General features: G+C 39.4%; 2 protein-coding genes across 6 annotated transcripts; one reads left to right on the top strand and one right to left on the bottom strand.

Annotated features, from left to right (window-relative positions):
* The first annotated feature begins 25,136 nt into the window (after positions 1-25,136).
* On the top strand, positions 25,137-93,967 carry srfbp1.L (serum response factor binding protein 1 L homeolog). Of its 4 annotated transcripts, XM_041563850.1 has the most exons (10): positions 25,137-25,253; positions 27,758-27,918; positions 48,926-49,014; positions 58,728-58,800; positions 71,510-71,581; positions 85,584-85,665; positions 87,155-87,468; positions 87,499-88,043; positions 90,966-91,003; positions 93,691-93,967. In XM_041563850.1, exons 2-10 carry the CDS (start codon positions 27,799-27,801, stop codon positions 93,873-93,875), a joined length of 1,518 nt encoding a protein of 505 aa, XP_041419784.1. In that variant the 5' UTR covers positions 25,137-25,253; positions 27,758-27,798; the 3' UTR covers positions 93,876-93,967.
* Positions 93,968-97,663: 3,696 nt separating this feature from the next.
* lox.L (lysyl oxidase L homeolog) lies at positions 97,664-125,906 on the bottom strand. 2 transcript variants are annotated; one of them, NM_001095698.2, is given in 7 exon segments: positions 97,664-98,648; positions 100,858-100,973; positions 101,061-101,156; positions 101,351-101,507; positions 106,589-106,726; positions 112,064-112,172; positions 125,051-125,724. In NM_001095698.2, coding segments are annotated over 7 exon segments (1,287 nt in total). In that variant the 5' UTR covers positions 125,715-125,724; the 3' UTR covers positions 97,664-98,641.
* Positions 125,907-144,179: the final 18,273 nt, after the last annotated feature.

Here is a 144,179-nt window from a genome sequence, read left to right as displayed (position 1 = left end):
AAACTTTGGTTACCTACACACTTTAACCAAAGGTATGAGGTAACAGGGAGGACACAACCAATGAATGGACAGTATTATGATAAGGAAGAAAGACTCTCCATTCTCATGAAACTGGCAACAGGGCATTGGGACGTCACTCCAGATATTCTGTCAAAATTCAAGCCCACTATACAGGACGAACCTTTGTCTCTGTGTAGTCGGTTTGAAGCGATGTACAGGAGGGTTACTAAAGATCAGGGTATGGGAATCCCACAAGGCATGGTCCGCATGTTTGTGGAAAAGTTCCCATATCTTGATACTGCAATCAGGTTAAGCGCAGCCAAGGAACCTTCCCTTGCGGATGCGGCCATAATTATTGAGCAGTAAAGACAGGATATACTGCACAATAAGAAATTTGTTAAAGTTAGGGAGCGTGTGCCAGTACACGTTAATTCGCAAGATGAACGGGTACAGCACAACAAATTCACCTCAAATGCTCGCCCCACGGCCCCGCCATTTGAACGGACAGGGAGCATTCGTTGCTTTTTCTGTCTACAAACCGGACACATGAAAAGGAATTGTCCGCAATGGCTAAGGAGTCGCACTATCCCTCAGAAGACGGGCAATAATAAGGGTTTCAAGCTGAAACCTAATTATTACAACTCATTAGGGGAACATGTGGATACAGACCTGGGATATTTACATAGCCAATCACCAAAACGGGTGGCTATTGTGAATACCCCAGAGGTTATGGAATCAAATGAATCCATACCGAAGGATCAGAGCAAGAACTCACAAGTAGCAGTATGTACCTCACAGGTACCTACTGGGAGTCTGGTAGATATCGATTGAAAGTTAGGGACCCCACATTACAGCCACCATAAAAGATCAGGACACAAAAATCATGCTGGACAGGATTTACACCCCAATAGCCCTCAGTGTGTGGTGATCGGATTTGATCACCAACAAGGGGGGGTGAGGGCCCACAGAATTGATGAAGTAACCATTCAGATTGCCAGATACATGACTCTTAAGATCCCAATGTGGTACTACCCCGGCTCTGATAACATCATCGGAACGGACGTGATGACACAGAATGGGTGGATCCTGGATCTGGTAAACTGTATGGTATGGAAGGGCCCCAAACGATCCAAGGTGTTTGTAATACAACGCCAGTGTTTGGGACCACCCTTGCCAGCAGTAGATAAGGGAACTGATATACTCGAACACAAATGGCCGGATGTCTCGCATAACACGGACCTGGAGCCTATTGTATACGAGAATCCCGATCTGTGGGCCCAGAGCAAAAATGACTGTGGTAGACTGGTTGGCGTTCAGGTGGACATACAAGGTCCAGACCCTCCACCTCAACGCCAATACAGATTTCCATCAGAAGCCACTCATTCGATCATGGACACAGTTCAGGAACTGAAGATTAGGGGTGTGGTCATTGAAGGAAATTCAAAATGCAATAATCCCCTCTGGCCAGTTAAGAAGAAGGACACAAACACATGGAGGCTTACCATAGACCTCAGGGTCCTTAATAAGTACACCCCTATGTCAGCCCCTGTAGTGGCACAGACTCCCGACATCATGGCCAGAATAAGTGGCAAAAGCCGTGTGTTCTCGACCTTAGATGTTGCCAATGGGTTCTTCTCCATCGAATTAACCGAGATTTGCAGATACAAATTTGCCTTCACGGTGGGAGACAAACAGTACATGTTTGCTGTACTTCCTCAGGGGTTTCATAGCAGTCCCACATATTTTCACCAGGCATTGGCAGCGGTGCTGAGTGTGTTTTCGCGGCCCAAATGTCTGTTACAATATGTGGACGACTTGCTCCTGCATACGGAAACCATGGAGGAACACTTGGTTCTGCTGAGAGAGCTATTGGGACTTCTGGCCAAGTCAGGACTCAAGTTGAGCCCCCACAAGGCAAATTTGGCTAGAGCAGGGGTGACTTTCTTAGGGGTCCAAATTTCTTTTGGAGCCAAAGGAATCATGGCAGCCCGTGTGGAAGCCATGGTAAAGTTACCTAGGCCAGGCACTCCAGGATTTGAGAAAATTTCTGGGGGTAGCCAATTTCATGAGGGAGTTCATAGAGGATTTCGCTGCTAAAGCAAGACCTCTCTATGAACTCTTACGAGGAGAAGAACCCTCAATCGAAGGTTGGTCCGATGTGCAGTTAGAGGCTTTTTCTGTTTTGAAAAGAGATCTCTCCTCGGCACCTGTACTGGCTACTCCACATCCCGATGGAGAAATGGCCATACAGGCGCATGCGGGGACGGAGTCTATCGCAGTGGTCCTTCTACAGAAGGTAGGGTATGAAACCAGACCGCTGGGATACTTCTCCAGGTTGCTTTCGCCTGTCGAACGAGGGTTCGCTGAGTGTGCCAAACAACTGGCAGCCATACATTATGCTGTTAAGACCACTGAGCATATTGTAGGTTTCAGGCCACTCACCTTGCAGACTCCACATTCTCCATTGGCCCTTTTGCTCCATGATACACTACCTGGAGTCTCTCAACAGAGATTCGGTAGGTGGATTATGGATCTTAGTGGCCGGAATCTGCAGGTGAACGACAAAGCTAAATATGTTCTGTCCCAGTTACTGAACACCACTGGAACCGAACATGACTGTGGCCAACCAATGCAAACCAGTGTACCACAGATGTTCAGGACCAATCGACATCCAGAAGATAGGGTCATCTTTGTTGATGGCTCTCGTTTCTACCTGGAGGGAACCTATGTCACAGGTTTTGCTGTGCTAGATGAGACCACAGGTACTCAGAGTCTTGTCAAGTTACCCGGTCACATGTCAGCACAGAGAGCAGAACTGGAGGCTGTCAAGGAAGCTTTACTTCTTCAGCCCTCGGGGAAGCGAACTATATATAGTGACAGTTCATATGTAGTTCGCTCCCTCACCCTGCACCTGGACATATGGAAGAGGCGAGGATTTGTAGACAGTCAAAACAAACCTCTGGCTCATGTATCGGTCCTGAAGGAACTGTGGGATTGGGGTACGACACACACGGCAGAAGCAGCAATCATCAAAATCCCGGCGCATCAAAAAGGGGATGAACCATTGATAGTGGGGAATAACAAGGTAGATGAGATGGCAAAATTAGCGGCAGTGTCTGGGACCCTTCGGGAACCAGACACTGAACAGTTACCCACACACCGGATTGCAACAAGATCCCATCTGAAGGATGGTCCAGTGTCATTTGAAGAGGAACAAGCCAAAGATCCTCTTCTAATGACACACCTCAAAACACCTCAACATCCTTGGTCATTGCAACAGGGTATTTTGTGTTATGATACCGGTACCCAGCAGCTTCCTCTTCCAGTGGTTCCACAACATCTACAAGCAGAACTGACCAGATTGAACCACCAACTCTTTGGACATCTCGGCCGGAATAAGCTCCTCTCTTTTTTGAAAGATAAATTATACTGGCTGGGGATGTTCAATACGGTAGAGGAAGTTACTCAGCAGTGTCTGGTGTGTGCTCAGGTTAACCCCAGAGCCCCAGCTCTGAAGCCGGTGTTGCAGCGGGTCCCGCCTGCATATGGTCCATGGTCCGCAATCCAAATCGATTTTATTGGACCTTTACCAACCGGTAGTCGCAATTGTCGCTACGCACTGGTGGTAGTGGATGTCTTCTCCAAATGGGTAGAAGCCATTCCCATGACCAATGATTCGGCTGCAACCACTGCCCGTGTCCTTTGGGAGCAGGTTCTATCACGATGGGGTATCCCCAGAGTGATAGAATCAGACAGAGGAACTCATTTCACGGGTAAGGTCATGAAGGCGCTCTGTGGTCTTTTAGACATAAAACAGAGATTTCATGTGCCTTACCATCCTCAGTCAGCGGGAATTGTGGAACGGATGAATCTGACCATAAAAACACGGCTGGCTAAAGCACTACTGGAGAAAGGTTCCTCTTGGGTAACCTCTCTTCCAGCAGTACTAATGGGCATCCGAGCCACTGAAGCCACCAGTACCGGTATAACCCCGTTTGAAATAATGACCGGACGTAAAATGCCCTTATGCCTACCTAATGAGCCCTTGGTTTCAGAACCCATAAAAAATGCCATCGCCAGAGACCTGTTTCTCCAACAGGTTCAGCAGAACCTGAAGGAATTACTGCCTTACGCAGCAATACGGTTGCACAAACCGTATCTACAGGGGGAAATGCCAATGCCCTCTGTAGGAGAAATGGTATTGGTAAAGGTCTTCCGGCATGTTGGTCCGTGGGACGCAAACTGGGAAGGTCCCTATCGGGTCCTAGAAGTAATGGGCAATACCATGTTAAAGGTACAAAGGCCAATGACTAATAAGAAAAAGTTGCGTAGAAGTCAGGAGGTTTTGTGGGTCCACATCGACCAGGCCAAGGCCACCCGAGCCTCCCCAACTCAATAACATAAAGACACTGAGAGTTGGGTGAAAAAGGGGGAGGGTTGGGGGGGGTCGATGTGGAATCCATAATATTTAATACCTTGTCTCTAATTAAACCGCATTCAGACTCTTGCAACGCCCCTATCCATCAATTGGCCGATCCAGTAGCCCCTCAACTGTCATCTCCATGGAAAATCATCACAGGGGCAAAGTTCATTCTTTTCACCTGGAGGTTTTCAGAGTGGATCATTGGGATCACAGATGTGGGGAGTTTATTCAGAACCAAATTGATATAATGAAAGGATGGATAGAGGCGGGGCAAGAGGTTAGGAAAGACGACCCTCGACGCAGGAAATTCAGGAGGAAGAGAGATTTGGTATCCATGGGTCTTTTGGAGGTACAGGATAGAGTACAGCTGGCTCTGGCATGTACGCAGGTCCAAGGTGAGCTCTCGGATAACCTTTAACATATTGTATCATCTTTGCATGGAGGCCACTTCCCATTCAACCTCCGCCAACGGGTAAGTCCATTTATTTCCCAATTTGCACTCAATCACACGAATTGGTGGGTGGTCCAATGGCACGGGTGTCGGAACCTCACTTGTACCGCCTCGTCATTGGCACCTGTATCTGGTCAGTTATTACAGGGATACAGTGCCGTCAACCTAGGGGTGGTTGTAGGTAATAAAACAGTGTTTCATCCTCAGCTCCCCTCGGAAGTCCTCACGTATGAGAGAGGTCATCCCTATCTAGTTAATGTGGAGGGATGCTGGAGGAAAGAGGATGCGATCCTCTGTCAGGGTAATCAGGATCGGGTGCTTCGACACCAGTGTTGGAACTCCGAGGGGTCCTGTGAGATGCAGACTAACCCAATGCCGTCCTCTCATTTGGTATACTTAGGGCAGGGATATTGGTGTTGGTACCAAGGGAACAATGCAACCTGTATCATTTATGGAACTAACTGTACTGCGAGGGGAGAACTTCCTCCCGCTGTGTATTGTACTCTTAGTCCCGTTTTAGGATTAGATGTCGCAGAGCAACAAGGAAGAACACCGATCACCCCCGAAAAGAGGCTTGACATCCGCCCGGACGTTCCTGTGAGACTCCAAAAGATTCCTCTGGGTTTCGGCAAAGAACTTAAAAATCTCCTTCTGAATTTTAATCGAGAGGAAGAAATACTTCAGAAACTCCATGAGTCCGAGAAGCAGGCCACCATCCAACTTGTCCACGACCAGAACAAGATAAAAGCAATTGCCACTTAAAGACGCCAAGGTTTCCTGGTGGGAAAGTTTGTTTGGTTACAGCCCAAAGGCGACCTCCTTCTTCAATCTATTGATCCATCCTGTGATAATCCTTCTGGTTCTGGTCTTCATTATGTACATGGGATTGTGGCTGATATATCGGAGAGTCAAGAGACTTGCAGAAAAATGAAATCGGAATCAGACAGAATTCCACGAAGCCACCCGTAGGAGACTCAGGGCGCAGCCTTGACAGAGTACTTAAAATAACAAGTTTATAAAGTTCTTGATTTATCGAGAGACTCCAGGCAAAGCTACCCTAAATTCCCAATTCTTGGAAATGTATATATATTTCTCAATGAGGTTTCTGGATGCAGATCTTTTGTTATCCTGAAGCCCCATGGTATGGTGTTTATATATTATTGTTTTTTTTTTTTTTTTGAGAGGGGTGGGTGTTGGGTGTGTAATTATGGGATTGTGAGTGTGAATGGGGACTAGAACAGGGTTTATTAGGGACAGGTCTCCTCCTAAACCAAGTGTATTTGCCAATCTCGCCCCAGGAGCAGTCAAGTTTGAACTGAATGTCAGATAAGTGCGGTGTTCTTTCCCGCAGTTAGAATTTAGGTACCCTGGAATCACCTCTGACTCCAAGTCTGATCTGCCTTGTAAAGACCTATCTATCCGTCCATGGGAGAACCCCCTCTGCAATCAAGATAAAGAGAAACATGTCTGATGGGAGTCTTGTCTACGAAAGTCCAGTTCTAACAGAGAACAGAAAGGCCAGTGTGCGAGACTACTCCAGGTTCATTCGGGGTGGCCGACTCCTGAAGATTGTAAAAAAAAAAAAAACCCCCAGTCCAAGATTGTAACCTGGATTGGCCTAAAAACTATGAGGGTGAAGCCATTCCAGAAAGTATGGCCCCTAAAAGACGATAGCGTGAGCAGCTGAAACCTCAAAGACCACCATAGACTGCAGCTGGTTACAGAAAGAAAGGCCAGTCTACGGAAATTGACTCAAAGACTGTGAAAGAAAGACCAAGATGCAGAGAGAAGAAGACGGGATACTCTGAGGATGGAGACTAAGGATACGGTGAACGGCAAGTCAGAGATAGTCGCAGTGGGTGATGTCTAGGTACCTAAGGACCATAGTATACTTCAGTCCTTCCTGAACTGTCACCAAGAGTGGGGTAGAGAGGGGCAAATACATATCCATCCTTCCCGCCAAAGTTAATTGTCGTATTCCCGACAACAGGGGGATTGTAAGGGAAGGATGGGTCCCATCCCCCCCAACCCCTCCCTGCCTCCCAGCAGGGAGGGAAAGCCAGGCAAGGTCTGGCCGGAGGATCTGCTTTGATCCTCCTATCACCGTGCCGGCCCACATGTTAGAGTAGTGTGTGTGTCGGAGGAGGGGCGTGTGTGCACGCTGCTGGGCAGGACCGAGCAGGGTTTAAAAGGCCCGGCGCAGCTGCACTCGGGCTCTTCTTCTTGTGTGCATCACCCGGAGAACATCACCCCCCTGGACAACGAGCATTTAAACCTGGCTGAGTATCTCAACCCCTACTATCCCACCAACGAATCCCATTAACCCCTACTGCTATCCCACCAACGCAAACCCCTGCTATCCGACCAACGATCCCACTAACTCCCATTCCCATCAAACCCCTACTCCACTAACCCCTACTGATCAAACCCCTATTATCCCACCAACGATCCCTATCCCCTGTACCCCAACTCCCTTTTGTTGGTTCAGGGAAAGTTTAGCACCAGGAAGGGCGGGCAATTATAACGTGTGTGATTGTGTATGTGTAGTTAGATTGTGGGTGAATTTTGGGGATTGTTAGTGTAAATGAGGATTGTTTCATTTAGTTGTTTTATGTTGTGTAATTGGTATATCTGCATTAGAGGTAGTTACTGTTTTTATTGTTGAGTGTCGTATTAAATATATTGTGTTATTTGTAACTTCTGTGTTGTGTTTGTTATTATGGTAAGTAGAGTAGTAAGCACACGCAGATAGTTAGTACAGTACAGTATATAGCGTACATAGTGAAAGGCCAATTAAGAGTAGTTCTTTAAGGAATAAATAGGCGGAGTTAAGTATCGAACATCTACATAAACAGCGATAACGGATACACCCCCTTAACATACTTCTAAAATTCCCATTGAGAAAGGCTTTACGCCGAAACCTTGGGGTAATTCTCATTCTCTGACAAGGGTGTTCACTTCCTTGTATGTCTTGAATCTCTGGTTACTATTTGGTTGTATGTATTTAAACATTGTTATTGATTTGACATGGTTTTGATGCACAATTGTATAAAGCACATTGTTTGTATTATTAATTATCTATAAAGAGATTTTTTAACAATACCACTTGAGTTAGTATATAATTTATTTTGAGTGTGAAAAGCCCCTGGCAGTAAAATAATGAAACATTGGCTCTTCTCGTTCGGGTTAATAGAATAGAATGTTTTATAGATTTCTCGAATCTCAGCTGCTTGTGATAATTTCATACCTTGAGTGAGAGAAACGAGAGAGTAAAAGATCTTAAATAAATATCTCCATTAAATTATTGTGAAGTACTTGTCGCATTCAAAGAGGAGAAATAACTGAAGCTGAACAAAGAAAACTAATAGAGGGCCTAAGGTGGAAAGGACTATGAAACTGTCATTGCCTAAACAACAGAATAATAAGCAATAATAATTCATAAAATGTTTTGATTAATGGCAGTGCCAACAAAATACAGTAATTAGAACATCCTTTTGACTTACAAAGAACCTGGTGGATTTTGCACTTAGCAAATGAATCAGGACTTCTTTCAGCTAAACCTTCTGACAATTAAAACACTAGTTAAACAATTAAAATACATTTATTTTACATTTACAACTGAACAGGCACAATCAATGTTTAAAGAATGAATGCGTCATATCGAAATATTTAATTAAATATGAAGTACTGTATAGGGTTATTTTGGCTAACAAATTGAATTTTTGAAGAGGGTGGACTAAATGTTGCAGATGAGTCCTTAAAGGGATTCTTTCATGATTTTTATGATGTCGTTTTTATTTCTAAATTACTTTGTTTACACTGCAAAAAAATCACTCTACACTATAAAATTTCATTCCTGATCTAGCAAGTGTATTTTTTTCTAATTGGTGTGTAGGCGCCATCTCAGGTCATTTTGCCTGGTCATGTGCTTTCAGAAAGAGCCAGGATAGAACTGCTTTCTGGCAGGCTATTGTAACTGAATGTGTTGCAGTGGGACCTGAATTTTACTAATGAGTGCTGTTCTTAGATCTACCAGGTAGCTGTTATCTGGTTACCTTCCCATTGTTCTGCTGATGGACTGCTGGGGAGGGGGAGGGAGGGAGTAATATCACTCCAACTTGCAGTGCAAGTGCTCTTTTGAGAAATGGATTTCAGTGCAGAATTGTGCTGGAGCAGCACTATTAACTGATGTGTTTTGAAAAAAGTTTTTCCCATGACAGTATCCCTTTAAACAGTAAGGGGGCATTTTATAAATGTTTGTATTTTGTTCATTTTCCCAAATCATATTTTTTAGTACTAAAAATTGTGGATTATACTAGTTACTCTAAACCATGAAAAAAATGTGTAATTTATTAAATGAAAAAACATGCAAAGCATTTGTTTTTTGGTGGTTTCAAAACCTCCCCGTGTTTAGCCAGGCCATTACTTTTACTAGGGGGCAGCTTTATCCAAACTTGAGAAGGATTCCTACCAGTTTAATTTTTCCTATTTATTACATTATTTGAAAAGACGCAACACTTGCACAGTTGCTAAAGCATTATCATTTAAATCAGTCCTGTGGAGATTTCCAGTCTAAGGTCCCTATCACATCAAATACAAACTACAGTCAAATGTATTAAAATTCAATTCAACTGTCTGTCTATTTTAAAGTGTGGGAAGAAATCAGAGTACAGGCAAATATAAAAAAATCAACATACAGGGGCAGATTTATCAAGGGTCGAATTTCGAGGGTTAAAAAACCCTCGAATTCGACCCTCAAAGTAAAATCCTTTCGAATACGGATATCAAAGGATTTTATCACAAAACGTTCGATTCAAACGATTTTAAGAGATCGGTCGAATGATTTTTATTCGATCAAAAAAAAATGTAGAAAAGTGCTCTGGAAGGTCCCCATAGGTTAGCATTGTACGTCTTTAGCTTTAATGTGGCGAAGTATGAAGTTTTTTTTAAAGAGACAGTATTTAGATTATCGAATGGTCGAATAGTCGAACGATTTTTACTCCGAATCGTTCAAATCATTTACTTCGGCACTTTAAACCTATCGAGCTACAATGTTAGCCTATGGGGACCTTCCCCATAGGTTTTCTATGCTTTTTTTGGATCGAAGGAAAATCCTTAGATCGATGGATTAAAATCCTTCGAATCGTTCAATTTTTCCTTCGATCGAAGTATTTGCTGTAAATCCTTCGACTTCGATATTCGAAGTCGAAGGATTTTACTTCGATGGTCGAATATCGTGGGGTTAATTAACCCTCGATATTCGACCCTTAGTAAATGTGTCCCACAGTGTCTAGGTCAACATCAGATTCAGGAACCCAGTGCTGCAACTACAAACTTTTTGTGTGCAACTACAAACAAAAAAAACCACAAAAATGTAATTAAAAATGATTTCATAATTGGAAAAGGACACATCCTACTGACTTCTACATGGCCTCAACAGATTTTAGATTGCTAAGTTTTGCATTAGTGTTTTTCATTTTATAAATAACAACTTTTTCGTGGTTTGGAACAATTAGTATAATGCATGATTTTCTAGTGAGAAAACAAACAAAATACAAATGTTAGTAAATTGACCCCTTAATGTTCTGCAATCTATTAAGACTGGTAAGTTAAGCAGATACAGTTACATACATGTTACTATGTAATTGGCATATGCATATATAATGTGATATATATGGTTATTATATTATTTGTCACTGTTTATTGCATATTAATTTTGAATGAGCTCATAAAAATAATTTTACCCCAGCAAATACTATTTATAGTATTAAGCTCCCCATAGACCCGACGATTCCTCTTGCCGAACGATCGATTTTAGGGAAGTTCGACCAATCCTTCGAAATTATCGTGCGGTTAGTGGGATTCGAACGATCGTACATCTTACGATTTTTCGGTTGAAATCTGTCAGGAAATTGATCGGCCAGGTCAAAAAATCTTTGTTGGTCCCAGTGCAATCTATCTATGTTTGCAGGGCCAAGCAGGCAGCTCCCCTTTGTTTTCCTGGCAAATTGGTCTTTTTAGTTGATGGTAAATTCATACGATCGTACGATCATACGATCACACGATGAGGATCTGATCTTTTAAAAATCTCAACATCTATGGCCAGCTTTACTATGCATACAAGAACACAAAGGAGATATTTAGACACTTGATAAGTGTCAGGTATTGCTGGGATTCAAGCCAGGGACCTTTGGGTTTCTGGCTCGATGCCTTAACCATTTGGCCAGGTGAGCAGATTGTAGGGTTGCTCGCTATGTGTAAGCTGGTCTCTGCACCACCAGCCCAGCTGCCGCCTGATTGGCCTCTCCAGCCCCGGCTCAGCTGCAGCCTGTTTGGCCTCTGCAGCCCCAGCCCAGCTGCCGCCTGATTAGCGATAATCAGCCAATCAGGGCTGGATCTTCCCTATTTAAGGGCAGGACTTTGAACACTCCTTGCCAGAGCATTACATTGTTTCTTCCTAGTACTGAGGCAGCACCCCGAACTAGTTAGTTCTAGCTCTTGCCCCTTTTCCCTTATTATTCCTTCTTGCCTTTGTCTGCCTGTCCTTGTCTTGTCTTGCTTTACCCTTTCTTGTACCTTCCAAGCCTTGACCTTGATTTGACCCTTGTCTGTTATCAATTCCTATTCCACCTTTATTTTTTTTCACTCACTTCATCTTGTACCTGCCTTGCCGGTTCCTGCTTCCTGAACTGCTTTGCCTTGTTCCCTGTCTTGTTGCTTCTTCAGTCTCCCTCTCTTGCTATCCAGTCTCCCTTTGCTCCAGTCTCCCTCTATCTTGCTATCCTGCTCCATTCCTCTCCCGCTATCCACTCTAGTCTCCCTCTGCACTCTATCCCCAGTTTGATCTGATCTACGCCCGCACCATCCTGTCCTATCCAGTCTGTTCCTGTCCTGAGTCATCGCCCTCTTCATCCAGCCTAGTCCAGTCCTGATCTTCGCCCTCTCCATCCTGCTCTGCACCTGATCTGGACTGACTCTTCGCCCTCATCAACCTGTTCCTTCCTCCCCTATAAGTATTCCCTAGGCACATATAGCTCCTGCCTCAAGGACTCGCCCTTTCCCTATCAGTCTCCACAGCGCCCCCTACCTAACCCTTGACAATAAGACACTTCTGGCAATGTACACAGATAGCCACGTAACAGAGGTGGTATGTTCTTGATGTAGTTGAGTGACCTAAGAGAGAAGGTGTAAATTGAGGGTGAATAAATAAAAAATAGGCCGAATGGTATCAGTAAGGCTTAGTAATGTGTAGCATTTGAAACAAAATCTCAGCTTCACAAAATAAAAAATATTGATAAAAGTAAATAATTGCTAGCTCGCTGTAGAATAACCACTGCTGTGTTAAGTTTACAACAAAAAAAAACAAGATAACCATTGAAAAAATACCTATTGATCCTAATGCATTCAGTGTAAAAAAACATGAGAAAAGAGCCCATTGACCCCAATGCATTTAGCAAAATTTCATAATTTCGCATTTTTTAACATTTTCTGTGGTTTTGTGAGCCTGTTTGCTCAACACTACAAAAATTATGAAAAATCATCAGGTGGAGGAAACATATTGTTATTGTGAAAAGGTGACAAATACGGAGCTATAACTATCAATCTGGATTCATATAATTATAAATAAAATAAATATCTGATACTTTTATAAATGAACAGTATCTAGTAGGATTAAGTCAAAGGCAACTGGACATTTAGGGGCAGATTTATTAAGGGTCAAATTGAAATTTGAATTTTTGAACTTTTTTATGGTCAAAACTTTCAAATTCAAATTGTGAATTTTCCAAACTTGAAAGATTTATCACACTCTGGCCCTTTAAGAACTTACATTTGACTATTTGCCACCTAAAACCTTCCGAGTTCATGTATAAGTCAATGGGAGAGGTCTAGGGGCCAATTTAGACATGTTAGTAGCCTTCCTGACATTCGAGGTTTTTTCAGAGAAAAAATTGAGTTTGGTCAAATTCGATTCTAATTTGATTCCAGTTTTTGAGTCTGTAAAATTTGTGCGAGTTTAAGATATTCGATTTTTTTATTAAATACCGCCCCAATCGAATTTCGAGTATATTAAAATTGAATTTGAAATTTGACCTTTAATAAATGTGCCTCCCGGAGTCTTGAGTCCCAGAGTTTTTGTTGAAAACATTTCACCATTCATCCAAGTCTCTAACAGGTGGTAGGGAATCCCCGGCATTTCAACCATTGGGGGTAGTAAAGTCACAGACTTCCAATCTCAATGGTTCCATTGAACTTCAGATATTTGAAAGTGTGATCCAGTCACAATGGTACCATGATTTCATTGAGGTTTTCATTGAGTTACACCTACTCATATTTGCTATCTTTAAACCTTTCCTAATAGTGGAATGTTAGAAATGTTACAAATTGTGCTAATATCAGCATATTATTTATGGTTCTGTTAAAGGGGACCCGTCACCCAAACAAAATTATCCAAATCCTATTTGATCATGTTAGTCATTCAAAATGAACTTTAATTACACTGTATAAATTATTTGAATATTGTTTCCATCAGTCTGGGAACTCATAATTATAGCAACCAGGAAGGAGCCATTTTGTGGACACTGTTATTAAGGCAAGCCTTGTATCATCTCAGAATCTTGTTTGTGCACCATGGGACAGGGACCCAATGTCCATCCCCATGCACTGATTACAGAATTAAATCGTTAAGAGAGTTGGGGGAATGTAGGGAGAGCGGTGACATCTAGGAAGTGCTGAATGGAAAGTGAAAGTAATTGCTTGCCCTATGCCTAGGCATAGAGGCGGTTTAGGAAATACTTGATTGACAGCTGATATTTTTAAATGAGTTTACAACAGCTATGAGTGCTTTAATAAAAAAAAGAAATTGGATTTCATATTTAATTTAAGAAGGACTTTTATTATACAGATTTTTATGTCTGGGTGACGGGTCCACTTTAATTGAACTGTATATATATATATATATATATATATATATATATATATATATATATATATATATATATATATATATATATATATATATATATATATATATATATATATATACACACACAAAGAGATAAGTATATTAGACTTAATCAAAGAAAAGCAACAGAATTTGGTTTTAAAAATAAAAAATGTTTTGATAAATATAAAAGAGATAGGGGCAACTTTGAAGGTCTGGTTAAGAAACAGAGACAAATATCAACTTACCAACCGCCCATACCATCTTCAACCATTAATGTATAACCCTAATTTCGCGCCAAGCATGGAAAGGGGTTCCTTTAACAGGTGGAATGAGTGGGATAACAGAAAAACAAGAATGGGTGACTTATTTATAACTAATAAACTGATACCATTAACTGATATGCAAAAACGATGGGGTTGCCATCCAAGAGACAAATGGGGATATAATCAACTCCTCGGGTATACTCAAGCAAATAAAGTACCAAAGAAGTTATTAAATTGGAATAGACCGGCAACCAGTTGGGAACAAATACTTATAACATCACCTGTGGTCGAAAAAGTTCTAGCAAAATCATATAAAATCCTCTTAAGTTCTCAGGCCTATCCTCTATCTAAGAACACTTTTTGTAGTGCATGGGATAAAGAGTTAAACATTAATACATCCGATTATATGTGGGAATTAGTATTTAAATCAATTCATAAATCATCAAGAGCTTCGAGGACTAGGGAGGCCTCGTATAAATTGGTTACCAGATGGCACCTTACTCCTGCCAAACTAAACAAAATATCTTCGAAACTTACTATTAATTGTTGGCGCTGTAAGGAATATAAGGGAACACATGACCACATTTGGCTGACTTGTCCAATTTTAACCACATACTGGGAAGATATTATTAATGAAATAAATGTTGTTACCAAAAGTGACTTTAGATCTAACAATTACACACTAATCTTGCTGAACATCTTGCCTAATTCGGAAAAGGTAGTAACCGATCCTCTTACCATTCACTTACTTCACTCAGCTAAGGCACTGATACCCCTAAAATGGAAATCCACCAGCCCCCCAACGCTCTCCGAATGGGTAATAAAAGTAGAAGAAATCAGGAGGCTGGAAGAATTATCCCATATTATACAGAACAGCAGTAATATTTATTGGAACATTTGGCGCCCTTGGATAGATTATTTGGAGAATCGTTAAACTCACAAGGCAAAATAAAAATTAATTTGATAGACCCTTTGACTATCTGATTAGTACTTTTTGTATAATTGAAATGATAATTAATGTGGCATCTACCCCTAACTCCCACCTTTCCCTTCCCTTTTTCCTTCTGTACCCCCTCCTCCCCCCCCCCTTGAATACTTTTGTATTGAAAAAAACTTAAATAAAGATATTAAAAAAAATATAAAAGAGATTTGAACATTGTATCTTGAATACAAGATAAAAATGTTTAACACACACGAGTAAGATACACAAAGGTTTAATCTGTTTCACAGAGTTTTATGTACCAGACAGGCAACCAATATTTCACTTACATTTGTATCTAATGCTGGTTCAGTCTATTGAAAAATCTGTTTCATATCTTCAGATTACATTTAACATTGGCTTTATTTTTCTAAAATATTTAGAAATAATATATCTAATAATATATATCTTGACTAACATTCTCATTAACAATGGGTAAAATTGTGGACAATTACTTTTTCTACTGTCTCTATTTCACACCTTATCTTCCATTTTATTTTTGATCTTTTAAGCTCTATAAAGGAAAAATATTATACCCAAGACCTGATGAAAAAGACATTTTGCATTTTAAAAGAGCAAAAATGTGTAAAACACAAAACATAATTTAGGAATATTAAATGACTAAAAGCCAAAAAGGAACTCACACAGCTGGAAGCTATATATAAATTCTTACTGAACATATTATTTCAGTTTCTGGGATATGGCTGAAGGACACATTATGTTAAAAATCTTTTAGGACAGAAAAAAAGCATAAAAAAGCCTTTAATCTAGTTTCTAAGGCATTAAAGGACCTAATTAAGTCAAAAGTATGCCCCATAATATATTGGGTCTCTGAACTCAAGGTTTCATTAAAAATCATAAAATGCTTTTTTTGATTTACAAAAGAATGACAAATAAGCAATGAACTTCTCTGGCACATGATTCAGTTATATCACATGCATATCAATTGCATATACTCTTCAAAATCATAACTGATCAATATTATATTGAATGCATTAGACTACTTTTCTGTGCTTTTCTGTCACTGGTCCTTTAACTCCCCTCTGACAATGCTTGCAATTCACTGTTCTACATTGAACATCTGCCCCTTGGTTTATATTATGATGCACATTACATGAACTGCCCGGTCTTTATTTGAATCTGAACCATGTACATTGTTGCTTATAATATAAATTTTTATGAACATTTATATGGATTGTTCCATGGACCCCTGTCCATGTAGGGAGACACAGCAATTGCCCATGTTAGCATGCAGGTATACAAGACTTTGGTTAATTTACATCTATAAAATAGCCCATGTGCTAACCAGCTCCCCTTTCAGCAGACTTCAGATCACCCAACTGTTTATTGCTAAACTTGGCTGAGAGTGCGCTACCAAATATCAATTCATCTATCAATTCATTTTTTATGATTTATCCTCAGACCATACATCCTCAGACCATACATTGCTTAGTTTCCAGAAATGTAGAATCATAGAGGAAAAAAGACTTCAGCTGGCTATTCTTGCTAGATTTATAGTAATTCTCAACCATTTGGTATAGCCCATGCAAAGGAATGCTTACTGTAATTATACGGCTTATGACTACTATTAGTAATGGGCGAATAAATTTATCAGGTGCGAATTGATGCTTGTCAAAATTATTCAGATGCCCATTGACTTTAATGCATTTGGACAAAATAGGAGCGCGTATAAAAATTGTCTTCAATTAGTTTCACAATTTTTTCGCCGTTTCGCGAATATCACGGTAAATTTGAGATATTTTTCCGGCGAAGTGAAACTGGACAAATTGGCCCATCACTAACTACTATTTCTCTCATCCCAATAAAAAGAAGTCAATCAAACCTGGTACATAGGGCAGTGTAAAAAAACATGTATTAATCCAAGTAATTATATTTCTTTTAAAAAAAATTACATATCAATACCATACTTGCATTTAATAGTTGTTGAGCCTTAAGAACAAATGCTTTATTTTATTTGCATTAAAACATTTAAAAGGAAAGCCCACCAAATTAGGGTGAGAAAGTGGTTTTATAAGTAAAATCCCCTTCAATTAAATATGCAAATTGAATCATTAAACAGTCTATAAAACACAGCAGCAGAAAAAAAAAAAAATCATTTGTGGTTAAATTGATGATTCAATTTTTTTTGATGATTAATGATTAAATGTAAGTACATCAATGTCCCAGGGAAGGGTGTGGCAGCATGTGAGTCGTGCACTCCATCTATACTACAGGAATAGGCCTGGCTTTAACATGCTAATGCAGATCTGGTACTGTGGAGTTGTGCTTGGCGGGTGTATGATAATCAGGGCAGGCTGGTGGACAGCAATCAATGTGCATGCAGCGACCACAAATTAAATCAATCAGGTTTATAACATTTCAACTGAATTTAAATAAAATATTTATAAAGAATATTCAACATCAAGTTTAGCCAAAACAGCACTGAAATGACCTTGCCTTCATTTAGGTATTTTTTTTTATAATAACATTGATGCTCAAAGCTCTAGTGAACATGCCCTTTTCAAAATATTTGTAATCTGGTTGTGTCCAGTACTAGCTCCATCCAGACCTTGGGAAACTTCATGGGAAACATTTAGTAGTAATGAGAGGGGAACGATGACCAGAAGTACCTTAAGCAAAATTTGGATTTCATAGGAAATAATGAGTTTCACTTCACACACCCAATCTGTAGTCTCTACATTATCTCAAGAGAATGGATCTATACTCTGCATATTTCCAGATGTGTACCTCACCTAACTTCATCACAGAGTGCATCACAGGACTCTCTAACTCTGCGTTAGTCAGCAACTTGAAGGAGGGCCACATGATACATATCTATTCAGTCAGTTTGCAATTAATCCTCAGCATTCAGCTCAGATTCAAAAGCAAACAGTTATGGCCCATGTGGCCCCCTTCAAATCACTGGTTACTAACCAATCAGTGGGAACCAAGAGAGCTGCAAAGCAGGAAGTAGTGTTCTGGCTATTATGTTAGACATCCAGTCACTCCAGCCTTTATACATTACATTTTTGGCTAACTAACTATATTAGAAACATTTTTATTTTGCACAGCCTCTCTATTTACCCAGTTTTTATTTTTACACTGAACTGTTCCTTTAAAAACCTCTGAATCAACTTGTCCAAGCATCAAGGAGTATGCATTATGACATTTATCAAAATTTGAAAACTCTTCTCAGCAATGAGAAATGTCCTACAACATTTCAGAACTTCAATCTCAGTAAAAATGCTTTAGACAATTGTTTAAGAATTTCTTTGGAAGATCCCTTTTATTATTCCTTTCTTTCAGTTTTGGCTCAAGGTTGGCAGCTGCAAACTGCTGAAGATAAACTCTCGGGGACAGTTCTACGGGTAGTTTTGCATGGGATTATATTTTTGATTAAACACTAAACCCACTGGTAGTCTTAGAATTATTTATGCAGTACATCTTTACTACCTAATTTAAAAGAAATTTGCTAAATCATTTTGTTTTAATTAATTACTTGGGATTTGATAAAACACAATGCTTGATATAGCAGCTATTTGTTTTACCTTATTCATTTATTATGTATTTATTCCCCAAGTCTATTAATATTGCACAGGGGTGTTATAAGGCTACCATTTATCCTTTTTATGTGACAGATTTCCTGCTGAAAGCCCCAAGACACCTATTCAGCAGACTAAACATTGTCCAACGCGATTCTGAATTTTTTTCTGAAAGCTGGATTCTGACTTAGGCAGTATCACAATGCAGAAGAAAAGTTGGTCTCAATGCATCAAAAGGCAATTTTACATAGACATAGTTTTGTATCATTTTTACATTTCAGTGTGTTGTATGATTGATTTGCTCTTAAAATCAAATCCACTGTGAAATATAAACGTTTTTATTCTAGACAACAGCACCATCTTAAGTTCCAATGATATATTACAACATGAACTTATACACATATAAAGAATTGAATGCACAGCAAATGGCAGCACTCATTGCAGAATCCCCACTACCATACCCTAGGGGGCAGATTTATCAAGGGTCGAATTTCAAAGTAAAAAATACTTTGAAATTCGACCATCGAATTGAAACACTTAGACTTTGAATATCGATTTGGCCATCGAACAATCTAAGTAAAATCATTTGATCGAACAATTCGAACGATTTTAGCGTACGATCGAACGTTTTTACTTCGATTTGTGAAGACTTAGAAAAATGGTCTACAAGGTCCCCATAGGCTAACATAGCACTTCGGCAGGTTTAATTTGGCGAAGTATTGAAGTCTAAGTTTTTTTAAAGAGACAGAACTTCGATTATCGAATGGTCAAATATTCTAACGATCTTTACTTTGAATCGAAGTCAATTCGAAGTCGTAGTATCCTATTCGATGGTCGAAGTATCCAAAAAATTACTTCGAATTTTTTTATTTTGAAAATTCCCTCTAATTCACTTCGACCCTTGATAAATCTACCCCTAGGAGTGTTGGGGGGGGGAAATATATGTATAATGACATAATGACATTGTGTGGAACCCTGAAGTGGAACCCCATTATATTTTTTTTACTTTTGGGATTTGCTTTCAAGTATTTCTGATATAAAGACTGTAATTTACTACATAGGGGATTTATATTTTTAATATTTTAAAAATCCTATCTTTGAGCTTTCCTTGGAGTAGATTATGTTGCTACAGAGAAAAATATATTCATGTATTCAGGTTGGAGTTCTGTTAGTAGCACACTCTGGTAAATGTAATGTATATGATTTCTCTCTGTGGCACTTAACTATGTTAACTTAAATATTTCTTCTATCTAAAGAACACAGGAAATCTAATCAGCCTGCCAAAAAATGTAGGTAAAAAAAACCCAGAACTGTTGCAATTTCTGAGATCAGAAGTAATTATAATATACCATACAATTCATTGTAAGTCAGAATTACCTGTTATACTGAACAATTCTTTACAATTCCATAACAATTCTTTTAATTTTCCCTAGCATCACCAAAAAAAAAAAAAGCCTTTACCATTACCATAGGGGAAACTTCAGGATGTCCTAAGCCAGCAGCTGAAGGCCATGTTGTGTTAGCGTTGTGTTTGGAACAACAAGAATGGCGTTACGCAGATAATTTAAAGCAGGAAACACTTGAATAGTGTGGGCATCGATATGTGTTCTTATGGAGTTTGCATACACAGATTTAAACAACTGTTTTTCAAAGCTGAAAGAATTTATGGTATGTGAGAATAATCTAAGAAATGTGTTTGTTTCTGTGGAGTGTATTGGTTTTGATTGCCCCCTGGTGGCTATTTGACCAAAACAGTTGGTTTGTGTATTTAATGTATATATTTATATTTTTATTAATGTAGCACTAGTGAGGAGTGAATCAGTTCTGGTGAAAATTCACAAAACACATTGAAGTTATTGAACTTTTTTTGTGGGTTTTTTTCAACTGATAAGGAATTATTCTTTTTTAAATTTTGCATCACTGTCAACTGCTGACTTCAAGAGTGGTGGATTTTTCATAACTAGGTTATTTAGCATCCTAAGGGTATCGCACATAGACTAGCAGTGAAATATTGGGCTATATAAATAAATGTTAATAAACCATAATTTTTACATTCATAACCCTAGGGTGCAACTATTGTATGTACTTTAATGGAGGCATAATATGGTCAAATATTCTAACGATCTTTACTTTGAATCGAAGTCAATTCGAAGTCGTAGTATCCTATTCGATGGTCGAAGTATCCAAAAAATTACTTCGAATTTTTTTATTTTGAAAATTCCCTCTAATTCACTTCGACCCTTGATAAATCTACCCCTAGGAGTGTTGGGGGGGGGAAATATATGTATAATGACATAATGACATTGTGTGGAACCCCTGAAGTGGAACCCCATTATATTTTTTTTACTTTTGGGATTTGCTTTCAAGTATTTCTGATATAAAGACTGTAATTTACTACATAGGGGATTTATATTTTTAATATTTTAAAAATCCTATCTTTGAGCTTTCCTTGGAGTAGATTATGTTGCTACAGAGAAAAATATATTCATGTATTCAGGTTGGAGTTCTGTTAGTAGCACACTCTGGTAAATGTAATGTATATGATTTCTCTCTGTGGCACTTAACTATGTTAACTTAAATATTTCTTCTATCTAAAGAACACAGGAAATCTAATCAGCCTGCCAAAAAATGTAGGTAAAAAAAACCCAGAACTGTTGCAATTTCTGAGATCAGAAGTAATTATAATATACCATACAATTCATTGTAAGTCAGAATTACCTGTTATACTGAACAATTCTTTACAATTCCATAACAATTCTTTTAATTTTCCCTAGCATCACCAAAAAAAAAAAAAGCCTTTACCATTACCATAGGGGAAACTTCAGGATGTCCTAAGCCAGCAGCTGAAGGCCATGTTGTGTTACCGTTGTGTTTGGAACAACAAGAATGGCGTTACGCAGATAATTTAAAGCAGGAAACACTTGAATAGTGTGGGCATCGATATGTGTTCTTATGGAGTTTGCATACACAGATTTAAACAACTGTTTTTCAAAGCTGAAAGAATTTATGGTATGTGAGAATAATCTAAGAAATGTGTTTGTTTCTGTGGAGTGTATTGGTTTTGATTGCCCCCTGGTGGCTATTTGACCAAAACAGTTGGTTTGTGTATTTAATGTATATATTTATATTTTTATTAATGTAGCACTAGTGAGGAGTGAATCAGTTCTGGTGAAAATTCACAAAACACATTGAAGTTATTGAACTTTTTTTGTGGGTTTTTTTCAACTGATAAGGAATTATTCTTTTTTAAATTTTGCATCACTGTCAACTGCTGACTTCAAGAGTGGTGGATTTTTCATAACTAGGTTATTTAGCATCCTAAGGGTATCGCACATAGACTAGCAGTGAAATATTGGGCTATATAAATAAATGTTAATAAACCATAATTTTTACATTCATAACCCTAGGGTGCAACTATTGTATGTACTTTAATGGAGGCATAACCAGCGCCGATCCTTGCCTTTATGCTGCCTGAGGTGGCCTTCCGTTGCCGCCCCCACCCCTCCTCACGCAGCTCACCTTTTCAGCGCGGGAGGGGGTCGGGGCGCTGCACATCGCAATTGCGCTCTATGCACTAGAAGAGCCGAATTTCCAGGTTGAAAACCGGGAATTCTGCTCTTAGTTACCAGGAGACGCATTTTTGCCACCCCTGGCGACCAGGTGGGTGCTGCCGCCTGAGGCGAGTGGCTCAACTCGCCTCGCCCTGGGCATAACCCAGCTTGGGTCAGCTCTCACCACTGGATTTCCAGTAAAGTCTAAACAAACATTTTTTTTAAATGTAACTAATTTATCAAATAATCAGCTTGAACCGAATGGTGCGGGGAAAAGTCTTGATGAAATCGATCGAAAATTCAAAACGTACAACGTTTTTCGGATTTGACCCTGAATTGCTTGTTGAGTTGTTGCCCAAAACCACAAATTTTTAGGATTATCATAAAACACAGATTATGACCTCTTCAAATTGCTTGGTGTATATTAAATCTCTAAAAATTCGTGTTTCTTAGTATTACTAGTTATACTCAGGGCCATATTTATATATAGTACCCCGAGTGCCTAGGGCGGCATGGTTTTGGGGGCGGCCCTCAGGGTGCCTATTTTTTTCGATATTGTTTTTTTTCTTTTTAAAAAAAAAACCCCCTCCCCACTGTCCGCCACGGATTTCTAACAGGAAATCCTGTGACGGAGCTGAGGGGTCCAAGGAAGACTGTGGAAGTGATGTCAGGGACATGACGTGCTGATGTCACTTCCGCTGATTGCGTCACGCGAAGTCAGCGTGTATGGCGCGTGATGCTGGCACGTATGGTGTGTGACGCGGGCACGCCAGCGCACAGGCCCGAACTGGCAATCTGTGGGTTCTGGCAAATGCCAGAGGGGCTGCTATAAGATCCAATAGAAAGGCAATATTTAGGGGGCTGTTTGGGCCTCTATGTGGGCTGATTGGGCCTCTCTGTACCTGAAATGCCAGGGCCTATTTTAATTCTCAGTCCGGACCTGCCAGTGCATGACGTCAGCGTGCACAACGTAGGGGCGTGTTTAGGTCCAATGCCTAGGGCGGCATAGGCCCTTAATACAGCCCTGGTTATACTATACTGTATATTAAAGGGATCCTGTCATCGGAAAACATGTTTTTTTCAAAACGCATCAGTTAATAGTGCTACTCCAGCAGAATTTTGCACTGAAATCCATTTCTCAAGAGAGCAAACAGATTTTTTTATATTCAATTTTGAAATCTGACATGGGGATAGACATTTTGTCAATTTCCCAGCTGCACTGGTCATGTGACTTGTGCCTCCACTTTAGGAGAGAAATGCTTTCTGGCAGGCTGCTGTTTTTCCTTCTCAATGTAACTGAATGTGTCTCAGTGAGACATGGGTTTTTACTATTGAGTGTTGTTCTTAGATCTACCAGGCAGCTGTTATCTTGTGTTAGGGAGCTGTTATCTAGTTACCTTCCCATCGTTCTTTTGTTTGGCTGCTGGGGGGGAAAGGGAGGGGGTGATATCACTCCAACTTGCAGCACAGCAGTAAAGCATGATTGAAGTTTATCAGAGCACAAGTCCCATGACTTGGGGCAGCTGGCAAATTAACAATATGTCTAGCCCCATGTCAGATTTCAAAGGTGGTGTTGTTTACGGTGAGTGATATCTGAGGGACATGGGAAGATCTTGGAGGAAATATAATGAGTTCTGTTTTAGAAAGGTTCAGTTTCAGGTGGCGCTGTGACATCCAGGAGGAGACAACAGAGACAGTCTGTGACTTGGGAAAGGACAGAAAGATCAGGAGTAGACAAGTAGAGTTGGGTGTCATCAGCATAAAGGTGATACTGAAGTCCAAATGACTGAATAAGTTTTCCTAGTGAAGTTGTATAGAGCGAGAACAGCAGGGGGCCAATAACAGAGCCTTGAGGAACTCCAACAGAGAGAGGGGAAGTAGTAGAAGTAGAGTTAGAGAAGGAAACTTTTAAAGGAACGGTCAGACAGATAAGATGTGAACCATGAAAGAGCAGTGTCCCGAATGCCAGCTGAGTGTAGAATGTCAAGGAGGAGAGTGTGGTCAACTGTGTCAAAGGCCGCAGAGAGATCTAGAAGGATTAGAATGGAATAGCGACCTTTAGACTTTGCCAATAGAAGATCATTGGTTACTTTGGTGAGTGCAGTTTCAGTCGAGTGTGATGGGCGGAAGCCAGATTGCAAGGGGTCGAGGAGGGAGTTGTGAGTGAGATGCTGGATCAGGCATTTGTAAACAAGCCTTTCTAGTAATTTGGATGTAAATGGAAGAAGGGAGACCAGTTGATAGTTAGTGGGAGAGCTGGGATCAAGGGAAGGTTTTATTAACTGATTCATTTTTAAAAAAAAAATTTTCCCATGACAGCATCCCTTTAACTAGTAATTAATGATCTACTAGACCTGATCATACATTGCACTGCATGGCATGAAAATAGGTTGGATTATATTTGCCTTTGCTTTAATAAGATAACATCTATTGTTCATATACTGTATATGGTTGCTGAAAGACACAGTATTAGCATCTCAATGAAAAAAAGTCAAAGAAAATAAGTTGACATTTTGTTGGGGGTGAAGCGTACCAATAAATGGTATTTCCATTGGGAGAGATTATAAATACAAATTTATACATGGAAGTTGGCCTTTTTTCTGAGGGGAAACTCTCATTAGTATTGGTTGTCCTACTAATCTTTCCCAGTATGTCTGTAACCTTGCTATTTACTAAAGAAGTCCCTGACCAAAGGCTGAAACTACTACGAGCGGATATACTGTATATATCTTGAACCAGAAAGGTCCAAAATCTGTGTAAACGCGGCAATTCTTAACGCCCGGCTTAAAACGCTATCTCTCTTATATTTTGAAAGCCTAACGCTCATTGCATTGTTATTGTTCTTCGGAAAACTAGCCAATTATCCTAAATACATAACAATAACTGGTTAGGTGAACCGCAACATAACTGTTCTCTCCTTTCAACAGAACATGCGCACTTCGCACGTCTGTACGACGTAGCATGGCTTCTGAACCTCGCCTCTTGCCGTAGACGCTAACCCCGGAAGACACGTGGGTTTGTGTACGGCTCGCCAGGGACTGCTGGGAAACATCACATGTGAAAGGCAGCAATGGAGCCGGTGCTGAATCTAAATAATGAGGTGGGTTTCATTTGATAATGAGTCGCATAAGATGAATGCTTTCTTTTAAAGCTATACGACGCGATCTCTCGGAATAGGAAGAGTCCTCTAGAGTTGTTTGAATGCCCAGCTAAAAGTAGTGTAAGTGTGACTGTACCCGGGTGCCCTTATGTTGTAACGGGACAAGGAGCTGCTTATTAAGTGACCAGTGAGCATAAATGTGTTATAAATATGTATATGGTCGCTCATTCATTTCATAACCTGTAGTGAAGTCTCTTTCTCTGTGCGGAAAATCACTTAGATTGTAAGCTCTGTGAGACAGAAATTCAATATTCAGCAACAATACTGTATATTAATAGTAATGCTTTATAAGACATATATAAATTTTTTTTTTTGACATGCCACTCTGGCCTGCACATGCACTTTTTGGGAGAATTAGCGTTTGGTAGGCAGGTAGTGTAGGATTTGGAGCATAGAAACAGGGACACCAAGCTTTATTAAGGACTGGGCATTCCCAACAAAAAGGCAACAGAAAAATGTTCAGGTTACAGTTCAGTAGAACATGCAGGGTACAACTCAGCAAATACACTGCAAACCATTCAGGGTTTTCCCCCCTCTGGTCGCTCACCATCAAGGGAAACTCTCACCCTCTTGCACTTTGAAGTATTTGGGCTTCACACTCAGCCCTGCTGGCTTACCCTCCTGGGATTCAGACTCACTAGCCTCTGCCAGTCCTTTTCTCTTTCTTTCCCCACAAGGGATTTAGGCTCCAACCTCTGGAACTCTCTTGCTGGCAGCAAAGCTCCTTCTGCCCAGCTCTGTCTCTCACATCACTTCGCTGGAGAGCTCTGAGCTGTGCTCACACATCCCTTTTATATTGCCAGGTAGCTCCTCTCTCAGCTGCCACTTAATTACCTTGCTGAGAGGGAATATTAACCCTACCTGAGCTGAGTATCCCTCTGCAACACCTATCTTGCAGTTTAAATGTACTCTTTTCCATGTACTTTCCTGCAAGACAGTGGTGTTTTCCAAACACAAGAGGGGGGTTGTGGGTGCACTCCTAAGGCCATATAAAAATATATATAAATACAATAATCCCCTGTCTAAAAAAAGAAAAACAGGGTTTTTTGTTACAAAGTTATGATCATAAAATTGGTAAGCCGCCATACCACGTCAAGGTAAACCCCATACGACGGTCCCTAACCTGTTTACCTGTGATCAAAATTTAAAACCTTGGTTTCAATCTGGACTAGATCCTCCCCCGCCACCTGCATATGCGGCTTTTGTAGGGGAGACTGCCCAGACCAATGCCCATTTAAAAAAAAAAAAAAAAAAAATGTGATTGTGAAGAGACTATAATGAAGGAAAAGTAAAGTTGTATATATAAGTGCACACTTGTGTGTGTATGTGTGTGAGTATAAGTATAAGTACAGGTGTGAGTATAGATTTAGAGGGAGATGAAAAAGGAAAAGCTAAATGTGGAGTGTAATAGGTGTAATGTGTGTGGGTCTGTGCAAGTGTTACCTAGTGATAAGTGCAGCAAATATAATGGGTGTCTCACAGGCGTTGGTAATAAAAAGGCCAAAGCCTCCCCAACCGCTAGCATTTGTGGCTTTTGAGGGAGAGAAATTGCCCAAACCAAGGATTAATAAAAAACAACAAGGACATAGGGCCACCGTTAATTTAAAGGGGTGGGTATGAGGGTGCACTAACCACATGAAGCTTAGCCACAGCTTCCGGCTACATTTCAGGTACAAGAGGGGGGTTGTGGGTGCACTCCTAAGGCCATATAAAAATATATAAATACAATAATCCCCTGTCTAAAAAAAGAAAAACAGGGTTTTTTGTTACAAAGTTATGATCATAAAATTGGTAAGCCGCCATACCACGTCAAGGTAAACCCCATACGACGGTCCCTAACCTGTTTACCTGTGATCAAAATTTAAAACCTTGGTTTCAATCTGGACTAGATCCTCCCCCGCCACCTGCATATGCGGCTTTTGTAGGGGAGACTGCCCAGACCAACGCCCATTTAAACACCCATTTTCCAAACACCCTGTCACAATATATATAGAGAGCAAGCGAGAGAGATTAGACTGCCCTAGCTGTGTATATGTGGCAATTCATTTAACATATTTTCACTTGTATAACAATTTAATTATTAACAGAAACATTCCCCAAGCCATACCTGTTTGGACAGTCTTCCTGGGTCTGAATCAGGGTGTTAATGGTACTGGTTTAAGATACTTGGCAGTTGGTCTTTATTGTTATGTAACACTATTTTGGGCTATACAGACCAACGTGGTTAATCACCAGCTAGTGCACTAGAGCCTGGGTTACACGTGACTAACACTTCAGGCTAGGGCCTCTGCTAAATGGAAACTTAAAGGAGAATTCAACCCATTAACAAAAATCTGTACCCCCCTCACACCCCACGTAGACCCGCCTCCCTCCTCCCCCCAGCCTAACTGCCTCCGGGGCAACGCCCCATACTTTATACTTACCTATCTTACCATTCTTCGCAGCCATCTTCCAGCGCTTCGGGAATTTTTGTCAGTTTCAGAGCATGCGCAATTGTCGCAAACCAGCAAATTGCTCCAACTGTGCATGCCGATCTTCCAGTCAGATTTCCGAAGACCCGGATGATGGCTGCATGGAACTCTGGTGCCAGAATTTGCGCCGATGGGTAAGGATAAAGTATGGGGCATTTCCCCGGTGGGAGGAAGATAGGCTGGGGGGAGGAGGGAGGGGGGTCTATGTGGGGGGGTACTATTTTTTTATTAAAGGGTTGAATTCTCCTTTAAAGGTGTGGTATAGTGTAACTACAACTCCTTCAGTCTACTGTGCAATAAAACAGGAAAATAATGGGCGCCAGGAGGTTCTTACAGTCACAGAATCTTGCAGACAGAATAAAACTTCTATTTGTCAGAGACAAATGATCCACAGGGTTGTACTTACAAAGCCACAGATGCCCAGCAGACAATCATGACATGGTTACAACATGTCCCTCAGAGACAGCACATTGGAACTTCCTGAGGGGATAGCGTCACACCAGGATAGATATACCCTCAGGATCTCAGCACCGTGACCTGGATCCCATACGTTGGATCAGGGAACTCACTAGCCCTAATTCCCTATTAGGCTGTGTCCCTACATCACAGGCCAGTCTTGCCTGAGGGGTGAGCTACCTCCCTGCTATCCCTCCTAGTTGGAGCCAAGCTGCTCTTGCTACTTACTCTCAGCATAGAGAGAGCATAGAGTACTATTACAAGTAGTAAACTATCTCTAGCTGGCCTCATTCACAGGGTCCCTGCTCCCCGACTTATCTCTCTAGAGGTACTGGTACCTCTAGGGCACATGGCTTTACTGGGCCTTGTTGCTCAGGGTGACAGGGTGTGGGCACTAGCTACATGGGTTCAATTCAAAGGTTTTTCTTTAGGTAAGAAATGTTACTTTATTCAATACTCGGACACTGTTCTTAGTATCAAGATGTATTGAATAAAGTAACATTTTTTACCTAAAGAAAAACCTTTGAATTGAGCGATTCTTTGGACCCTTGAGTGCGCCACGGGAATTGAGTTGTGCAGTGGATACGTACGTTCTTCTAAGTGACGGACTCAGGACGGGAGCACCTGGGTCACACCTCCGACTGGGTAAGACCTTTAACGGATAAGGCAGTATTGAACTCTGTATTGAAGGGGAGGTGTAACAGCTCCATTTTACAAGTGCCGGGTCCGGGGCTAATTGCACCCGGGCCATTGAATGGGAATGGTGAGTGGCCCCTGCTTATATAAAGATATTTAGCAATATACTATTACCACAAGTTGGCTTGATTGATTTACGTTGGACCCCTAGTACAGCGCTGGATACTTTTGTATAGGGGCATATTAACCCTACAGTTATTATTATTGTTATATGGTACAAGTTTTTTATTTCATTTTAATTTATTTTATTTAATAATTATTAATATCCTGCTTCTTTCAATGCTGTGACTGAAAATGCTTTTTGTTATAGGGTGTATTTCTACCAGCTGAAATAACACTAATGGCGAAACTGCACCTGATATTATTTAAAGATCAGATGTGTTTTACATTTCAAGAAAGACAAGCTGTTAAATGCAAAATCTTTAGTGGAAGATGTGGACCAGAAGTTAGGTCCTATGTTTTTAAATGTATTTCATAGGAATTCTCATGACTATGCATTCATGTCGATGCCCATTGTTCTGTGGGAGTTTACTGTTGCATTTCCAAGATTTTCTTAAGGAAAGTTGTTGTGACAAAAGTTGATAATTAAGGTTCGTTAAGTAAGTTATAATTCACAGTATCCAATTGATAAACCATTGGCTATACAGAATGATACAGCACGATAGGCCATACATATTATTGGCCATATTCTGTGGATTTTCACAACTGCAGGAGGTGCTCATACATGACAGGATCGAAGGATTGTCTCTCAAAACCACCCACTTATCTGATATACATGCCTATATGGTCAGTCAATATGGATAAACTTGTCCAAACTGCCCAACCAAATCTGAGCATGCATAATTAGCTTAGGCAAGAATGGCAGTTTTTTTTTTAAAGGGGGGAACTATCGCAAAAATGAAAATTTAACACAAGCTTCATCATACGGAAGTAAGAAACTTTCTAAATACAATCAATGAAAAATTCTGCATTGTTTCTGAAATATTCAAGTATATCCTCTCTATCCCTCTCTCAACATCTGTTTCTGTTTATTCTGTCTTCATGCAGCAGTTATTTATTCACCGTTAGATCAAATATATCTTATAGGCATATGTAATCGAGCTCACTCAAATAACAAAATCTAACAAATAACTGCCTTTTGCACAAATCCTGCATGTAGAGAGACATGATGTCTGGTGAATTGAATAGTGAGCTCTAATACATCTTCTAGGCAAAAGAAGCCCCCTATAAGATATATTGGATCATTCATCTGACACCTAACTCCTGAATGAAGAGAGAATGAGGAGAAACTGCTGCTGAGAGAGGGATAGTGAAGATAAACTTGATTATTTCAGAAACGGTACAGAATTTTTAATCAGTTGTATTTAGAGTATAAAGTTTCTTATTTCAGTATGCTGAAGCTAATATAAAATTTACATTTTCGTAATAGTTCCATAGTTCCAACAATTTCAAAACACAAATCAGTGAAAGAATATCTGTACAAATGCTGTTGTACTATATAGGGATGCACCGAATCCACTATTTTTGATTCGGCCGAACCCCCGAATCCTTTGCGAAAGATTGGGTCGAATACCGAACCGAATCCTAATTTGTATATGCAAATTAGGGGTGGGAAGGGGAAAACATTTTGTACTTCCTTGTTTTGTGACAAAAAGTCACACAATTTCCCTCCCCGTCCCTAAGTTAAATATGCAAATTAGGATTTGGTTTGGCCAGGCAGAAGGATTTGCCCGAATCCGAATCCTGCTGAAAAAGGCAGAAAACCGAATCCTGGATTCGGAGCATTCCTAGTACTATTCCTATCCATAGTAGCAATATCATGCATAAATGGGGAAATCCTGTTGTAGCAGTGCATTTTCTATTTTGGCCACAAGAGGAGGATGTTTTTCTTTGTAGAAAAGTTCATACCATTTCAGACACAGGAATCACATAACAAGATGGTATTTGTCAGAAATCTCATCATCTCTTATAAACAGAAAGTGACATAAGGTTTATATAACAACAATAAACAACCACATTCACTAAGTAGTTGCTGATTGAACAAATTTATTTAAAATTTGGGATTGTTATTACTTAATCTTTTCCTTTTATACATGTCCTTTCAAATTTGTCAGAACAGACTTTGAGTCTTATTACACAGTTCTTAGACTTGTATTTACTTCTGTTTCCATTTATACAGGGGAAAAAAACTATAATAAAACCAATTGAATATATTATTGATTTTTAAGTGACATATTAATGAAAATCTCACTTTGCGTTTTTTCTGTATTCACAAAAAATGTGGAGAAAAAAGGAATGTGTGAGAATAATTTACACACCCTCGAATAGTCATGATTTATCAAAAAGCATTAATTGGTGTTGCATGGCAAGAACCTGCAAAATCTGATCCAAATATCCTGTGGAGTTTAGCTCTTCGAGTGACAGCTGTTAACAACTTAAAGGGGTTGTTTACCTTCCAAACATGTTTTTCAGTTATTTTCAGATTGTTCACCATAAACTAAGATTTTGTTTTCAATTGCTTTCCATCTTTTATTTTTTTACCGTTTTTCCCAAGATTTAAGTTTAAATTTCCTGTCTCCAGTGTCTGTCTGGCAACTCAGTGATCCAATAGCATTCTGAACTGTTACAATTTGCCACATCTAGTTGTTACAATTAGTTGATCCATTTCTCGGTAGTATCAGATGAATATAAGCAACTATTTTATCAATTCTAACAGCTGCCTTTAATGGAACTCTGGGATTCTGCTCCGCAGGGACAAAGATTACAAATGGATCAACTAAATGTATCAATTTAGATCAGTTAAAGAGTTGGCAACCTCCCTCCCAGAGCTGCTTTAGAAGGTGAAAAATGAAACGTTACACTTCAATAATATCTGAAACCAACTGTGTTTGAAGGTGAATATACGTCCTTGCACAGAGGAACTTTTTATTTAACTCGATGTTTCGATCCCTCACAGGGATCTTTCTCAAGAGTATACAAACATGTGTGTGTGTATATATATATATATATATATATATATAAAATTAATGCAACAAAGTGAAATGCCGCTCATCCCTTTTTATTGGGTGCACATGGGTCAGGCTTGATATACATACTACTACAGAAATTAATCCCATCACTCCAATATATAGCCCCCTGGGAAACCCTATTTTGCAAAACTGAACTGTAACTCTAGTAAAAAAGACACTTTTAGTTACAAAGTTTGCACAAAGTATGCATAAGCCGACGTGTCCAAGTGTCAGTCCTAACTAAGTGGAAAAAAAAGACAGTGTTATCTTTGGGGGGAGAAAGGCCATACCTGCTTTTATCTTTATTTAGCAATATCTCTTCCAAAGACACCATTAAGTGGGGGTTAGGAGAGCAGACATCGAGTAGAGAGCCACATTAAGTAGATGAGCGGCATTTCACTTTGTTGTGAAGATGAGCGACAATTCACAACCTTAGTTGTAAAAAAAAAAAAAAAAAACTTCTTGCACCTTAAGGGCTCTTACACACGGCCGTTCCGACCTGCGCTCCCCTGCGTTCCGTTTGTTGGCGTTCAGCCGCAGGGGAGCGCAGGAATAGACGCAAGTAATAATTTGAAATGGGGCTGTACTCACTCAGGCGCGTGTAGGCGCCGAACGCAGGAAAAATGCAGCATGTTGCGTCTGAACCTGCGTTCGGCGCCTACACGCGCCTGAGTGAGTACAGCCCCATTTCAAATTATTACTTGCGTCTATTCCTGCGCTCCCCTGCGGCTGAACGCCAACAAACGGAACGCAGGGGAGCGCAGGTCGGAACGGCCGTGTGTAAGAGCCCTTAGAAACCACCTATCTTATCTATTCACCTATGTTTAGCATAACCAACACCATGAGACCTTTAGTAAGTTAACATCTTTTTGCAATGCATTAAAAAAAAAAACCATGGCAAAATCGAAGTAGACCACATCTACTGCAACCCCATTATTGGGGAATAATTTGTTTGTAGACATGATGTTTCCTTCAAAAAACCATGCTGATTAATAATTATAATGCTATTCTCAAAACAATCCTTTTTACAGATATTAAACTTACAAACCTGTAATTGTCAGTCTTATATCTATATTAAAACATAACAATAAAATTGAAAACACATTTTATTTATATTAAAATGCAAACATGTTTCACGGAGTTAAAGAAAGGGATGATAAAACACAATAGGATGGAACATATTGTTCGTTTTAACGCCAGAAGATTGATGTGCGTGTGTAACTCTGTATTTTAAATAGTACTATGTCAGGAAAAAAACGTACAATAAAAGCACGGCAATTGAAACACTCTACATTGACATTATGCTTTCTGTACAGCAGGTGGCAACAGTCAATCTGTACTTTCTTTCAGTAACATGGTTTACATTTCACTATTTGATGATAACTGCAAGATGTGTGACTGTTTGGATATCTGTCTAGATAAATGTCTAGTACCTTATATATTTCCTTTTCTCTTTTATGTACAAATCTGTGGACTATTCTGAAATTTTTGCAGGACTGAAAAAGGTCTAGACTTTTGTATACAGTACATTTTATCTGTACACTAGTGTGTAGGATAGTGTCAACATACCAAGGTTTTTGGCATTAAAGTGGGGAAATCCCTGTTGCTGTGACTAAACTGACTGCCTTTAATGTTTACTTATTTTCCCCAGACCTTGCTCACTACCACATGAATGTAGTGTATGTTTTTTCAAGTTAAGACTGCTCACTCATGTTCAAGTTAAGTCTGCTCACCTGTAAGTAATTTAGTAGAAATATAATGTCATCTTCCACAAAAGAAAAGGCCAGCAGCAAGATTTTGTCTTGTATTAAAAGGGATATTAAAAGGGATATCGATTCAAATGATGAGAAGATCATACTCCATCTTTACAGAGTATTTGTCCCATCTCCAATCCTTATATAGGGTGGTAATGAAATAGAGAAAGTCTTAATACGAGCTACTAAATTAATTAGGGGTATGGAAGGTCTCACTTCTGAGTACAGGTATGGGATTCTTTATATTGAAACCTGTTATCCAGAAAGCTCTGATTTACAGAAAGAGACACACTCACTGAGATTTTCAGTTCAGAAATAGCTGGAAGACCACATACAGAATGCTGGAATAATCACCTTTTATGCTGTTAATTGGGTCTTTAGGATGCAAAAAAGGCAAGCTACAATATTGTACTGACTGACCAAATACAGTCATTTTCAGGGCATGGTTAGTTAAGAGAGCTCCAGGAAAATTGTGTTGGATTTGGCAGTGGAACTCTAGCTTTGGATGAGTTTACAGGTATTCTCTATCCCCTTTTTTTAAAATGTACAGAATGTGCTTGAAGATGTAACTTTAAATATAGATTTTTTTTATCTAGTAAAAAAAGGATGCAAATTGACATTTATTATTTTATGAATACACAAAACAATGCAGCAAATTAATTGTATTTAGTATGTGACAGTGTTGCAAGTAGTTGTGGACAAAATGGTAGACTGGGTGGCTTAGCGGCAGATGTGATTTGGTGTTAATAAATGTAAGTTAATGCAAGACACTTCTACTCTAAATGGGATTAAGTTAGATACATCCTTTATGGAGAAGGACCTGGGCGTAATTGTGATGTATACGTTTATCTGTAGCAAGCAATGCCAGTAGTCCGCAGAAGAAAAGGCCAGCAAGGTTCTGATAAACTTGATTATTTCAGAAATGGTATAGTATATTTAATTGATTGTATTTGTAAAGTTTCTTACTTCAGTATGCTGAAGCTAATATAAAATTTTCATTTTCGCGATAGTTCCCCTTTAAATGATTTTTTAGAAGGCTTAAGGTTTGAGGTTCCAAATAACGGCGAAAATATCCGTTATCCGGAAAACACCAGGTCCTGAGAATTCTGGATAACAAGTCCTATACCTGTATTGGTTGGGGTTGATAATTCTGCAGAGGGGGATGCTTTGGGCGATATGATTACTTTGTATAAATATACAATTGGACCATACAATTAATCAGTCAAGCAGGTTTCATCTAGCAAATCATTTAAACTTAATGGATGTGTTTGTTCATCTATGATGTAACTAGGTGCCATCTGACATCCGTCATTCCTCTTAAATTCCCATACTCCCTACATTGATACGGAGCTTATTTCATCCCAAAAAATGCATTTGGGAACCCATCCTGTTGCATGGCTGCAGTTCCTTCTACTGTGAATTGGATAGCTGCTTAAAAAATGCATTTGGATTTTAAAAGGCTGCCAGTTGTGTGTTCTTTACCAATATTACCCATGTGTTGTTGTTGTTATTATTCATTAATTCACAAATTGTTAAAACTTAGGAAAAACAACCAGTATAGGGCTTGATCATCTAGTCCTGGTTGTCCAACTTCTGACACTGCAGCTGCTTTGCTAACAAGTTGGGTATCCTTGATCTCATATGACCTATTTACTTTTATTTTTAGCTGTGTTCTTCCTGCAGGCAGCTTTGTGCCTGTTCAAGCTGTTTAGAAGCTACAACTGTAACATCTATTTTACAGTATTCATTTGTCATGAGCTTATGTTGTAGGGAAGCCTTAGTCTGCTGGTTCAGTTCATCATGTCTCATGTGATATTGCTGGTTTTGTCTGTCCTATAGCTGGCATCACTGTGTATCATGATTTGTTGATTTACCATAGGTAAAGTGAATTTGTCAAAGAAATTGTAAAGGTTTGAACTTGTTTGTGTGCAATTAAGGATTCTGCTATATAAAGGGTAAATACGTTGACTTGTTAAATTGTCTTTGGTATTCCATTTGTGTTCCTGCCAGTTTGTCCAGTTTTGGGGGAAAAGCACCAAATAATAGTAAATAAAAGTTATATGTGCAGCTTCGTCTGAAATTAGAGGTGCTGTTAATGAATAAATATTGTTTATCAGTAGTAGTATTTTATTTAAGTGTATTCCCATGCTTTAGCATTAGTAGCCATGGTATTACTAAGCATCAGAAAAAGCTGTAGGTTTTAACTTAAAGGGATACTGTCATGGGGAAAAAAATTTTTTTCAAAATGAATCAGTTAATAGTGCTGCTCCAGCAGAATTCTGCACTGAAATCCATTTCTCAAAAGAGCAAACAGATTTTTTTATATTCAATTTTGAAATCTGACATGGGGCTAGACATATTGTCAATTTCCCAGCTGCCCCTGGTCATGTGACTGGTGCTCTGATAAACTTCAATCACTCTTTACTGCTGTACTGCAAGTTGGAGTGATTATCACCCCCTCCCTTTCCCCCCCCAGCAGTCAAATAAAAGAACAATGGGAAGGTAACCAGATAGCAGCTCCATAACACAAGATAACAGCTGCCTGGTAGATCTAAGAACAACACTCAATAGTAAAAACCCATGTCTCACTGAGACACATTCAGTTACATTGAGAAGGAAAAACAGCAGCCTGCCAGAAAGCATTTCTCTCCTGAAGTGCAGGCACAAGTCACATGACCAGGGGCAGCTGGGAAATTGACAAAATGTCTAGCCCCATGTCAGATTTCAAAATTGAATATAAAGAAATCTGTTTGCTCTTTTGAGAAATGGATTTCAGTGCAGAATTCTGCTGGAGCAGCACTATTAACTGATGCGTTTTGAAAAAAAAATTTTTTCCCATGACAGTATCCCTTTAAATATCCCAGGAAATTCCTTCTTTAAAAATGAAGGATTCTTAAACCATACCACACAGATGAGGGGAAAAAAACAGGCTTGAGTGCTGTGTCTTTCCAGCAGCTGTTGTTGAAGCTGCCACATCATCAGCTGAACTGTGATACCGCAGACGAGAGAGAAGCTGGAATTCTCCGTTCTGGACAATGAACATGCTGGCCTTTTTGGAGCTGTTATGATAATTAGATTAAGGCAAATCACAGTATGGATGCTAAATCAATGTCAATCCCCATCTGGCTGTCCTGAAAGTGAAAGGTGTATAGAAAAAAGTAAAACTGGCATCATAAGTTATGTTTGTGGTCTTTCAGGCCAACAATTGGATTGATGTGGGGGGGCCTCATGTGGTCTTTAGAATACATACATTTTCAACTTTCCTGTTGAGATCTGAAGGAGCCCTGATCAAATATTGGTCATGTTCTATACATTTTGGGCCAGTACACAGGCTGCACATTTTTTTTTCAGTGCTGCCAACTTTCAAGAGGACATAGATTCCCATAATATCCAAATTAAAGTGACAGTATACCTTTTTGTCAACATAAGCGCTTGTGCTGAACATACATTTTCACCTAATATTTTAATCACAAAAAATCTCTATTTCTTCATCCAAACAAGGGGAAGTAGGTCATGAAGCTATTTCATGTTTGCTTCTCGCAAGGTCAATAATTATCCCTATGAACAGGAAGTAGTATTATAGATTTGATATTTGCAGAAATGCATAATACAGCTCTCTGTTTGTCAATGACTATTCTATACTTATGTATCTATTTATTAATCCTTTATTAATCCTTTATGCTAGCCCTTTATTACAAAAATAGTATGTGCCTCTTTGTGTCTGCAAATTTTGCATAGCTCTTTAGGCTAAGCCCACTGGAGGAACAATTAAAAAAGGTAAATTGATCTTCACTTCACTATGGCAACGTTGCCCAGATCAGTGAATGAGCTCTAGTATTGTTAAAAAGCCCACTGCATCTACAGCAAAATTTCCCCCAATATCTTAAATCTCACGTCGCTTACACATCTTGTGCCCAGTTCATCCTCAAAGAGTCAGACAGTCACCTGTGTGGCCAAAGAGTTTCAGACAGTGGTCAGTGCATCTTAAAAGTACTAATTGGACTTCCATATACAGTGCACACTCTGTATATATGAGAATATTATTATTATAATAAGTATTACAGCACATATGGTCAGTTTAATCTACAGCTTGTACAATATGAAGCAAAGGTCAGGTTGGTTATTGCACTGGTCTAATTTAGCCCCTATAGCCATAGTGTTTATCAGCATAATGAAGTTTATTTATAAAGAAGAAATCACATGATTCTTTGGTCATTTATTGGCAGCAATCACACGAAAGTTATGTCCGACAAATAGTAGTGACAATCTAGCACTGATATTGTCAGATAAGCAATACATGCAGAGATATTATCATTTGCCGATATAAATCTCGAACAACCGATCACCATGGTAAAAAAAATGTTGCAACACTCCGGTCTGAAAACCATACAAATCTTCATTTCGTACGATAGTATCTTTGTGTCTGTGGCCAGCTTAACTGTATAAGAGCACACAACACAGTGCATGATACAGCACACAACACAGTACATAATACAGTTATAAATATACCAGACTGTTAGTATGTGGTGTCCCCCTGTCTGTTTCAAAGACAGATATGCATGTCCCCCCTTTCTATTTTATCTTATCTCTGCTCATCACTCGCACTCATTCAATCACATTGTTTTTTCGTGCATGAATGTGCTGTGTAGCAAAAGGTCAGGCACATGTTTGGGCAGTTACATAGCACAGTATAGAGGGCAACAGTGATATTCTGTTTCACTGCATACTGATGGCAGCACAAGAATTAGTGAATCCTACTTCACATATTTTGGCCTTTCTTCGGATTGCTAGCCTGTCAGGTCAGAACAGTAAGGAGATTTTTAGAGAAAGGGGATGTTTGCAGTATGAAGAGCCTTGGGCCATTGGTTTGAACACAGTGTGGAATTCAGGATGCTGGAGAGATTAAAAGCTCCCATCTCCTGAATATTCACGGTCTTGGCTGTCTTGGTGTTCTTTCCATAATGTATCAATGTTAATAACATCCCACTGTCCTCATTGCAGAAGTGAGAGAAGCATCATGGCACTTTACTTTTTATGTTGGTGCTGTCTGTTTTCTAATGCAGTGAGATTGTAACGTTCACGTCAGTCAGGAACCTTTTAGAAGTTGTGGGTACACTCAGACGCACTAGGATTTCCGGGATTCACCAACGCCCGGGCTTTCTGCTGCAGAACCACAGAGTAAGTATGCGTTTTAAGTAGCAAAAGTCGGAAATGCGGTACCGGTAAGGATAAGGTGAAATTGTAATCAAGGTCAGGAAACAAGCAGAAGTCAAAACCAGAGTAGTCAATCGCAAGTACATGCTTTAGCAGGATCTGTAACAGAGGCCAGCTTGGGCACTGGCAAAATGGTGATCAGGCTATTTAAAGTTATCTTTTGGCACCAAAATTCAAATTTTGCTCCACCTGATGACGTCATGACACTTCGATCAGATGGAAGAAGCTGACATCAGGGCCTATGCTGCAAGACTGAACAGACGTGCCGGGAGCTAAGAGCACTGAAGGATCTCCCGGTGCGTCTTACAGTACCCTCCAGTGGCTCCCAAAACTTGTTAGGAAACTTCCTGTGAAAGGTTTTAATCAAACGAGGAGCATCCGAAGCATTAAACCAAGAACTCTCTTTAGGCCCAAAATGTTTTCAATGAACCAGATACTGAATTTTGCTTCTCAGTTTCCTACAGTCCAGAAAGATCTCCTTAATGAAAACTTGGGCTAGGCCTGCAGCTGAAGGCAGTTTTTTCAAAGGGACAAAATGGGCCATCTTGGAGAATCTATCTACTACTACTAGAATAGTAGTCATATCAAAAGATCTTGGTAGGTCCACGATAAAGTCCATAGCCACATCCAGCCAGGGTTGTGTAGGAATAGGTAAGGGTTGGAGAAGGCCACATGATAAAGAACGAGGACTCTTCTGTTCTGCACAGACTGTGCAGGCCGAAACAAAGAGCTTGACATCTTTAGCGAGTGAAGGCCACCAGAAATACCTCGAAACGAATTCATGGGTCTTTTTGATGCCAGGATGACCAGAAACTTTAGACTAATGAGCCCATTCAAGGACTTGAGCAACCCTTGGCTGAGGTACAAAAATCTTCCCAGAGGGGCATTCAGGAGAATGTTCCAAGTTGGATAAGTCAGCCAGAGAAGTAGGCGCCACAACTAAGTCAGAGGGAATAATAGGGGTGGCTGGAACCAACTTGCCTTCTCTCAACACCATACATCTGGATAAGGCATCTGCTTTCGTATTCTTAGAACCAGGTCAATAGGAAATGAAAAAGTTAAATCTAGAAAAGAACAAAGCCCAGCGAGCCTGACGAGGATTAAGCCTCCTGGCCGAAGAAATATATCCAAGGTTCTTGTGATCCGTAAGAATGGTAATAGGCTCTCTAGCCCCTTCAAGCAGATGGCGCCACTCCTCCAGTGCAAGTTTAAAGGCCAAGAGTTTACGGTTACCCACATCATAATTTCGCTCAACAGGAGATAGTTTATGAGAAAAATAAGCACAAGGATGAAGGGTCCCTTGAAACTCCACTCGTTGAGACAAGACTGCACCAACTCCCATCTCAGAAGCATCGACCTCCAGGATAAACAGCCAGCTAGGATCAGGATAAAAAGAAGAATTAGAGCAGTACTAAAAAGTCTCTTTAGGGTAAGGTCCCACGGGGCGTTTGGGGAGATTTTGTCGCCTGGCGACTAATCTCCCCAAACACCTTCCCTAACTCTGCGCTGGCTAAAATGAATAATGCTAATCACACACGGCGATTTGTTTTCCGAAGTTGCCTCACGAGGAAATTTCGGGCAACTTCGGAAAACGAATCGCCGCATGTGATTAGCACCGGCCAGGCGACCAAATCTCCCCAAAACGCCCAGTGTGACCTTACCCTTAGAGTCACAAATGCCTCCTGAGCTTGAGGGGTCCAAGAAACTTTACAAGGTCTTTTCGCGAGAGCCATAATAGGAGCCACTCTCTGGGAATTTTTTTTAATGAACTTGTGGTATAGGTTGATAAACCCTAAGAAGCGTTGGTATGGCTCTCAAATTCGTAGGGATGGGCCAATCAAGAACAGCAGAAACTTTAGTAGGATCCATCTCGAATCCGGAGGATGAAATAAGATAACCCAAAAAAGAGATCGTTGACTTGTGAAACTCGCATTTCTCAAGCTTGGCATAAAAGTGATTCTCCCTTAACATGAGTAGAACTTGTTTCACTTGACGAAGATGAAGAGACATTGAGGAGGAATAAATTAAGATATCGTCCAAATAAACAATGACACAAGTCTGTAGAAACTCGCAAAGGACATCGTTAATGAGATCTTGAAAAACATTGGGGGCGTTGCATAAGCCGAAGGGCATGGCTAAATATTTGTAATGGCAACAAGAAATTCACCGGCACACAGGTAATGCAAGCAGGTTATTAGCATAATTATAAGAAAAAGGTCATATTGAATTCTTCATTTAACCCCTTCGGGTGATGAGATTGAAGAAGCCAAATCCAGAAACACTCCCTTTGTAATAAATATTTCTTTCTATCCAATCCTGGTTTATAATTGACCTTTTCTAAAATCTGCCATCTCAATTGGGATAATTGATGTCCTTGCAAGAAAAAAAAAGTAAATATTCGTAATGGCCATACCGGGTGTTGAAGGCTGTTTTCCACTCATCTCCCTAACGAATGTGAATTAGGTTATATGCACTGCGCAAGTCTAATTTGGTGAAGACTATAGCTCCTATAAATCTGTCAAAAAGTTCTTGAATCAACTGTAAAAGGTAACGATTCTTAATTGTTATCTTATTCAAGGCTCGATAATCAATGCATGGTCTAAGAGTACCATTCCTTCTTCTGGACAAAAAAGAAACCAGTCCGGCTGGGGACGTGGACTTCCTGATGAAACCCTTGGACAAATTTTCCTGAATGTATTCTTTCATGACATGGGTTTCAGGTATGGACAAAGGATATGTTCTACCTCTTGGAGTTATGGAGCTGGGGATTAAATCAACAGGACAATCATAAGGACTATGAGGAGTAGAACTTCTGAGTTTTTTAGGAAGAAGAGAGTTGGAAGCTGGAAGCAAGGATAAAGTGGCCAGTCAAATGACTGAAGAAAAAATACAATTCGACTGACAAAAGGAACTCCAAGCCGTAAATTCCCCAGAAAACCAGTCAATGGTTGGATTATGAAGTCGGAGCCAAGGAAAACCCAAAATAATGGGAGTTTCAGGACATTCAATGAGCAAGAAGGAGATTTCCTCTTCATGAAGAGTGCCCACACGAATTAGGACTAGAGCAGTAGAGAACACCTGGTGAAATCGGTCTGCCATCCACAGCTGGGGCAGAAAGAGGAATCTTGAGAGGTATAGAATTAAAAACACAGAACTTGGCAAAGGTATTGTCCATAAAATTTCCTGCCGCTCCAGAATCCAGAAAAGCTTGGCAGGGGAACGTACCAGACAAAGTGGAAAGGGAAGCAGGAAGGAACATGCAAGATCTTTTGGTAACTGGGAGTGCAGAAATCTTGCCTAGGGGAAACTCCCCCCCCCCCCCTCATACCTAGGCTGGAGCGTTTCCCTGAAGCTGAGGTCTAGTAGGACAGGATCTCACAAGATGTCCAGCGAGGCCACAATACATACAGAGGCCAGCATTTCTCCTACGGGTTCTCTCCTCAGGTGTTAAGCGTGTAGCTCCAATCTGACGCCGGCATCAGATGGAAGAAGATGACGTCAGCGCCGGGCAAGACGGAAGAGACACGCCAGGTAAGAGCGCTGAAGGATCTCTCAGCGCAACTTACAGACAGTTGTCATAATTGACATAAGACCGGTTCAATGGTCATATTTCAGGCAGCAGGTTTCCACTTTTTTTTTTTTTTTGTCTGTACTCAGACTTGGCTTATACTTTCACCAAATATTTAATCTCCTGTTGTAATGAGGGAAGGTCCCACTTAGTCCAATCCCCGCATAGGTAACTCCTGCCCTGGGAAAGAAATATAGCAGGAAGAAAAAAAAGAGTTTAAAGGGGTTGTTCACCATCTAACACTTTTTTTCAGTTCAGTTGTTTTTAGTTCAGTTGTTTTCAGTTTGTTCACCAGAAATAAAGACTTATTTCAGTTATTTTCTATTTGCAACCATATTATTTAAATTTTGAAGATTAAAGGACAAGGAAAAGTGTTTAAAGAATTAATTTCCATTCACAGGCATACCTTCAATGGTGTCATCTATGCATTTAAGTCCTCTTTAACTCAAGTCCTTTTCCAGATCATACCTTCAATGGTGTCATCTATGCATTTAAGTCCTCTTTAACTCAAGTCCTTTTCCAGATCAGAAGCATTATTGCAGAAAAGTTAATACATAGAAATACCCATCATCCACCTCTCCCTAACAAAGACCAAGACAATGTGCATACACAGTAGGCATCGCATGCGCATTGAGAAGTATTTGTGAGCATGCTTTGTAAGTCTCGACAAGGAGTGCCTACCAACAATGTTCCGGCAAAGCCCTCCCACCACAAACGGTTGCTATGGTGATGCACAAACCAAGCTGGGATATTTATTCACCGATCCTCTAGCGCTTATTGTTATTAGTCCTCTGAGCTGATTGGTGTGTACTACTTGCTTCCTCTTTGGCTGACTTTTACCAGTGCTGAGTATCCCTAGCCCATGTATGATTGTATCTGCCAGTGCGCAGGCCGGGAGGGGGGGGGGAGTCATTTTGTTGCATGTGCACATAGTTAGTAGTGGCCATGTTGATGACACCACAATCAAGAAAGTGGCAACCGAGGATAAATGATTGAAGTTATCTGAGGGCACAGGATGATTACTGGAAACATTTTTGCAAAAAATAACTTAGCGATCAGGTACTGCAAGAGGGGTGCTACAAGATCAAAAAGAGTTGGAATTTTCACATTATGACTTTCTGAAGCAGCTATGGGGAGGGGGTCAACGACTATGCAAACTGCTCTAAATTGATATATTATTTGATACATTTCTTATAGCAGAATCCCTGAGTTTCATTAAAGACAACTGTTAAAATTGATACAATAGTTGCTAATACTCAGTTAAATCCGTTGTTTAACATCTTTTATAGTTTACAGTTTTTCTAAAATATAAGTTTAGTTTAATGTTCCTGTCTCTGGTGTTTCAATCTGGCAGCTCAGTAATTCAGGAAAAATCGCCAGCGGTATGGCACTCGCGGTGCTTCGTTTTCCGAAGTTGCCTCACGAGGAAACTTTGGGCGAAGCGCCGCGAGTGGCATACCGCTTGCGATTTTTCATTATAGCCGACGGGAAGGCAGATCGGGGAGATTGTCGCCCAGAAGAAGAGGCGATTAGTCACATGGCGACTAAATCTCCCGTGTGACCTTACCCTTACAATGTGCTACATTAGCTGATACTTTTCTCAGCAGCATCTCTGGAGTATTAGCAACTATTGAATAAATTTTAACAACTGCCTTTAGTAAAACTCAGCAGGGATAAAGATAAAATTGTGCCCCCCCCTCCAAACTTTTTTTGAAAGGCATAAGAAGGTGAAAAATGAAACTCTCCACTTCAATATTAGAAAAACAGACACAAATAGTAAACAGAAAGTAATTGGGAAAACATCTTTAATTCTGGGCATTTTCAATGACATCCTATGCCTTGGGTAGCCTTACCCAGCAATAACCAGTTGATTGATTTTTTCTTATACAAGTATAACTATGTCTTAAATGTTTTCAAAATGTATATACAGTAAATGCTCCCAAACTGATCTTTTTTTTTTACATAGTGTTTTCATGAACAGATACAAACCATTATTTTCAGCTTAATGTGTCCTCTCAAAAAAGCCAGCAATGCAAAACATCAAATAAACAGAGCTTTCCGTTTTGTTTGGTATTTTACAGTAAAGATAAGTCAATTTTTGTATATAGGAAGACAGATTTGTTACAGTTGGCTAAATAAAACAGTTGTATTTGAATTGTCTGTTTTTTATCAAATCGTTTTGTAACAGCCGCAATAAGTGTATTGTCTGATTATGTGTAACTTCACATAATGACGTCGCGTCTATGGACTGCAGTTGGGAGGTGTTTTTGGGTGGCTGTCATGCAAGATTGTTTGATTGTACTATTTGTTCTGTGTCTCGGATTACATTTCACATCCAGCAGTCTTTCAGCTTTTTCTTATGTGTTGCAGATGGAATAACGATTTCAAATGTTTATCCCTAAAAACATGAAGATGGTGGACCTTTGTTAGCTATGATCTTGCAGGAATCTTTACACAAGTGTTCCGTTTTGTTTTTTACATTTTAGGGACTTTTTGTTTTGCTACATGAATGGCAAAAAGATTTTACTGGATATGTACTAGTCAAACATCTTTTATTTGCTTGGAACACAGCAGCAGCTTTTTTTTTTTATCAATCTTTTTCGAACTTTAAAGATGCAGCCCCCTGATGAATTGCTAAATGTGCTTTCATTTCATTCCACAGACCCCCGGTGGATTCTGCATTTCATTCTTTTAATGTCCTGTATAGAACATTTCTCAGAATCCTAATAACTGCACATGGCTTGCATCATCTTTAAATTCTTAAAGAGATACTGACACCAGAAATGAAACCTTTTTTTACATCTATCATAACATTGTCTTTGCATGCAATCTATAATTTTTCCATAAAAGTATTTGCAGATGCAGATGTTCCTCTATGAGGGGGCTGCCATATTTGAGCTTCAACATTAGCATTAGAAATGTGAACTGACATGTTGGGAAGGGACAGTCAGGTTGGCAAAACAGTCAGGTTAAGGAACTTCAAGTAGCAATTACTTACAAAAACAGATCTATCCGTGAAAAATTATCAACATGAGCGATAGGTAAGTTTTAATGTACATTAATAGTTTGAAGAATAATTTTTTAGTGTCATCACTAAGCAGCGCTTTGCAAATCCCCACATCAATAACCAAGTAATTATTTCATGACTCTCCTGTATTTCATACACACAACCCAGAGTCTTCCTTTAAAGCAGGCTGTACAGCACTCCTGCAATGGCTACTGTTGCATGTTACAGACCCAGCAACCCTGCACTTATCCCAGCAACCTTCCCCCCCAACCAGTCCCACAGTTACCTAGTATGTACATTTGGACATCAAGTTTTATACATTGAAATGGTGTTACCGGTAACAATTATTTCTCCTTTGGATACTTGTAACAATTTGTTAACTCACAAAAGAAAGTGCTGGGCCAATAACCCTCTGCTGTAACCCTGTATGAGGGTTATTGGAGGTTAGCGGCTGTCAGGCTTTTTTTTTAATTCACATGGTCACATCTTTGGTGAGGTTCCCTCTAAGTTTATAACATGTTTTATTAGTAATTTATCAGCAGTTGCAACAATGCATGCAACCTCAAATCCCATTGCTAATCTTCAGGGAAAGAAATAGCCATTATCCCCAAATCTCACTCGATTTGACTTTAAACCTGAGCACCCCCAACCTCTGCTCCAGTGTATCTCAAGGGGACTAGCTCCAGAGTTTGGGAACCACTAGACCACCAGGAAGTATAAATGGTCCCTGTTCGCATCATCTGGCATCCATATGTAAGACTAAATTCCAAACAATCAGTGGTCCTGTTTTCAGCAGTCATCATATTGGCAGACGAAGCATGAGACAGGCTACCAGGTTTAATAGGCTTTGTTTATCTACTTGCCTTATTTTATAATCTAAATTATAAGGGCATTCTGTGTTATCCCCAAATCGATTATACGTGTTTTTAGGACACTTTGATGCCCTACAGGTGTATTTGAGTCTGTTTGCACCCTCGTTGCTCAGCGGCAACCACTACGTTACCTGTTTGCTGTTTACATACATATTACAAACCTCAAAGAAGTGCCTACTGGGCATGCTTACTGGCTCTTCTCCAAAGGAAATCAGGCATGCACAGTTGGCACCTCTTTGAGGTCCTCTGCTCCAATTGAAATAACTCAGGCATGTACAGTGGACAACTCTTTGAGGTCTTCATAGTCGGACAGAGAAGAAGAGTTCAGGGGCAGAGCTTCATGTTAGACAAGGATGTAGCTAAAACTCCTGCTTGTATCAGAAAAACAAAATAAAAAAAAATGGAATGAGAAAGTTATGTTATTCTGGGGGCTGGTTAGAGTAATTTTACTGAGAGAAAATAATAAAGGTTTACTTATTCTTTAAGCAGTTGTTTCTAACTTGTACTTGAGCCCAACTAAGCTTAATGAATCCATATGGGTGGCAAACAATCCTATTGGGGTTATGTAATGTTAATATTTAAAGTTTTATTGATTTATAGCATGTGTAGGTATGCTGATCCAAATTATCAAAAGAGCTCTTATCCAGAACACCCCATACCCCAAGTATTCCAGATAATAGATCCTATACCCGTAATATAAATTTGTATTTATAGACATATAGATAACATTGGTTACGCTTTTATGTATAAATTACATTTGTAAGAGTGCAAAGTGCCAGTAAAGGAATACTTGTCTATAATTAATAGGGAGAAAGACATTTTAATTGCTTGCCAAGTCTTTTTTTTTTCTCTCCTAAACTTTGGAACTTAAAGGAGATATTTCCTGTTAGTTTAGTTGTGGGAATTTGAAGATCTGCCAATAAAGAAATGTCAGTTTCATAATTCATAGTCTTCATATGCTTTAAAATGAATCACAAAGTGCTCTCGAGGTGCAGACCTTTATTTAGTCTGCCGTAAGCTATTTATACAAGTTCTGTACATACAAAGCTTTGCCTTTCACATGATAATAGTGCCAGCACTACTCAGCATGTCTGCCCATATCTGCTAGACCCCATTACAGTAACTTAGCCAATCACAACATGGATAAATTAGTTACATCAGACTCTGATCACTTCCATTTGTGGCTTTCCCTGTGATCCCATGTGAAGTTTCTAGCTAAAGGAAAAAAATTAATTTAACAATTTTCAGATAATGGTGCTCTTTTGTAATACACTGCCTTGCAAAAGTATTCACCCCCTTGGCTTTTTACCTGTTTTGTTACATTCCAACCTACAATTCAAATGTTTCTTAATCTTATTTAATGCGATGGATCTGCACAAAATAGTCTAAGTTGGTGAAGTGACATGAGAAAAATATCTAGAAAAAAAATTTAAAAAACTGAAAATTGGAATGTTCATATGTATTCGCCCCCTTTGCCATGAAGCCGCTAAAAAAATCCTGCTGCAACTAATTACCTTCAAAAATCCCATAATTAGTGAAATGAAGTCCACCTTTGTGCAATTTAAGCGTCATATGATCTCTCCGTATTAACACACCTTTTCTAACGTGGTACCACAACAAACCTGCCACGAGAGGGCCACCCATCAAAATTCACAGACCGGGCAAGGAGGGCATTAATCAGAGAGGCAGCACAGAGACCAAAGGTAACCCTGAAGGAGTTGCAGAGTTCCACAGCAGAGACTGGAGTATCTGTCCATAGGACCACAATTAGCTGTACATTCCATAGAGCTGGGCTTTATGGAAGAGTGGCCAGAAAAAAAAGCCATTACTGAAAGTTAAAAATAAGAAGGCACATTTGAATGTACAGAGGGAGGTGCTCTGGTCAGATGAGACTAAAATTTTACTTTTTGGCTGCCATGAAAAATTCTATGTCTGGCGCAACCCCAACACATCCCATCACCCCAAGAACACCATTGCCACAGTGAAACATGGTGGTGGCAGCATCATGCTATGGGGATGTTGTTCAGCAGCAGGGACTGGGAAACTGGTCCAAATCAGGGGAAAAATGGTGCTAAATACAGGGATATTCTTGAGCAAAACCTGTGTCTGCCTGTGATTTGAGACTGGGATGGAGGTTCGCCTTCCAGCAGGACAATGAGCTGAAGTATACTGCTAAAGCAACACTTGAGTGGTTTAAGGGGAAACATTTAAATGTGTTGGAATTGCCTAGTCAAAGTCCAGACCTCAATCCAATTGAGAATCTGTGGTCAAACTTAAAGATTGCTGTTCACAAGCAAAAACCACCCAACATGAAGGAGCTGGAGCAGCTTTGCCTTGAGGAATGGGTAAAAATCCCAGTGGCAAGCTCATAGAGACTTATCCTAAGTGACTTGCAGCTGTAATTGCCACAAAGGTGGCTCTACAAAGTACTGAGAGTGAACAGTTATGCACAATGAATATTTCTATGATTTTGTCCACAATGTAAGATTTCTAATACATTTCTTTGTATACAAGCTAGTGTATGAGTTTTCTAAATAAAATGTTTTATTGTTTTTGTTTTAAACAGGTGGTGAAGATGAGGAAAGATGTGAAGAAGGTTAAAGTTCTGATCATTCGCAAACTTACTCGACACATTGCAAAGCTGAAATCTAAAAAGTTAGTTCATACTTGTGTATCTCTGATACTAAAATACATGCCAGTGATGCCCTGAAATAACATGTAGTATGAAAATTGGGTGAAAATTGATTGCAAATAATTACCCATTGCAGTTTCTATCTTTTAAGTTCTTAAAGGGGTGGTTCACCTTTAAGTTAACTTTTAGTATGTTATGTAATGGCCAATTCAAACAACTTTCAATTTGGCCTATTTCTTTTTTTATATAGTTTTTGAATTATTTGCCTTCTTCTCTTCCAGCTTTCAAATGGTGGTCATTAGCCCCATCTAAAAACAAATGCTGTAAGGCTACAAATGTATTTTTATTGCTGTTTTTTTATTACTCATCTTTATATTCCAGCCCTCTACTATTCATATTCCAGTCTCTTATTCAAATCATTGCATGGTTGGTAGGGTCATTTGGACCCTTGCAACTGGATTGCTTAAATTGCAAATTGGAGATCTGCCAAATAAAAAATTTAAAAAACTCAAAAAACCACAAACAATAAAAAATAACCGATTGCAAATCAGAAAATGTCTCAGAATAGTATTCCCGGTATGATGCTAAAAGTTATTTTTAAGGCGAACAACCCTTTTAAACCAAAGCATATACATTCCTAAATCTTTCTAATGTTCTTTTCTCTCTTTCTCTGGGGTGTAACAATGTTTTTAATTTTCCTGTTCTGTGTTTTTCCCACATAACACTATATACTATTACCATTTTTATATATACAATACATATTATGGCAGTCTGGTATGCTTTCTTCTGTAATTTAATATTTAATATATTAAATATTACTGTTTTGACTAGATTCTAAACTTCTTAAATGTCTGATATAGAAAGCACATTACGCAATGCTTTTGATATCTATACTTCTATTAAACTATGTTTCCATAATGGGATTCTGAGGTTTTGATAGTAGATAGCAATCATTCAGAAGCACAGTTTAATGCATTTTCCATTTTTCTCACATGGGGCATAATGCCATTTCCGTTATGTTTACAAGTCTAAGTAACTACAATTTTTTACCCTGAAGCTAAACCTATTGCATAAATGAAAACTTAATTACAAGTTTTAGACACAATCAAAAACAAAGAACGAAAGCTGCTGATGCTTGTGCTGCAGGTGATAAAGTAGGATGTGTCATTCTAATGATAAAAAGGGCTTAAAGGGCATGTAAATGCAAAAAATAAAATCCCATTTTTACTTTCTTTAATGAAAAAGAAACCTATCTACAATATACTTTAATTAAAAAATTTGTACCGTTTTTATAAGAAACCTGACTGTATTCAGTGAAATTCTCCCTTCATTAACTGCTGTGGATAGGAATTGTCAGACAGTCCCTAACTGCTCTTCAGGCAAACAATTTTACTTATGAACAGCAGGGGAGCCACCACCTTACTTCCCAGTCATGCAAAACTCAAGCAGCTTTGTGTGTTTCCCTGTAGAGCACTGTTGACGACTGTGTAGAGATTTGTAATGGATTTTATTTTTGCCTTTACATCCCCTTTAACGTTTCAAACTCCAGCTGCAGGGACAAAGATCATGGAGCCAGATTTAAACAGATAAACTGGGATTCTATTTGGAGGATTATTTTGTAAATATTCGAGTTGGGAGTTTATTTGAGGTAGAAAAAAAACTTTACAAACTTGACCTTTAATAACTACCCCCCTTAATGTGTATGTTTATTCCTTTATGTAACACTCCTAAAAACAATATAGCATGCAAGTATTTACAGAACCTCATTACTGCATTTGTGGCATTTTTTGTATCTCAGACTGGAAATATAACACAGATTACTTTCTATAATACATAAAAGCCATGAATATCTTGTAAATTATATCCTTATCAATGCTGAATTCTGTTGTCATCAGTTATAAACGGTGAGTTCTGATGTCATTTCTGTCACATGACTCACTTAAACTTGTGTATTATAATAAATAAAGTACCCCCAATTGCAAAATATGAGGATATTAGAAGTTACCTCTGAGTTTCATGACCTGAATAAAAACACTCGGCATTCGGCCTCATGTTTTTATATGGTAATGAAACTCCTCGGTAACTACTTATATCCTTATATTTTACAAGAGGGGGTGCTTTATACACTATATATCCAATCTCTGATACACTCTCTCCTGCACTTACCCACCTATTTAACCTTTCGGTCTCTACTGGTACTTTTCCATCCTTACTTGCACTAATCACTCATATCCTTAAAAAAAAATCTTCCCTTGATCCCAGCTCTCCTGCTAACCGTTGCCGGTTTCCCTTCTTCCATTCGCATCCAAATTACTGGAAAGGCTTTTCTACAAACATCTGATCCAGCATCTCACTCACAACTCCCTTCTCGACCCCCTGCAATCTGGCTTCCACCCAACACACTCGACTGAAACCGCACTCACCAAAGTAACCAATGATCTTCTACTGGCAAAGTCTAACGCTCACTATTCCATACTAACCTTTCTAGATCTCTATCTGCAGCCTTTGACACAGTTGACCATCCTCTCCTCCTAGACATTCTTTACTCAACTGGCATTCGTGACACTGCTCTTTCATTGTTTACATATTATCTGTCTGACCGTTCCTTTAAAGTTGCCTTCTCTAACTCTACTTTTACTACGTTCCCTCTCTCTTTCGGAGTTCCTCAAGGCTCTGCTCTCACTCTGTGCTACTTCGGTAGGAAAACTTATTCAGTCATTTGGACTTCAGTTTCACCTTTACATAGTTACATAGTTAAATAGTTAAATCGGGTTGAAAAAAGACAAAGTCCATCAAGTTCAACCCCTCCAAATGAAAACCCAGGATCCATACACACACCCCTCCCTACTCTCACATAAATTATATATACCAATATCTGTACTAACTATAGAATTTAGTATCAAAATAGCCTTTGATATTATGTCTGTCCAAGAAATCATCCAAGCCATTCTTAACGGCATTAACTGAATCAGCCACCACAACCTCACCCGGCAGTGCATTCCGCAACCTCACTGTCCTCACTGTAAGAACCACCTACATTGCTTCAAATGAAAGTTATTTTCTTTTAGTCTGAAGGGGTGGCCTCTATTACAGTGATCTTCTTTATTGGTAAAAAGGTCCCCTGCAATTTGTCTATAATGCCCTCTAATGTACTTGTGAAGTGTAATCATGTCCCCTCGCAAGCACCTTTTTTTTCCCAGAGAAGAAAACCCCAACCTTGACAGTCTACCCTCATAATTTGTCTTCCATCCCTCTAACCAATTTAGTTGCAGTTAGTCTCTGCACTCTCTCCAGCTCATTTATATCCCTCTTAAGGACTGGAGTCCAAAACTGCACTGCATACTCCAGATCTCCAGATGAGGCCTTACCAGGGACCTATAAAGAGGCATAATTATGTTTTCATCCCCTGTGTTAATGCCCTTTTAAGCAAGATAGAACTGTATTTGCTTTAGTAGCCACAGAATGACACTGCTTATCTACAAAAACCCCAAGATCCTTCTCATTTAAGGAAACTCCCAACACACTGCCATTTAGTGTATAACTTGCATTTATATTATTTTTGCCAAAGTTCATAACCTTGGATTTATCAACACTGAACCTCATTTTCCAGTTTGTGTCCCAGTTTCCCAACTTCCAAACTTTCCCAACCTTTATGCTGATGACACCCAACTCTACTTGTTTACTCCTGACCTCTCTCCTTCTGTTCTTTCCCAAGTTACAGACTCACTCTCTACTGTCTCCTCCTGGATGTCACAGCGCGACCTGAAACTGAACCTTTCAAAAACAAAAAACTCATTATATTTCCTCCAATATTTTCCCCTGTCCCTCAGATATCACTCACAGTAAACAACACCACCTTTCATTCCACCACACAGGCACGCTGCCTAGAAGTTATACTAGACTCATATCCTTCTTTTTCACCACACATCCAAACACTTGCAAAATCTTGTTGTATTCAACTGCACAACATTGCCCGAATACGACCATATCTCAGGTCAGAATCAACCAAAACACTTATTCAGTCTCTTATCTCCCACCTTGATTACTGCAACCTACTCCTCGCAGGTATTCCAACAAGTCGCCTTTCACAACTCCAATCTGTTCTAACTGCAACCGCTTAACATCAACTGCTCCCATATGTATGTCCCTTCACTGGCTCCCAATCTCCTCTAGAATCAAATTCAAATTACGAACACTCACACTCAAGGCCCTTAACAATGAAGCCCCTCCCTATATTGCATCTCTGATCTCCAAATACACTCCTTCACACAACCTTTGCCCGGCTTCTGACCTTCGCCTCGCTTCTCCTCTTATTACTTCTGCCATTTCTCATCTATTATTATTAACATGTATTTATATAGCGCCAACATATTGCGTAGCACTGTAAAGTAACTGTGATTATACAACTACATCACATGAATTACATACATAGAACATATGGAGTAACAAACATCACAATCAATACAGGTACAAAGAGGTGAGGAAGGCCCTATGCATAGGCATACAGTCTAAAGGGAAGGGAGTAAGACACAAGGTGTGGGAGTGGGCAAGATCGAAGTAAGTGGGTGAGAAATGTGGTGTTGTATGTGGTGTTGCGTTTGGTAGTTAAGCAGAGTGAGGGTAGGCTTCTTGAAAGAAGTGCGTTTTCAGAGATTTTTTGAAAGCAGAAAGGTTGGGAGAAAGTCGGACAGATCGTGGGAGAGCGTTCCAGAGGAGGGGTGCAGCCCTTCCAAAGTCTTGAATGCGAGCATGTGAGGAGGTAATGAGAGAAGAGTTAAGTAGCAGGTCAGTAGAGGAGCGAAGTAAGCGAGTGGGTGAGTATATAGAGATGAGTTCAGAGATGTAGGGTGGAGCAGAGTTGTGAAGTGCTTTGAAAGTCAGTGTCATTAATTTGAATTTGATTCTGAAAGGTAACGGAAGCCAGTGCAGGGATTGACAGAATGGCGAGGCAGAGGATGAGCGGTTGCTGAGGTGTATGAGCCTCGCAGCAGTGTTCATTATGGACTGGAGAGGTGACAGTCTCTGGAGGGGGAGGCCAATTAAAGAGAGTTACAGTAGTCTAGACGCGATATGATGAGAGAGTGAATAAGAATTTTGGCAGCGTCTTGGGTGATAAATGATCGTATTTTGGATATGTTCCTTAGGTGGAAGTGACATGATTTAATAAATGACTGGATATGAGGAGTGAATGACAGGGCAGAATCTAGGATAACCCCAAGGCACCGGGCCTGGGGAGAGGGGGTGATAGTGGAATTGTTAACTATGATGGATACTTCGGGGATGCTACTGGTGTTTCTTGGAGGAAAGAGAACCAATTCAGTTTTAGAGAGGTTTAATTTAAGGTAGCGTTGCGACATCCAGGTAGAGATTGCGGACAGGCAGGAGGAGACGCGAGTTAGGAGTTCTGGGTTGAGATCAGGAGATGAGAGATAGATTTGAGTATCGTCAGCATAGAGGTGGTAGTGGAAACCATACGAATTTATTAATTTGCCAAGGGAGGAAGTATAGAGGGAGAATAGTAATGGTCCCAGGACAGAGCCTTGAGGAACTCCAACAGAAAGAGGTAGGGGAGAAGATGATACTCCATTGTAGGAGACACTGAAGGAACGATTGGTGATGTAAGAAGAGAACCAGGACAGGGCTTTGTCACGAAGGCCAAGCCACTGGAGGGACTGGAGGAGGAGAGGGTGATCTACAGTGTCGAATGCGGCTGAGAGGTCAAGCAGTATTAGTAGTGAGAAATGATTGTTGGCTTTAGCGGTTAAAAGGTCATTAGTTGGTCGAGTCAGGGCAGTTTCCGTGGAGTGTTGTGGCTTAAAACCAGATTGTAGGGGGTCCAGCAGGTTATTGTCAGAGAGGAATGAGGTAAGTCGGTTGTAGACTAGGCGCTCAAGTAGTTTAGAGATGAAAGGTAGCAGAGAGATAGGTCGGAGGTTGTCAAGATTGGAGGGATCAAGAGAGGGTTTTTTTCAGAATGGGGGTGACAAGAGCATGTTTTAGTTGAGAAGGAAACAGTCCAGTTGAGAGCGAAAGATTAAATAGGTGAGTTAAGGCTTTGATTAGACAAGGATTGGTATTGCGGAGAAGTTTCGAGGGAATTGGATCAAGCGGGCAGGTGGTAAGGTGAGAAGAGGCCAGAAGCTTTGAGACTTCCTCATCAGTGACAGGGGTGAAGGAGCACAGGAGAGACTGGGCAGTGTGCAGGGAGGGTGGTGGAAGTATAGGGGGGTTGAGTAGTGTAATGTCCCTTCTGATAGTGTCAATTTTGTTTTTGAAGTGCTCAGCAATATCTTGAGCAGAGACAGATGTGCATGGAGGGGGTGGAGAAGGGGAAAGGAGAGTGTTTAAAGGTGGAGAAAAGTTGTGCTGGTTTTTTTAGAAAGGGAGTTAATGAGTGAAGTAAAGTATGTTTTGTTTGGCTTGGAAGAGGCTGGTGTTAAAGGAGCGCAGGGTGGATTTGTAGCTCCAAAAGTCTGATTCTGAACGGGATTTGCGCCAGCGACGCTCAAGTGCACGTGAATGTCTTTGGAACGCTTTTGTATGAGTAGTATGCCAAGGTTGAAGTGGTTTGGGTCGAGAACGTTTAGTTTTTATAGGAGCAAGCTCATTTAGGGCAGTGGTGAGAGTACTATAGTTGACAGAGGTAGCCACATTAGGACATGAGATGGCTGAGATATTAGAGTGAAGAGAGTCAAAGGAAGAAGAGAGATGTGACACGTCTACAGCTTGCAAGTCACGGTAAGTACGTGTTTGGGGAATAGCAGGGGGTGAGGAGGGAGTTAGTGAGAGTTGAAATGTGAGCATATTGTGATCAGAGAGGGGAAATGGGGAGTTAGTAAAATTGGAGGTTGAACAGAGTCTGGTAAATATGAGATCCAGAGCATTACCATTGGAGTGAGAGGGGGAGTCTGAGCACAAAGATAAGCCTAGGGAGGAGGTTAGTGAAAGAATTTTAGAGACAGAAGAGTTGTTAATGTTGTTAACGGGTATATTAAAGTCACCTAATATGATGGATGGGATGTTAGATGAAAGAAAGTAAGGAAGCCAGGCAGCGAAGTTGTCCAGAAATTGTGCAGTTGGTCCTGGTGGTCGATATATAACAGCAATGCAGAGTGAAACAGGAGAAAAGAGCCTAATGCAGTGAGCCTCAAATGAGGAGAATGATAAAGAGGGAACAGGTGGAAGAACTTTAAAAGTACAGCGGGGAGAGAGAAGCAAACCTACCCCACCTCCAGGTCTGTTACCAGGTCTAGGAGTATGAGTAAGGTGTAGGCCCCCATAGGACAGGGCAGCAAGGTGAGGCAGTGTCAGTAGGAGAGAGCCAGGTTTCAGTAAGCGCAAGTAGGTTAAAGGAATTTGCAATGAAATGGTCGTGTATAGCGGTGAGTTTGTTGCAAACAGATCTGGCATTCCAGAGAGCACATGAAAGATTAACTGGGTTTTTGGGTATAGGAGTAAGTGTTCTGTACTGATTGAATTTGCTCCGGAGAGAAGGAGTTCGTGGTCGTGATATAACTGGGATGGGGTAAGGGCCAGGGTTTGGGGAAATGTCCCCAGCTGCCAGCAATAGAAAGGAAAGATAGACTAAGTGAGAGTGGGATTTATAAGTCCTTGGTTTGTATGAAAAGGAGGAGTTTTGTGGAATAGCTAAACAGAGTACTTTATAAACTTCATGTGTGGAGAGGGAAGGAGAGGAGAGTAGAGAGGCTGAGATTTGTATAGAACTGGGATTTGATGGAGGAGGTAGTGAAAAATGTTTTATGAAGCATGAGAGTGAAAGGAGGAGAAATGCAGGATAAAACATGTTTGGAGTAAGAAGTAAAAGACTAGCAGGTACAAGCAAATCTGTTTTCTTCTTATCCCAGATGGTTCACTGTTGATTGCAGGGGAATCCGGTTCCTTTTGCCTTGTCAATGCCTTGTCCAACTGTCTTGTTTAACTGTCATTTCTAAGCACTTGTGAAATTTTAGCACTCGTGCCATGCCCCAGACACGAGTGCCATCCCCAATACTGGGTCTGAATTTATATGTAGCTGATTGGGAAAACCAGAGCCTAATTAATCAATTAATCAATTAAATAGCTAGCAAAGGGCAGAGTTTTACAGACACCAGAACCAGGTTTGGGGCTATAAAAATATCTCTTGTTCACGGAGGAGGGGACACAGATGTGTGCTTTAGATATTTATCAAAGAACTAAAGTAGAATAGGCCTGACAGACAAAAGTTATTGGGGTTAACAAATACAAGTAGGGAAATAGCAGAATTACCAGAATAAACAGTTGCAGTATATGGATATGGCAGTGTATGGATATAGCAGAATTACCAGAATAAACAGTTGCAGTATATGGATATGGCAGTGTATGGATATAGCAGAATTACCAGAATAAACAGTTGCAGTATATGGATATGGCAGTGTATGGATATAGCAGAATTACCAGAATAAACAGTTGCAGTATATGGATATGGCAGTGTATGGATATAGCAGAATTACCAGAATAAACAGTTGCAGTATATGGATATGGCAGTGTATGGATATAGCAGAATTACCAGAATAAACAGTTGCAGTATATGGATATGGCAGTGTATGGATATAGCAGAATTACCAGAATAAACAGTTGCAGTATATGGATATGGCAGTGTATGGATATACACTACAAGACTTCTCTCGGACTTCTGCTTTTCTCTGGAACTCTCTGCCTCAAGCTGTCAGACTTTCTCCTTCTTTCCAGACTTTCAAACGCTTCTCAAAGACCCACCTGTTTAAAGAAGCTTATTCAATGTACCTTAATCACTCATTGCTGTATCATAAATCACAAAATTGTTTCTAAAATCCTAATGTCTCAATTGTACCCTAACCTTTAGTTTATAAACTCTAATTTGTAGGGCCCTCTAATCATATTGTAGTCTGTAAACCCTTGTTTGTATCCACCATTTATTCTGTTTGTTATAACTAAGGTAAAGCACTGCGTATATTGTCGGCGATATATAAATAAGTGATTATGATGATGATATTCAGTCAAACATGTTCCTGGTGATTTTACATCTTATTCACAGTACAAAGTTTATGGTACAGTTTCCCAACATGCCAAGACTGGCAGAGACCTTCCTGGGGAGATTCTGGGACTTGAAGTCCCTTTACTTTCCATAGCAGATGGTGCACAGATTCTATTAAACACAGAGAATATTCAATATCCAGCATTCATCACTTCAACAATTTGAGGAGAAGATTGAATTACTCTGGCAGCCTAAGACGGGGAGAAAATGGTCCCTACTAGTCAGAGACAGAATAAAGATGGTCCACACTACAATGTGTGTGTTTCTTAAAATTCTTTAAGCAGTTTAGTCATTGTGCACTTTCTTTTTAATTCAGTTGGTAATTGTTTCATTATTTAATATATTTACAGCCAGTCAGTCAGACAAATGCACTTTCTTTATATATTTACAGTAAATTATATGCAGCTGACATTGGACATCCTCATCATGTAACTACTGTATAAATATTCTTATAAGCCTTATTTTAGTCTTTGATGTCAGTAAATGCAATTTCCTATAACATTTCCTTTGCAAAAGGAGTAATAAAGAGTACATCACTTTAACCTGATTTATCACTAACACGTGTAGCTATTTTGGTTTTGAGGTTACTTTGCTTTGATGGGCTATTTAAAGATGCCATGATAAAAATGCTTCTTGTGCTTTTCTAATGATTTGTTTTCCATTCAATTTTAATAACATTGATAGGGGGACAGAAGAACTAACCCTTAAGAATCAGAGGAGAGCCCAGAGATTGCTTGAAGAAATCCATTCTGTTAAGGTAACGTGTGTAATGTCTATCAATAACAAATTAAAATATTTTATTTCCATTTAAAAGTTCTGTCAGTTTATTAAGCACCTACAATTAAACTTGGCTACAAATGTAGCATTCGGCATGAAAAAGTGTAGTACTGTAGTATAGCGAGCCAATTATTACACAGTTAATCTACTATGAAACATTAGTCTTCCCCAATGGCTTCACAGTAGCTTATTTATATAAATTATAGCTATGGACCTGAAGCAAACACATTATTTTACCAGTGCAGGGAAACATCACATCATATTTAAATGCATATAAAGCTTTTCATTTTTGTTGTTACTGGTCCTTTAAAGAGAGATAAATGCTGACAATCATGCATACATGCCAGGTCTCCTTAATGTTTAAAAGTTAGATTTCTGCTATTTTTTTTCCAGCATGGGGAAACAATTTGCCTTCCATCCACATATGTTTTGTTATTTTCCATAAAATAGGAATGTACATACTGTATAGGGTAAACCATTCTGGCTGGAATGTTATTAGAAATACATGTCATCAGCCTGCCAAAAAAGGAGTATACTCTATTTTTTAGTTTAAAGTTCCGCTCGTTATAAACTCCGTATGACTTGTGTTTTATTGAGAAAAAAAAAATCTATGTATTTACGATATTTTAAGAGCGCACAGAGAGGGAGGAGCTTATGAAAAATAATATTAGAGGCCCTAAGGGCAGATTTATCAAGGGTCGAAGTAAAATCCTTCGAATTGGAAGGATTTTACCGCAATATGTTCAATCGAACGTTCGAATAAAAATTGGCCAAACGATTCGAACGATTTTAAGCGATCGATCGAAGGATTTTTATTTGACTCGAAAAAAAAAGTGCTGGGGAAGGTCCCTATAGGCTAGCATTGGACTTCTGTAGGTTTAAAGTGGTGAAGTATGAAGTCGAAGTTTTTTTAAAAGAGACAGTACTTTGATTGTCGAATGGTCGAACAATTTTTACTTAGAATCATTCGAATCATTGAATTCGATCGAATTCGATTGAATTTGACCAATTCGATGGTCGAAGTACCCAAAAAAATACTTCTAAATTCAAATATTTTTTTATTTGAATTATTCACTCAAGCATAGTAAATCTGTCCCCTAGTGTTAGAGAACTAACGGGCACAAAATTGTACCACTTAGCATTGCTTTATTTTGGTCTGGCTCTAGCACACCCCCATCAGAGCATGTGCTGTATGAAAATTATGTAATGCACATGCATGGAAGTGACATAATTCGCATGCGTATTGCATCACTTCCTTCGGCTGTGGAGTTACCCCCCCATCTCTACTGCTGGAATTAGTGGCTAAGTATCTGGTGGTGTCAATCTAGGCACGGCGTTATATGTTCTTTGTACTGGGATGAAGAGCAGGGTTAAAGCGATTTGCAAGATGACAAAAATGAGACCCGCACCCAACCCTAACTTGATCCCTCCCAACCTGAACCCCACCCAGAGCAGCAAATCTATTTATAAACCCACGCTCGAGCTGTCCATCTCTGAAGTCACGAAAGGGGATAGGGGCGTGCCTATAAATAGTTTGCCATCGTCCGAATTCTGCAGAGTAAAGCTGGCCAGATGCAGAGATCCGATCGTACGAATCGAGGATTTGTACGATATTCGGACCGTGTGTGGAGAGTCCCGACATTTTTCGTCCGGTGGAGATCGGCCGTTTGGTCGATCGGACAGGTTAGAAAATTTCTGTCGGCTGCGGGTAATATCTCTGCGTGTATTGCCGATCATACGATTTTCAGAGGGAGACTGTCACTAGCTTTAACTATCATACGATTGCTGTCAGGGGCAGAACATCGGCTGGTCGGGAGATGGGGGAAGTCCGATCGTACATTGATTCTTACGATCGGATCTCTGCGTCTATGGCCAGCTTAAGACATTGGGCTTTGAGAGAGGCAACCTTCTAAGGAAGTCAGTCCAAACCCGCCCGACCTGCCTGCACATTACTACAGGGCCAATACATTTTCTTCCCTTTGTTATCCTCCTTAATCACATCCAAGTTATTGTCAAATTTATGTTACATGCACACTGCACAAAAATGCCAACGTTTTCTAAATAGTCAAAAGGTTCAAACAAGGCTCAACCTTCTGATGCAGAAGTGATTTGTGATGCTGCTGATTTCTTTAGACAGTTCTTCTGACATTTACAACCTTCTGGGTAGTGTGCACTGCCTCCATTCCACAGCTCTACGTTTTGGCGCATGTTCTCCATACACGCTCCTGTGCCCCTTAGTGCTTTTGCACTTCTGCCTGGGGAAATCACAAATGGTGGGTTTTTTGCTTAAAGTCCCATCTAGTGCTGTTTGTACCATGACTTCATACCCAGAATAGGCTGTATTTATCAGTGGGCAAACAGTGGTGCATATATAGTGCTAGTGACTAATTGACACAGTCAGTTTGCTCAGATATTGCTGTCATTTTTCTGTGCTCAATTCTTATGGCATAGTTAAGGTGATGTCTTGCCAATTTTAGTTGTGCATTTCTGTCAGAGACCTTTTAGCAAAGCCTACAATTACAGTAAATGCTGGAGTTCTACCTCCAGTCTCTAACTAAGTATGATGCTTGTCTGGCCAGGACTAAAAATGATTTGGAACAGTTGAGCGATTTTAGTCCAAGATTTTCCCCTTTTTTTTTTTTTTTTGTTCTTTCTTCAGTGTTCTGATTTTATTGCAGTGCTGGCTTGCCAAGCTAAATGTAAATTTGTTTGAGAATGCATGCACTATTTAGGTCTGGAGCATTTTCTGTAACTCCCCAGGAAAAGGAGGAATGTTCCTGTTATTTGACTGGTAGATGGCAAATTGTATGCTGACATCATACCCTGTCTATCGCCAGTACTTTATACATTTTTAACGGGTGATGTCATTCCCATGCTTTCTATCCCCGGCTCAGGAAAGATTGGAGCTTTTTAAAATCAAAGTGCATCAAGTACATTGGAAACAATGTAACATTCCTGTCTGTAGATGAACACACTTTTTCCAGCTCCCTCCTTATTCTTGTGTGGCTACACTGAAACTGCAGTTGTTTAGAACGTCAACAGGTTTTAAATTATTTAGTTATTCACCAAAAACAAATTTTTTTGTAAATCTTTAAGTATTTGTTAATATTATGTCTTGACCTTTCCACCTTAGCTGCATATTCCTCTAAGAATGGAATGTAAAGATTTGAGAATATTTTACACACATTTATACATACATAAATACATATGAGTTTGTAGATTCTCTAAGCACTCATACCCAAAACTCCCTGCAAACTTAAATCTCTTCTGGGATCCAGATATATTTTATTTCATGGGCCCTATGTTATATGCTCCATGATCATTTATTTTAGTTGTCGTTGCTCAGTACACAGGATTATAGTGTTGTGTACATATTCAAAGGTGATGTAGTTCAGTTTTATGCCAGATCACTTTCCCAATCTAATCACATGAAGCATACTTTCACCTACAGGAGGTATTTGGGGGGTGGGTTTAACTTCTTTACTTTTTGGTTGTTAATGCTATGGTTGATGACCTTATATGAGATTCTATACCCTGTTGTTTTATTTTTTGCTCATATACGCCATTTGTGTGTGTGCTAGGGTCATAACTATTGTGTGCATGGGTGAGCTCACAGCAGTGTTTTCATACTATATTCATGCATTTTATAAAGCTGCAGTTTATCATTCTATAGACACTTTATTTGCACATGCTTTAATTCAGGGATGCACTCCATGTGTCTTGCCAGCAGCTACATGTGGTTTGTACACCCTTCCTTAGCTTACTTGCACCACAAAAATGTTGCTGGACTACAACTTTCAGCATACTAAAGTATGCATATTATATGGCAGTTGCAGACTAGCAGTGTCAAGTCTTGATTCTTATAACTGGCCAACTGAATGCAACAGGGTCCGGCACTGAGGAACTTGCATCTCTGTGTGCACACGTCAGCACTCTGGAATAAAGTAACACGGCTTCAGCTCAGGATATTTTTCTGAGCTGGTCTAGGGAAAAAGGTAGAGATTTTATTCAACAAAGGGGTGCCTAACACATTCAGCAGCAGATCCCTACAGTAATCTGGCGTAATTTTGGTTAGGGCGAGTCTAAAAAAGTAACAATGTGTACCACATTTTTACGCTACAGGAAGTAGACGTGTTATCCAGAATGCTCGGGATCTGGGGTTTTCAGGATAATGGATCTGTCTGTAATTTGGATCTTCATTTGTAATTTGCAATTGGTTCTCATTTTCTATTATTTTCTTTTATTTTTGAGTTATTTACCTTTTTATTCAGAAGCTCTCCAGTTTGCAATTCTGCAATCTAATTGCTAGGATCCAAATTACCCTACATTGATTTGAGTAAGAGACTGGAATATGTATAGGAGAGGACCTGAACAGAAAGAAGAGTAATAAAAAGTAGCAATAACAATTCATTTTAACCTTACAGAGCATTTGCCTTTTAAATGGGGTCAGTAACCCCCATTTGAAAGCTGGAAAGAGTCAGAAGAAGAAGGCAAATAATTCAAAAACTATAAAAAAAAATGATGAAGACCAATGGAAAAGTTGCTTAGACTTGACCTTTGTATGACATACTAAAAGTTAATTTAAAGGTGAACCACCCCTTTAAATAAAGCCAATAATCTGGTTTGCTCCCAATAAGAATTCATTATAGCTTTGTTTGGATCAAGTACAAGGTACTGTTTTATTATTACAAAGATAAAAAAAGAAATGTTTTTTTTTAAAGAATTATATAGTTTGGATAAAATGGAGTCTATGGCAGACTGCCTTTCCGTAATTCTGCGTTTTCTGGATAGCGGGTTTCCGGATAACGGATCCCATACCTGTACTGATATGATTCTTATCATTGATGTTAGATGTCAGCTGTCCCATAGATACCACAGGGAAGTCTTTACTCTTTAATATCATTTCAGAAGGCTTTGAGATTTGTTTTTTGTTGTAACACCTTTAGTAAAGTTACAAACCATTTTGGTAACTCTCTCTCGTGGCTCATAAAGCACAGTATTTGATCTTCAATAAATATATTTTAAATACAATTTTGTAACCTTTTTATTTTAGAGATATAAATGCTTCTCTGTCTTCTTTAATATGCAGCATAATAATTGTACCAGTAAAAACTTGGTGCTACTTTATTATCTTGGATCTCTTGTCTGACAGTTTTTGACCACTGGTTTCTGTCCAGAAGAACATTTTGTTTACGGAAAAGATATCCATGGAGTGTATTACACAATGTTGGTTTGGCAGACTCGGTGGCCTCTGAATAAACCTTTTTCCCCCTTCATCATCTTCTTTTACTATATTTGATTGGCCTTGTAAACAACAGCTATGATACTTGGAATAGATCAGTCGTCAAATGTTAAAACACTTTTAATTTTACACTAGCTGCAGGCAACAGATGTGTTCCAAGTTGTAAGTAAATTCTTCAGTAACAGTTTTAGTTTTCAAAAGTTAATATGAATCACCTCTTAATGATAATCACTTGAGTCTTTTTTAAAACACTGCTTTGGAAATGAATTATGGGCTGTGTCTGTTTCTAGCAATATCTTCTTTTTTTTCTTTTGATAATAGTCCAGTAATTCAATCATTCAGATTATAAGAAGTCAGTAGTTATATTTACTATGCTCTGATAAGATCACTGTGCCATTTCTTTGTTCTTAAATGTGTAATGTTATCATTTAGCCCTTGGAGGTGCCTGCTCTTGTGTTAAGGCATTATTTATGGCTCAGAAGTTACGGAAGAATAACCACTAGAGGCCTGCTCTGGGTCAGGTATTGGGGGGGATACCCCCAATGTGATCAGGTCCCGGCTGGATCGAACTTCATGTGCCCACTGTGTGGATGACCCGCGGGTACCTGATCAACTGCAGTGGGATGGGTTACAGGTGGCCATTCCCGGGGCAATGGACAATAATCTAATCTTCCTAATGCAAAAAAATAAGATTGTTGTAACAGCACTTCCGCTTAATTTAAAGTGGACCTGTCACCCAGACACCGAAATCTGTATAATAAAAGTCCTTTTCAAATTAAACATGAAATCCAGTTTTTTATTAAAGCGTTCATAGCTGTAGTAAGCTCATTTAAATATTTTGCCTATCAATCAAATATTGTCTGCCCCTCCTCTATGCTAGATGTTGCTGCACTCCACACATTCCCCTATTCTCTTCACCATTTAATTGTGTAGCCAGTGCATGGGAATGGACATCAGGTCCCCCATTCTAGTGCACAAACAAGATTCTGAGATGAAACAAGACTTGCCTTTATAACAGTGCCCACAAAATGGCTCCTGCCTGCTTGCTATAATTTTGAATTCCCATACTGAAGGAAACTAGATTCAGATAATTTATATAGTGTAATTAAAGTTCATTTTGCTTGACTAATGTGATAAAATAGGATTTTGAATTATTTTTTGGGGTGATGGGTCCCCTTTAACGTCACTTCCTGTCAATGTAATGCCACTTCCAGGCTGAACAGCAATCACTGTGGGGAGCAGGTTGGGTAGAAATCCATGGAGCTTAGAAGATGGGCCCAGGTCAGGTCTCTAATGACCACTGCTTGGACCATACACATGCGGTATGAGTGATACCATCCTTCCTAGATCTGGAAGGAATAGTGTAGCAATCACTTTGTGCTCCTAAGTAAATTTATACAACTAAAAAAAATTTGTGCATAGAAACAAGTCATAAAACTAAAAAATTGTGTGAAAGTGCCTATTATAGAAAACTTTAGGTACAGGGGTGTCTCCTCATTGAGGCATATGTTTTAAAAGTGGGACCTATACTTCTTATATGTTGCTGCTAGAAGCACTCCGCCTGAAATTCTTTATTACAAAAATAATGTTTGGCTTTATTTGTGGCTTCTTTGTTTGGCTGCTGACAGAAACCATTTGGAAACCCTTCGAATTAATCTGTGAAGTAATGAGTAACTTGGGCATGTTTTCAAATACAATTTCCATTAGTATTCCTAAAGCTAAAAACATCAGGAGATGCATTAGTGCAGTTCATAGTTTGCAAAGGCATCCGTCCAAGTAAGGGTATATAACTGGCCTGACTTTTTCTACAGTACATGCAGTTGGTGCTCAAGCTACACTATTGCAAAAAATGAACATTACCTTTATACTTAGTCATTGTCTGGCACACATGCAATGAAATGAAACTGGTTTGTCAAATGTTTTAATCATAGGTACTTTGTGAAAGCTGCTTTCTTAAACAACTCAACAGCAAACTGGATCTCTGTAGAATTGCATGTACTACCCACTACATTGCTCATATAAAGTAACAAATGAGGGATGACGTGACATTGCAGTCAGTTTCTTACAACAGAAGTGTTTGTAAACGTTTTCTGCTTATGACTCAAAGCTGGGGCTGTTCTGCTAAAGTTTATGCTAATGTTAAACTTGGATGCTTTAAAAATAATGAAACAAACTAGTCCTGCTTTTGCTGACTTTATTGGTTATTTTTGTTCATTTTATGCTTTTCAAGGAAAATTAAAGTCACAATCACTTGAAGGATCCAAATGTTAGTGATTTTAATAGCTTACCTAAGGGGTCCCCAACCTTTTATACGCGTGAGCCAAATTCAAATGGAAGTGTTGTGTTGGGGAGCAACGCAAGCACGAAAAATGTTTCTGGGAGTGTGGGAGTGCCAAGTTCTGATTAGCTATTTGATAGCCACTATGTGGACTAACAGCCTAAAGAAGTCTGTTGGCAGTACATGTTTTTTAAGCCTACAAACCAGGAATTCAAAACAAACTCCTACTTTCAGGCCACTTGGAGCAACATTCAAGGGGTTGGTGAGCAAAATGTTGCTCACAGGCCGCTGGTTAGGGATCACTGGCTTACCCAATACCCCTGGCTGATACTCCTGTTAGAGGAAAACTGCATGGCCTCTCTGTTTCTGCAGAAGTTCTTTGGTGCAACCTTTATTCCTCTTCTTTTATCCGAGCACAGGCATTAACACTAGAGTGAATAAAAACAGCTTTTCTTTTCTAAGTTTGGCTTTTATTCTACTGCGTATGCGCATGCTGAACCAGAATTTAAAAGAAGATGGAAGAATCCAAAGAAGATGGAGACAAGGATCTTCTGCAGAAATAGCATTGGCTAACACAATTTTTAGCAAACTTGTGCACCAGCCCAGGGTAAGAGGTAAGAAATTGTAAGCATTGGGTGGTGTCTAACATTTTCATTAAAACTTTTTGCATTCAAATATTTTGTGTAAGATCTATTGGGGAGCCACCGGATTCTAACTTGCTGTCCAGGTTGGATTCCTATAGGCAGGCTTCCTCTTTAAATATAAGCTACCTTTTTATTTATTTTTAGGGCAAGGCCAGTTGATAATGCATAGGTGGCACTTTGGTTTCTTTAGTGCTTGGCTGACCATTTTACATCATTTTTATATAGAAGTCACAATGTACAAGCCACACATGTTCATTAAAAGAAACAGAGTTTGTTTGTTCCAAATGAGAGCACCGTGTGAATACTGATTACATTGACGCTAATCTTTCATGAGGCTGCATAAAAATGTAACATACCAGCCTAGTACCAGCGAAGGGGAATAAAAACACAGGCTACAATATTCATCCACTAACAACAATCTCTCTGGAATAAATATCGGAATTTCTGCTTCAAAGCAAATGCTTTTTAAATGGCCTTGACTCTATTCCTCAGGACCATTTGCTGCTTTTTTGGGGGGATGGTGTCCCAGTTTTAGCTGTCTTTAACTTTGTGTACATTCAGGTAGCAAGGTCAAGGCCTAATAAACATTAGATTACATTGTGCAAGAGCAAGCACACATAATGCAATAAATATGCATCGTCTTTAAAACGTTTTAAGGGCAGAGGCAAAGTGCTTCTCCTTCGGGCGAGTAATCTCCCCGAACTGCCTTCCCGCCGGCAACTTCAGGTGACTTTGGAAAATGAAGCGTTCCGAGTGCCATCCCGCCGGCGATTTACATTCTAGCCGGCAGGAAGGCAGTACGGGGAGATTAGTCACCCGAAGAAGAATCGATTTGTCGTTGGGCGACTAATCTCCTGAAATAGCACAGTGTGCCTGATCACTGCTTCAGAGATGGATAGTGTACAAACTACTGTGCCTCATTAAAGGACAAGGAAAGTGTAAATCACTGGACACCTCCTCTAAGATGAAGATTGAACTGACACAAGGTATAGTCTTTGCAGGGCCACACTGCCACTTTGCATGTGGTCCAGGAATTCAGCAAGGAACTAGGGACCTTTTCAACAACAAGTAATTTCATTGCACCCTATGCAACCTGGCTGGCCACCTTGCCCCCTGTAAGTGAGAGCTTGGGGGTGCAGGTTGGAGTGATTTGTAGGTAGTTGGCAGTGGGCATCACATGGGTTCTGTACAGGACCTGGACTACGGCTAGACTGACAGGAGAGGTATGTGCCTGGTTCCCACCCCCACCGTTGTGCCATAAGCATGTGCCTATTATGCCTACCCATAGTTCCAGTCGTGAGATACATTATTCACGGCAGTGCAATATTAAGCAAAGCGGAACATCAGACCAGGGTTTACGGTTAATATTCGTAATCACTAGGGGGACTAGGAGGGGTGTTTCCAACTTATAGCCCCCCCACCCAGTGATTTATGAATGTGGTGCTGGCACTTGGTAATGTTGAATTGTACTCTTTCCAGCTGCTAATGATGCACAATATAATGATGCACAATAGCTTTGTTTATCTTTTGCACTTTACTACGTAAATCTGGCTGCTCTATCTGGCAGATGATTTTATACTTGCTTGTAACAGTATATTTCAGCTAAACACATGTTTATACTTTACTGCTCTCCGAATTATTGAGTCTGTACATAATTAGTAACTGCACTCTATGTATTTGCCCATATATGTGCGCGAAGAAAAGAAAGTGGTCCAGTATTTTCGTGGATTATCAACTGTCACTCACACTCTATTGTTGGCAGCCTGCTGGCAGAAAGTCAATCTTGTCTTGGCAGATTTAATGTATGGCTGTTTTTTATCCAGCAGTTGTTTTGGATCCTATTTTGCTCCTTTGATATTTATTATGTACTGTGTAGTATTTGCAATTGAATGTATGACTGATCCCTGCTGCAGAGGTTTGATAGTGTGCAGCTAATCCAGCTCATCCAGATTTGGCCCCAGTTTTAGTCTGGGTGTGCATGTCTAAGTAGGCTGTACTGTATTTTTTTTTTTAATTTTTATTAAAATATATGTAATTATATATAACATTGATGATAAATGCCTATGTTTGGTCTTACTTGTCCACCACTTCAGCCATGGGCATGCAGATTTGCCACTAAATAATTGGTGTTAAAATAACAGAAACTGTGCCAGGCTAGAAAACTGCAACGCGTTATAGGTAAACTAATCGTATGCACATTAGCATTATTTTTAAAGATATTACAATATATCATTTTGTACATAGATATGTACAGGTATGAGATACGTTATCTGGAATCCCGTTCTCCAGAAAGCTCTGAATTACAGAAAGGCCGTCTCACATTGATACCATTTTATCCAAAATATTAAAAATGATTTCCTTTTTCTCTGTAATAATAAAACCGTACCCGACTAAGATGTAATTAACCATTATTGGAAGCAAAACCAGCCTATTTATGTTTACATGATTTTCTAGTATACCAAAGACCACAGAAAGATCCATTATCTGGAAAACCCCAGGTCCCAAGCATTCTGGATAACGGATCCCATACCTGTATTAACAAGAGGCAGCATGGCAGGGTAAATCTGAAACATACAGGCTATGTGTTTTACTTAAACCTTAAATATAGTAAAAGTGGATGATCAGCCTGGTCTCCCTTGGTCATCCTGATGCTTTAAGTGACAGAGAATAAATAATTACAGGCAGTGGTTCTATTTTTATTTTATTCTGCTAGTCTTGTGGTTTTTAATAGCAGATGGGCAAAAGGGATTCTATATGCTGGAAGAGACCAATACAAACGTAAAGGTACTACTTATTCATGTAGCTTGTTTGTAATTAAGTTCTGATGTCATCCACGGAAATAGGTTTATAAAAAAGTACATTACAAGAAATGGAGACTTTCATCTCTGACTTAATTTCCTGGAATCTGAATAATTGAGCAGGGAAATAAGTTAAGCAGGTAAAGCCTAGGGCATAAAACATACACATGCGATATTCTAGCTGGTTATTAGCAGTTTTCAGTTGCCTACATGCTGTTTGTTTTAGGTACTTGAAGGAATAGTTGCAAAGTAATATTATAATATTATCCACTTTAGAAATCTGCTTTACCTACTACTTTACTGAACGCGACAAGCAATAATGATTGCCTGTCCAACCAAAGCTATCCCTACTCACTATTTTCTGATTAATACTGATTGTATGCTCATTAACTTTGTTTATTCAGTGCACTACCTGGGGCAATAGCTATATTTCTATTTCTTTCTCTAATCATATTAAATCCATTACCAAAACCCAAATCCCATTGATTCCTATGTAATTTTTAGAGTTGTAGATAGAAATAGAAATCTCTTTGTATTTTGTATGTAATTTTTTACTTCAATAATCCCTATTATTCAAGAGTAGCGCTGATTCCACATACCTAAGAGGTAAACTTGGATGGAGTTGCTTTTGGAGTTGGGTTGCTTTATATAAGGTTCCCGTTAGGTTCAGCAAGGCTATTGTATTTGGATGAATCCTGCTAAAAAAGGCTCAAATTCACCAACCAAACCAAGTGTGGGATTCAGTGCGTCCCTAGTTTTTTTGTGCCTTCTGTATTTGTAGTATTGAAGAGTCAATGCATTTATAGGTGCAGACACAAACATAATGTGTATATTAGTAGGCTGACTGGTAGCATATGTTGTATTAATAAGAGTCTCTTATGGGGCAGATGTTCTTTTCTTGTGCCATTTGCTGTAATCTGAGATATTGGAGTTTATTGGAAGCTGCAGTCCTTTCTGTGGCTAAAATATTGAGACATGTTTTTGAGTACACCTTTTTGATTAGTCATTATTAGTCACTGTTAGAAACAGTACTTCAAACTTTCCAGTTTTTCAGTTATTTGGATTATTTTTTTCTGTGTTGGCTTAAAAACCATGGGCATGACCGTATCTTTTATTGCTACTCTGTTAGTATATAATAATACCTACAATAAATTGAATAACAAGTGCTGTTATTCTAGTCTTACCCAGTCTAGGGGTTTCTTTCCATGTGTTCACATTTTTAATCCCTGCTTATGATTCCCTTTACCCAATTTCCCACAACTGACTTCTACATCCATCCCATAAGTTTGCTCTCAAGAATAACCCCTTACCCAGTGTCTTGTTTTTTCTTGGATTTTCCAACCCTAAAGTCTTTAAAGCTACACATATGTATTTGCCTTTCTTTTTTTTTTTTACAAACATATTCACTAGACAATCTCCTTAAGGTCAAGTTAAAACACTTGCTCCCCACTGTGTTCCCTTGTCATATGTCTGGTCATTAACAATATCTTCCTCTTAATCCATCCCCATTCCTTTATGGAAAGGCTGCAATTCCCGTAGACATGGAACTAAATGGAAACTATGGTACAGGGCATTTTGCTGTTTATATCAATGTCAGTTTAGCAGTGATTTATTGTTTTTTAAAAGTTTAAGCCCTTGTATTTTAGATATCGATACTAGCTACCTTTATTTAGTCTCTGGGTAAAACATAAAATGTGTATTAAGAAAAATATATTTTTAATCAACAGGAGCTCAAACCAGATGATGTTACTAAAACTGCTTTAAGGAAAGAGATCAGTTTTGAAAAAGTATTCAAAAAGGTAAGTTGTCTTTGATTCTTCTAATGTATGTACTCATTTCAAGGAAACAACACACTGAAATCATTAATAATTATATAGCAACCTGAAAAAATTCCATAGCTCTAATCCATCAAGTTGGACCTTTTAATTAAAACATGTACTAACGGGTTCAGAGGAAGCCAGACAGAACAGCCCCACACACACCTGCCACAAATAAGGGGGGTTGTGGGAGCACACCAAGTAAAAATAAAAAAGTACACACATAGCTGCAGTTATTCCTCACTTTGGTGGGACTGGGGGGGATGTGTAGGGCTTCTCTTATCCAATATGTAACAGACTATTCTGTATAAGACCTTCATGTCAGGAACCTTAGATTTAGCATTCACCCTCTGGTATTTTAATACATTACCCCAACTTTAGAGACCGATATATTTGGCACAATGACTCTTGAATGGACGATTTCTCAAATTAAATGTAATAAACATTGATCTGATAAATCTTCCTCCTTCTCCTTTCTATGTTTTTATGTGTTAATTTGATTCTACTGGCGAAGATGCAACTGTTTCAATATCCCGAGTGCCGTAACCCTAAAATAAGCCATGCTCATCTGAAGACAACTTTATTAACCCTGCTGACTTCGCACATTACTTTGATTTGTTTGTGCAATCTAAGCCCATTATGTTTACCTTTATAATATATCCAAGATCAGTTCCTCCATTTCTAAAGTAACCACTGAAATGTTACAGCAGCCTTTTTACTGGTCTTCAAGCTTAACTCAATATTCTCTTTCTGCCATCTTAGAATATCAATGTTTATTTCAGGTTAAAACTTATTGCTATAGTTTTAGAGTATCTCTCTGTGTTTCCTTTTAACAAATGCAAAGGGACCATAAGATACCATTATATTGGTCATTTGACATAATTCTGACATGTTTAAACATCTAATGGCCTATTATTGTCCTAGGTTAGACAGATTTGTATTTAATAAATAGCAGCTATAGAAGTTTGGTAACTTTCCCTGATGGAGGCAGTTAGCATCCCACCTTCTACCACCTGATTCCATTATTAAAAAAAATAAATTTAAAAGGAGGCTCTACATTCAGGTAACTATACCACAGAAAAAAGATGATTTTATAAACAAAAAAATTAGCCCCAGGACTCCTATGGATGACAGATACAATTAGTTCAAACATGTCACAGTGTGCTGACTGAATACTTTTAATCTTACCTAAAACCAGCTTCTCAGATCAATTTTATAGATTCCCATTCAGCAAAGAATAGTTTAGAATATTTCACTTTGACACACAGCTTCACATCTCTTCACATGCATCTTCATACATTTCTTGAAAAGTTTTCTGTTCCTGTGGAACACTATCTGCCTTGTTTAAAAAGCCTGATTGGCCCAGCACACAGGAGGCGATGACTAGTTTAGCAATGTGTCCAAACACGTGGATCTCCATGTATGTGGCCAGCTTTAAACCCATGGCTTTTCTACACCACCTTGACAATATTTGATCCTTTTAGATAATTAGAACAACATTGTTTGTTTTCATTCACATATTTACTGAGCTGAATTTAGAACCCTTTCGTTTATGAACTCATCCACTCATATTAGATTCTAAAATGTGTTGGACAGACATTCTCTTTTTATTTACTCTTAGTGCTTAGGGTATATATATATATAGATATAGATATAGATAGATATATATAGATATAGATAGATATATATAGATAGATAGATATAGATAGATATATAGATAGATATAGATAAACAGTGGTGTGAAAAACTATTTGCCCCCTTCCTGATTTCTTATTCTTTTGCATGTTTGTCACACAAAATGTTTCTGATCATCAAACACATTTAACTATTAGTCAAAGATAACACAAGTAAACACAAAATGCAGTTTTTAAATGAGGGTTTTTATTATTTATGGAGAAAAGAAATCCAAACCTGTGTGATTGGTGGCCCAACCTAATAACTGGTTGGGCCACCCTTAGCAGCAATAACTGCAATCAAGCGTTTGCGATAACTTGCAACGAGTCTTTTACAGCGCTCTGGAGGAATTTTGGCCCACTCATCTTTGCAGAATTGTTGTAATTCAGCTTTATTTGAGGGTTTTCTAGCATGAACCGCCTTTTTAAGGTCATGCCACAACATCTCAATAGGATTCAGGTCAGGACTTTGACTAGGCCACTCCAAAGTCTTCATTTTGTTTTTCTTCAGCCATTCAGAGGTGGATTTGCTGGTGCGTTTTGGGTCATTGTCCTGCTGCAGCACCCAAGATCGCTTCAGCTTGAGTTGACGAACAGATGGCCGGACATTCTCCTTCAGGATTTTTTGGTAGACAGTAGAATTCATGGTTCCATCTATCACAGCAAGTCTTCCAGGTCCTGAAGCAGCAAAACAACCCCAGAGCATCACACTACCACCACCATATTTTACTGTTGGTATGATGTTCTTTTTCTGAAATGCTGTGTTACTTTTACGTAACGGATGTAACGGGACGCGCACCTTCCAAAAAGTTCAACTTTTGTCTCGTCGGTCCACAAGGTATTTTCCCAAAAGTCTTGGCAATCATTGAGATGTTTTTTAGCAAAATTGAGACGAGCCTTAATGTTCTTTTTGCTTAAAAGTGGTTTGCGCCTTGGAAATCTGCCATGCAGGCCATTTTTGCCCAGTCTTTCTTATGGTGGAGTCGTGAACACTGACCTTAATTGAGGCAAGTGAGGCCTGCAGTTCTTTAGATGTTGTCCTGGGGTCTTTTGTGGCCTCTCGGATGAGTTGTCTCTGCGCTCTTGGGGTAATTTTGGTCGGCCGGCCACTCCTGGGAAAGTTCACCCCTGTTCCATGTTTTTGCCATTTGTGGATAATGGCTCTCACTGTGGTTCGCTGGAGTCCCAAAGCTTTAGAAATGGCTTTATAACCTTTACCAGACTGATAGATCTCAATTACTTTTGTTCTCATTTGTTCCTGAATTTATTTGGATCTTGGCATGATGTCTAGCTTTTGAGGTGCTTTTGGTCTACTTCTCTGTGTCAGGTAGCTCCTATTTAAGTGATTTCTTGATTGAAACAGTGTGGCAGTAATCAGGCCTGGGGGTGAGTACAGAAATTGAACTCAGATGTGATAAACCACAGTTAAGTTATTTTTTAACAAGGGGGGCAATCACTTTTTCACACAGGCCCATGTAGATTTGGAGTTTTTTTCTCCCTTAATAACGTAAACCTTCATTTAAAAACTGCATTTTCTGTTCAATTATGTTATCTTTGACTAATAGTTAACGGTTTTTGATGAGCAGAAACATTTAAGTGTGACAAACATGCAAAAGAATAAGAAATCAGGGGGCAAATAGTTTTTCACACCACTGTATAGATATAGATATATATATATAGATAGAAACAGTAGTAATTCAGCAGTGACATAAAGCTTATTGGATTAACAGAAAATATGCAATATGCATCATAACAAAAATAGACGGGTGCATATTACATTAATACTGTAGCTGAGCCTCCTTTCGCAAATGTAACAGCTTCTAGACACCTCCTATAGCCTTTGATCAGTGTCTGGATTCTTGATGGTATTTTTGACCATTCATTCATACAAAATCTCTCCAGTTCAGTTAAACTTGATGTCTGCCCAGCATGGACATCCTGCTACAAATAGATTTTCGATGATATTAATGTCGGGGGACTGTGACGGCCATTGCAGAATGTTCTACTTCTCCCTCTGCATAAATGCCTTTGTAGTGTGTTTAGAGTCATTGTCTTGTTGGAATATCCAACCCCTGCGTAATCTCAACTTTGTGACTGTTGCTTGAACATTATCCTGAAGAATTTGTTGATATTGGGTTGAATTCATCCGACCCTCGACTTTAACAAGGGGCCCCAGTCCCTGAACTAGCCACACAGCCCCACAGCATGATGGAACCTCCACCAAATTTGACAGTAAGTAGCAGCTTACTATATAATCCATGCTTTCAAATATGTTTGAGTTTGAGATTTCACATGTTTAGCATGCTATGGGCTGCCAAACCAAATTTAGGGGGTAAATCATCACCATATTATTAGAAAGGGAGGTTACATCTATCATAGAAGCTGATGTCACTGAGCCAATTATCTAATTTAATGTGAATTGTATATACAATATCATGTATATTGTCTGTTGGTTGGAGTATTCCAGGGTATGTTCTGTGAATCAGCAAGAAGGAATATGGGGAGCTACTGGGGAAATTACAGATCTGAACTGCTGTAATAAATGTAGCATATATAATATAGTTGGCTGTTTTACAAAATGAATTTAAATTTACAAAAGATTTAGTTTGATAAAAATACAATGTACTAAATGTTGACCATTGTCTCTTAAATGATCAAAATATATTTAGGTGTGGACTCTATTCTTGGAATGCGGGGTTCTCACCACAAAAGAGATCCTACCATAACTTGGAGCACCATACTTTAGAGCACTTAAAAAATATAAAAAAGTCCTGAAAATATGGACTTAACATAGGTTTATACTAGCATAGTTAAGGTCTGTCTCGCACAATCAGTGAAACAACTGAACCTGAAAAGAAGTTAGATATTAAACAAGACAGTGATCCAAAATATACCAACAAATCAACAAAGAACTACTTCAAGAAACAAAATAGCAAGGCAGTGGAGCTCATTTATAAACACTGGGCAGATTTGCACCTGGGCAGTAACCCATAGCAACCTGTACGAGACTGGCTTTTTTCAGCCACCTACAGGTTGAACAATGAAAGCAAACCTTTAAATTTTTTTGCTAATTTGCCCACTGTTTATATATGAGCCCCAGTGATTGTTTATGCTTTGGTCTTGATCCAAAAATAGGTCCCACTGCTGTTTAGGGAGGGTCTCCGTCCCATTTAACATTGTGATTTTGCTTTCTATTATAGAAAGTAGTTACGGAAACAAGGATTACTAACTAGATCTAAACTTCCTTTTGGATCATGAAGCTGATTTCATGACTTAAAGGAGAATTCAACCCTAAACTTAAAAAAACCCTACCCTACATAGATACTTCTCCCTCCTCCACCCCACCCCCCAGCCTAAGTGTTACCCCAGGCATATGCCGCTAAAATTTTACTTACCCCTCGGTGCAGATTCAGGCACCAGAGTTCACGGGCGCCATCTTCAGTCGCTTCAGTAATCTTCAGAATGAGACCGGCGATTCGCAAACTTTTCATGAGTTTCGGCCCATGCGTAGTTGTTGCGAAGCAGAAAATTGCTCCAACTGCTCATGCACCTACATGCCGGTCTCATTCCCAAGATTTCTGAAGAGAAGAAGATGGAGCCCGTGAACTCCGATGGACAGAATCTGCACGGAGGGGTAAGTAAAGAGATAGGGGCATTTGCCCGAGGTAACACTTAGGCTAGGGGGAGGAGGGAGGGAGGTCTATGTAGGGTAGGGGGTAGGATTTTTTTGAGTTTAGGGTTGAATTCTTCTTTAATATAGGGCCCCAGAGTAGAAGGTTTATAAACCCCCAATTAAGGTATTAGAATAGCCTTCACACACGGAAGCAGACCAAGAATATTTCTGAACTATAAGCATTCTGCATAGAGAAAGAAGGGAAAATGTTACTGTAGCAAGTAATCATATAGCAATTTACTTTAAACTACTTAGAAAAAAAGTGCATAGAAATTAGCAGTACAGCATTTTTATGCAACCAGAAGTGGAGGGGAGAGTTCTATTTGTGTAATATACATGGTTAAATTCTTCAAGTCAGAGAAATATTGTATGTGAAAAGCACTTGTGCTTGATGCAGGTTATAACAAGCTGCCACGTACTTGTGTATTGAGGGCCTGTACAAGATTTAAGAAACATGACTGATGACTTGGTTTTGCTTAGTTGGCTGTTTGAGAAGTTAAAGCGATCCAGTTTTATACTTAACCCTGAGCCGTAGGCGTATCTGTCCTAAACTTCTCCTAGAATCCAGGACTGCATTATCATACTGGGACAGTTAAAGGTTTGTGTTTTGATTAGTAAAACAGATACGCTGCCCCAAATGCACTTTATTTGATGAGTAATTTACCCTCATTTGTAAAATATAAGTATAATAATAATGACCATGACTATATACAGGCCATAGAACATGAGATTTGTTTTTATAAATTTCTATTTGTCATGTGACACATTATATCCCTAAGTAACTTTTAAAAGATATATTTTACAGGATATTCATGGCTCTTATGTGTTATATAGATATTAAACTGTTCTTTGAAGCTGCAGAATTGGTTCAGTGTAAGCAAGTTCCTGTCCATTTATATGGCAATTTCACTACATATTCACATAACTATTCTCCATTTTTTTAGTTTATCTTATTAGTTTCTGTAATATATTGACAATGTTTCTATATTCATAATTAATCATTATTGGAAGAAAAACCAACCTATTGGGTTTATTTAATGTTTACATGATTTTATAGTAGATTTCAGAAATGCAGATGCGAATTACAGAAAGATCCATTATCCAGAAGATCCTGAGCATTCTGGATAACGGGTCTCATACCTATACTTCCAAATGTTGAATAGCCATTTAAAACATTTTAGTGAAACTGTGTATAATTATTTCCATGTAGTAATGGGAGCAAACAATACGGGGCAGATTTTTCAATGTGTGAAATTAAAGCTCAAAACAGTAAAATTCACCATTGATAAATATGCCTCTAAAATCCAATAGAAATGGGTAGAAAGAGGTGGAATTTTATATGGTTAGCCTTTATATTATTCACTTAGTATACTTCAACTGAGTATTCAGTCTACAATCTTTTCTTGACTTTTTCTTTTTATGGAACATGTTATATTTCCCCAACTCTGTTTTAATATATTTTTATTGGTTTGCAAGAGTATATAATATAAAATTGATATGGTAGGGTTCAAATACAATGAGTATATGCAGAATGATTCCAGTGTACATGTGCTTATACACATAGCATGTCCATAAACATATCAAAAGTAAAAAATAACATATAGAATAAACAATAAGAAACAGGAGAAAAAAAATAAAAAGGTGGTCTTTCTCTGCTTATAAGCTACAGTGGTAGTATATTAGGTGGAAGCGTGCCTCCATACCAGTAATCATCCCAAGGTTGCCAGGTTTTTTAGAATTGAGCATGTTAGGGAAGTTAATCAACCTCTGTTTCCAGGATTTTTCTAGGGTTTGTATAGAAGCTAATAAAATAAAGTCAGTTGGGCTCTGGTAAGCATATCATGAACAGCACCCAATAGAGCTATATATGGGTCTTTCCTCAGATTGGCATGTAGTACAGAAAAGATTGTATACTCAAGACCAAAACCAAATTGCCTGGATGTGTCCCCAACTGTGAATCAGTTTTTCATTTATTTATTAAGAAGGGATTGTGTAAGAACTTGCATTTTTTAGTATCTGTCTAACATTATTTGGTAAAGTAAAAAGCATTATAGCAGGAACAATAGGAAGGAAGGATTTTGCATTTGTCTGTGTTTTTTCCTCCAAAGATTATATTTGTCTTGATGTGAATATTTGACTTCACTGAGAATTCAATTTAGTTTTAATAGTTTTGTAGAAGCAGTAAATTGTGCAATGTAGTGTGGGAAGAGTAACCATTATAATGGTAGGGAAAAATGCTGTCAATTAGGACTTTGCTTTTATTCTGTTCCACTCAAGACAGGTAGCTTTTTATTCTATTCCACTCAAGACAGGTAGCATTTTATTCTATTCCACTCCAGACAGGTAGCTTTTTATTCTATTCCACTCGAGACAGGTAGCTTTTTATTCTATTCCACTCGAGACAGGTAGCTTTTTATTCTATTCCACTCAAGACAGGTGGCTTTTTATTCTATTCCACTCAAGACTGGTAGCTTTTTATTCTATTCCACTCAAAACAGGTAGCTTTTTATTCTATTCCACTCGAGACAGGTAGCTTTTTATTCTATTCCACTCAAGACTGGTAGCTTTTTATTCTATTCCACTTGAGACAAGTACCTTTTTATTCTATTCCCCTCAAGACAGGTAGCTTTCTATTCCACTCAAGACAGGTAGCTTTCTATTCTATTTCACTCAAGACAGGTAGCATTTTATTCTATTCCACTCCAGACAGGTAGCTTTTATTCTATTCCACTCTAACATGTCTATTCCACATGTCTAACAAAACCGTTAAACGGTTAAAGGGAGGGGGTTATATACTGTATATACTTGAGTATAAGCCGACCCGAGTATAAGCCGAGGTACCTAATTTTACCTACGAAAACTTATTGACTCAAGTATAAGCCTAGACACAACTACAGCCCTGTCTCCCAGCAGTGCACATTCCGCCAAAGCGACCCCCCCAGCGATCAACCGGACTTCTTTGCGAAGTTGATGGTGACAGAGAATTGCCAAACGGATTACTGTGTGCATTGTCCCACTGTCCCACTACCATGTGCAAAGGGTGCTGTGTGATATTGCCATCACTGTTAATCTTTCGTATAACCAACAGAGGGCACTGTGTAATATTGCCATCACTGTTAATCCTTCATATAACCAACAGAGGGCCCTGTGTGATATTGCAGTCACTGTTATTCTTTCATATAACCAACAGAGGGCGCCGTGTGATATTGCAGTCACTGTTATTCTTTCATATAACCAACAGATGGGGCTGTGTGATATTGCAGTCACTGTTATTCTTTCATATAACCAACAGAGGGCGCTGTGTGATATTGCAGTCACTGTTATTCTTTCATATAACCAACAGAGGGCGCATTGTAATTCTTTCATATAACCAACAGAGGGTGCTGTGGGATATTGCAGTCTCTCCCCAAGCGAACTGTTGGTATAGGAATGATTAAAAGTGACTGCAATCTCAGCTACTGCCCACTGACTCGAGTATAAGCCGAGGTAGACTTTTTCAGCACATTTTGGATGCTGAAAAACTCAGCTTATACTCTAGTATATACAGTATTGCATGACTGTATGCCACTCACTTTAATAATTGATATTCATGGATTACTTTTGTTCATACTGTTGCATAATTGCATATCATACATTACATTTTTCTTTTACTTACACTACATCATTTTGCCTGGTCATATTTCATCATTACAGATTGTGTGATCTGTATCCTGGCTTAAACTCGTTCTTTCTTTGTAAACATAAAACCTTCTCAGGAAGCTGTGGTTTTCATAGACCATAAGTTACTTCCATTTCAAGGAACCACATGAAAAGTTCGAGCTTCTGTACCAGGCATACATTTTCTGACCATACAACAGCAACAGTGTTTTCCATTCAGAATTGAAAACTGATGTGCAGGACATAACGTGGAAGATTATTGGGATCTCTTGGGCATCTGAAAAGCACTCCTTGGGGAAACAGACAATATTTTATCTAATTTATTTTCAGCACTCCGAATAAATCATCAGTATAATGATACAATATTCTTATGTCTTCAAAATGTAGACATCTTTTGTACAAAAATGTGGATATCCGAGCCTAGTGAAGGAAGGAGATCCTTCATTTGCCAAAAATCAAATCCTCTATCTAGGGTCGGACTTTAAAATCTGCCAAGGACAGGTGTCCACTAAACTTAGTTAGGTTGTATGCCTATGTTCAGTATAAGCTCAGTGAATAAGACTTGTGTTAAACATGTTTTCTGCCTACTGATTTCATTAAAGTGGACCCGTGACCCAGACACAAAAATCTGTATAATAAAAGTCCTTTAAAAATTAAACATGAAATCCAATTTCTATTTTTTATTAAAGCATTCATAGCTGTTGTAAACTCATTTAAAAATCTCAGCTGTCAATCAAATATTGTCTGCCCCGCCTCTATGCCTAGGCATAGAGGCGGGGCAGACAATTACTTTCACTTTCCATTCAGCACTTCCTAGTTTCCACTTCTCCCCCCACATTCCCCCGTTCTCTTCACCATTTAATTGTGTAGCCAGGACATGGAGATGGACATCAGGTCCCCCATTCTGTTGCACAAACAAGATTCTGAGATGATACAAGGCTTGTCTTAATAACAGTGTCCACAAAATGGCTGCTGCCTGCTTGTTATAATTATGAATTCCCAGACTGAAGGAAACAAGATTCAAATAATTTATATAGTGTAATTAAAGTTAATTTTTCTTGACTAATGTGATAAAATAAGATTTTGAATAATTTTTTTCGGTGACGGGTCCACTTTAAGAGATGATGAATCTACTTTCATTTCACAATTCCCTTTATTCGTCAAAGCAATTGCGGGAGGAGGTGTACTGTATAAGGGAGGTAAGCCTGAGAGACGGACAGCAAGGGGGAAGGAAGGGGACTCCTTTGTTAAACTCTGTGGCTCTGATTAGGCTTATGGTACACAGTAGTGATGTACAGGTCAGGAAAAACTCAATCCCCACCCTAACCCACAAAACCTTAACCTGTACCCGACCCTAACCCGCAAAATGTTGCCATTGTAGAGCCCACACCAGACCCGTATCGTGTGCCTCTGGTTCCAAGATAGGGAATCTTCAGGAGCAGAGGATGTGTGGACTTCCTCAGTCTTACCCACACCCAACCCTAAACCGCAGCGGTTGGCCAAATCTCAATCCAAACCCACCCAACCGGTAGTCAGCCTGCACATCACTAGTACACAGGACATTTTGGCACCCACAATAAATTTTGGCTACTGCAAGCACAAAATGTCCTTTGTTTCCTTCCCACCAGCTAAAATGCAAATTGCCAGAGAGGAAACATACCCAGTGCAAAGTTGCCTCATGAGGAAGCTTTGGGCTATGTTGGAAAGCAGCTATGCCACGTATGTTTTCCAGCTTGCAATTTGCACTTTAGCTGGTGGGAAGGAAACAAAAGGACATTTAAAGAAGAAGTAAATTGCACAACAAAACACCCACGTGAAAAGGTCCCAAAGTCTTACTTGATTTTTTTTTAATACATTTTCAGAATACTTTATTCTAAATTCTAATTACATGGGGGAGAGGTAACAAGTATTAAAGAAATAATGCATTAGTGCTTTATAGTAATTAAAAAGAATAAGCAAAACTTTATTTGCTTTGCTCGTGTTAAACATACGTTAAAGCCTAGCTTCTTGAGGACATGGTATAGTAAAGCAATCAAAAACTGAATAGGGCATTGCTTATATGAGTAAATAAATACCAAATATGGTTTAACATTTATAAACAACAAATAATTGGAGGTGTTAGGTCCAAGGTAATAGGGTGTGGTAACTTGTTTGAAAAAGGTAGTAGGCTGTTTACCAGTTTTTAAGAGCCAGCTCAGTAAATTTAAATATCAGTTACTGGTTTACTCAGAACCCCAGAGTACTAAAGGTACTTGGCACTGTGGATGACAGGCACGTTTATGCAATCTTCTGTGATTCTTTGATGTTCCTCATTGTACCAAGTTATTGTAACATTTCTAATGTTATTCGAAAAGAAGTTCTGTTCTCAGGCAGGTAACTGTAAGCCTGTTAGTTTGACATCTGTGTTAAAAGCTTCTGGAGAAAATGTCATATGGAGAATGTCATAAAATATATTTCAAACCACAACAATATAAGTATGTCTCTGCCTGGTTTTAACAAAGAAGGGAAAGTTGTGCTCACCACTAATTTTTAAAACCATTAGGCGGGGGTGCAATGAGGCTGTGACCACAAAATACATATAGACAAATACAAGAGTCCTCTGCACTCAACCCATTATCAATATATTTAAGACAGAGACATTTTGTGCATACTGCTACTGAAAAATGCCTTACCCTTTAAACAAAACATGGATTGTTTGTCCATATATTGCAATATATTTAAGCTGGCCAACTACGTCAAAGTCATCCCATATCTGGCCTGGTCACAGTATTGCATTTTTTGACAAAGTGAACATAAAATTAGACCTTGGGTTTTCAGTGTAGGTTTGGTTGCTGGTAAATCATCTCTGCAGTTAACTCTCTATTATTTAGAAAATTGTTTTCAGCAAGGTTCTGAAGTACACCATGTAACAATAAAATTGTGTTTTTGTCGAAAAAGTAATAAAACGTCTCAAATTGTTTATGGAACAGGCAGAAATTTGCGTATTGGAATGCAGAATTTTGTAATGAAAAATAAAGCTGCTGTTTGCCCTATTTGAAAGAACATTGGGTTAGTGTAAAAATGTAAAAAAATGTTTTACTTATTAAACGGATTACCAATGATTCCATGTTCATGTTTTAAAAAAATTTATGGGCTGTCTACAAACTATTCGGCTCCATTCTGGTTAACGGGGCACCTATATTGCCAGAAAGTTTAAGCTATATTTTCATTTCTAGCCCCAAAAAATTGTTCCAGAAATTATTTTTGTGGGATTCTAAATCCTTGATTCTTTTATCATGCTGGGCTAGCTCCTGCATTTTAAAGCTCTTTTGGACAGGGCCTTCTTACCTGTTGGATTGGCTGATTTTGCATGTAATAACTTATGTTCAATGTAAATACCAAGTTATTGTACAGATATGGGACCTGTTATCCAGAATGCTTGAGACCTTGGGTTTTCACTAGGGATGCACCGAATCCAGGATTCGGTTTGGGATTTAGCCTTTTTCAGCAGGATTCGGATTCAGCCAAATCCTTCCGCCAAGTTGAACCGAATCCCAATTTGCATATGCAAATGAGGCGCTGGGAGGGAAATCGTGTGCCTTTTTGTCACAAAACAAGGAAGTAAAAAAATGTTCCCTTTCCACCCCAATTTGCATATGCAAATTAGGGTTCGGTATTCGCTGAATCTTTAATAAAGGATACGGGGGTCTGGCCGAATCCAAAATAGTGGATTCTGTGCCTCCCTAGTTTCCACCATAACAGATTTTTACATAATCTGGATCATACCTTAAGTCTAATAGAAAATCATGTAAATATTAAATAAACCCAATAGGCTAATTTTGCTTTCAATAAGCATTAATTATATCTTTGTTTGGATCAAGTACAATTAACTATTTTATTATTACAGAGAAAAAGGAAATCATTTTTAAAAAATTGGAAATTACTTGGATAAAATGGAGTCTATGGGAGATGGCCTTTCCATAATTAGAAATTTCTCTAAAATGGGTATTAAGGTATTTTCATTAGTATTAAAGGAGAAAGAAATGTTAAAAGTAAGTAAGCTTTATCAGAAAGTTCTATATAAAAACACCAGTAAACCCTCAAATTAATGCTGCTCTGAGTTCTCTGTCAAAAGAAACATAGCATTTTTCCTTCTATTACATATGGGCTTCTGTATCAGACTTTCTTCTTTCAGCTTAAACCTCCAGGGCACGGGATTGAGCATTCTCAGTTTGCTCAGATCTTCCTCTCCCCATCCATTTTCCCCCTCCTTGATGTAATCTAAGCCCAGAACTATGAGTGAGCAGGGAGAGACTCAGGCAGGAAGTGATGTCACACCAAGCTAATATGGCAGCTGTATCCTAAACAAATAGAGAGAGCTTCCAGAGCTGTTTACTCTAGTATGGTAAAGCATTCTGCTGAATAAATACAGTGTTAAAGATTGTACTATTGTGGCTAATCTATTGGCAATAAACTGCTTCAGTAGCTTTCCTTCTCCTTTAAACCAGTACTCTAAACAAGTCCTATTTCTGCCAGAAACTCAAAAGCAGAAAGAAGATACCTATAAGAAAAGCAGAAATGTTAAAATATGTCCCATAGTAGGGTATGCTTTGTAAGAAGTGATCATATAATTGAAAGAAATTATGAAATGAAACATTAGAAACGTGTGATGTATGAAGATATGGCAAGGTAATACCGGGCAGTATAAAGATCTATAGATCTACAGAATTCATCTGGAGATAACAATAGTGTATAGTGACAGACCCGTTTGTATATTATATTTCCGAGTAAAGACTTTGACACATGAAACGTAGTTCATTCTGACTTCTGAAACGTGTGTGTGTGACGTCTTGTCATATTAAAGAGGTGGCTGACTGACCCCATCTAAAAAAAACTAAAGGCTACAATGTGAACAACCCATTTAATGTGTGCTATCATATACTTATACTTTTGCCTATGTTTCTACATCTGTTTGAAAATCGGCTTTACCCCTTCCCCTCAGCCAAGCAGCACTACCGAGGAGCGGGCAATAGCAAGACTGGCCACACACCCTTTGCTTAAGCAGAAAATCACAGCTATAAAAGGTAAGACCCAAAAGCCGACATCAGCTGTGTTTAATATTTCACCTGTTGCAACTTTGTTTTGCTGTGTAGTAGATAGAAGATCAACTTCATAAACAGTTTGCCTTTTCTTCTCTTTTTGTTCCTGTGTGCTGATTCTTTACATGGAAGTAACAAGTTCCTTAGCATTTTCCAGTGGCCTCTTTCTGCCCTCTTTGGAATGTTCTTGATTCCTTTCTCTCAACTTTGTTCTGATTTATAGTGTCAGCCCTGTTTTCCTTTCCTCCTCATTTTTTTCTGTGAATATATTTCAGCTATTCTTTTTGCTCCCAGGATTTCTGCTTTAGATTTATTGGTTTTGCATGTCTCTGCTTAAACTTTGTAGTCTTTAGATCCCGGTTTTCCTTTTCACTCTGTAATTATTTAGTAATTATTTGCATTTGTTCATTATGTGACTTAATATATGCATGGGCACTCATAATGTCCCAAAGTGATTCCAATGTAGCCTGTAGTGAAAGGCAGACCTAGCTGATTTCATTGTATGCATTGGAATTTTACATTTTAATATGCAGCAACTCTAGCATGTTTGTATTGAATATGATTGATGGAAACACTTTGACCAGATTGTAGCAACATGGCAAACTCTATATCTCCATATGTCTGGTAAAAACGTTTATCTTAAACCACAATCTGACCAAATGCTTTTACTCTTGTTCCCCCCAATTGCACTTCACCCTCAATTACCAATTTGCCAGGTGCACCTGTGATATAAGAATGTTCCATACCTTTAAAGGGGTTGTTCACCTTTACATTAACTTTAAGTATGATTTGCAATTGGTTTTTATTATTTTTGGTTTTGGAGTTATTTAGCTCTTTATTCAGCTGCTCTTCAGTTTGCAGTTTCAGCAATCTGGTTGCTAGGGTCTGAATTACCCTAGAAACCATGTATTAATTTGAATGAGAGACTGGAATAAGAATAGTAGAGGCCGGAATACAAATATGAGTAATAAAAAGTAGCAATAAATAAATTTCTAGCCTTACAGAGATTTTATATGGGGTCAGTGACCCTAATTTGAAGCTGGAAAAACCCATTAGAAGGCAAATAATTCAAAAACTATTTAAAAATAAAAAAGGAAGACCAGTTAAAAGTTGCTTTGCATTGGCCATTCTATAACATATTAAAAGATAACATAACGGCCAACCCCCTTTTTAACAATTCCGCACAAGGTAAGTGTCTGATTTATGATTGTCAAGAATTCGCATGCATTTGTTTACATGTTTACAAACTTGTAAGAATGGACAAATTCTTATTTTCTTGTCACTGCTGTCCACTTGAAAGCATTTAAATATGACGATTTTATGGGCACGCCCTGCACATAGTCTTACAATGATTTTTTTTGGGGGGGGGAATAGATTGTCATAATTGCATCTTCACTCTGACCCATAAGCAAGGACCAAAAGGAAAAAAATATATATATATACATATATAATAATCTTTGGGGTTTTCTTGCAGAGGCTGTTAAAGCTTTTAAAGAAGCAAGAAAAACTGCTTCTGAAGGGGAGAAGGAAAAAGAGAAAGATGAACCTATGCAGGTCACAAAGATTAAAGAAACAAAAAAGCCTGTGCAAGCAAAGCAGAATAAAAATGCAATAAAAAAAGAGATTCCGGCACCAAAACAACATGTAAAAGAAGTGAGATGCAAAAACCTGCAAGAAGATTCAGATAAAAGCAATGAAAATGCTTGTGAACCACCTCACGTGCAAGAGAACATGCCAGCAGACACTCCGCCAATAGCAGAAAACAAGGAACAGCCTAAGGCCCAAGAGGTAGAAAGCCCAGAGGTAGAAAGCCCAGAGGTAGAAAGCCCAGAGGTAGAAAGCCCAGTGGTAGAAAGCCCAGTGGTAGAAAGCCCAGTGGTAGAAAGCCCAGTGGTAGAAAGCCCAGTGGTAGAAAGCCCAGTGGTAGAAAGCCCAGTGGTAGAAAGCCCAGAGGTGGATTGCCCAGATATAGAATGCCCAGAGATGGAAAGCCCACCTCAAAAGAAAGCCTGCTTGGAGCAAGTACTAAGTAGTGATTCCAGTGATATTGAAGACTCCGAGCAAGAGAAGGAGTATTTTGATGACAGCACAGAGGAGAGGTTTTATAAGCACTCATCTAGTTTTGAGGATAGTGACGGTGACAGTGACAATGACTTTTTTATTGGCAAAGTAAGAAGAACAAAGAAAAAGAAGTCTAATAAAGATGGCATCAAGCAGAAGGAAGAAAAAGCACCACCTACCAAGGATGTAGCACAAACATCAGAAGTACAGAAAGAGATTCCGACTTCTAAATCTATGAAATTACAATCTGTTTTTTGCAAGTCGTTATCACATACCAGGCCAAAGCCGTCCTTTACAAAAAGGTAAGTAATTTACATATGCATTTATTTTAAATAAGAATGGTTAATATTTTAGAACACCACTTCACTGCACATATCCCTGTAATAGCACATTTTTGACATTCTGGTACTTTAGAACCAAAAAGGTAGTAATTCATAGAAATGGCTTCCTAAGGGCTATGCTTTGATAAGCCAAACAGTCATTATATCTAATTGTTGTTGGACTACCGATAAAGTAGATGTTACTATTTTACTTATTTATTTAATTAATAATTAATTAATTATGATGCTCTTTACATGGAGTGTTGCCCAGTAGAGCAGGTCTGAATTGTACTGAGATACCACAAGTATTATTTTTGCAAATATCAGAGCTCTTAAAGGAGTTGTTCACCTTTAAATTAACTTTTAGTATGATGTAGATGATGATATTCTGAGACAATTTGCAATTGGTTTTCATTTTTTATAATTTGTGGTTTTTGAGTTATTTAGCTGTTTACTCAGCAGCTCTGTAGTTTGCAATTTCAGCAATCTGGTTGCTAGGAACCAAATTTACCCTGGCAACCATGTATTGATTTCTTACTTTTCTTGCTTGTTGCTCTATTGATCAGCAAAAGGTGTTCTCTCTCGAAGCAAAAACCTGGTCCCACTGACACTGTGTGCTATGGGTATGTTAGTAGATTTATGGCCATTGCAAATGCAGTGCTATGATGGCCAGTGCTTGAGCCGCATGCTTACTGCACAATGCCAGTGTGAAGCTTGTACAGGTGCAGGCTGCTTTAGGGTCAGGGCACACGCTCAGATTCAGGGAGATTAGTTGTTTGGTGAGAAATCTCCTCAGGGCGACTAATCTCTCTGAACTGCCTCCCGCTGGCTGGAATGTAAATCGCCGGCGGGATGGCACTCGGAGTAATTCGTTTTCCGAAGTTGCCTCACAAGGAAACTTCGGGCAACTTCGGAAAACAAAGCCATCCGAGTGCCATCCCGCCGGCGATTTACATTCTAGCCAGCAGGAGGCCGTTCAGAGAGATTAGTCGCCCTGAAGAAGAGATTTCTCGCCAAACGACTAATCTCCCCCAATCTGAGCGTGTGCCCTGACCCTAAAGGAGCTGCTATTTACGCTGTCTGTGGTATTTTGGGATTAGGTTGTAGATTAGGTGCAGCTTCTGTTCACTTCTCAACACAATTTAAAGGAACAGTTCAGTGTAAAAATAAAAACTGCCTTAATAGATAGGATGTGCAAAATAAAAAATATTTCCAATATAATTAGCTAGCCAAAAATGTAATGTATAAAAGCTGGAGTAACTGGATGTGTAACATAATAGCCAGAACACTACTTCCTGCTTTGCTTCTCTCTAACTCTGAGTTAGTTCAGTGTGTTTGTAATTGATCCTCAGCATTCAGCTCAGGTTCAAAAGCAACAGTTGTGACCCATGTGGCCTCCCCTCAAGTCACTGATTGGTTACTGACTGGTAACCAATCAGTGGAAACCAAGAGAGCAGTAGTGTTCTGTCTATTATGTTAGACATCCAGTCACTCCAGCCTTTATACATTACATTTTTGCCTAACTAACTATATTAGAATTTTTTATTTTTTTTTGCACAGCCTATCTATTTACCCAGTTTATATTTTTACACTGAACTGTTCCTTTAAAGCAGGCAGAGACAAACAGAAACTTTACACACAGCACTTCCTTCAAAAGATGAACCCCTTTATATTTGTACTTGAGTGTATTAACTTAAGCCGTATAAAATCATTGTTGTGCTTTAAAGGAACAGTACCATCAAAAAATGAAATTGTTTTGAAGTAATGCAAATATCATGTATTGTTGCCCTGCACTGGTAAAACTGGTGTGTTTGCTTCAGAAACACTACTATTGTTTATATAAATAAGCTGCTGTGTAGCCATGGGGGTAGCCATTAAAAGGAGAAAAGGCTCAGATTACACAGCAGATAAGCTCTGTAGAACATAGTGGTGTTATCTGTTATCCACGATTTAACCTGTTCCATATAGTCTATTTTCAATTTCCGCCATTGCTACTCAGCAGCTTGTTTATATGAACTATAGTAGTGTTTCTGAAGCAAAGACATCAGTTTTACATACAGTGGGGAATGGAGCCTGAACTGTGTACTTACAGCATAGACTGACTTTATTTAACATGGACCATGAGTAATGCCTAAGCCTGCCTTGTTTTCCACATCACTGTTGTATTTAACTGAATAAATCCGAGAGATGTGGCGCCACTAGTAGAAGAGTCTGAGTATTGAAGGCCTGTTCAATGTTGAGAAGTATGGGTGGGCCCTGCAGCTTTAACACACTACCTATCACATTGGCTTCATTTATGTGACAAATGTCAGTTAAGGTGGCCATACCTGGGCAGATTAAATTTGCCGATATTGGTCCTTTAGACTAATTCGGCATTTTATCTGCAAATGTGTGGGGGCTCCCGACGGGTCCAACCGATCGATATCAGGACAAAAATCGGCCAGATATCAATCGGTCAAGTTTGATTTTTCGTACGATCCAGGACCGTATCGGCTAGTTGATGCGGTCCTGCAACTTGTCGGAGCCCATTTGTAGTATCTTAATCCGATTGTTCGGCCCCAGGGCCGAACATTCAGATTCATCCGATATTGCTCAGCTGTTAGTGGGCATATCGGGTCAAGATCCGCTCGTTTGTCGACCTTGCCAAACGAGCGGATCTTATAGTGTACGGCCACACCTGCATTGTAAGCGACATACAGCAAAGAGTGTAGAGTAAACCTTAAACTGATCACTGCAAACATTCTGTGCATATCCATCACCAGCAAATCATTTATATCAATGAATTAATATAAACGTGCCAATGGTACTTCTCTAAGCAATTTACATTTCTGTTTTTAGAGGTTTCTTAAATATTACCATCATTTTGTGTGTGCACTCGCCAATGGATATTTTTTCTTTTTTCAGAGAAAGAAACTTTCCACAGGAGAGAAGTAAAAAAACAGGTATTTGCAGGTTTCTTATTTCTCCCTGGTTTCATTAATTGTTATATACTTCCACTGAATGACTTTGGTTAGCATTATTTTGCTCTCTTTTGTTATTTATAAATTCACGTTTATGTTTACTCTACTTTCTGGAAGTAATGATAATCATTCTTATTTAATTTGGGTAAATATATTTTAGGATTAAAAACAAGTTAATTGTAACATCATTTAAATGTAGTGCAAACACATTGTTTAACTTCGGTGCGGTTGGGGAAGCTGGTAGATTTACAGAGACTACACACATAGAAGTGTAGACCATTATCCCTGATATGTTATATAAGTTACTACATTTGCCCCTGCTTAGCCACTTGAGATCAAGGCAACATACTATTGTCGTTTGTGTGGGGTCAACACATCAGCCTCCTCAATACCCAAGAGCTTGCTTCCATTTTGAAAGCTGAAAGATCCTGTCAAGCAAGAATGGTATTTTCCCATTGATGTGGTACCAATGATCTGCATGGATCCCCTCTAGAATAAGCTCAATATAGCCGTTGCCTGGGGGGGCCAATGAAGCAAAAATCAGCCTTTTTGGCAAACACAAATAAATGTATTATAGAGGGGGGGGTAATGGTATTTATCAGTACAGGTATAGGATCCATTTTCCAGAAAGCTCCGAATTACTGGAAGACCGTCTCCCATAGATTCAATTTTAATCAAATAATTCTCATTTTTAAAAAGGGTTTCCTTTTTCTCTGTAATAATAAAACAGTACCTTGTACTTAATCCAGTCTAAGAAAATTATTCCTTAAGTGTCAAAACAATCCTATTGGGTTTATTTTATGTTTCAATAAATGTTTAGTAGACAAGGTATGGGTATCCAAATTACAGAAAGGTCCATTATCAGAAGCATTCTGGATAACAAGTCCCATGCCTGTATTTCATTATCTTACAGCTCAGCTGAAGCATAGTTCAGCACAATACAATTGCAGTTAGGTCCATTTAACTTTGGACAGAGACAACTTTTTTCTAATTTTGGTTCTGTACATTACCAAAATGAATTTTAAATAAACAACTCAGATGCAGCTGACTTTCAGACTTTCAGCTTTAATTCAGTGGGTTGAACAAAAAGATTGCATAAAAATGGGAGGAACTAAAGCCTTTTTTTTTTTTTTTACACAATCACTTCATTTCAGGGGCTCAAAAGTAATTGGACAATTGACTCAAAGGCTATTTCATGGGCAGGTGTGGGCAATTCCTTTATTATTTCATTATCAATGTAGCAGATAAAAGCCCTGGAGTTGATTTGAGGGGGGGGGGGTGCTTGTATGTAGAAGATTTTGCTGTGAACAGACAACATGCGGTCAAAGGAGCTCTCCATGCAGGTGAAACAAGCCATCCTTAAGCTGCAAAAATAGAAAAAACCCATCTGAGAATTTGCTACAATATTAAGAGTGGCAAAATCTACAGGTACATCCTGAGAAAGAAAGAAAGCACTGGTGAACTGGTGCAACGCAAAAAGGCCTGGACGTCCACAGAAGACAACATTGGTGGATGATGGTAGAATCATTTCCATTGTGAAGAGAAACCCCTTCACAACAGCCAAACAAGTGAACAACACTCTCCAGGAGTAAGGTGTATCAATATCTAACTCTACCATGAAGAGAAGACTGCATGAAAGTAAATACAGAGGGTGCACTGCAAGGTACAAGCCATTCATAAGCATCAAGAATGGAAAGGCTAGATTGGACTTTGCTAAGAAAAAAAAAAACATCTAAAAAAGCCAGCACAGTTCTGGAAAAACATTCTTTGAACAGATGAAACCAAGATCAATCTCTACCAGAATGATGGCAAGAAAAAAGTATAGAGAAGGCGTGGAGCAGCTCATGATCCAAAGCATACCACATCATCTGTAAAACATGGCGGAGGCAGTGTGATGACTTGGGCGTGCATGGCTGTCAGTGGCACTGGGACACTAGTGTTTATCCATGATGTGACACAGGACAGAAGCAGCCAAATGAATTCTGAGGTGTTTAGAGACACTGTCTGCTCAAATCCAGCTAAATGCAGTCAAATTGATTGGGAGGTGTTTCAAAATACAGATGGACAATGACCCAAAACATACAGCCAAAGCAACCCAGGAGTTTATTAAAGCAAAGAAGTGGAATATTCTTGAATGGCCAAGTCAGTCACCTGATCTGAACCCAATTGAGCTGCATTTCACTTGAAGACTAAACTTCAGACAGAAAGTCCCACAAACAAACAGCAACTGAAAGCCGCTGCAGTAAAGGCCTGGCAGAGCATTAAAAAGGAGGAAACCCAGAATCTTGTGATGTCCATGAGTTCAAGACTTCAGACTGTCATTGCCAGCAAAGGGGTTTCAACCAAGTATTAGAAATGAACATTTTATTTTCAGTTTTTTAATTTGTCCAATTACTTTTGAGCCCCTGAAATGAAGTGATTGTGTTAAAAAAAAGGCTTTTGTTCCTCACATTTTTATGCAATCTTTTTGTTCAACCCACTGAATTAAAGCTGAAAGTCTGCAGTTCAGCTGCATCTGAGTTGTTTTATTTAAAATTCATTGTGGTAATGTACAGAACCAAAATTAGAAAAAAGTTGTCTCTGTCCAAACATTTATGGACCTAACTGTATATAGTTTGATATTTTCTAATGAAATGATGTGTTTTAATGCCTCGTTGTTTTCTGTGCAGTTGCTCCTCAGGCAAATCCACTGGCAAAGAAGCCATTCCAAAGCAAAGTGACATCTGTGAAGCAACAGGGTAAGAAATCAGAGCTGCAGCCACTACACCCCTCTTGGGAAGCCAGCAGGAAACGCAAGGAACAGCAGGCTCAGATTACAACATTCCAAGGGAAAAAGATAATATTCGATGATTAGATTCATTTTAATGACTTCACAATTCTTTTATACAGACTTTAGTTGTGTTTTTTGCCAACTGCGAATTCCTGTATTAAACAGTTAATGCATAATGTTGCATTTGTTCTTTATTAATGGTGTATTAATATCTAAACAATATTTAACAGGACTTCTACTGCCTTCACTCCCTTCTTACACCCGACACAGACAAACAACTCGACTGAAAGTTTTTTTCGGGCAGGAATGTTGTATGGACTCAGCTCCCATCTCACTACCTAATAACCCCCATGTCTAACATCATTAACAGTGAAATATGCCAAGTTTTGTTATATCAACCCCTATATATTAATAGCTAATTCTACATTATTAAGCCCCATTAAATGTTAGAAATTATTATACAAAATAAAAATACACACAAAACTACAGGCATAGGATCCTATCCAGAGAGCTCCAAATTATGGGAAGGCCATACTCTCCATTTCAATCAAATAATTCAGATTTTAAAAACTTATTTTAAAATTAATTTTTCTCTGTAATAATAAAACAGTATCTTGTACTTGATCCCAAATAGGATCTAATTAATTCGTATAGGAGCCAAACAATCCTATTCAGTTTATTTATGTTTAAATTAATTTTAAATAGACAGTGTATGGAGATGCAAATTACAGAAGGATCTCTTATCCGGGGAAAACCCCAGGTCCCAAGCATTTACAGGTTCCATACCGGTATAAAACCATTACACGTTCATGCTGCTTATATATCAGTGGTTGGGGTCTGATATTTGTATTTATTTAACCCGATACAAACTAATTGACTTTGCCCTTTATGATTAATTTGTCGACCAACGTTGTGCGATTTGAGTTTCTGATCCCTTACATGTTGATTTTTGAGATTTAGAACACACTCATATCGATTTGAAGTTTCATCCGTCCATGTCTACCAGATCTACTGAGATGATATAGAAATCAATGGGAACTGAATATTCTAATTTTGGGATTTAAATTTAAATAAGTGCTTGAGCATCTTTGCTTGAGTATCTTTGCTTGAGTTTGATTGTAAGTAACCCAACTGAGAGGTTTAAAGGATTCCTTATTCAAGGAAATCTGTAATTAGTATATTGAGTTGCACAATGTGGGATACTTCAACACAGATATTCAATTTTATAAAAGCATCCCTTCAAAGCTGCAGGCTTCACCTTAAAGGAGAAAAAAACCCTTAATAAAAAAACCCTACCTTCCCTACACAGACCCTCCTCCCCGGACAAATGCCCTCAACTCTTTACTTACCCCTCCGTGCAGATTCTTCTCTTCGGTAATCTTCGGAATGAGACTGGTGAAGCGGCGCATGCGAAGTTGGAGCAATTTTCTGTATCATGTCAACTGCGCATGCGCCTAAACTCACAAAAATTACCAAAGCGCCGGTTCTATTTTGAAGATTACCGAAACGGCTGAACTCCGCTGGACTGAATCTGCTCGGAGGGGTAAGTAAAGAGTTGGGGACATTTGCCTGGGGGGCCACCAGGCTGGGGGGGAGGAGGGAGCGGGTTCGATGTAGGGTAGGTTTTTTTCATTAAGGGTTTGTTTTGATGAAGTTAAAATGGAGGATGGGTTTGTCTCCTTACTGGCCAAACATTCCTTTGGCTTCTTGCACCCCACCCATCCTTTGTGCCATCACCCAACTCACCAACAACCCCTGTGTGGGATACTGCTTATTTGACCTCCTCCATATGCAAAGAGCAGCACAGTAGGGTGTGTGGAGGTGCATGGATGGGTGGCAGGCATAAGGGAAGATGACCAGGCAACATCAGGGCAGGATGCTATAAATATACAATTTACAATAACAATGTTCAGGTTTATTATTAGAAATGAATTTTATTGAAAATAATTTGTCCAAAGGAGGCTGGTTCAGAATGAATTGACAGCATTCAGCTAGGAAAGTGAAGTCATTCAAGACCAATCAAGATCAAAATAATAAACTGGAAAAAAGAAATCACATTTGCCACAGACTTCTATTGAATGTTAGGTCTATTGGGTCTGAGATACCAAATTCAACTAAAATTAAATGGCTGGGAATCCTTCAAGCAACCTATAGGATTGCAGATTAGTTCCCTTAGTTCCTTGACATTTAACCTTACAATTCTATTCAATAATGATTTACATGGGAAGTTCACAATGGATTGGATCACAGTGAGATGGTTCTGTTAGTGAATTCAATTAAAAGAGATTGCCTTGTTCAAGTCTCTGGACATGGCCATAGTTGATCAGGCAATACTCTAGAGATGAATTAACCGTTATGTCAGAGCTCAGCATGCTATAAAATCAGGTGTGATATGATTCTTCTACAATAGAAAGAAGATATTGACTTGTGCACCTGTATAGTTTCTTGGTGGGAGTCTGGTCCTGTACCTCCAACAAGGCTGTAAATGTTACTGTAGAAAAATTAGACTTTGTACAAGCAGAAATTTAGATGCAAAAGTCATTTATTTGCAAGTTCAATGGCATGCAGGATTTCTTGCATTCAATTAAAGGAAAAAGACACCTGTTTAGAAATCATTAAAAAGTTTTTTTCTGCCCTAAAATAGTATAGCACTGATCACATATGTAGGAGGGTCCTACTGGCCTGCACCCGTTATCACAGCACCCATAAAGACAAGGTAATGCTCTGCTGTACTCTTTACTTTGTCCATCACATTACATTCCCTGCAGTGTTAGAAAGGGGAAAATAGAAACAATAAATAAAAATAATAATTGTACATAAGCAAACGTCCAAGTGCTGCAGTGATTCATTGAAGACAAAGATGGGGAGAGAAGACATACAATGTCACAGCGTGAGGATTTCAAAAAAAAAAAAAATAGCTGGAAAAGACGTGTGATTGGCAGAAATTAGACACGAAACACTTGAAATACTTTATTCAAGTAATTTTCACGAGTTTGCAAATCTAGTAAAGGTAAGTAAAACAGAAAGGTGCATAAATAGACAGGCTTTTTCCTGAATAGCAAAGTCATGAAATGGAAGCAAAATACAATTCTAGCGCAAATACACAAAAAAAAAAAAGCTTTTTCTTTAACAGCATAGGCTTGTATGGAAATTTTTCAAGTTACAGTTCAGCACCTTTTTGACGCTGTTCCATGCGGCAAGTATAATAAAACGCACACAACAGCTTTATTGTATTGTTGCAACATTGCCGCTTTCTGCAGCCAAAAAGTGCATTGTTTCATTTACAACACAGAGGCAAATGTACCTGTAAAACTGGATAAAACTTGGCATTTGTGAGGCTCATTAAAATGGTCCTGAAAGAACCACAGCTTGAAGTATCCATAGTCATTTTGCTCTTTCAGCCAATTACTTTCTGTATTGTGGGAATGTTCCGTCTTTAGATTTAGAGGAAAATCATTTTCTGAACCAAAGAGGTTTTCCGCAACAGAGATGACTAGAGGCCTGGTTAATCTTGTTAAGAAACTGCTTGTATGGGTAGTGAACTATATTTTCAGTTAACCGATTGCCTTTTTATTTTTGCTTTGGAGCATTGTCACACACAGATGTTCAAGTATGAATTCAAGCATAATCGCTAAATGTTAATATATATTCTTTGATCCAGTCCTTTAGAATCAAATGGTGGCTTCACTTGACCCGATCAAGGTTGTTTAGAGTGGCAAAGCACCATGCTCTATATAAATTTATACATGTATACAGGTATGGGATCTGTTATCCGGAAACTTGTTATCTAGAAAGCTCTGAATTATGGAATGGCTGTCTCCCATAGACTTCATTTTAATCAAATAATTCACATTTATTAAAAAATAATTTCCTTTTTCTCTGTAATAATAAAACCGTACCTTGTAGTTGATCCCAACTAAGATATAATTAATTCTTATTGGAAGCAAAACCAGCCTATTGGGTTTATTTAAAGTTTACATGATTTTCTAGTAGACTTAAGGTATGAAGATCCAAATTACAAAAAGATCCAGGAGACCCCAGGTCCTGAGCATTCTGGATAACATGTCCCATACCTGTATATGCTTCAGGCAGAGCAGATTTACTGCAACTGAATTATGAATGTCTTTTTGATATGGTGACAACCCAAAAGCCCGATAGAACATTTGAGGTATCCTTGCACAGTCATTAATGGCTCAGTGTATGACTGATACACAATTGGGGGGATACTACGAGATGTAGTCCAGCTTAAAAGGCACTAGTGGAAGTGGATCCAAAAATTGTGATGGTCCACGAATATGTAATCAGAAGAGCATGGCATGTATTGCATTGTAATGTCACCTTTTTTGTTAAAAAGAGGAGCATTTTGTATGATAACTATTCAGGTTGGTATTCCTTGGCATAGTCCTATGAATTTACTTGGATTCAAACATTCTGATTAGGTCCTCCAACCACTATTCACACTACACTTTTATCCACTGGTGTGTTCTCTCCATAGTGGCATCATCTATGTTCAACGTCACAATGGATCATGTCAGATTGCTTTATGTACTTATAGACTCTATAGAGGATATACAATATAATATTCATTCTTTTAAGGAATTGAAAAATAAATGTAACTATTATTGGCTGGTATATAAACAGACTTCTTAAAGCTCGCTTCTACATGTACATGAAGTGTCTGTACGTGGAGACAAGAGAAATGTACAACAATTTCTGATCATCCCAATGCTCCTAACTTTCTGAAACGTGATTCAAATCCAGTTGCATTTTCATGGAAGTCCATATGCTTTCACCTAAAAGTGTTTACATCCCAATCATCTTTCACTTGAGTATAAACCCTTGCCTTGCATTTAATAACTGCAAAAAAGGAAAAAAATATAGATTAGAGTCAACGTTTTCAGAAAAGAAAAGCCCAATTTGCAAAAATACATACCATAGGAAAACTGATATAGTCTTTTTCTCTACACGCTATAAAAGTGCTTTTTCTGAGTATGGAAAGTATTTGGCAAATTACAGCTTTAACTGATCAAAATGTATTTGCTTCCTGTAAATGGAAGGAAAATTCAGAAGAGAATTGCTTCTTGGCAGAAAGCAGTGAACATGGATTTCACAGACACGCTGGCTTGGTGGCGGCTGCTTTTAAAGGGAATTTACAATAATCTTGCAAGATGTTTTACATACTAGATAGGCAGTCCTGATCTTCTTTATTAGGAACTCTAGTACTTTTAGCTTGGAGCCCCTTTAAAATATAAAAATTGCTTTTAAAAATGAGAATATTATCTTAAAGGGATTCTTTCATGATTTTATGGTGTCGTTTTTATTTCAAATTTTCCACTGTTTCCACTGCAAATAATTCACTCTACCATATAAAATTTAATACCAATTTTTAATCCAATAGGTGTATTTTTTTAGTTGTAATATTGGTGTGTAGGCGCCATCTCAGGTCATTTTGCCTGGTCATGTGCTTTCAGAAAGAGCCAGCACTTTAAGATGGAACTGCTTTCTGACAGGCTGTTGTTTCTCCTACTCAATGTAACTGAATGTGTCGTAGTGGAACCTAGGATTTTACTATTGAGTGTTGTTCTTAGATGTACCAGGGAGCTGTTGCCTTGTATTAGGGAGCTGCTATCTGGTTACCTTCCCATTGTTCTTTTGTTTGGCTGCTGGGGGGGGAGGTGATATCACTCCAACTTGCAAGAGTGACTGAAGTTTATAAAAGCACAAGTCACATGACTGGGGGTTCCTGGGAAACTGACAAATTGTCTAGCCCCATGTCAGATTTCAAAATTAAATATAACAAAAACGGTTTGCTCTTTTGAAAACTGAATTTCATTGGAGAAGTCTGCTAGAGCAGCACTATTAACTAAACTACTTTCCCATGACAGTATCCTGTTAAAAAATAAGTGCTTCAGAAAAAAAAGCAGTGTTTTATAATTAGTTATAACAAATGAATCAGAATATTAAACTGAATCAGTCTCATCAGGAAGCATCATTTACAAGTAAGTGAATTAGAAAAATATTTCACTGTTGAGTTCATATAAATAATTCTTGGCATATGCAATTATGTTATACCACCCCTGCATGTTCTACCCAAACCTTCCCTTCCTAATTATTTCAATTAGTGTTATAATCTACACCATTAAGCTATATTCCCTATCAGTATACTTATATTTTACCCCTCAAAGCAGCCAAGACCTGGATTTCAGGCCTAAGGGGCCGATTTACCAGGATCTGTTTTTTTTACATCAAAAAGCTGAATAAGTCGTGGGAAAAAAGTGCAACTTTTTCAAGATTTATTATGTGACAAAACTGCGACAACTACGAATACGAAAATACCCCAGCTGAAACCTGTCAAACATGTTGAAGTCAGTGGTAGTTGTCCCTTTTACAAATGGAATATCTTTTTTTGATTTGTGGTTTTAGAGGTTTTTGGGTTTTTGACACCGGCGAAAAAAGTCAGTTATTGTGCAATGACTCAAAAAGGTTTCACGACTTTTCTGCACAGCCTATTTTTTATTCTGAACTGTTCCTTTAATGGAGAATGAAAGTCATCTTGCACTTGTGGGTACCAAATGTTAGGCACCCCCAAGTGATTGTATTGACTTACCTGAAAACCCCAGGCCGGTGCTCCTATCAGCAAAAAACTGCACCGGCCCTGGGTTATACCAGTGAGCACCACGGAGCGTCTTCTTTCTTCAAATTTCCCAGGGCAGACGCATGCGCAGTAGAATGAAATAGCTGACTTTTTAGTTAAAGTTTGGCTTTTCATTCTACTGTGCATGGGCAGCCGCGCGAAGAAAGAGGAAGACGCAAGAAGATTGCTCTGTGGTGCTCACTGGAATAACCCCAGGCCGGAGCAGTTTTCTGCTGATAGGAACACCGGCCCGGGGTTTCAGGTAAGTCAATACAATCACTTGGGGTGCCTAACAGAAGACCTCCTTCTCCTTTAAGCAAACTGCATGCAGTCGGTTTTCGGGGAGGAAAGGAAATACAGGTATTTAGTTGAAGATGGGCTGTAATACTGTGATACACTTTCCCAAATAGTCTATGAAAATGTTATACTCACGGAGAAATTGTGCAGCCGGAAGTGTACACGTAATGTCCAGTGTATCGTAAATCACAACGCACAACATTGTTGGAGTAATCAGATTCTGGTACCTGGTAGCTGGGATTCACACTGACCTGTTAAACCAAATATATTTGAATAAACCCTGACGCTGTGCATGATGATGTGCTTGATCTGAGCAAATGTATTAGAAAGAAACCTACCTTTAAGATGTAGTTGCCAGGTTTTACATCTGTGATATCGATCCACTGGCAATCAATATCTGCATTATATGTATCATAACAACCAGGACTCAATCCCTGAAAGAACAAAACAAGTATTTTGACTTGGAAGACATCCCTTCTGGATTCCAACTATGTACCATCACTAAGTGAGAACCCATAACTCTAATGGAGGTTTAGCGAGTGAGATATGTCGTTAAATGAGAAGTACGGATTCCTGGGCCAACTATTCTAATTAGGCGCTTATAATGAAGTAGCTGGTAAAGACATACCTGTGTATGAGCTGTGCATGCAAACCGTCTGTAATAGCCATAATCACAGGAGGTATCTTCTAGGCAGAAGCTGGCTTTGTGGCCCTCAGCAACTCTTCTGTGACTGCTGGCATCCAGCAAATCATAATGGCTGAACTCGTCCATGCTATGATAATGTCTGTTGGGTAGTGCAATAAAGCAGACTCTCAGTTATAGGGGAAAGTTCTATAGTTATGGGGAATAAAGTGTTAGTAATTTTTTATTGGCAGCTTTATACAACTGCAAGATCTAGATCATTTCTATCATGTAAAATTAATTTGGAATGTTCCTCGTGGAACCTGTACTCATTTCACTTGAAAACAGCCTGCCCCCTACAGAAAAACGATGTCTGCCTAATAAATGCCATTAGATTAAAACAATATGTTGTCTGCCTCTGCCCATTCAGGGTATGCGGTATCCTATGTACATTTCTGCTCCTACTAAAAAAAATGTATTAACAACATGTGGAATTTTTGCCCTGCGAGCCATGCTGCTTGGGTTTTAGCCATGAATGAAATGCCTTTGCTTTGTGTCAACATCTACTTTCCATTCAAGCTTGGTCACACTCTTCTTCCTTCTGTCCCTTCTACTCAGTGGAAAAGAACTGTCAGACAAATGTTATAGTCATTCTGACACCATATAAATATGCTGATTTCACAAGGAGCTGTGAGACATCCCAATAATCCGATTATATTGTGTGTGCTCACCCTGTCTGGATACTCTATCTGCCATCTTTTTCAGCCTTACCTACTTCGGCATGCTGGGAAGCAGTTGGCAATTACAAGCTATCACACCACAACTGAATGCAGAGAAGTAACACGAACAAGAAAAACCCATGGTCATTGTTCTCATTGCTTTTCCTTATTCATTTTGCACATAGAAAAGATAAAAGTGTAAACGATGATCAAACAATCAGATCAGCCCACAGTGTAGTTGGTTGTACCAAACAGATTTGCTTCTTTGTGGTAGTTCACCTTTAAATGAGAACTAAAGCTCGTAAATAAAGACGTACAGCAACAATGTTGTACATTATATTATGTGCTTCTATACCAGCCCAAGGCTATTACAGCCCTTTAGCATTAAAATATGATGCCCCAGTAGCTCCCCATCTTCTTTTCTGTTGATGCTCTGTGCTGCTGTCACTTACTGAGCTTAGGGACCCAATCACAGGACACTGACTATATATCATATTAATTTCACAATATGAGGCTGATGCTGATTAGTAAATAATTATTGGTTCATGGCATTTTAGAAACCAGCACAATAACTCTTCAAAGAGGTGACATCTGAAATTCACAGATTCTGTGTAGTTACTGTGATAGGATTATCCAATGTGTCATGCAACTCCTAGATACAGGTGTTACTTGTGAGAGTTGCATGAATGGATTAGTATACAGGAAACCCACTCATACGGATCAATATCTGTTGTTTGGCTCCCACCATCCGTTGGAACACAAACTGGGTGTCATTAGAACTCTGCACCACAGGGTGGAATGTGTGGCAACTGATACAGAGTCCAAAGACAAAGAGCAAAAACATCTCAGAGGCGCTTTGAAAGCATGTGGCTACCCAGACTGGGCAAGACTCAGCTGTCTTTCTACACCTAAAAGACAAGGGACACTCATTTAAAGATAACAATGTCCAAATCTTGGATAAAGAAGGCCGCTGGTTTTGATTCATGTCAAGGTGGAGAAACCATCCCTGAACAAAGGCGGGGGCCTTCGACACCACTTGTCTGCTACATACAATGCTGTTCTAACATCTGTACCCCGGCAGATTCAGAACACTTCACACATCCATTCATGCAACTCTCACAAGTAACACCTCTTTCTAGGAGTTGCATGACACATTGGATAACCCTATCACAGTAACTACACCTCTGTGAATTTCTTCACCTCTTTGAAGAGTTACAATGTGCCATTGAATTAGTGGAAGAGTTTATATGCCGAGAACTTCCCACACCAGTCAGTTGAACTGAAGAAGCTGCTCGAATGAGTAGTGAAATGTCTTCAATGATTACTCAGCAAGTCCAGTTGTTTTATAATTACTTATATTAGATAAACTATGACCTGGATGAATGAAAATCTTCATAGTCATACAGTTATATGGTTGTTAGGGTCTTATTTACCCTAGCAACCAGGCAGTGGTGTGAATAACAGACTGGACGATGAATAGGAGATGGCCTTAAATAAAGATACGTCATAAAAAGTAACAATAATATTAAAATTGTAGCCTCACAGAGCAATAGTTTTTTTGGCTGGCGAGGGTCAGTGACCCCCATTTGAAAGCTGGAAACAAACAGAAGGCAAATAAATAATTTCAAAAACTAAATTATGGATACCAGTTGCAAATCTGCTAGGAATAGGACATTCTATAACATACTAAACGTTAACTCAAAGGTGAATCCCCCCTTTAATGTGTACGGCCATCTTAGGAAAATATGAATTATTCTTTTAAATGTAAAATAATGGACCCCCAATCTGAACACAAACCTTTGTTATGTGACTTATTGTAAGTGTAGGTGTGTATTACTCCTAATATTTGTTGCGTGCCAGAGAAAGTGATGAAGATCTAGCAGAAAACTGTTGCAACAGGAATCAGAAAGTGTTTTTGTAGTTTTCATATTTTTACATCAGATTTTATAATCCGTATATCAAGAAAGTGAGAAATAAATGCAGAAGCCAAGAGAAATGAGTTTAATTGAAAGGCACATACATAACATTCCCCCTCGGAATCCTCACACACTGCACGTAGCTCAAGGGAGAGAACTGAGCTGTGTACTGAGCAGATTTTCTCATTACTGAATAAAACCAGATGTTCTGATGACTAGCATTTATATCATTTCCTCTACTAAACTGTTATAAGAAGAGCAGTATGAAATACAGCATTTTTGGTCAGGGTTGAGTGACAAAGGTTTGACAAAACCTCCCCTAAAGGCACAACTAAATTGCATGGAAATTCTTTTCACTTCAACTGGAGATTCCAAGCAAGTTCGGTTCTGTTTTCTGCAGACACATTTGCCTTTCATTCTCCTCTGTCAGTTATTTAGACTAAAGCAGACATTCTTCATTATCACTTCATACAAAACTGATCAGTTTAACGTTATTGTTCCTTCTTCTAACTCCCCTGGAGATTTATAATACATGAGTTATGTCAGTAACGTGCTACACTTCTCATGCAAATGCATAAAGGTACCGCTGAGCTGACACATGTTTATACTGTATAGGCAATAATGTACATCCTACTGGAAAACCTGATGATAATAAAACTATATACATCATGGGACACAAGTTGATTTGTATTCATACAGGTATGGAACCCGTTATCCAGAATGTTTGGACCTGGGTATTCTGGATAATGGATCTTTCTTTAATTTTGGATCTTAAAGGGATTCTGTCATCGGAAAACATGTTTTTTTCAAAAATGCATCAGTAAGTCCTCCAGCAGAAAAGAGCAAACAGATTTTTTTATATTCAATTTTAAAATCTGACATGGGGCTAGACATTTTGTCAATTTCCCAGCTGCCCCTGGTCATATGACTTGTTCCTGCACTTTAGGAGCTTTCTGGCAGGCTGCTGTTTTTCCTTCTCAATGTAACTGAATGTGTCTCAGTGGGACATGGGTTTTTACTATTGAGTGTTGTTCTTAGATCTACCAGGCAGCTGTTATCTTGTGTTAGGGAGCTGTTATCTGGTTACCTTCCCATTGTTATTTTGTTTGGCTGCTGGGGGGGGGGGAGGGAGGGGGGTGATATCACTCCAACTTGCAGTACAGCAGTAAAGAGTGATTGAAGTTTATCAGAGCACAAGTCACATGACTTGGGGCAGCTGGGAAATTGACAATATGTCTAGCCCCATGTCAGATTTCAAAATTGAATATAAAAAAATCTGTTTGCTCTTTTGAGAAAAGGATTTCAGTGCAGAATTCTGCTGGAGCAGCACTATTAACTGATTCATTTTGAAAAAAACATTTTTCCCATGACAGTATCCCTTTAATACCTTAAAGCTACTAGAAAATCATGTAAACATTTAATAATAACAGCTGTATTGCTTCCAAAAAGGATTAATTATATGTTAATTTGGATCAAGTACAAGCTACTGTTTTATTATTACAGAGAAAAAGGAAATCATTTTTAAAAAGTTGGATTATTTGGCTAAAATGGAGTCTATGGGAGACGGCCTTTCGGGTAATTTGGCGCTTTCTGGATAACGGTTTCCAGATAATGGAGCCCATACCTGGGTGCTTCATTTATTGCTCAGGTGTGGGATCCATTATCTGGATTGGTATGGAGCTTGGATTTTCTGAATAAGGGATCTTCCTGCAATGTGAAACATGTTTAAACTCTTTGGGTACATGCCAGCTTTGGTAAAATAAAGTTAAGACGATATTTTTTTTCTGACAAAGAAATGTTCTACAAAAAAAAAGGCATAACTGGAAGTGTTGCCTATAATAAATAGATCTCATACCAGTATTATACAATTTTATTCTGTCTGTGGAAGTGGAATCACTGCTGATAATTGATAATATCAATATAAGGATATATTTTACATCATATTCACGGCCCTGTTAGCATAATATAATGCACAAATAACACGAATAACCGTATTACAATGTGCTTGGATACTGCGTTATGTTATCGTGCTTGTGCTTTTTTATACTCAAAAACTTGTTGAATACAAAAAAAACATGAACCTATAACCTATTTAAACACCAATTTGTGGTTTTAGTCAAAAACTAAAATACACCTGTTATAAGATATATGCATAGAATTGGGTTCCATGACCTGTGGTCTTATTTATAATTATTGTACATAAATAATAGAGAGCCAACCAGTGGCTCATGATCAACATGTTGCTCTCCAACCCCTTCGATGTTGCTCCCAGTGTCCTCAAAGCAGGAGCTTATTTTTGAATTCCAGGCTTGGAGGCAAGTTTTGGTTGCATTACCATGTGTACTGCCAAACAGAGTCTCCTATAGGCTGCCAGTCCATATAGGGGCTGCCATTAACCAATCACAGTCCATATTTGGCACCCTCAGGAACTTGCTTATGTTGCTCTCCATTTGAATGTGGCTCACGGGTATAAAAGGTTGGGAATCCCTGGCCTACCTTATATAGAGCTAATGCAAATCTTTTGGATTAGCAACGGGCAATACCAAAGTCAATAAGTACCTACAGTTTCATTGATCAGAATGAAATGTAGAGAGAATAATTTGACTTACTGGTGACAGCTGTGCCATTCCCAAGTGTATCGTGGTCTGCTTGGCAAGAAGTCAGCCGTACCTTGGTTTTTGACTCTTTGTGGGAACCTGAGAAGCACTCGTTGATCATAGTCTCTGACATCTGAGCTGTATGCTGAGCTGTTGGAAAAATGTAGACACACAAAAATGTTTGTTTTCAAATAAATAAAACTATATAATTATCATGAAAAGAAATATGCCTCATTACTCTGGTAGTCCCAGCACTACTTTATTTCCCAGTCGTGCAAATTCTGTACCACAAAGCTGCCCCTCTCTTTTGGGTGGAGCCCTGCGTGCGCTGGGAAAGGGTGTCAATCAAATACTAATAGATCGAAGTGGTGCCAGAAATACTTAATTATTACATCAGTTTATGAGGCACCAGCAAATAAAATCTGTTAGATGACAAATAGATACCAGAACAGAAGTAAAGGAGGAGAGATCTCTTGAAATCAAAGGAAAAATGTGTCCTCTGGGTCAGTTACAGCAGTAGAACATCAGGACTAGGTTTCTCTCTGTTCTCCAAGACTGCTCCACCCCCTCAACTACTCAAAACCTGCTGAGTTTTGGGACCCAGAAACACACACACACAGGAACTAGGCATTTACAAGTCAGCACTCTCAAACACCATGCCAGTCTGTGTGTCTCGATTCATCCATTTACATAGTTAAATCGGGTTGAAAAAAGACCAAATTCCATCAAGTTTAACCCCTCCAAATGAAACCCAGAATCCATACAATCATGTCCCCCTTGCAAGTGTCTTTTTTCCAGAAAAAAACAACCCCAACCTTGACAGTCTACCCTCATTATTAAATCTTTCATCCCGCTAACCCAGTGATCCCCAACCAGTGGCTTGTGAGCAACATGTTGCTCACCAACTCCTGGAATGTTGCTCCCAGTGGTCTCAAAACAGGTGCTTATTTTTGAATTCCTACATAAAAACCAGATTTATAGCCAAACAGAGCCTCCTGTAGGCTGCCAATCCACATAGGGGATACCACATAGCAAATCACAGCCCTTATTTGGCACCTCCAGGAAGTTTGTTCATGCATGTGTTGCTCCCCAACTCTTTCTACATTTAAATGTGGCTCACAAATAAAAAAGGTTGGGGACCCCTGCTCTAACCAGTTTAGTTGTACGTCTCTACACTCTCTCCAGCTCATTTATATCCCTCTTAAAAACTGGAGTCCAAAACTGCACTGCATACTCTAAGTGAGGCCTTACCAGGGACCTATAAAGAGGCATAATTATGTTTTCATCCTATAAGTTAATTCCTTTTTTGCATATTTTTTTGCTGCATATTATGGGGCCGATTCACTAACTTAAAAAAATTTCGAAGTGTTTTTTGGGCTACTTCGACCATCGAATGGGCTACTACGACCTTCGACTACGACTTCGAATCGAACTATTCGAACTAAAAATCATTCGACCATTCGATAGTCGAAGTACTGTCTCTTTAAGAAAAAACTTCGACCCCCTAGTTCGCCATCTAAAACCTATCGAACTCAATGTTAGCCTATGGGGAAGGTCCCCATAGGCTTTCCTAAGTTTTTTTGATCGAAGGATATTCCTTCGATCGTTGGATTAAAATCCTTTGAATCGTTCGATTCGAAGGATTTTATCGTTCGATCGAAGGAATAATCCTTCGATCGTACTATTTGCGCTAAAATCCTTCGACTTCGATATTCGAAGTCGAAGGATTTTAGCGCAAATAGTGCGATCGATTTTATCGAAGGATTATTCCCAGTCAAATATCGAGGGTTAATTAACCCTCGATATTCGAACCTTTGTGAATCGGCCCCTATGTGTCAACTCTTATATATATATATATACCAACTGCCTGTCCAGGAGACCAGTGCCCAGTGTCTGCAGAAAAAAAGCAAGGATGGAATGTCCCATTTCCACTAGAGTCCAGCCAGCACACTGCTCAGGGGGTACAGATTACAGGAAGAATGCCTCCACTAAATAATGACATTATTAAGGCACTGGAAACTCCCTGTTTGAAGACAAGTAGAACTAGTGAGAAATAGATTCTAACTAAATGAAACAAAAACACTAATCAATTAGATAATCACTAAGCTCCCAAGCTTTGCATTTTTACATTTCTAGGAAATAGAGTATGTGCTAATACATATTTAGTAATGTGTCGATGATTTACAGTAAGAACTAGGAGTGTATATCAGTTCATGCACATTCTTTCTAAAAACAGAATTGCCAAGAGAAATATTGTTATGCAAGGACTTTTCAGACATACTGGAGTCAAGAATTTAAGAAACAATGGAATTTGCCCAAGCCCACTGGTTGCTATGCATAGTACAGAGAATGTGTGCTTTCATGCTGAGACTCAAATAATCTGAATCTATGGGCACAGTATATGGAATTTGGGCGGGAATGTAGCTGTCCTCCAGTTGGAACTGGTTCTACCCTACTCTGAATCTGCCCATGCAATGAAACTTACATTTATGATGGACAATGTGAACATGAAAAATGATTTAAACCTAGTTCTAATAAATGACCAAAACACAGTGATATGCACTGGGACCTGCACCCAAACAACTTTAGCCATTTATCATACTGACTGCTTTCTTGCAAAATTATTTAAGAGAAGAAATGATATGGGATTTTGTGGTGGACACAGGTTCTAACCCATGTATCGTAAAAGCCACAACGTTTGCCTGGGTGCAGTTACCACATCAAACAATACGATTTGTGCTTTTAAGTAGTTGAGCAGTGAATGCTACATGCTAATTGGTTGTTATAGGTGATTAGACATATACTAACTAGCACTTGGCACTTCTTCTGACATAACCACCTATCAGACTAACTAAACACTAAGAACTAAACTATATCCTCTGCAGCTGAATAATAAGTAGGGCCACCATTTCATAGAGATGTTTAATAGATGATGTCTCCTCCCAGTGCAATAGGCTCAAAATCTACAATCAACTAAAGGAAAACAGCTAAATTGATTGGACCCCCATGCTATACAATCAGCCAAAAATACAATAACATCTCTGAAATCAGTTCCACCAGGGTAAGGGCACACGCTAAGATTCGGGGAGATTGTCGCCCCGCGACAAATCGCCTCTTCTTCAGGTGACTAATCGCCCCTAAAAGCCTTCCCGCCGGCTAGAATCTAAATCGCTGGGTGGATGGCACTTGGAGCTCTTCGTTTTACGAAGTCATCTGAAGTTTCCTCGTGAGGCAACTTCAAGCGACATCGAAAAACAAAGTGCTCCGAGTGCCATCCCGCAGGCGATTTAGATTCTAGCCAGCGGGGAGGCAGTTTGGGGTGATTAGTCGCCCGAAGAAGAAGCGATTTGACGCTGGGCAACTAATCTCCCCCAGTAGCTTTGTGCGCCCCTGCCCTTAACACTTAAAAGCCGCCAGTGCCACCAAACTACCATTAGGAAGCTTTCTACCTGAATGCCATGAAAAACTAATGTAGAAGGCTATGGGCACATAGGGGTGATATAATAAGGATGCTCTGTGAATAACTGCAGAATATTCTACTTGGGGTGCAATTCAGATGTATGGAATATACATGAAGATGAAACATTACCATTGTCCAATTATCCAGAACTGAACCCCTCATATCCGGTCACTTATTAAATCATGTCACTTTCACCTAAGGAACATATCCAAAATATAATCATTTATCACCCAAGATGCCGCCAAAATTTTTATTAGTTCTCTCATCATATCACGTCTGGACTACTGTATCTCTCTATTAATTGGCCTTCCCCGCCTCTCCAGTTGATAATTAACACTGCCGCAAGGTTTATACAGCTCAGCAACTGCTCCTCCTCTGCCATGCCACTCTGCCAATCCCTGCTATCTTTCAAAATAAAATTCAAATCAATGACCCTGACATTCAAAGCACTTCATAACTCTGCCCCACCCTACATCTCTAAACTCATCTCTAGATACTGATCCAAGTGCTTATTACGCTCCTCTACTGACCTGCTACTCAACTCTTCTCTCATTACCTCCTCATAAGCTCGCATTCAAGACTTTGCAAGGGCTGCATCCCTCCCCTGGAATTCTCTCCCATGGTCTGTCCAACTTTCTCCCAACCTTTCTGATTTCAAAAGATCTCTTAAACACACTTATTTAGAGAAGCCTACCCTCACTCTGTTTAGCTACCAAATGACATCTCTCATCTGCTTATTTTTGACCTTGCCCACTCCCACACCTTGTGTCTCATTCCCTTCCTCTTTAGATTGTAAACACTTTTGCACAGGGCCTTCCTCACCTTTTGAACCAGTACTGGTCATTAAGTATGTAACTCTGTATGTTCTATGTATGTAATTCATGTGATTTCTATGTATAAACACATTTATATTATAGTGCTATATGTTGGCACTCTCAAAAATACATAATAATAATGAGAAACAGAAACAATGCCACTGTTCTATTAAGTGCACACAACACCCCCTTCTATACTTTCCTCCATCTTTCCTCCTCCCTTTTCCATTTTTTTTCTATTTTGTAAACATAACTTCAAAAATAATATGCTTTAAGAACGGACAAATGAGGACATCACAGCATGAGGTTAGGTCAGTTAGGTCAGCCTGATGTGTATTTGCTTTTTCTGCACTCTGCAAGTATCTAGTGTCCATGGGATATTTTCATGAATAGTGTCTACCATGACTGCACACTATATATTATATTATATTATGGATTCACTAATCCTTTAACACAAACATGGATACAATACTTTGCCAACTAAAATTAAAAAAAAAAAATGTTTAATCAAATGTATTTACTTATTGTAGCTTGATTGTAATATGGATTCAAAATATTAACTAGTACGGGTGCTTAGGAATCTGTGTAGCATGTCTGCTATACCATAGTAAATCATAGCCCCTAATGTACTTTCCCTTGCCTTACGCTGGTTTCTGGCGTGTTATTATATTTTACCTATCAGTGATCCCAATCCAGTTGCTCATGAGCAACATGTTGCTCACCAGCCTCTTGAATGTTGCTCTCAGTGGCCTCAAGACAGGTGTTTATTTTTGAATTATAGGCTTGGAAGCAAGTTTTAGTTGCATAAAAACCAGATGTACTGCCAAACAGAGTCTGCCAGTCCATATCAGGGCTACTAAATGGCCAATTTCATACCTTATTTTGCACCACCCATTTTTAATCCTTGCATTGCTCCCCAACTCTTTTTACATCTGAATGAGGCTCATGGCTAAAAAAGTTGGGAGACACCCCACTCCAGATTATGTTTAAATACAAAAATTCTCATCGTCAAAGGATAACAACTATAATTTCCTTGTTACCTGCTTCACAGTTTTCAACGTTTTTTGTACAATGTGTGCAAAGGTAACTAGAGTGTGGCTGCTGTTTCCTGGATCTTCGTATGTTGTGTCTTAATCTAAGTTGAATAGGAATGAGCTTTTCAAATACAATTCATTATTATTTTAGTACAATGCTTGTCGCAGGAAGACTCACCTTGCCAAGCAGTTTTCTTCAGCAGCACACCGCAGGTTATACATGGACATTTTCTGAACATAAATCGACGCCTGAATGTAGTAAGGATCTGGAACCAAGTCTGGAAGACCTTTAATTAATAAAGAAAAACATGGTAAAGATATATTATACCAATTATACTACTTACACCTTTTATGTATTAGCAGAACAAACTAGTCCTCAAATGAAAATGAATAAGTAGCGTCAAGCTTGACCACTTCAAAATCTGATCAACCAAAATCATCAACTATTACAAGGATGTAATTGGCAAGGCTTTAAGTCACTGGGCCTGTAAGTCTCAAGCAGGGCTCATACACACTCAGAGATGCCAGTATATGAAGAGATAAGGCGGTTCAGGCTCCATTCAATCACATGGCATCATTCCATTGTACCATATGGTATAAGCACTTTATTGAAACAAACACAAAGACCTGTGTGTATATACATCTGTGTTTATGTGAAAGAGAGAGATTCCACTGGGAGTATATTGTGTAGGTGTCCAACGATAAAGTAGCTAGTGTTATGAAATAGCTGGTTAAGCAATACAATAAGCAGCACAATGAAATGATAAGAAACATGTGTGCAGCTAAGATGTGCAGAGTGAGTAGAAGAAAATGTTCTCTGTTGCTTTTTATTGTTTGATAATAAAGAGAAACCACGTTTGCATTTTAGAAAAGCAATGACACATCAGTACTGGAACTTGGGAAAAATAAAGAAACTTGGCAACCATGTTTATTCAGCAAGTGTTATAGTTGCATTGCCTTCAAGCTAGTAACTGAGCTGGCAAAGCAAATTAGCGTAGTGGGGATGGTGGCCACCATGTCTGGCCAAGTCACATCCAGTCAGTGTCAGACTGGGATGCCAGGGGCCCACCAGAAAACCTTAGACCGTGGGCCCACTTTCCAAACTATTATTCCTCCTCTCCTCACTCAACCTCTTTATTCTCTTATTATATCTACTTACTTTATTCTTCCATTACTACTCATTTTTTTCTCATAAAGAAATAGGGAATGACTTTGAAATTGGTCAAATGTTTAAAAGCAAAAGGGCCCACCGGGAGTTGTCCTGGTATCCCGGTGAGCCAGTCCGACAATGCATCCAGTGTGAAGTCTTCCAGATGTTGATTTCCAAGAAAGCAACCACACTGAAAGCCAATGGGTCCTGGTTTCTAGTGCACATACTCATGATCGGCGCACAACACTGAGGAGCTTGGACACTAGCCATGCTGTCCACCCGTTGTGCTACTACTTTCTCAGTTCAGGCATGGCCAGATATGGTGGCCACCAACCCCAGTGTGCTATTATGCTTTCTCAGTTCTGGTGATAGCTATAGGGCTATTTAACTATGACATTTGAAGTCTAACCATGGTAACGATTTTGTGTATGGTCCCTTGTATTTTATATGCCCCCAAGGCTTTTTCTGCAGAATAAACAACCCTAATTTAGCAAACCTTTCCTCCTGAGACCTTTCATACCCTTTATCAACAAATATATGTTGTGGGAATACATTATGTAAATCTAGAATGTGTTATGACCTTGCAATCTAAAGTATATGTATTTTGAGAGCAGAGCTTTAAAAACTTGATTTTGCACTGCTGTGGGTTTATGATCTCTTCAAGTCAGGTCCATCTATATTACTTGTGAATTTTGCAATGCTATGTTTATTTGTAAGACCATTTTTAGTGGATAGAGGGGCTTTCAAACCCATTTGTGATTCATGCATGTAAAACAATGTTTCTTTCTCTATATTATGAACAGTAGTTTCAGGTGTGATAGGTGTTTTCCATCCATATCAATGGCAGGTGTCATGATTGGTAACAGACATTGCTCCTCCCGTGGAAATACACAGTTGGAGCAAACTCCTTCCATGCAGTGTCGGACTGGGATGCCAGGGGCCCACCAGAAAACCTTAGACCGTGGGCCCACTTTCCAAACTATTATTCCTCCTCTCCTCACTCAACATCTTTATTCTCCTAGTCTTTTATATCTACTTACTGTATTCTTCCATTATTACACATTTTTCCCCATAAAGGAATATGAAATGACCATGAAATAGGACAAATGTTTAGAAGCAAGAGGGCACACTGACACCTGGGCCCACCGGGAGTTTTCCTGGTATCCCGGTGGGCCATAAACTCAATAATTTCTCCAAGGCATGCTAGTAAGTAAAAAAATATACTTTATTTACATCAATAGTTAAAAAACATGAAAAATATCCCCTCTAACGCCTGACGCGTTTCATACTTACCCAGCACTTAGTCATAGGCAGAATCCAACTAGTCTCTTTTGCTCTGTTCCTTAAGTACTAGCACATGTAGTCCCTCCCCTTAGTAAAACCAATCACAAACATATGTTACAATTGCCATATATCATCCAATGGACTACTGGCTTTGTTCAGATACAATGATCTATGTGTTAGATAATCCATGTTACAGGGCATATACAGAAATATAATTAAAAAATAGTCATATGTATATAGTTAAATATACATACATATGACTATTTTTTAATTATATTTCTGTATACATACATATGACTATTTTTTAATTATATTTCTGTATATGCCCTGTAACATGGATTATCTAACACATAGATCATTGTATCTGAACAAAGCCAGTAGTCCATTGGATGATATATGGCAATTGTAACATATGTTTGTGATTGGTTTTACTAAGGGGAGGGACTACATGTGCTAGTACTTAAGGAACAGAGCAAAAGAGACTAGTTGGATTCTGCCTATGACTGGGTAAGCATGAAACACGTCAGGCATTAGAGGGGATATTTTTCATGTTTTTTAACTATTGATGTAAATAAAGTATATTTTTTTACTTACTAGCATGCCTTGGAGAAATGATTGAGTTTATGGTTTTACCTCTGTTTGGTCACTAGAGGTCTCCGGCATGCATACCAGTAATGTTTACTGATCCTGCTCCCAATTTGATTCTAATAATCCCGGTGGGCCAGTCCGACACTGCTTCCATGAGGACTTTACCTTGTTACAGAATTACACAGAAATCAGGCACAGATCTGAAAGCTGATGTTGACCTGAAAAAATATAGAAGTATAGTTTTCCTAGGTAAACTAAACGTGTCTCCCCTGAAATGCTCAAAGTGAGTAAAATGAATGAGCACATAGATGTCTAAATATCTGCTGGTAGTTGATACACAGGCTTGTAGAAAACAGTCTGCAGGTAAAGGTTTATGGGTCATGGCTTACATCAATGCAATCTACAATGTGTACCCACCATTTTATTTGCTGCTTTAAAGGGGACCCGTCACCAAAAAAAATGATTCACAATCCTATTTTATCACATTAGTCAAGCAAAATTAACTTTACTTACACTGTATAAATTATTTGAATCTTGTTTCCTTCAGTCTGGGAATTCAAAATGATAGCAAACAGGCAGCAGCCATTTTGTGGACACTGTTTTTAAGGAAAGCCTTGCATCATCTCAGAATCTTGTTTGTGCACCAGAATGGGGGACCTGATGTCCATCCTCATGCCCTGGCTACACAATTAAATGTTGAAGAGAAGGGGGAATGCGGGGAGAGCAGAGATTTCTAGAAAGTGCTGAATGGAAAGTGAAAGTAATTGTCTGCCCCGCCTCTATGCCCAGGTCATAGAGAGGGGCAGACAATATTTGATTGACAGCTGAGATTTTTAAATGAGTTTACAACAGCTATAAATGCTTTAATAAAAAATAGAAATTGGACTTCATGTTTAATTTGAAAAGGACTTTTATTATACAGATTTTTGTGTCTGGGTGACAGGTCCACTTTAAGTAGTAGGAATCCAGCCTCCGTATCATTGGCCTAAGCAAAAAACAACCTCTTGGCAGTACAACAGAATACAAAGAAAGAATTATACAAAGAAATTATACTTTATCTCTGGGAATAAATTGTACCATATGGGTGTTTAAATTCATTCCAAACACAAGATATGACTTAATAATTATTTCTACTTGAAAAATATTTTCTTTGATGTGAAGGGGGAGGGATGTGGAAACGTGTGGCACAATTTTAATATGTGCCCGGTTTTACACAATTAGCCTAGAATATTATTGGAGCCTGTATCCTTAGAATTAAATTCAGAAATATTCTGTCCCTTTTTAGATTGTACACAAGTTTATTCTTCTCAAAGTAGATGATCATTGAAAATGTACTGCTTTAGTAGTCAACTGGAACTGTTAGGACAATTTCAAAAGCTGCTAATTTCACCATCATCTATTTACTTGTGCTCGTGAACTGACTGTGAGCCTTGCTGAGAGGCCAGACTCTGGGGGCCATTGGTGGTTGTCCAGGATCAGTCAGTTTCAAGATGTTTCTCTAAGGTAGAAGGCGTATGTACGTTATCTGTAGATAAGGGGCAGATTTACTAAAGGGCGAAGTGGCGACAATTCGCCAGAAAGCTTATCCGCAGGGACATAGACTCTACAGGCGTAGAGGACAATTTGCTAGCGAACCAGACCGTAACTAGCATTCGTGCGCACCCTATTGCCAAGTGACTTTTCGCTCTGGCGAACGGTCGTTACTCCGCAACTTCACTAAGGTGCTGATTTTACTGAACGATGCCTCTTTCACCATAGTTTCCTTCGCCACCTCAGAACAGGCGAACTGAGAAAACAAAGCTACATCTTCCTCAAACTTATGTCAGTGACATCATATCCTGTATGCCGAAAATTCATAAAAGTTGTAAAAAACGCTGGCAACTTTTCTTTTTAATTTTAAAATTTTTTAAATGAACTTTTGAAGGTTTTTGTTTTCCTTTGGTATACTATGTTTCAAATATTATATATTATCTTTATTGAAGAGGGCATAGCTCTCACTTATACTAGGTCAGAGGGTGAACACTTTCTGCCAACCCAACTAAGTCTTAGCTGAAAAAATTAATGTCCCTCACTCATGTTAATGGCTTCAATTGTAACCACAGTGAGTAGCTGTAAGAGCTAAAAGAATTAAAATGTCATATTGCCATATAAGCTGCTAAGGTGCATGATTTGGTCTAATTTTAGAATGTCCATGGAAAAGGTAAACATATTTGCCATACAGGGCCAGACCCAATAAGAACTTTATTTTATTGGGAGGTGTATTCATTTAACCAGTAATGGTTGTGCATATGAATGATGTAAGATATTTCCTGTTCTATAAAATGTCATCAATGTATTGGTGCGTGGAAACACTGTATGCTGTTGGCTTATCTGGAGCCATGGATGCTAAGGCATTTGATTTTGGCAAAGGTACGTTTACTGTTTTTTTGTTTCAAGGGCCATAGATTTTTCTAAAATTAAGTCCCATCAGGGCTACAATTTGAAAGGCTTTACCAACTAATTGTAAATGGAAAACAATTCATAGGTCTAGATTTAGTGCTTTGCGATTTGCCCTGGCCCATCAGCTTTTCATCTCTTCGAGGAAACAAATGTACTTCATGTTACACTGGATCACTTTGTCTTAACTTCAAAAACATCTCCTTTGGATGAGCATTGACAACAGATCTGAGTGCTTACTACTCATGTTTGTTAATCTAATTCCCAACGCTTTATTCTAAACTCAAGAATAGAGATTTTTGGAGGGCCAAGCAGAGATCCGGTACTGTAGTGCTGTAGAGCAATTCAGATAGATGGCTGCCTTTAGCCACCAAGGACTATTTATTCCCAAGGATTCTAGTTTACAAAATTTGCAAGACTTTGCCAATGGGACAATAAATGACTTGGCTTAGCATTGTAAAATACAGGCTATGTTCCAAAAATGGCAAGGCAGTTGATCTAAATGTTTGCTTGTGGTTTTACATTATATTTTAGATAAAAGTTGAAGAAAGACTTTATTCACCCCAGACATTCCGCAAAGATATTTTTCAGTCTACTTAGCAGCTCATTAACACCCTCCATATTGAATACCTCAGTCAACTTCTAAACTCCTTCAAACTAATGGACAGACTGTAACAATAAACACGACAATGAAGCAAGGCCTCTTCTTTATATAAGACCGATGATAGCCAATTCTAAAATAAATTATATCTATAAAATCAAAATTTCCTGACTGGATATCTAACCAAATTCCCTACTGATAATCTGATAAAATCCAGTACATAGGCCCATAAAAAAAATTTGCAGAAACTAAAAGTTTCAGGCTCTGCTATCCATTGGTCAAAAGGTTCTGAGAGGTCTTTTGTTATGTTTCAGAAAGGCAGTCATGTTCAATTCATCCAACAAGTCACAACTAATATATTTCTGTACTAAAAACTTTTTACCCCAGTACCTATTTTATTTGACTATTTGAGAAATTTGAAATGGCAGTAGTCAAGGTGAATAAAAGATATAAGCTAACAAAGACATAAAACTAAAAAGATAAATATCCCAAAAAGCACCATTTCATTTCCTTGAGAATCAAAGGCAGCAGTAAAGAAATGAGCACTGAATAAGGGATACCAATGCTTAGACCCTACATTATCCACCAATTATTTGTCAAGTAATGCAGAAGATGTATTTAAATAATGGCTGAGGGGCTGTAGGAAGGACTGCTGTGCACTAACTACAATATAAAAACTATTCTGTATTAATGATATTAGAACACAAAGGGGAGATGTATACATTTGTCGCCATTATACTTCATGTGCACCTAAATAACTGCTTGACCAACATTAAGGACCAGATTCAATTTGCTGAGAATAATGTTCTCCGCGTGCGCAGTTGTCGCAAACCGCCCCAACTGCATATGCGCCGATTCGCCGGACTCCCACTCAGCTTACCGAAGATCCGGAAGATGGCTGTGTGGAACTCTGATGCCTGGATCTGCACCAAGGGGTAAGTAAAAAGTTAGGGGCATTTCCCTGGGGGCAGGAGGGGGGTCTACGTGGGGTGGGGGTAGGAGTTTTTTGGCTAAATGGTTGAATTCTCATTTAAAGCCTCTACAATTTGCCTTAGAGGGGGAAAAAATCCTTCCTAACTCCAAGATGTATGTAATAAAAGGCACAAAATTTGCCCAGGAGCAGTAGCCCATAGCAACCAATCAGGCAGTAGCATGTACTGGTCAGCTATTTAAAAGCAAACATCATATTGGTTGCTATGGGTTACTGCTCCTGGGAAAACAGTGCATTTTATTACATAACCCCCTTTTCTTTCTCATTTGTAGATAGCACTGTCCTGGGCACCCCATCCAGCCCCTTTTCATATCCAACTGGTACATGCACAAAAGCCTATCTGCATTCATAGGATCTGCTCCATTGCCGATCTGACAGCAGCTCTCTGTTAGCAGGCTAAGGACATTAAAAAAGAATCATTGTTTTCTATATAGACACCTAAGGGCTCCCCACCACCATTGCAGCCCTAGGCACTATATACAGTCCTGCCCCTATATGCCAGTAACATAGAACAGAAGAGGGGACTGAGTGGTTTCTAACCAGGGTACTAGCTGCAGGGAGTTTGTATGTATTCTCAATGATTTTGTGGGTTACCCGGTGGACTTGCTTCTCTCCATTGCCAGCCTTATTCCAGGCTTGTATTTTTTACAGGTGAGTGACCACCGGGCTGGAGCCTATTTGTAAAGTAAAACCCCTGAATGGATGGACAATTAGTAGAAGCCATAGTAAGGCAAAAGGTAAATATTTAATAACAAAATGAGAAAATAATCAAACACACAGAAGTTGAAAAATACAAGCCTGGAATGAGGCTGGCAATGGAGAGAGGCAAGTCCAGCAACAGGCAAAATGGTCTGGGCTGGCGGCAGGCAGGCAAAGTCCAAAAGGCAGGCTGAGGTCAAATGGCAGGCAGCAGACGAGCAAGGTTGAGAAACAGGCCAGAGGTCAGAACCAAGGGAATCCAGAGTAGTAGGAGTCGGGAACCAGGTGAGAACAGAAAGGTAGGAGCGAGGAACACAGGAAGGCGAACACGGAGCAAGGCAGGGAACACAGGAACCAGGGATCAGCCAGGAATCAGCATAACACAGGTAGAATGGGCTCAGGAACTCAGATGATCAAGCAACAGGAAGTTTGATGGCACAGGCTTATAAAGGGCCTTGATTGCTTGACTGACAACACATGTTGTTAATCAGGCAAGATAATGTAAGCGTGTTGCAAGAATATAGTAAGTCTGTTCAGGGCAGTGTCCAGTATAAGCACTAAGATTCCCAAGTTGCTCACCAGTATAATGCAGGATTGTCCAAAGACCAGGGTTTGATTCCATCGTGATTCCTGACACCTAAGACGGCCTTTCCTTTGCCGCCAGGTGAGGGGGGGCAGATCGGTAGCAGGGACTTTTTTGCCTCCCCTTGTAACTTATTCGTTTTTCTGTCTGAGGCACAAGGCAACAGTGCCCCTGCACTGCCATATCAGGGATTACTATGACGTAGTTGGCCATCTTAAATATATTGCAAAATAAGGACAAACAATCCCTGTTTTGTTTCAAGGGTAAGGGATTTTTTAGCTGTATGCACAAAATGTCTCAATGTCCTAAAAATATGGATAATGGGTTGCGTGCAGAGGACTCTTGTATTTGACTATATGAATTTTGTGGTCACAGCCTCATTGCACCCTCGCTTAATTGTTTTAAAAATTAGTGGTGAGCACAACTTTCCCTTGTTTGTTATAGTTATACAGGAGCAGTGACCAGCTCCATGTTGTAGCTCCCACCCTTCCCAGCTACATAGTCAGATGGCCAATGGCAACCATGTTTGGGAGTTTTAACCTTGAAAGCAGCAAGTAAGTTGCAGGTAAAACTTAGTCCCTGTGTAAAATGTATAATGGAGCAATAGAATTCTTAATGAATCAAATGAAAGTGAGTAAAGGACTGGCCAGATATGGGATGACTTTGACGTAGTTGGCCAGCTTAAATATATTGCAATATATGGACAAACAATCCCTGTTTTGTTAAAAGGGTAAGGCATTTTTAGTAGCTGTATGCACAAAATGTCTCTGTCTTAAATATATTGATAAAGGGTTGAGTGCTGAGGACTCTTGTATTTGTCTGTATGAATTTTGTGGTCACAGCCACATTGCATCCCCGCTTAATGGTTTTTAAAAATAAGTGGTGAGCACAATTTTCCCTTGTTTGTAACAGAGCCCCTGCGTGTCATACACTCAAAACTTAAATCAAAAGCCTAAATCACTGTCGCATACTATGAGTTACCCTTGGCCTGTGAGTGTCAAGTTGAAAGTGCACACCAGCCTGCTTTTGGGGAACAATCACATGGTGAGAGCTACGTGCAGTTGCAGCCATTGAGAACCTTACCATGGTGAATCAAGGCCTTTTGATCACTGCTACACAAAAGTTCATATCTCGAGTTAAGTATGTCTGGGTATGCCCTTTATCCATTTAAAAATACTAACATCAGATTTCAAGGATTCTATGAATTAGTAAGTAATTGTCCATGCATTACAAGCAATGACTTCTACATGGCAAAATACAGATCCTGTAGCAAACCCTACCATAAAGTGGAACAGTGTTGCTGTGATAACCGTCAATAACCTGAGCCAATCCTCATCCATTTGTCCCAGGCATGCAAGTCTGCTGTTTAGCCAAGCGTTTCATTATAGCACTCCCATTGGTCAGAATGAGGTACTCGCCTTACGTGAGCCTACCCAATGCATTCACTGGCATGTTATCAAATAAAAGATAAAAGGAATGCTATCAGAAGCAGAAAATCGGACTTTTGCAGATGATTCTAGTTTATATAACATGGCCCCATTTTTATATTGCTATTGAAATTCACTGTCGATGTAACAATGTGCCAAATCAGGGGCAATGAACAAACAACCAGATTCAATTCAATGGGAAAATCTTATTTCATAATGGCATCCCGCATTTTCCCTTAAATCTTATTTCATAATGGCATCCCGCATTTTCCCTTACACTTCTATTACATGAGATAAACCACGAGAACAGTCATTCTTATGGAACGGAAACTGGCTGAAGGTGAGTGTCGGCTGAAATGTATAAACCCTACAGACTTGGCAGCTAGTCTATTGTATATATGTGAAAACTGTCACTTGTGCGCAATATGCACGCAGGTCTCCCTTATCTACAGGTCTGACGGGCCACGAGAAACTATTGGGGGAATGTTATATACAGTAGAACCCACATTTTACATCCCCTGATTTTAAGTTTCCCCTCATTTTACATTGTTGTTTTGTGGTCCCACCTATATAATGTATTATGCATAATACATTTCCCTGATTTTACATTTCCCCCAATTTTACATCTTTTTTTTCTGGTCCCCTGAAAAAGGTAAAATGGTGGTTCTACTGTATTAAGTTGGAGCAGAAAAACGTTCGCAAAGACCACTGTGAATATTAGCTACCAAGATTTTCATTATTTACATCCTTTTTGACTGATTTCGGACCTCAGCGACTCCCTCGTACAGTTTGTGACAACTGTTTTTGCAAACAAGCGTTTTTTTTGTGCCAAATTATTTAACAAAACTCCAATGCAGGTGTTAATGCTTACCTTTGCGTAGCTATAAAGAGTGATGTAATATTCGCCAGTGAATGATTTTATATTGCAGGCAGCAATAAAAAATTGTAAAAAACACGATTTTACACACCGCTTGCAATTTTTTTTTTTTTTTTTTTTTTTAAAGGTTTTTATTTTTGTTTTCATAACACAACAAGACATCACACACCGTTACATGTACAGCTTGACTAGGACAATTCAAGAGCAGTTATACAACAAAACAGGTCGACAAGTAGTATAAGCATACCGCAGAGATCATGGGATGGGAGAGGGAGGGGGGGGGACACTCCGGACTGAAGATTTATTAAGAGCGTATAAATCTAGGGGGTTGAGTCTGGGTTGGCATCTAGCCAAGGGTCCCAAACTTTTTCAAATTTTTGGGGACATCTTCTGGCCATATATGTGAGCTTGATGACAGGTAGTTTATTGTTTATGAACTGCACCCATTGTTTGACTATTGGTGCTTGGGGACTCATCCACTTCATTGCTACAAGCTTCTTTGCATAAAAGTACACTGACTTTAACAGTATTTTGGTTTTATTCAGGAGGACCACCTCATCAACAAGCCCTAGGAGGCACATCTCTGGAGTTAATACTCCCGGCAGGAGGAGCTGCTCTGAAAGATATTTTAACACTTTGGTCCAGTACTCATGGACTAGGGGGCATGCCCACAACAGGTGGAAGAACCCAGTGTCTGGGGTCTGACATTTGGGGCAAATGGCATTGGGGTTTCTGCCCATCCTTTTAAGTCTCAGCGGGGTGATGTACCTGTAGGTCCTATGCATTATTCGATATTGAACCATCTTATCCCTAGTAGATATCAGAAAATCATAGACTCCCTCAACCACATCCTCCCACATTGCGTCATCTAAATGAGGTATATCCCCAACCCATTTAACCGCTTGCAATTTTTATTACATTCCACCTTATAGGTTTCTAGTGGCCCAGCTACTAGAAGCCTATACTTATATCCACTTTATTGCTAGGGCTGAGCATGACCAATGCCAAGGTTTATCCCATTGATATCTATGGCCAATGTCGCACCAGGGGGCTCATTTATAAACACCGGTTTAAGCTGCTTTCAGTGTTCAACTTGCAGCTGGCTGAAAAGGCAAATCACTGATTGGTTGCTATGGATTACTGCCCAGGAGCAAATTTGCCCACAGACTCCTGGTGTTTTATTCAGTGGTGGAAAAAATTTCGATCTGCTGCTTTCAGGCGCCAGCGGGTGCAGATTGATGGATGCCCGGCCTGTCAGTGCATTTTTAAAGATGGGGTGGAAGGCATGTGTGTTTTCAGTGGCATATTGTAGTGGCAGAGAAAATACACCATGTGATGCTGGCCTTAAGGTGGCCATAGACGCACAGATAATATCGTACGAAACGAATTTTCGTCCGATATTCGTTGCGTGTATGGTGGAAAAAGAGCCGACCGATATCGGCAGAGGACTTGGATATCGGTCGGCTCGTCGATCGGGCTGGACGGAAAATTTTGATCGGGTGCCTTTGAAGGGACCCAAACATCGCCCATTGTTAGTGCTGAATCGTCAGATACAGGTAGAATTCTATTGTTTTTTGCCGTATATCTACCTGTATATCTGACAATTCAGCTCTACACGTGTGTATTGAAACGAACGATCTTTCTTGGAAAGATCTTTTCCAAGAAAGATCGTAATTGTTACGTCTATGGCCACCTTTAGACTTTAGGCCCCCAGCAGATATATAGTGCAGAAAGATTAAGTCTGCAGCTTTTTGGGCATTGTCTGTGGCCCGACAACAGGCTTTCCTGATCAATATTTGGCCAAAAGTCGGCCAGATGTTGTTCAGCCAGGGTTAAAAATCCCATCAGATTGAGAATCACATCAACCAACCAGTGCGGTCCTCGATCTGACGTGATCCAACTGCCTGTAAGCTCAACATTAGGGCCCAACGATTAGATCAGACTGATATCGCCCACCTCAAGGAGGACATATTGGGGAAAGGTCTGTTTGTTTGGAAAGGTCGCTAAACAAGTGGATCTGTACATGTATGGTCACCTTTAGTCCTTTGGAGTCAGCAGCTTTATCTGCCTGTGTATGGGGCTGAGACACACGCTGCTATTTCGGCAGATTAGTTGCCTAGCGACAAATCGCTTCTTCTTTGGGGGACTAATCTCCCCAAACTGCCTTCCCACCGGCTAGAATGAAAATCACCGGCGGGATGGCATTCGGATCGCTTCAGCTTTCCAAAGTTTCCTTTCTCGTGAGGCAACTTCGGGCGACTTTGGAAAATGAAAGTTCTGAGCGCCATCCCGCCGGTTATTTACATTCTAGCCAGTGGGAAGGCAGGTCGGGGAGATTATTCGCCCGAAGAAGTCGCCCCAGTAGCCTCATCTGCCAGAACCCGGCCTTAGACACTACTAGCTAAGGATGAAAGAAACAATGCGTCTCTCTTAGCTTTGCACCAATGGATAGGAAATAAAAAGCCCATGTAGCAGTTATGTTTAGGCAACAAGGTGTCCCCCCCTTCCCGTGCATCCTGTGGTACTTACCGTTCTGAAAGTACCTGGTGCCATAGCCCGGCCTCTGCCTCTCATTCGTCCTGGATCTCTCATAGGTGTCATAGTAGTTGTAATAGGGATTATCCTCGGAGTACTTGTAGGGGTTATACGGGTCGTCCCCCTGCATTCCCTCCACTCTGTCCGTCCCGTTGACTCGGGTGTGAGACGCCTGTGCGCCCTGACGCCTCTCCTGCGCGGCACCTGCGCTCCTCTGTCTCCCGGCGGCATCTCCGGCGTTTCTTTGCCTTGTCGCCTGGAACCACAAGCGAGAGGTGGCGGCGGCGTCTTCCCGTGCTGCCGGGTTAGTGCTCGCAGGTTGTTGCTGCTGCCCCTCCGCACTTGGGGTTACGGATCTGGGAGGTTGGGCTCTGTGTGCGCCGGTGCCCTGGGAAACGCTGTTGTTGTGGCGGCTGCTGAGCAGAAGAAGCGGAGAGTGGGGCGCGCTGCCCTCCTGCTCCCTGCGCCTGGCCGGCTGGTACTCGGAGCCGTGGCTCAGCAGACTGTACACCCTCCCGTTACTCTGCCACTGAAGTCTCTGTCTCCACATGGAGCTCGGCCCCACAGGGCTCCTTTGCTGCTGACAGTCCCCAAGTAAAAGACAATGTAAATACAGGACGAGCTGCAATAAAAAGACTCTCCCCGGGGCGCAGCCCATCTTGTCCCTCAGTCTATAGAGATGAGTGTGAGGAGGCTGAGCTGGATACAAAGCTACAGACCCGGCGGAGATGCGGACCCTTCTCATGTCTCTGCGCCTGGGAGTCAAGTGGGAGGAGGAGGAGGAGGGCTGGGAGTTGTCAAAGTCTCTGGAAAGTTATATAAAGTTTACTGGAGGGCTGCCCCACTGTTATTCCTTCTCTTAATGTGATTGAGAACGAGCAGCTCCACATATTTGCCCAATCTGTATCTGTCCAGCATTTTGTGCGCCTCCATTGCAGGGGGAGCAGGGGGGCCCCATTTACTAACAGCCGGGTCACTCCGGGGCCAACACTCACACTAGTGTCTCAGGCTCCCGCACTACTCACTCTGTCTGACAGATAATAACCCAACTGAGTGCAGGATAAAGCTCCATAACACCATAATAACAGAAAGGAAAGAAAGAATGTGTGTGAGATTGTCTCCTCATCCAGGTCCCTGTCTGCCAGACCCCCATGTCATCTTCTCACCATCCACCATGTCTCACCCAGGCCCATCTCAACTTCTCATTCTGCCCAATGTCAGCTTCTCATTCTTCATATAGACAAATACAAGAGGTCCTCTGCACTCAACCCATTATCAATATATTTAAGACAGAGACATTTTGTGCATACTGCTACTGAAAAATGCCTTACCCTTTAAACAACACAGGGATTGTTTGTCCATATATTGCAATATATTTAAGCTGGCCATATTAGTTATTGACAGCAGTAGTTATAGGACATGGGCTCTGACTCCCAAACTTGGCTGCCCTTTTATTAGACACCAGCTATAGTCAGGTGATCCCACTGGTGTCTAATAAAAGGGCAGCCAAGTTTGGGAGTTTTACTTTGAAAGCAGCAAGTAAGTTGCAGGTAAAACGTATTCGTCCCTTTTATAAAATGTATAATTAAACCATAGAATTCTTAATGAATCAGATGAAAATTGAGCATAGGACTGGCCAGATATGGGATGACTTTGACGTAGTTGGCCAGCTTAAATATATTGCAATATATGGACAAACAATCTCTGTTTTGTTTAAATGCAGAATGCACAAAATGTCTCTGTCTTAAATATATTGATAATGGGTTGAGTGCAGAGGACTCTTGTATTTGTCTATATGTATTTTGTGGTCACAGCCTCATTGCACCCCCGCCTAATGGTTTTAAAAAATAGTGGTGAGCACAACTTTCCCTTGTTTGTTATAGCTTCTCATTCTGCCCCATGTCAGCTTCTCATGGGATTGTATGAGGCATTCCCGATACTCCAAATACCAAAAATAAAACATGCTTTTATTTAGGGGTTAACCACCATACAATCAGAAACTATCCACTCACTTGTCGACATTTACCTCACTGCCAATCTAGCCAAACACATTCAACAAGAATGGCCCCTCCACTAACCATGCAGCTCTTTCCACCATATCCTGAAAGTCACTATTCGAAATATCCAGACCTATGCTTGATAAGTGAACTAAATCATCCCTATACAAACCTGGACATCCATCTTCCAGCTCAGTGTGTCTAAAAGAGAAACCACCCAATAATGGCATGAATTTAAACAATGCTCTGTTGGCTTAAGATAAGGGAACTGAACCCACACAAGCCTCTGAATAACTTCAGAAGAAACAACCAACACGTCATTAAAACTTAAGGTGGCCATACACGGGCCGATAAAAGCTGCCGACAGACCGTGTCGGCAGCTTATTGGCCTATGTATGGGGCCCCCGGCCCCGACGGGATTCCCCGATCGAGATCTGGCCGAAAGTCAGCCAGATCTCGATCGGATGGGACGAAAAATCACGTCGGATCACGGCCGCATCTATTCGTGGATGCGGTCCTGCAGTCAGATCGCCCATTACTATTTGTTAGGATCCGATCATTGGGCCCTAGACATCGCCAAACGAGCGGATCTCTCCAGGTATGGTCACCTTTAGTCTCAACTGAGTTAGATCTCGTTTCATGAAATTAATTGGATCCAAGGTTTTAACCTTTCCAATGTCATTACCCCCTAAATTAAATATAATTATATCAGGCTTGGGGAAAGTTGTCGTTGCAGCCCAAATAGCGGACCACAAATCCGTCCATTTCATACCCCTTCTCCCGAACCAGAAAACTTGAAATTTGCAAGGATCTAGTAAGTTTGATGTGTAAGGTCTCCTAACTGCTCTTTCTTCCGCTCAACAAACAAAAGGAATGCCCAGCAATCCATATTGTCTTATTGCTGAATTCTGAAACAAACAAGCAATATTTAGTAAGTTTTTATACAATGCAACCTTTTTGCAACTGGTCCGTTTTCGATCTCCTGATGAAAATTTTTACTTTATCAAGACCCAACATGACATCACCCACTCTCAAACTTGAAACTGTTTTCTTATTCTCTGCCACCAATTCACCCAAACGGAAAGCTGCAAAAAATGACAAGACAAAAGTTGTTTTAAATAATATTTCCTCATATTTAGAAAAACAAATATCTGACAATGTTGAAATCAGCCTTCTCAATAGATCTGCAGAGATCGGTCTTCTACTATCTGGTTTAGTAAACTGTCTTTTATGACCTTTAATCATTTTCTTAACCACTAAATAACTATTCACAGGCTTCTCACCTCTCAACTTTTGAAAAAATAAAATCCCCGCTAAAATTTTCAGCATTCTGGAACTAGGTAAGTCCTGTTTCATCAGGGATAAAACAAAATTAATAGGCACATGTTCAGGAGGTAACAAACCTGTCTTGTCCAAACCTGCCATAAACATGCGCCATTTTATAGGAATCCCATGTAGCTTCCGAAACCGAATTCTTGATAGATTCCTTCAATCTGGCAAAATAAAACTCCATAAATGCTGCGGACAATCCATACTATCCTCATCCGCCTCTGGCGACAACCTCCGAAGCCTCTGAAATTGAAAGCGAGATAAGTCATCCACAATTTCATTTCTTGTGCCTGGTATGTGTTTCGCTCACACCCAAATGTTATTGACTAAACAACAAAGAACCAAATACTTCAAAAGTCTGACTACCTCTGCAGATTTGGAGGATAGATTATTGACTGACCACACCACTCCCATATTATCACAATTAAACAACAAATGTTTTCCTACAAAATACTTACCACAGACCACAATTGTTACTACCACAGAAAACAATTCCAGTAGCACCAAATTTTTAGTTAAGCCAATCTCCTTCCACATTTCAGGCCAACTCCCTACATACCAATGACTGGTCCAATAAGCTCCAAGACCTTCAGACCCTGCTGCATCTGTAAATATCTGCAAATCTGAAGCAACTGTGAATTCCTCTTGCCATAATGACCTTCCATTATAAGTTTGCAAAAACTGATGCCAAACTATCAAATCCTCCTTTGTTTCTTTTGTCAGTTTGACATGACAGTTAGGAGACTTCAAGCCTATTGTCAATGCTGATAAACTTTTAGAAAATATTCTACCCATAGGCATTATTCTGGATGCGCACGTCAACATACCCAGCAAGGATTGAAGCTCTTTAAGTAACACCTTTTAGTTAACATTATATTACCCAAATTCTTAAATTTGACCAGCTTGTCCTGTGGAAGCCTAAATTCCATAACTCCAGAATCAATAGTTATACCTAGGAATTCTATTTGTGTTGTTGGAAAAAACAGTTTTTTCTTTACATAGTGGCACACCAATAAAGCTACACAGTGAGCATAAAGAATGTAACAAAAATTTACATATCTCTGACCCAGACGGTCCGACAAATAAAAAATCATCCAGGTAATGCATTGATAATTTTATACCTGTCTCAAATTTTAGAATCTACTCCAAGAACGTTGAAAATGCTTCGAAATAAGCACATGACAAAGCACAACCCATCAGCAGGCAAAATAAAATTTCTGAAGAAAATTAAAGCCTAAAGAACTGAAGCTATCCGGATGCACTGGTAAAAGTCTAAATGCTGATTCAACATCACATTTTGCCATCAATGCACCTTCACCACATTTTACCAATAAACTCACAGCTTGATCAAATGTGGCATAAGAGACCGGACACAGCTCCTTTTCTATTTGATCATTTAGAGACGAACCTTTAGGATACGACAGGTGATGAATCAATCTAAATTAATCTTTTTCTTTTATAGGCACTACCCCAAGAGGGGACAGCCTAAAATTTTCAAAAGGAGGATTGTCAAAGGGACCAGCAACTCTCCATAATTTACACTCTTTTTCAATTTTTGCTACAACCACTTCCGGATGATCTTTTACAGATGACAAATTATCAACCCAATCAACACCTAAGCCATTAAAATCTGGCAGACGAAAGCCTTCCTCAAAGCCTTTCCTGATTAGCCATGCTTTCTCCTTGTTTGGATACACCTCTAACCATCTGAGCATTTTTTCGCACTTCACCGGACTCTAAGTTTTTGAGTAAGTGCTCTCTTGTGCTTGATTGCGCCAAGGCACCACCACTGAGTTTACAAAAACATTTCTGTGCTGGGTGACCACCAGAGCACAAAGAACATTCATGTTTGAAACGACAATTTGCAAACTTGCATTGATTCTCATTATACGCCCAACAAAAACCTTTCTTATGCAATTGACTTGTCTGGTTTTGTCTTTGCATACTAAAAGCACTTCTCTGGGGAAGCATTAAGCTGACCCATAGGCCAACATCTTTCATACCCCACCTTAAGCCTCTATGCACTGCCAATTTTTGTCTAAAAACTTCATCATAATTAAACCATGCCATTCCAGCAACATTTTTATATGCTTCCAAAATAATGTCCATGTGTTGAAAAAGCCCAGTGCTCCTCTGGGAACTTTTCACCCAACACGCTGGAAAATATACAAAATGCTGGTAACCAGTTATAAAATGACCAAGGGATAGGTCTCCTTCTGTCCTCCTCTGTTTTATCTTCAACCCTTTTGGCACTCTTTGCAAGAAATTCATTTGATGCTGGAAGCAATGATAGCAAATCAATGTACTCTCCACGCCAAATTTTTTCTTTTATACTAGGTGCCAAATGAAAACCCAATGGAGAAACTTCACACCCCATAGCTTCTTTAAAACAAGTTTCTGCCACCCCTTGAGAGCGCATCACAGGCACATTACTTAACCTTGGCAATGCTTCTTCCTGACTCTGCACCCACACATTTGCCACACTTTGCCACCTCTGTGCACCAGGCTCTGTCATTGACAGACCCCTAGACTCAGTAACTATCACAGCATCCTGTCTTTGACTGGCTTGCGATGTAGAAGCCATATCTTGCTGATACTGGCTTGACCAGGTAGTAGTTTTCTTCTTTGCTGGAAAAGTAGCGCTGCTGTCACCTCCTGAACGCATTCTCCTGTTTTCGGCTCTGTTCCCCATTCCTCTGCTTTGAAACGCTGGGCTAAATGAATGACGGCTTGACTTCCGCTGCTGGCTTCTGGTAGCATATGGCCTCTTTAACACAGGCTCTTCCTCCTCTTGAACGTCATTAAACTCCGTCACAATGACCTCCTCCCTTTTTGGCTCGTCATTAAACTCCATCACAATGACCTCCTCCCTTATTGGCTCGTCTTCCCAGTGTCAGCTTCTCACCCTGCCCCGTGTCAGCTTCTCATCCTGCCCAGTGTCAGCTTCTCATTCTTTCCCATGTTGAAGCTCGCTCCAGCCGGAGCAGATCCCAAAAGACAGACTACACTGCTGCAACTGTATTTATAACCTTCGCCCCTACCCCTGACACCTGCAGCCAATCAATAAATGACTAGCCCACCTGCCTGCTAATTAACCACCTTAACGTAGCCCCAACAATCCCATGAGGCCCTTCGCTTATCTCTCAGCCCTAACCATTCTGCCCCATATCAGCTTCTCATTCTGCCCCGTGTCAGCTTCTCATTCTGCCCGATGTCAGCTTCTCATTCTTTCCCATGTCAGCTTCTCATTCTTCCCGTGTCAGCTTCTCATTCTTCCCCTTGTCAGCTTCTCATTCTGCCCCATGTCAGCTTCTCATTCTGCCCCATGTCATCTTCTCATTCTTCCCTGTGTCAGCTTCTCATTCTGCCCCGTGTCAGCTTCTCATTCTGCACAGTGTCAGCTTCTCATTCTTTCCCCTGTCAGCTTCTCATTCTTTCCCATGTCAGCTTCTCATTCTTCCCCATGTCAGCTTCTCATTCTTTCCCATGCCAGCTTCTCATTCTGCCCCATGTCAGCTTCTCATTCTTCCCAATGTCAGCTTCTCATTCTGCCTCATATCAGCTTCTCATTCTGCCCCATGGCAGCTTCTCATTCTTCCCAATGTCAGCTTCTCATTCTTCGCCATGTCAGCTTCTCATTCTGCCTCATGTAAGCTTCTCATTCTGCCCCATGTCAACTTCTCATTCTGCTCCATGTCAGCTTCTCATTCTGCCCCATGCCAGCTTCTCATTCTGCCCCATGCCAGCTTCTCATTCTTTCCCATGCAAGCTAAAGTTGCCATCTGGCATCTCATTCTTCCCCATGGCAGCTACGGATGCCACCTGGCTGGTATTTTACTGGCCTGGCTGGTATAAATGATGCTTGTGATTGATAGGGAAGAAAGATAAAAATATAGGAAGGCCAAGGCCCTCACACAGACCCCATGCCAGCTCCTCACACAGACTCCCATGTCATTTTTTTCAAAATTTGTTATGCAAATTAGGGGCTACATTTGGTTAGGTATTTGGCTGGATCTTTTCTGGAGGATACAGTATTTGGTCAAATTTTACAAATGTGTATTCAGTGCATCTCTAGGGTAATATTAATGGTGTTCACATATTGTTACTACATGTGTTTTGTCCTTCTCAGGGTCTTAAAACACTTTACAAGATGCACATCAATCAGGGCAGCTATGATAGGAGCATTAGATGTGCAAGGAGAACAGGAAATTGCTTCTCTCCCATCCGGTGTCAAGGGGGGTGCCACTTTTTTTTTTTGGCCCGAAATTTGCCTTCCAGCGCTGATGACGGGTATCCTGATCTGTGTATGTCCCATATGAGTGGAATTCAATCAATGCAAACATGTTAAATCCTGTTATTTTTTAAATATGGACGTTCTGAATGTTCTTTGCTCACTGCATATCATCGTTTAGGTTTAGGATGTTACCCAACCCCAAACTAGGGTGTACAAGAGGAGCACACAAAGCAGCATTATATTTCAGTCATTGGTCACTTTAGTATTTACTGTAACTGCAGGCAATGCAACATTCCTGCAACATTATATCAGCATGTAATTCACCATAAAGCTGATGGAATACAATATGGAGCCTATGATATAAACCAGTCTTCCACTGATAAAACTATATCATAAATACTTTTACAAAGGAGCAATATTCAAAAATGGTGACACTAGCCAATCTTGCCAATTTTTACTTTTGTTGCTTTGCTATTTTTATATCTTTGCCATCTCAAAATAGCACTGTACACACTTCTCCAGCACAGTCCAATTATTTACCGTGGGAGGATGAAAAATGTATTTTTGGCAAACACAGAGGTCAGTGTATAAACAAGCAGTGATAATCTGGCTGAAGTCATTGAGAAAACATCGAAATAATGGGATTTTAGTGATATTTTCCTACATTCATATATTGATATATATATTAGTAATTGGGCCACTGCATCATCATCATCATCATCATCATCATCATCATCGAGAGAGAGAGAGAGAGAGAGAGAGAGAGAGAGAGACACACAAAAGGATGGAAAACACTTTTTTTAAAAAATACCTCTTGGACCCTTTATATTTGGGTTTGGTGAAAATTTTAAATATTACGATTTGACTTCTGCAGACAACTGCAAAGCTAGGAATCAAGGAGGAGGGGGTCATTTTTCCACTTTATAGAGCATTGGTAAGGCCCCATCTAGAATATGCCGTACAGTTTTGGTCTCCATCACTCAAACAGGACATTATTGTATTAGAGAGGGTACAGAGAAGGGCAACTAAGCTGGTGAAAGGTATGGAAAATCTTAGCTATCAGGGAAGACTGGCCAAATTGGGGATGTTCACGCTGGAGAAGAGGCGCTTAAAAAAGAATTCAACCCTGGATTAAAAAAACCCATACCCCCTACCCTCCTCCCCCCAGGCTAACTGCCCCCCAGGGAAATGCCCCATACTTTATACTTACCCCTCGGTGCAGATTCTTCCAGCAGAGTTGGTACGCATCCATCTTCCAACTCCTCGGTAAGATGACTGGGAGATCGGTATTTTTCGGCATATGCAATTTGCCAGTTTTCGATAACTGCGCATGCGCCGAAGTTGACGGAGATTGCCAATCTCTCAGTCGGTTTATATGATAACTATGTATAAATATATAAGGGATAAACTTAAGGGGTTATATAACTATGTATAAATATATAAGGGGATCATATAATAATCTCTCTAATGCTTTATTTACCTGTAGCTGACATGAGGTAACCCTTTCCGATTAAAAGAAAAGAGGTTCCGCCTAAATATTCGGAAGGGGTTTTTTTACAGTGAGAGCTGTGAAGATGTGGAATTCTCTCCCTGAATCAGTTGTACAGGCTGATACATTAGATAGCTTTAAGAAGGGGTTGGATGGCTTTTTAGCAAGTGAGGGAATACAGGGTTATGGTTAATAGCTCATAGTACAAGTTGATCCAGGGACTAGTCTGGAAAAGCTTTTACTATGGCCAAAGTAAGAAGAACTGTCACATTTCCCAGATTTTTCAAGAGTCATCCAAGTTTATACCCCTTTATAGAGCAAGTGACATGGTCATGGTGGGGTTCAGGGGCCCACTGGACCTACCTCCTCAGAGGTCCCCATACCACCTCATGGCCCCCACCCCAGTTGCAGATTTACAAACTTGCCAATGCCGCCTCTCTGCGCCCCCACCCCACTTGTACCTTATACTTTACTGCTGCTGCGGCTGCTATCAGGGGAGGTCCATGGGTGGGGAGTGCGTTTAAGAGCTGGGGCTCACCAGGTTTTTGCCAGTGTCCCGCCAGCCCAGTCTGATATTGGGGGCGTGACTTGGACATGACTAATATTAACCCCGTCAGTTCCCCAAGAGGTTAACATGTCAGCATTTCATGTTTTATACTATAACATGCAATTTAAATGTCTGAGCGGAAGTTTTTCACATGTTTCAAAATATGTCCGTTTCTGTTGCTTTACTCATAAGAAATGCTTCAGCCCTTGAGGTGCTTGGGAGTTTTCTTAGGGTCTTAGGTGAGTTCACTAGTCAATAAAAGGACTATTGTCATTCTTTTTGAACTCTACTTGTTAAAGGGTGTGGATAGTGGCAGGAGGCCTAGACTAGCTAGTGTGAGGGCTAGCTCCTGTGCACTCCAGGGGGCAGTTTTAGTAAGGGTCGAATAGTAAATTCGAATATTTTTTTTTTCTCGATTCGAACAAATTCGAAGTGGGAATAAACCAAACTTGATTCGAATTTGAAAATCGAGGTTTATCAAACCTTGACCCTTGGAACAATTCGAATTCGACTATTCGCCACCTAAAACCTGCCAAGTTCATGTACAAGTCTATGGGAGAGGTCCAATGACCCATTTGAAGATGTTAATAGCCTTCCTGACATTCAAGGTTTTTTTTGGAAAAAAATTAGTTGAATCGATTCAAATTCGATTCAAGTTTTTGAGTTGGTAATATTAATTTGAGTTTTAGACGTTCAATTTTTTTCTTAAATAACCTCCCAGTCGAATTTAGAGTATATTTATTAAAGTAAAAATAAAATTCACATGAATTTAAAATTCAAACCTTTGATAAATGGGCCTCTAGATGTAAGAGATAAGTTATAAGTAGAGGCACCAGAGTCTCCACCAAAGAGAGCAGAAAGGAATAATTCCCTAGGTGTCACTCCCCAGTGGAGAGACTGTGGTTATACTCAGAAATATGAAGATCCCATGAGGAGCACCACTGTGGGGGCCTTGTATTTTGGGGCTGGAGTCCTGCTGAGTGATTACTAACACTAGTTTCAATACTCTGCCTAAATCTGTGAACATCTGTTGAGATAAACTTCATTTTAAAGGGGTGGTTCACTTTTGTTATGTTACAGAATTGCCAATTCTGAGTAATATTTAAATTGATTTGGGTATAATGTAACAACAGTCTCCGGTGTTCCCCGTTTGTTCGGACGCAGTAATCCCGTTTCTCCTCAGGTATAAATTCACAATATCAAAGTCCGTATGAGTCAGCGCTAAAAAATCTCGGGGAAACAAGAATGCAGCATAAAGGGAAATCTAAGTGTAGTAGATTATTGGTTGTTCCGAGAATTCCCAATCTTACTATAGAGGGGCAGGTTACTCCTCACATTCACCACGAGTGTGCTTTAAAGTGGGTACTCACAAACGGTTAACTTTACAAAAAGACCAGCTGCCTTCGCCTTAAGCATTTCGCCGCTATAGGACTTCATTAGAGCCTCTGATGAAGTCCTTAAGCTACGAAACGCTCCATGACTTTTACGGACTTTGATATTGCAATATTAAAATTGGTCTTAATTATTAATTTTTAATAGTTTTTGAATTATTTGCCTTCTTCTTCTGACTCTTTCCAGCTTTCAAATAGGGGTCAGTGACCCCATCTAAAAAACAAATCCTCTTCAAGGCTACACATTTAATGTTATTGCTACTTTTTATTGCTCATCTTTTTATTCAGGCCCTCTACTATTCATATTCCAGTCGCTCATTCAAATCAGTAAATGGTTGCTAGGGTAATTTGGACCCTAGCAACTTGACTGCTGAAATTGCAAACCGTAGCGCTGCTAAATAAAAAGCTAAATAACTCAAAAAACACAAATAATAAAAAATGAAAACCAATTGCATATTGTCTCAGAATATCACTCTCTACATCATATTAAATGTTAACTGAAAGATGAACTTCCCCTTTAGGCACCTCTTGCAGGGAGTAGCAACATGTCAGACTTGGTTAAAATATGGAGTAACCTGCAGGTGTTCTTGGAAAGTGGCAAAAAAGTCATAATAAGCAGTAAGTAAAATATAGGGATGCACCGAATCCAGGTTTCGGTTCGGGAATCGGCCAGGATTCGGCCTTTTTCAGCAGGATTCGGCCGAATCCTTCGGTCCGGCTGAACCAAATCATAATTTGCATATGCAAATTAGCGGTGGGGAGGGAAATCAAATGACTTTTTGTCACAAAACAAGGAAGTAAAAATGTTTTCCCCTTCCCTCCCCTAATTTGCATATGCATATGCAAATTAGGATTCGGTTCGGTATTCTGCCAAATTTTTCGCAAAGGATTCGGGGGTTCGGCTAAATCCAAAATAGTGGATTCGGTGCATCCCTAGTAAAATATATTTAAGTTTTAAGTTACTTACTATTTAAGTTTTGCCATTGAAGTGAGTGAGAATAAACCTCTAGTAAAATCGCATTGATACCAGTGTTCTATACTATACTATACTATACTATACTATACTACTATAAATAAATGTAAATAATAATAATTGTTCCTAGTACAACTGCAAACTGCATATTATGGCTTGCGTGTGCTTTTCTCAATACAACTATTTACAATAGCAGTTCATTACTATGCTAAAGGCAATTGCAACTGTTGGTGCCAAGTCATCAGGAAAGTGAGGGTGAACTACAGTTCAGCAATACAATCCTTAACAAACCTTTCTTACGGTGACGTCTTAGAGAAATAAATTAGTACAAAACACTTTATTTTTCGTATGACTTTTCCCGGGGGATGAGTCAGATTTCCATGTCAATAAACTACTGGAACATAATGAAACCATTGAAATGTTGTACCATCTCAAGACCCTCTGGTCAGAATTTACAACAACAAATATTGAGTTTCGCAGTTGTCTGTGTACAAAGCAAGTACACAACTGAAGCCAAGAATCACATTGTTTTGTTGTGATTGGGGGAAATTTACAGGGGAAATCCTTCAATCTTCAAATAAAGAGGAATTATCCTTTTATATGGAGATCTACAAAAAAAAGCAAAATTGCTCAATTGAGGGAAGGCCATTATAACACAATGGGTTTCAGTTACTGATGTATGAAATAGGAACAAGCACAGCAAGACTGCAGGAACATTAAATTGCAAACTTCTTTGGTCTTACATGTCCTGCAAGCTACTACATTCTTATTTTCGTGTGTATACAATGACTTGTACATGTAAGGCAGACATTTGTCATTGAAGGTTCCTGACCTATTCTTACTGCAGTCATCATGTACTGGTCTCCGTTTCATACAACAAGGATTACTTCCCTAAGCTGTAAACCAGAGGCCTTATCCCAGGCCCAACGTGTCAACTAGTGAGTGGTGGTGAGGGACTTTCTCATTATAAAATGCAGTTCCAGTGCAATAAAACCACACCAAGCAACATATATTTACATTTGCTTGATACATTTACATTTACTGGTGTCCTGGAAAATGATGTGAGTCTTACACTCCCCAACCAAGTATTTTGCAGAATATTACTTCTCCATGTAATATCTTGACTAATGCAGCATCACATAGATTTACATTTAAACATTTTCTTCAAGGGAAGGAGAAAAAATAGGCAATGATGTATTCCAAGTATAGGATGCAAGCCAAGGTACTCATGTACATAAAGTATTCTTGCAGTGGCCACAAAACATTTGGCATTGGCGCTATATCTTATGGTGAGCAGTGTTATAACATATTACTTGTTGGAGCACAAATGCACCAAAATCTTTTAAAGCCATGGATCTATACTCTGCATATTTCCAGATGTGTACCTCACCTAACTTCATCACAGAGTGCATCACAGTTAGTCAGCGACTTGAAGGGGGGCCACATGGTACATATTTCTCATCTGTAAGGGGACAGTTGATAAGACCTTAGCCATCCCACTACAATGGCCATCCAATCTATCAGACCAATCAGATTTTGCCATTCCATTGGGTATAACCAAACAAGAAAAGGAATGTTTTAGAACAAATGAGCAGGGATTTATGGCAAAGGACATAGCATGTACCTAGGGTTTTTTTTTGTTTATTATTCAGAGCTTTCTGGATAATCGGATTCTCTATGGGGCAAATTTACTAACCCAGAAAATTCGCCAGTGACGGCTTCACTCACAGCGCAACGCCAGGCGTAGATTCGCCAGGAAAATGCTAATTCACTAAAATCCGAAGTTGCGTCCAGGGCACTGAACGCTGGCAAAGTTTGGCTAGCATTACTGCGCCACTTCAAAGTGAAGTTGTGCTAGCGTTGGCTAATTTGCATACGGCGGGAAGTTAAAGTAAATACATTACACTACACAAGCCCGGGAAACCTTAATAAAATAAAATAGAGTTGTTATATTGCCCTACACATGAGCCCAGTGTATAGTTTATGTGCCATATGTTAGGAAATGTAGGGGGGAAGCCGGTTACCCCCAAAAAAATTTACGCTATTTTGCAGCCTATCACCCTGAAAAATGGAAAAGACGTTAGTGTTTTTTGGGACTTTTCAACTATTTTTTGAGGAACTCCTATCTGCTCTATTGCACTTCGCCTGGTCTGAGGTGGCGAGGGCAAGTCTGGCGTGGAGGGAGCGAAATACCGCTAGAGTCTATCTCCTTCGCTAGCGTTAGTCACTTCGCCTTTTACTAAATTTGCCCCTATATATTGCTATGTAGGATGTGCCCCTAGAGTGCTGCATTGTTTGTTGTTTGTAAGAAGGAGCTGTGAGAATGTTAATAAGGAGGTGTGTCTAAGTGAGGGAATGGAATGTTGGCAGGGGAATGTTATATTCAACTAGTCCTTATGTTTTGTCCTACACATTCTAACCATTATTGACAGGTTTCCCAGAAAGTTTGCACGTTGTCAGGCTTCAAGGTGAAATCTGTATTTACACCATAAATCCCTAAGTTTTATAAATATCACATCACTATTTGTTATTTGGGTCATCTTAAAATGAATATGCATTTGTCTAAAATAAATAAAATGCTTTCCCTTTGAGTACGTGGACTGCAACACTCAAATATAAAATATAGCATTGCCACATGCCACAAGCTGCATTATCACATTCTAACTTGCCAATCATGGCTTTATTTTGTAATTTATTTTGGAAATACTTTACTGGAACTCATCTCATACATAATTAATAGAAAGTGAGGTATTCCTTAAAGATTTCAAACTACATCTGCTTCTTGTTTATGGAGAATGACATCTGCTCAGGCAAGAATTAGGCTAATGACACAATAGGGTTCATTTATGATCGGTTGCATATGCAAATTAGGGAAATGAAGGGGAAAGAAAACTGTACACAGCGCCAGTGTAAAAAGTTTTGACTTTCTTGTATATGTGATGAAAAGTCAACTTTTTTTCTGGATTTGGATTCGGTTCACACTTGGATTCGGACAAATTCTGCTGAAAAAGGCCGAATCCTGAACCAAATCCTGAATCGGTGCATCCCTAGTTGTGTCCCTGAATTTCACCCTACATTGCCTTCCAGCTGGGCCCTCCAGACACTCTTTTAGGCTCCTAAAAGGGACCAACCCCACAGTTTGGAACCTCTAAAGAAAATAAAAAAGTGAACCCTTAAGCATCTTTCAGTGATTACCATCAGTTACCTGTAAACACTTGACATTATTTGCTGGGAGTTTAACAGTACATTCATGCAGCCATATCAACAACATAATTGCATATAAATGTTAAAGCAACATCAAGATGCTAAAATAAGAAACACTTTCTACCAGCATCCCAGAAAATCAACATACAAATTCCTGTTTAGATTCCATTTAAGAACCTTTTTTTTTTTTCATTTCCAGACAGGTGGCATTGGGAATCGTCTCGCTGTAACATAGTTATTTATAATGAACAATAGTGCTCTTTCCACTCACACAAGTTGTTTCTTCACTCCGTTGCCCTCACTCGGTTTGCAGAAGGGAGTTCCCTGTTTAGGAAGAATTACAATTATATGTTTGTGGTCCCAGAACAAACACGTTATTCCTGTTTATGTCTGACTTCCTTGTAAAAAAAACTGAGTAAAGAAGATAGGGAAAAAACTAGCTAATAAATGTCTACTTTAGGTGAAGTTCAGCCAATCATTTTTTTTTAGTTCATTCAGAGTTGAAAGCGCTTAAAAATACTGATGCATCCACCACATTCGCTAAATGTTAAGACTATTCATTGCTTTATTTAGAAAATATCTTTATTCTATTGAGTTAATTCTGATAAGCAGTACAGATGCTATGAACATCCCACCCTCACTCCCATCCCCAAAAATTCAACATATGCTTTGTACATCTGGACCTATAATAGCATGTTCGTGCAAATTATGGCTATGACATATGTATTCTTTTTCAAGATGATACGTTGCTTTATTATATCAGTGGCTCCCTCTGCTGTATGTTTTGCTAACTTACACTCTAAAAACCCCTAAAAGTAAACATTTTGGAATGAACCAATGCATTTAATATAACTAAATATGAATTAGGTGGAGAAAGTAGCAAAGAGAAATGTAAAAATAAGCTGTATATAAATACAAACGACTGTAAGAACATCAATAAGATATCACTGGGTTCTAGTGAACACATGCTGAACTTTATAACTGTATTCAGAAGCTCAGGACTGATGCTAAAAGAAATGAGAATGGCCACTCAGGCCTTTGGTCCTATGACATGATGCTGGTGGATTATTCAGTAAAATTAGCCCATTGTTTGCTTCTTCTCAACTCAAGTTATTTGGTAATATGTTGAAGCTTTGTTTCTGGATTAGAAACTTCTTGCTGAGGAAAAGATGACAAAAAAATGTCTAATGGAAATATATGGATGTGAATGTATTATTGTTTTTCTATATATATTTATATTTATATAAATGAAAGTGCTACTGACTCTAACAGCAATTCTCTTGAGGCCTTGGTGATGAACTAAAAGTGGTCAGTAATGTCCGCAGTGATGTTTTTGAGCCCATCTGAGCTGTCTGTCATGTCTGTGGTAGATGCACAAAAACCCTTCTTCTACAGGTATAGGAACCGTTATCTGGAAGCCAGTTCTCCAGAAAGCTCTGTAATACAGGAAGACCATCTCCCACAGACTGCATTTGAAAGGAGAAGGAAAGTCATTTAGCACTTGGGGGCGCCAAATGTTAGGCACCCCCAAGTGAATGTATTTACTTAAAGGAGAAGGAAAGGCTAAAATTAAGTAAACTTTATCAGAAAGGTCTATATAAATACACCTGAAAACCCTCAAAGTAATGCTGCTCTGAGTCCTCTGTCAAAAGAAACACAGCATTTCTTTCCTTTTAGTGTGTACACATGGGCTTCTGTATCAGACTTTCCTCTGTTAGCTTAAACCTCCAGGGCAGGGCTTGAGCATGCTCAGTTTGCTCCTCTCGCCCTCCGTCTTCCCATCCCTGCTGTAATCTGAGCTCAGATTTAGCATGCATTGAGCAGGGAGAGTGCAAACGATTTTCCTTCTCCTTTAAACAAATACTTCTAAGTTTTATATTTAAGACTGTAGGGATGTGAAAATTTAGACACCCTTACTCTTTGTTGACAGGCACATTCTTAGTGATATTGACGCCTAAGTGGGTCCTTATGGGGGCCTTGTGCTTATGTAATCCCTGCAGTTCTCACAGTGGATGCTAGATGGCACTGTGGCATAATATAAAAGGCTTGAAGGCCATGAGGTCAGGGCCATTGCTGCTGAACCTTTCCTCTGTTAGGCCACAGAGGTTAGAGGTGGTGGAACTCAGCCTGAGTATAGGAAGTGATAGTTATACCCTTTTTATAGATCACTCTAGGAGTGATAGATAGGGTATGTAGTTGAGCAGCTCAAAGCTCCGACGAGGATATTAGAGGGATTAAGATCCCGGGTATTACTGACCCCATAGTAAGGCCTAAGTGTTAAGCTCAGGGAAGTATGTAGTTTTCTGAGTTCCACCTAAGGTAATCTTGAAGATTGGGGAAATACCTTCTAACAAGCTGCCTAGCTCTCTACATGTACTCTTTACTTTGCAGAGAGTCATTCTATGTTTAATACAGTGAGTATACCTTGTTACATTGATTGATCTATGTGTTACTCTATGTCCCATGCTTCATTGTGAACTCTGGTTTTGGCTAATAAACTCAGTTTATTGTTTAAGCAAATAAAACTACTGGCGCCCAATCTCTTGTGCATTGCACACAGTTACAGTTACACTACACCCTGCCTCCACCCCGCTGCGAGGGCTTGCCCCTGAGAAAGAGAGCTCATCTGTGATATTATCCCACAAAGGAAAGTAGCTATAACTGCTAAATACAAAGCAGTTTACTATAGCACTAGAAGACATTATTTCCTTTTTTTCTTTAACAATAAAATATGACTTTGTACTGTATCCTAACTAAGATATAATTAATACTTATTATATTATTATTATTATATATTATTAGAGGCAAAACTATTTTATTTATTCAATGTTATTTAATGTTTAAATTATATTTTAGTAGACATAGAGTATGGAGATCCAAATTATGGAAAGATCCCTTATTCAGAAGGCCTCATGCCCTGACCATTCTGGATAACAGGTCCCATATCTGTACTATTATTCTATGCATAGCAGGTACACTTGGTACTAGTCAATGCCCATTCCATTATATATTTCTGGGAAATTTTTTAAAATGCTAGATTCTCAGTTAAAATACAATCAATAACACTTATAATAATAATAATTCTTTACAGTAAATGAGTTGAGTGCAAACAAAACAGTTGGATCTGTGTGTTTGAAATTATCACGTTGTTTGTTGGGATGTCAAATACAAAAATCTACAGGTACTGTGAAATAGAACTACCTGCATTTTCAGCCATTGATTGTATTCAGCATATGTTTATTCAGCATATGGAAGGAAACAGATTGCAGATACTGGGCAGATCAGAGAAGGAATTCAGAGGATTCATTTAGAAGACAGCATTGATGTGCTAGGGATACCCCTTATGTGTGTTTTTCTGGTACAGAATACTGGCCTAAAGCAGTGTTTTAGATAGATAATCAAACTGTCCCATACTTATAAAGAGTATTGTTTCAATTCCAAGCAGGTTATTAGCTCAGACAGGAACATTTCATCTAAAAACTCTCTCCAAAAAGTATTTCTAGCTTTATTTGTATACAGAAATATTCAGTGTGGAAATGTTATTTGTTTATGATTTGGCACAACATTTTATTAGATTCAAGTGCAACCAATAAAACAATGCACTTTACGCTCCTTTCTTGCACTTTGCATGTTGCCCCTCAAATGGTAAATGAGTAGGGATGAGCAAACTTTTTTCCCAGTACATTATAGTGGTGAAATGAATGGTTTCAACAGTGATGATTGTTTTTGAGAAGCTGCACTAGAATTTTGCCATGTAGTCTGTTTTGCCTGAAACAAAAAATTCGTCCTGTCATTATTGCGTCCCTCTGCATCAAAACTGACACATAAGATCTCTGCCTCAAGATCAGCACTACAGAAGTATTACATTGCCATCTGGAGAATGAGGGAGCAGGAAGTCTGCACAAAATCAAGCAAATCATCCAGACCTGCACTGAAAAAACAGTTTAACCTCAATATAA

Source organism: Xenopus laevis, chromosome 1L, assembly GCF_017654675.1.
Source record: "Xenopus laevis strain J_2021 chromosome 1L, Xenopus_laevis_v10.1, whole genome shotgun sequence".
Taxonomy (NCBI): Eukaryota; Metazoa; Chordata; class Amphibia; order Anura; family Pipidae; genus Xenopus; species Xenopus laevis.
The sequence above is the reverse complement of the archived record's forward strand: the minus strand, read 5'-3'. Positions and strand labels throughout refer to the sequence as shown.

Coding starts and splice junctions, on each gene's coding strand:
- lox.L (XM_018249467.2), bottom strand. CDS start 125,801: ATGAGAAGGGTCCGCATCTCCGCCGGGTCTGTAGCTTTGTATCCAGCT. Junction 101,157..101,350: donor CATGCACAGCTCATACACAG/GTATGTCTTTAC, acceptor TTGTTCTTTCAG/GGATTGAGTCCTGGTTGTTA. Junction 100,974..101,060: donor CTGGCAACTACATCTTAAAG/GTAGGTTTCTTT, acceptor TTGGTTTAACAG/GTCAGTGTGAATCCCAGCTA.
- srfbp1.L (XM_018224287.2), top strand. CDS start 27,799: ATGCGCAATTGTCGCAAACCAGCAAATTGCTCCAACTGTGCATGCCGA. Junction 49,015..58,727: donor GCAAAGCTGAAATCTAAAAA/GTTAGTTCATAC, acceptor TAACATTGATAG/GGGGACAGAAGAACTAACCC. Junction 88,044..90,965: donor AAGCCGTCCTTTACAAAAAG/GTAAGTAATTTA, acceptor TTCTTTTTTCAG/AGAAAGAAACTTTCCACAGG.